The sequence below is a fragment of the Gopherus flavomarginatus genome, chromosome 3, assembly GCF_025201925.1.
Source record: "Gopherus flavomarginatus isolate rGopFla2 chromosome 3, rGopFla2.mat.asm, whole genome shotgun sequence".
NCBI lineage: Eukaryota > Metazoa > Chordata > Testudines > Testudinidae > Gopherus > Gopherus flavomarginatus.
In genome coordinates this window covers 284,941,409-285,083,886 of record NC_066619.1, presented here as the reverse complement: position 1 = coordinate 285,083,886, position 142,478 = coordinate 284,941,409, and the positions used below count along the sequence as shown (strand labels likewise).

Genomic DNA, 142,478 nt, shown 5'->3' with positions numbered 1-142,478 from the left:
CCCCACAGCCCCAACAAAACTGTGCTCTGGATCTCACACGACATACGCCACGGGCAGGGAAATTTTTTGGCCTGAGGGCCGCATCGGGTTTAATAAATTGTATGGAGGGACAATTAGGGGAGGGGGTCACAGCCCAGCCCCCACTTTCTATCTCCCCCCCTCCCCCTGCCCCATCCAACCCCCCTATTCCCTGATGGCCTCTCTGTAACCCCTGCCTCCCCCTTCCTAACTGCGCCCCAGACCCCTGCCTCCATTCAACCTCCTGTTTCCTGCCCCCCCACCATACCCTTGTCCACCACCCTGAACTCCCCCGCTCCCTTAAGCACCAGGGGCTGGTGGTGCTACAGCCAGGCCATGCTGCCACCACCACGCAGCACAGAGCACCAGGTCAGGCCAGGCTCTGCAGCCCCAGGAGCTCACAGCCTCGTACCTGCAACAGAGCAAGCGAGCTTAGGCTGCAAGGGAGGGGCTGGGCTCCCAGGCCAGGCAGGATGGTGCCCACAGTTTGCCCATCTCTACCATACACACATACCAAGAGCAAGGGAGACTGTGATTGTGGGCAAAGCTCTGAGCTAGGATTCACAGAATATCAGGGTTGGAAGGGGCTGCAGGAGGTCATCCAGTCCCACCCCCTGCTCAAAGCAGGACCAATCCCCAGACAGATTATTGCTCCCAATCCCTAAATGGCCCCCTTAAGGATTGAACTCACCCCCCTGGGTTTAGCAGGCCAGTGCTCAAACCACTGAGCTATCCTGACTCCCTGTCCTTCTGCTGACTCCCTGGCTGACCGTGGCCGGCCCGTCTCCCTGTGTTCAGCTCCCGGTCGGCAGGGGCAGATGATAATAATCCATCCCAGGGGACATGGTGGATTCTCTGTCACTGGGGTCTTTACCTCCAGGCTGGCATCTCTTTCTGAAAAACCCACGCTGATTAAAGCCCCGGTTCTGGGCTTGAGGCAGGAAACCTGGGGCAAAGGTCTATGGGCGCCATCCAGGAGCTCAGACTGGCTGATTTAACTGCTAGAAGAGGACCTCGCCCTCCCTGATTGAACTAACCTCATTATCTCTAGCCTGATTCTTGCCTGCATATTTATACCTGCCAGTGGAAATTTCCACGACATGCACCCATGAAAGCTCATGCTCCAGTACGTCTGTTAGTCTATACGGTGCCACAGGCCTCCTCACACTGAGTAGTATCTTACTCCTCGAGGAATCAATCAGTGGGACTCTGAGGAGCCAGGAGAGGGTGGCATGACAGGACCCTTCATCAGTAATTGTCCTTACACAAAACACAGAGGCAGCTTTGGCCCCTGCCCCAACGAGCTTAAATAAGGCCCCCCCCCCCCCCAAAAGGTAACCAGCTCACCCCAGGCCAGGCCCCTCACTCACTAGGGCACTGAAGCAGACATCGGCTAGCCAGTGAGAGGCTCTGGGAATCGCCCCAATCCAGACAGCACCCCAGAATGATACTGGCATCTCGGGTTTCCCATGGCCACATCGCCTCGTGTCACTGACAGCTGGGACACGCTTGGCCACGGGGCCGATACGAAGTGCAGCCACAGCACCATGCAACCAGATTGCTTAAGAAAGTCTGGGTGTTGGAGGCTAACGAGGGACACTCCACAGCCAAGGTTTCCTTCTGCCTCACTGTGACGAACTGGGAAAGTTCTTAATATTTCCCCTGAATACTGTGTTGGTGCCTCAGTGTCCCCATGGCAGTTCTTAAGTATCTGGCAGAGCAAAGGGCCAGTGCACCTAAATGCCTGACCCTCTGTCTCCTAGCAACTGATGGCCTGGGCCCCTCCTCTGCAAAGGTGCCAGCTGAAGGTGTTGGAGACAAAGGGATCAGGTGACCTCCTGGCCCGGGAAAGGGGCTGAGGAGAGAGGAGGGGCTGGGAGGGGTTGTTAGTCTGGAGCTGGCTGGGGTCAAGGGTGGAGGGCAGACCTGGGGGTCTAGCTCACTGCCCCCCAGAATGGACCCAGCCGAGGGGTCCGGTTCGCTGTATCTACAAGCTCTGTTTTAGACCCTGTTCCGGTCATCGAATAAACCTCTGTTTTACTGGCTGGCTGAGAGTCACGTCTGACTGCAAAGTGGGGGTGCAGAACCCGGTGGCTTCCCCAGGACCCCGCTGGGGTGGACTCGCTGTGGGAAGCGCACGGAGGGGCAGAGGATGCTGAATGCTCCAAGGAGAGACCCAGGAGGTGAAGACGTGTGAGCTTCTTGCCCTGAACAAGTCTGCTCCAAGGGAGAGGAGGCTCCCCAAAGTCCTGACTGGCTTGGTGGGGAGCAGTTCCAGAGCATCGCCCGGTGACTCCGTGACAACTGGTGGCAGTGGCGGGACGTACTGCACCCCGTGAATGGTGCTGCTTGCAGTAAGTGACTGGGGAGCAGTAAAACAGAGGAGGGATAATGAGGACCAGGGGTGCTGAAGGCTCAGAGAGGGACGGTTTCAGGGGGCAGTTAACCTCTGGGAGTGTGTGACCAGCGAGAAGGACTGTTGGAGTAACGGGGTCCCCCTGAGGACTGCAGCGAGCAGTCTCGGGCGGAGGAGCTTGCCGCTCGACCCTGGGAGAGAGAAGGATTTTTGCAGTAGCAGGGTTCCCCTGGGGGATTGCAGGAGCAGTCCCAGGGGCGGAGGAGTCTGCAGCTCGACCCTGGCAAAGAGGTGGTGATCACGAGAAGGGCTGGCACACCAGGGGTTCTTCCTGGAAACCATGGGGGAGCCAAGAGCACACAGGCCTGTGAGTCCAGAGCCACTTGGGAACGGTGAAGTGATGGCCTATCACCATCTCCTTGAGAAGGACATTGTGATCCTGTGCACAAAGAGAGGGTTACACATGGGGAAATTCACCAAGGCACAGTTAATCGTGCAGTTGGAGGAAAAGCACCGCTCTGAGGAGCAGATTCCTGGCCCAGATGAGGCTACAAGAGGATCTGAGAGCAGCTGGAGCATCAGCCAGGCATCCCCGGGAGTCTGGTCCCCAATCAGACGAGGATCTTCACGATTGGGTTCCCCATCAGGAGATTGGAGACGGATGGGATGGGAGCAGAGCCCGAGAGAGCGAGAGGACCGTGAGAGAGAGCAAGAGCCTGAGGAAAAGCTGCATGAGAAGCAGCAGCAGCGTGAACTGGTGATGGTGGAGCAGAGAGACATAGGGGGCTGCCCAGGGGTCAGTGGGGAAACACGCCTGCCGGGGCGAGACCCTGGGACAGAGAGAACTGTGGTGGTGCAGCCCCAGATGCTGAGGGACTGTGGGACCTGGGTGAAGTTCCCTGGGGTGAAGCCCCTCGCCCTGCCTATGGCCCAGATCCCTGTGCAGACCCAGAAGGGGTCGGGCTGGCTGGTCGTTGGGGTTCTCCAGGATATCGGCTGGGAGGCCGTGTTGGGGGGAATCGGGAGGCAGCTGGTGGTGCTCCAGGAATCCACAGGGTTCTTCCCGTTCGAGCTGCTGGATGGGAGGAGAGTGAGGGGACCCCTGGACCCGGAAAGGAAGGATTGGGAGGAGAAGGGGGAAGACCCCCTGGGGGATCTCTTCCCTGAGGTGGGAGACAATCTCCCCCTCAGGTGTTCCCCGTTCAGAGTCACTGGGAAAGCAGCCCAGAACCTGGAGAGAGAGGTCAGGGACATGCTGGCTTTAGATGGGATCCAGCCATTTCACAGCCCATGGGCCTCACCCATGGGGCTGATCCCCAAGGGAGACAGGATGATCTGGTTTTAGGGGGGCTATCAGAAGCTTAAAGCCATCACACTGTCCGATGCCGACGCCATGCCTAGGCCTGGGGAGATTCTAAACAAGCAGAGGGAGATGGAGAACTTGGCCCTGGCAGACACTGATAACATGTGCATCTTTAGCCAGACCTGGGAGGAACAGGTGTCCCAGGTGAAAAGGGGGATGGGCTGCCTCAAGGAGGTGGGACTGACGGTAAAAGCTGGAAAGTGTAAGTTGGGGATGGCAGAGGTGTTGTATCTGGGCCACGAAGTGGAAAGCAGCTGCCCAAGCCCAGAGCTGGCCAAGGCCAAGAGGGGGGCTCTTAAGTGCTGGGAGAAGACCCCGTCCCAGTTTGGACCCCAGAGGTATTGGGGTAGCAAAAGGGTTCAAGCCGCATAAACCTTCCCACATGCGGCCTGCAAGTGCCATCAAGCACACTCGACCTAAGGGAGGGCGTGAGACTGGACTGTCCTGGTGTAACTCACACCGAGGAATGGGAGAGATGCTGGGGCATCCATGGAAGTTGGTGGGTTCGAACTTCCCCAGGTCACTGGCTGGAGTGACCTCGCTCAGTTCGGTCTCGAAGGGGGGAGAGATGTGACGAACTGGGAAAGTTCTTAATATTTCCCCTGAATACTGTGTTGGTGCCTCAGTGTCCCCATGGCAGTTCTTAAGTATCTGGCAGAGCAAAGGGCCAGTGCACCTAAATGCCTGACCCTCTGTCTCCTAGCAACTGATGGCCTGGGCCCCTCCTCTGCAAAGGTGCCAGCTGAAGGTGTTGGAGACAAAGGGATCAGGTGACCTCCTGGCCCGGGAAAGGGGCTGAGGAGAGAGGAGGGGCTAGGAGGGGTTGTTAGTCTGGAGCTGGCTGGGGTCAAGGGTGGAGGGCAGACCTGGGGGTCTAGCTCACTGCCCCCCAGAATGGACCCAGCCGAGGGGTCCGGTTCGCTGTATCTACAAGCTCTGTTTTAGACCCTGTTCCTGTCGTCGAATAAACCTCTGTTTTACTGGCTGGCTGAGAGTCACGTCTGACTGCAAAGTGGGGGTGCAGAACCCGGTGGCTTCCCCAGGACCCCGCTGGGGTGGACTCGCTGTGGGAAGCGCACGGAGGGGCAGAGGATGCTGAATGCTCCAAGGAGAGACCCAGGAGGTGAAGACGTGTGAGCTTCTTGCCCTGAACAAGTCTGCTCCAAGGGAGAGGAGGCTCCCCAAAGTCCTGACTGGCTTGGTGGGGAGCAGTTCCAGAGCATCGCCCGGTGACTCCGTGACACTCACCCACTCCTTCCGATAGAGCTGAGGGGTCCAGCCATGGCCCCCCTGGAGATCTGCAATATGTAGGACCCCCACACACAGCGCTTCCTCTGGATCTGATGCCTCTACAGCCCTCAGGCTGGATTCACTGGTGGGCTGCACCACCTGGTAGGCTCGAGGCAGCAAGGGCCAGTTTGCAGAGCAGCAGGTATCTGGCCCTCACGCCCGGCATTGTAGCGAGCTAGATTATCCCCAGTTCAGCACCTGCAGCCACAGCCTCCCTTACGTCATCACTGAAAACAGGCCTGGGTTACAATAAACAGCCCTAGGTCGGGGCTTTGCTACAAACCTGGGTGCGAGTGGGCCTGGCCGGGAAACGGACATCCCAGCCCAGGAAAAAATCCACATTTTGGTAAAAGAAATTTCACCTTGACACAGGACGAACCATCCAACACGCCACGTTTTGCACCAGAAACTTTCCACTCGGGACGAACTGAAATGCAACTTCATAGCTGCCTGCCCACGGCCCTTGTCAATTTCACGTGCTGCCCGTTCCTGCTGCCAGACAGGCAGAGAGCCAAGGACAAACCTTCTGCAGCGCTGGAGCTGGGGGAGAATTGGAGTGGAGTATCTCCAGCTCCAGAACTGGGGGTGGACTGGGAGGCAGAGGCAAGGCACTGGGTCTCAGCAGCCCCCAGGGAAAGGCGTGTCCAGTGAAACTGACAAGATCCTGCCAGGCAGGCAGCCGGGGAGCTGTCGTTTCGGTTTTCCTTTCCAGAAAAATCCAGAATTTGGGGCAAAACTGTCATTTTCTCCAGTGAAATGTCCATTTTGCAAAAGGCGTTTTTCACTGGAAAATCACTGCGCTGAAAAATTCCCAAGCAGTTCTGGAGAGGAGGCTGCACATCGATGCACCAGCACAGGGGCAGTGCAGAGGAATAGTCTCCTTGGGTTCCTCCCTCTGGTCCTGGGGAGATGTAGTTTGTGGTTGCTTCACAGCAGCAAACAAATGACTTCGCCTCTGCACCAGCCAGTTCGCCAAGGCCCTGTCAATTCCCTACCCCTTTTCACTCACTCACCTGCTCCAAGGAGAGGAGTCATAAACAAGCAGTAACCGCTTACCAATCTGTGCCCAGAACCCAGGTCAAAGTAGCCCGAACAGGAGCACTGGAAGCAAAGGAGGGGAGTTTCTTCACCTCCTTATGCCCCACTGCAGGGGTGCAGTTGAAGGAGCAGTTAAGCTCTTAAAGGGAAAGAGCTAAAAATAATTTTAAAACCAGGAAATACATGCAAGACTCAGATGTGTTCAGACACATGGATGTGGCAAGGTTGAAATCTGAAAAAATGCAGCTAGCAATGGCTAAATACTAGAACTGGTTGGCATGTTGACAGAAAGCTTTATGCTACAAAATGGCCTTCCCTCCACCCCATGCCCAATATGATTTTTTCTGCAAAAAATATTCTCAATGTTAGGAACATTTTCCATTCTTTGCAAAACAATTTAATCAACCTTTTAATCAAAACCATTATTGAAATTTCTACTTTGCTGAAAAGTGAAAAGGAAAAAGTTCCACATAGGGTTTGAAAGGTTGATAAAACAGTTCAATAAAAAAGTTGCAAAACATTTTTGCAAACTACGAATGAAACAGTTTGACGTTTTGTAGCGGCACATTTTTTGACCATTGCGGCTAAGTACGAAGAAGAAGCAAGACCGTTAAAAATTATTTTTAAAGACTCCACAGAGGCTGAAGGGCTAAATATGTAAGAAGAAGATGGCGAGGTTAAACATATTTGAAATGCGATTCGGATAAATAGAATAATAAACAAGAAAAATGAAAGAGGCTAAAATTAAAAGTGTCATCAGAAAATGGAAATGTTAATTAGAAACAAAAACAGGAAGAAGTCAAATATTTTTTAAAATAGAGAAATAAAGGCAAGGTTTACAATTGGGTTCCAAAGGGGGGTTCCAAAGAGGATGGATCTAGACTGTTCTCAGTGGTGGCAGATGACAGAACAAGGAGTAATGGTCTCAAGTTGCAGTGGGGGAGGTCTAGGTTGGATATTAGGAAACACTATTTCACTAGGAGGGTGGTGAAGCACTGGAATGGGTTCCCTAGGGAGGTGGTGGAATCTCCATCCTTACAAGTTTTTAAGGTCAGGCTAGCCAAAGCCCTGGCTGGGCTGATTTAGTTGGGGTTGGTCCTGCTTTGAGCAGGGGGTTGGGCTAGATACCTCCTGAGGTCTCTTCCAACACCAATCTTCTATGATTTTATGAAAATTATCTGGCCAACAAAAAGGGTAGAGTTACACATACAAAGTAATAATAATGGCGTCCTGGTCTTGCACACATGCATATGGGTAAGGGACTTACATCTCCAAACACTCATGATCATGCAAAACTTTAAGCATGTGAATAGCCCTGTTGACTTGCAGGAAGAGTGAGCCAGGAGATGTATTTTGACCCTGCAAAAAAAACGTTGATGAGGAAAATAAAACCTTGTTTTAGTTGAAATTCTTCTTCTAAAGTTTTCAGGTTTTCATCAAAAATCCCCACACTTTTGCAGGGGAGAGCTGGTCATTGGTTTTCGGGGAGTTGTTTTCTCAACAGAGCCCTGACAAATTTAATCGAAGTCGGGCATTTCCTGTGGGAATGTCTGTTTAGACAAAATTGAAAAGGTTCATCAAGCAGTTCTACATGCCAACATGTGTGTGTCTGTACGGGCGAGGCTGAATTCACACACCGGGTGTGTCTATTCTGTAATCACGGGGTGTGATTCCAGCTTGCACAGACAACCCAGAGCTCCTCACGTACATCAGCCACGAAGCTGCGTCAGTGCTTATTTCCGCACGGCCTGTCCGAGCCCGCCTGGAGCCCTGGGTAATTAATCAGGTGGCTAGCCTGCCCTGAAGCCCAAAGTGTCCTAGCTTCACTGCGGCGACTGGTCCCTGAGCTAGCTCGGGATGTCTGCAGGAGCTGCACTCACAGCCCATGATGGCAGCATAGACGTATCCATGGTGAGTAGCCCCGTTGCAGTCAATGGGACCAACGCGTGAGCAGGAGGCTTAGCGCGATCCAGTTTTAGCCTGTATGCTGTATCCTGTTTCCCCCTCCCGGCATCTATTCTGGACTTTCCGGGCCCCAGCCCTGCAATCAGATGCCTGTGCAGAGCCCGTCTCTCGTTAGAACTCAACTCTGCCATGTTGTCGACAAAACACTAGGCGGTGGGTCAGCCACTGGTGCGCCTGTCTCACTGCTACCTTCTGTTGTCCCGACAACGCGTTCCATCCATCCATTATCTTTTGGCTCCTGGTTAGACTGTGAGCTCTCTGGGGCAGGGACTGGTTTTGACTGCCTGTGGGTGCAAGCCTAGTACAATGGAGCCCCAATCCCCGGTGGACTGGGGGGGGGGGTTGGGAGCTACTGCTGTGCAAACAGCACGACTCCAGCTCTGCCTGTAGGCAAGAGATGTGCTGAGCGGACAGGGCATCAGTGTGCCCATGTCTAAAATACGGATAATGGGGCTGATGTACCTTTGGACGGTGCTTTGAGATCCTCCAGATAAAGCGATAGGATAGTGGCGAGGTGGGTTTTTATCCTGATGGCGCCCTGTGATTATGCATGGCTGATATGGAACCTGAATCCCTGGGATAGGCAGTTTTCCCATCCTCATCAGGTCGTTTGCAGGAGTGAATATTTTGCGAGGGGGCTGCTAATTGGCTCTGTCTTTGGGTATGCAGTGTAGTTACAGCTGTGTCAGTCCCAGGATATTAGACAGACAAGGTGGGGGAGGAAATATTTTTTATTGGACCAACTTCTGGTGGTGAGAGAGACGAGCTTTGGAGCCGCACAGAGCTCCTCCTCGGGTCTAGGACAGGTACTCCCAGCGTCCCGGCTAAATGCAAGGTGGGACAGATGGCTGGGTATAAGTAGTTAGTACATGTTGTAAGGAACATCAATCTGTAACTCATTAACCCCCTCTTCTTGTCCTCTGACTGCTGAGGTGTTAACAGGCCACTCTCCCTTGAACAGTCCCTTAAAATACGTGCTCACCACATATGCTAACCCATCTGTCCCGCCCTGCATTTTGCTGTGACATGCTGAGTACCAGCCCCAGAGAGGAAGAAGAGCTGTGTAAGGCTCAAAAGCTCGTCTCTCTCACCAGCAGATGTTGGTCCAGTAAAAGATATTCCCTCGCCCTGCCCCCCTTGCCTCTCTTTCGTTGGGTGACAGTTTCCAACCAAAGGCAGTAAATCCCACGGAAGGTCGGCCCACACCCACCCACGCATCCCTCTGGCTCCAGGGAATGTCACCCGTGATGTTTCCTAGGCTTCCCCTTGGGGTGATGACATTCATCTCCCCGACATTTCCTAGGACACAGCCCTTCTGGAGACTGGTCCTAGGACTCGGGGTGCAACTGGCCAGCTGCACCTCTTAGAGGGTCTGCACTCTTCCACGGGGACAAAGGAGTCCCCATAAAGGAACAAAATACTCCACTGGGGGCCAGGCTCCCTGCAGCTTCTTGCACAGATGGAGGAAACAATTCACCAGGCCCCTGCTGTGATGCTGAAGCCCAAAGCTTAGGCCATGTCTACATCTAAAGTTTTGCAGCGCTGGTTGTTACAGCTGTATTAGTACAGCTGTATAGGGCCAGCGCTGCAGAGTGGCCACACTTACAGCAACCAGCGCTGCAAGTGGTGTTAGATGTGGCCACACTGCAGCGCTGTTGGGCGGCTTCAAGGGGGGTTCCGGGAACGCGAGAGCAAACCGGGAAAGGAGACCAGCTTCGCCGCGGTTTGCTCTCGCGTTCCGCGAACCCCCCTGCAAACCGCAGGGAAGGAGACCTGCTTGCTCGGCGGTTCGGGGAACGCGAGAGCAAACCGGGAAAGGAGACCCGCTTCGCCGCGGTTTGCTCTCTCGTTCCCGGAGCCACCCAGCAAACCGCAGGGAAGGAGACCTGCTTGCTCGGGGCTCCGGGAACGAGAGAGCAAACCGGGAAAGGAGACCCGCTTCGCCGCGGTTTGCTCTCTCGTTCCCGGAGCCACCCAGCAAACCGCAGGGAAGGAGACCTGCTTGCTCGGGGCTCCGGGAACGAGAGAGCAAACCGGGAAAGGAGACCCGCTTCGCCGCGGTTTGCTCTCTCGTTCCCGGAGCCACCCAGCAAACCGCAGGGAAGGAGACCTGCTTGCTCGGGGCTCCGGGAACGAGAGAGCAAACCGGGAAAGGAGACCCGCTTCGCCGCGGTTTGCTCTCGCGTTCCCGGAGCCACCCAGCAAACCGCAGGGAAGGAGACCTGCTTGCTCTGGGCTCCGGGAACGAGAGAGCAAACCGGGAAAGGAGACCAGCTTGATTACCAGAGGCTTCCTCCTTCCACGGAGGTCAAGAAAAGCGCTGGTAAGTGTCTACATTGGATTACCAGCGCTGGATCACCAGCGCTGGATCCTCTACACCCGAGACAAAACGGGAGTACGGCCAGCGCTGCAAACAGGGAGTTGCAGCGCTGGTGGTGCCCTGCAGATGTGTACACCTTCAAAGTTGCAGCGCTGTAACTCCCTCACCAGCGCTGCAACTTTCTGATGTAGACAAGCCCTTAGTCTCTAAGCCCACAGCAGCTCTTTAACCCCTTCCTGCCTGGTGGTGGGCTCTGCCCCACCACACGGCATTTTTCCACTCAGCATGCTGCTCTCAGTCCCATGGGAGACACTGGATTTTTCATGGTGGTTCTGTTCTCTCTCTCTCTGTGAAGGGGATCGATTTTGTGCTGGTGTCAGGCGCCATCTTGACAGCTCTGAGGCGGCCGGCCTTGATTTGCCACAGCATGGGGCAGCACCAGCGCAAGCCCACTGGCCTGAGCCCTGGCCTAGAGGGACTAACACTAGCCACCAAATAGAAGTTCAGCCTTGGTGGCCCATTCACACCTTGGCCTCTCTGCTGCCCCTGCCAGTGAAAGGGCCAATCAGTGCCAGTTGTGAGGGTGGTTTCTGGTGATGTGGACACACATGCTGATGTCCTAGCTCCACTGCAGTCAATGGTAAAATCCCCATGGCCCGTAGGAATTGGACTGGTATCCACGTAACTCAGAAGAACATAAGAGCAGCCAGACTGGGTCAGACCCGTGGTCCATTAGCCCAGTATCCTGTCTGCCAACAGTGGCTGGTGCCAGATTCTTCAGAGGGAATGAACAGAACAGGACAATCATCGAGTGATCCATCCCCTTGTCATCCAGTTCCAGTTTCTGGCATTAGGAGGTTTAGGGACACCCAGAGCATGGGGTTGCATCCCTGACCACCTTGGCTAATAGCCATTGATGGATCTATCCTCCAGGAGCTTATCTAGTTTTTTTTTTATCCCAGTTATGCTTTTGGCCTTCACAACCTCCCCTGGCAATGAGTTCCACAGGTTGACTGTGCACTATGTGAAGAAATACTTCTTTTTTTTATAAACTTGCTGCCTATTAATGTCATTGGATGACCTCTGGTTCTTGTGTTATGGAAGGGGTAAATAACACTTCCTTATTGACCTTCTCCACACTGGTCATGATTTTATACACTCCAAGCGTATTCCCCTTAGTCATCTCTTCTCTAAGCTGAACAGTCCCAGTCTTTGTATGCAAGCTGGCCCAGATCCTGCATCATTTTTGTTGCCCTTCTCTGAACCTTTTCCAATTCTAATACATCTTTTTGAGACGAGGTGACCAGATCTGCACACAGTATTCAAGATGTGGGCGTAGTGTCGATTTATACAGTGGCATTATGGTATTTTCTGTCTCATTATGTATTCTCTCCTAATGTCTCCTAACATTCTGTTTGCTTTTTTGACTGCCATTGCACACTGAGCAGATGTTTTCAGAGAACTATCCACAAAGATGCCAAGCTCTCTCTCTTGAGTGGTAACAACTAAATTAGACCCCATCATTTTGTATGTGTAGTTGGGATTATGTTTTCATTTCACATATAAGGAAATTCTCAACTCCTTATAAATATATTGCTCTAGCTGAATCAGCGTCTTTCCATCCACTGGGCCAAACACTGTTCTCATGTATACCAGGAGTAAATCTAGAGTCACCCCAGTGGAATTAATGGAATTATCAGCAGTTGAGACTGGAAAGTGGCCCCCAGATGATTCACCTCACTCATACCAAGCAAATTCTTCAGGAATGCACCAAACACATGGTCTGAAATCCTGGCTCTGCTGAAGCCAGTAGTAGCAAAACTCCCCTAGGCTTCTGTGGCACCAGACTTCACCCTATAGGTGTGAAGAATAGTTTGATCATAAGTGTTCGGCTCTAGTAATCCACTCTTTTCTTCATCCCCCAATAAGGTGTTGGCAGGGCAGTCCAGTGGGTTGGGCACTAGCTTGGGCGTTTGGAGATCTGGGTTCTAATCCTGTCTCTACTACTTATCTACTGCCTGAGTCACTTGGCCTCTACTTCTCCATTCATGACCTAGGGAGAATAACAAAAGTGCCTTTGTAAGTGAGATTGTCTGCTCCTGCATTCAGACAGACAGGTCCCAACCTTGACAGATCCTAGACAGATGGAAAGGATGATGTGTGATTGTCGTTACTGAAGCTGAGTGAAGGATTCCCAATGAATTATTCATTCAAACACAGCACAGATTTTACACTACCATCACAGATATACTCAAAAGCAGTTGAATGTGCAGACAAATTTCGCCTGATGGATTGAATACATGCTGGTCTCTGAGAGTGTCCATTGACTGGTCACCTAGTCAATGGTGCTGGTTCTCTGCCTGACTGAAGGACATCAGATCTTCATGGCCATTCTTCTGTATCCTGTTAATCTATTACTGCACCAATAAAGTCAGTGGGAGTTTTGCATTTGGGGCCAGGGGTATGTGCATGACCGAAAGAGCTTTTCAGAAAGGACAGGTGAGTGCTCCCGATAGAGACCTCATTCATTCCCGTGTCTCCAAGGAGATTTTGCTTTCTGTTAGTCTTCTTGAGAAGAAACCTTTGTTCACTCAAATATTCTCCAATAAAAGAGGGTTCAAATACTGAAGAAGAAAATCAGCAGGATTTAGGCACAAACACCTGACCAAAACTTCCATCTTGGCTGTACTGGCCCAAGTCAATCCATCCATCCATCCATCCAACCATCCATCATTTTCTGTCCATCTATCCAATCAACCAATCAACCTTCCATCCATCCATCCAACCATCCATCATTTTCTATCCATCCATCCAATCAACCAACCATGCATTGTTTCATATCAAGCCAGTCAGCACAACCTTCCATCCATTTCTATTGCTTTGTATCCACCCATCCATTGATTTCTGTCCATACTTGCATCTATCCAACCAACCAACCGACCTCCCATCCATCCAGGCACTTACCACCAAGAACAGGCTTAGGGTTTGTTTACGTTTTTCTAACTGATTCTGTGAGAATGAGGATGCTATTGTGGAAAAGCCTTGAATCAAGAGGTGGGTTGGCTCTGATCCTTAGACTTGATCTTCCTCCTGAAAAGCCTGAGCTGCAAAGAACTGTCTCACTGACCTCTGAGCTGATATGGCTGCTCAGGGCTGCCGGCTGTTGCCCTGAAGTCACTGAAGTAGCTAGAGTGAGATTGTAAGCACTCACCCCGTCGTACGGCAGGGAGTCTCCTAGAAGAGAGAGGCATTTCTCTGGGGGCTCTCCCAGTGAGTGGCAGTTTAAATAAACAAATCCACCAGTAACCTCCTCTCTCATTGCACCAAATGATTGCCTGACAGGCGGGCTAAATCCAGCGAGGGTGCAACCACATGGACTTCAGGGGTGAATTTGATCAATCACATGAGTGAGGCACCTTCTGTGCAACTTCACAAAATGGGAAAGGTTCTGTGTAAGCAGCACCCTCTCTGTCTTGTGTTAAAACACAAGCTCGCTGTCTCAGGAAGCCAGTGAAGGAGGCAGAGAACGGTTGCACTCAATTTTGCAGTGACAGAGCAGTCTGGCGGCAGCGCTCTGGATGCTCAGTATGGTAGATCTGAGACAATGGTAGAAAAGGGAATTGAAACTGTGCTGAGAAGTGAATAAGGATTTCAGCAGGGGCAGGGTGATGGGGAATTTCATGGGGGAGGTGGTGGGGGAGGTGTGGATGAGGTAGCAGGAAACTGAAAGTTCAGAAGCCAAGAATGGCTCCAAGATTGCTGTCTTTGCAGATCAAATCAGAGAGGCAGGGAGGCTGGAAAACAGGGGATCAGAGAGCAAGTAAAGTGAGCTTCAGTGGGTCAGAGTAGATGGAAAGAGGCCAGAGGGAGAGTCAAAGGAGACACTGAGCTGGCTGTCACCCATGTGACTACAGGAAGGAAGATACATGGAGAAGAAAAGAAGGCCAGGGTTGGAGCTCTGAGGCATTCATACCAGGAGAGACAAGGGGAAGATAAAAACTTTCCATCGAGAACAGACCTAGGAGTACATTTCACTATTTCAAGCTATGAGAACCTTCTCTGCAGCTCCTGCCACTTGGAACAGACTGTAAAAAGCAACAGAGAGTCCCTGTGGCACCTTTAAGACTAGCAGATGTATTGGAGCATGAGTTTTCGTGGGTGACGAAGTGGGTATTCGTCTGATGAAGTGGATATTCACCCACAAAAGCTTATGCTCCAATACATCTGTTAGTCTTAAAGGTGCCACAGGACTCTCTTGCTTTTTGCAGATCCAGACTAACACGGCTCCCCCTCTGATACTTGGAACAGACTGACTCCCTTGTTCATTTCAAATCTCCGCTGAAAGCACATTTTCCCTGCTCTTGATTTCTCTTCCCCTCTGCTGGTATTTCGGTCTACAAAGGGAGCTGAGATACAGTGAATGAAGCTATAAAAAGAAAGCGGTACTGGGTTGTAGCCCTTGTTAAGCTCTTTTCATGTGGGCCCGGCCCCTCCAGGCTCTGGACAGCTGTTCTTCTTTCCCATTGGAAACACAGGTAGGAGGATGCCTGCCGATGAAAGGGAAGCTAGAGAGAGGATTTAAACAAACATTTCATGCACCATGAGTTTCCTGTGTCTTTGGAATAAAGCTGCAGCTTTTCATTCCTTGCCCAGAGGCAGCGGCACATTCTAAGACATTGCTTCTCCATTGCAGGAGTCTCTCTGCCCACATGAATTGCCTCTGTTATCCCAAATGACCTTTTATGCCTGTTTAGCTTTGCTGATTCATGGAGCACCTAGTGGTTAGAGCAGGGCACTGAAAGTCAGGAATCCTGGGTTCCAGTTCCAGCCCTGCCATTTACCTAGTCTGGATCTCTATGCAGAGGTCTATGCCCCGTGCACCATGTATGCCAAGTATGGTTTAAAGACTGTGTGCTGTCCCTCTGTGAACTCAGGCACGTCTGTAACCTTGTTGGATGTCAGTTTACTCCTCCTGCCAATGAGGTTATAAGTGTCTTGGACTTCACTGCTCCTTTCAGCAGCACACCAGGGTACTAGAGTGATAGTAGGAAGTTCCTGCTTCAAAAGACAGGTCCCCTATTACTTGAGCTTGTGGAGAACCACCCCTGGCAGTACAGCACCTATGACACACAGTTAAGACATTCTGCGGCCATCCAGCATTGGGCAGTGTTAACATGCCAGTTCATTACAATATTTACCTGCCTCACTGGGATATTATTATACACGAGCTTAGGCCCTGATTTAGAAGAGCATTTAAGCATGTGCTTAAGTCTCAGTGAGTCCATGTGCCGTGAGCACAGGTTTAAGTGCTGTCCTGAATAGGGATGCTGGTTGCTGTCATGAATCAGGGACTCTGTTTGCCAAGTGCTTGGACAGCCTCAGCTGGCAGCTACTGCAGCAACACAAAATCTCTTGACGCCTGGATTTTCATGGGCAGTGGGGGAGATGGATCAGGAAGTCCCAAGCACAGCTTTGCCTTTTAGGATTTTCTAAGCACCAAAGAGAACAAAGCAAAATACCAAGACTAGAAAGGGGGTTGCAGCGGAAGGAGAGGGGGTATCAACAGAGAAATCAGCACCAAAGAGTGAGTTTAATTGGTTTGGTGAGTGAAAACAAAACCCCTGTTTGCTCAGGAGGTTCAAGGCAAGGCACTTTACCTCGCAGGGCACCAAATCAGTAACGAAGTGATGGGGAAATCAAAGGCAAGTGTGAACTTCTCCAGAACAACAGCACATTTCCATCTAAAGGTCTCCCCAGCCAATAACTCCCCCCTCCCTGATTCAGCCCAACGAGGCCGAAAAGTTTTTCTCTGCATCTCACTGGGGACTTGGCTTCTAGCATTCGCACTCCTGGAGAACCCAAGTGTGAATAATGTGGCAATTCCATCAGAGAAAGGCAAACATGGCCATGCTTTCCCTTTCCCTCTCTCTCTTGCTCTCTCTCCGCTCCCCACCCCCCTTTCCATTCCTTATGTATTTGACGGATTTTTTTTCCTCTTCTTCTTCTTGCTGAATTCCCTCCCCGCTCTCAAGTGAAGCCCAGTGCTGGGATTTCAGGAAATGTTAAATGCTGCAAGTCAGAGGTAGCAGGTTGTGCTCTGGCCCAGGGGCAGTTCATAGGGTTACTGCAATAGGAAGAGAGAATAGCAGAATGAGGGGTAGTGCAGGATTCTGCCTTATGCAAACGTGTGTGTGTATACATGTGTGTACACGTGCGTGTATACGTGGGTGTACATGTGTGTGTGTTTGCGCATCCGTGCGTCCTCTACTGGCTGGAATCAGAACTTCAAAACTGTGCATCAGGGGGTCTGCACAGTCACCCGAGAGGGGACCGGATTGATTCTGGAGCAGGAGGGTCTAACTCCTACCCGAGCTGTTTCTGTAAAGTTCCTAGTGGCTTTGGAGAACAACATTGCAACAACCGTGACGTGCTAAAAGATCACAGATTTGTTACGTTACTGAGGAGCCCAACATGGCCCAAGCTTTGAATCCAGAGTCGAACTTCCCCAACATTTGGGGTCCTTTGTGTCTGGGGTTCTGGCTTGGGTCCGGTTCTAAAAGCAAATCAAATTAACCATCAAATGTGTCTCTGAAGCCTGCTATGGTCCTTAACATGCAAAGATAACGATCCCCAAAGCCAATAAAACACTCCGTGTACCACACAGCACATCCGTCACACGTACCACCACACACACACACACCCCATGTACCACACAGCACATCCATTACACGTACCAGCACACACAGCATACACACACACACACACCATGTACCACACAACACATCCAACATGCGCACGCATGCATGCATACCTACCAGCACACACGCACCACACACCACATCCAACACACACACACACACCATCACACACCACATCCAACACACATCCACACATACCACCACACACACACATCCAGCACACACACACCACACGTACCCCCGCACACACACCACAGCCAGCACATGCACACCACACATACCACCACACACCCACTACATCCAGCACACACACACCACACGAACCACCACAAACCACAGCCAGCACACACACACAGGTATGAGATACCACACACCAAATCCCCCATGTATCACACACCAAATCCAGTGTGCGTTCACACACCCCATGTACCACCCCATCCAGCACACACACAAACTCAAAAAAGAACTAGATAAATTCATGGAGGACAGGTCCATCAATGGCTATCAGCCAGGATGGGCAGGGATGGTGTCCCTAGCCTCTGTTTGCCAGAAGCTGGGAATGAGCGAAAGGGGATGGATCACTTAGTGATTCCCTGTTCTGTTCATTCCCTCTGGGGCACCTGGCACTGGCCACTGTTGGCAGACAGGACACTGGGCTAGATGGACCTTTGGTCTGACCCAGTCTGGCTGTTCTAATGTCCTTATATTCTTAAACATATGCAGTTTCTCTCGTACACATCCCGTACCCCACCCTCCTTATGTACCATGCAGACACACACATACTGTGAGTGCGCTCACCAACAAACCCAGCCCCCATGGCCACATCAACCCACATGTGCACCCAAACACAGGGGCACCTGCTGCTCATACACCCTCCATGTGTGTTCACATGTGGGCACCACCCATGCACACACACAACTCACCATCAACTTGGCCAAGGCCAAGAGCAAACTTTTGTGGACGTCCCAGGAAATGTGCAGAGCGCGGCCGAGGCTGCAATTCCTTATGCATCCCTGCTCTAACATGGCCTGACAGGCCAGTTCATTTGGTACCTCACACATAAGTGATCTGAACTGCCTGCTATTTTAGTTGATGATAATTTGCTCTGTGTTTGGCTATGGTTCACAGTCCGGTCAGCCCTGCCTGATACTATATTCCCGTTTGTTCCAGTAAAGGTTTTCCTGTCAGCTCCTCTTAAGCTCGATGTGCTTTCTGAACTGTGAATGCACCGCAGTCTGGGACCGGCACAAGTGAGCTTGCTGCCTTTTGCCAGGTCTGCACTTGCCAGCACTAGGATGTGGAAGGGAGGACCAGAAGGGAAGGGGGAATACTCCATCTCCGAGAGGGGGAAGGGAAAGCATCCGTGGAAAGGAAGCAATGCAATTGAGAGATTCTGTCCTAGCCGGGTGATCCTGATCTCAGTGCACTGGTGTAAATCCAGAGTCACACACCGCCACGCAGATCCATACGTGCCCAGTAAAATCAACACCAACACCATGGTTTCCCGTCCCAGCGCACCTCTGCTCACCCCAAACTGGTCGTGAAATGAGACTTCTTTGGCAGGCCCATTGCATTCGAAGGAGCAAGGATCTCCCAAGACATGAAGCTCTAAATAACATCCCAAGCCTTTCACTCAAAGCCAGAAACCCTTGCGGGCTCGCGGAAGATGAGTGGTGAGCCTGGCGGAAGGATGATAGCATCCCGAACAAACGCCGCCCCTAGGACCCAGCGGAAGAGGCCAGTGGCTTTTCACTCCCATGGGAAATGTAGCCCCACTTTGAACCACAGCCGCACGCCACACAGCAGATACCAGTGGGGACCAAGGCCCAGTCCTAGACATGGTGGAGGAAATGGACTTCGCGCTCGGGAACACCTTGCCAACCAGCGTCCCAAATGAACCCATCCTGATGGTATCTCTGCCGTCTTCTCTGCTCCACTGGAAGCAGCCAAATGGATCACCAGCCTAGACTTGGGCAGCTAAGGTTGTTTGTAAGCCACATGAAAGAAGAAGACCACTGCAGTTACTCCAGATTGACACCAGTTCCCCATCTGACCCTAAATCTTTCTTGGTCTGGGTTACAGGAAATCTCCATGTTTGATTGTTTCAATGAACTGACTACCCAAAGGGCAGAGTGGAGTAACATTATTGAGCAGGCAGAGTACATTTTAGAGAGGAAGCGACTAGACCAAGGTTACACCGAGTTAGTGGCAAAGGTGAGGAGAGAACTGGAGGAAGCCTGGCTGTCAGTTCTCTGCCCTAACCACTAGACCCCTGCTTCCCTTCCACAGCCAGGAATAAACCCAGCCACGCAGTCTCCTCTGCGCTAATCACTATCCCCCAAGCTTTTGTCGTAAACAGATAGCTAAGGGTTAATGTCTCTTACACCTGGAAAGAAGTAACCTGAAACACCTGACCAGAGGACCAATCAGGAAACAAGACTTTTTCAAATCTGGGTGGAGGGAAGTTTGTGTGTGAGTCCTTTGTTCTTGGTCTTCTGCCTGTCTCTCTCTCGGCTATGAGAGGATTTCTGTCTCTTGTTTTCTAATCTTCTGTTTCCCAGTTGTAAGTACAAAAGATCAGATAGTGATTTATATGGTTTTTTTTTTTGTATTTACATGTGTGTAGTTGCTGGAATGTTTTGAATTGTATTCTTTTTGAATAAGGCTGTTTATTCATATTTCTTTTAAGCAATTGACCCTGTATTTGTCACCTTAATACAGAGAGACCATTTTTATGTATTTTTCTTTCTTTTTACATAAAGCTTTCTTTTTAAGACCTGTTGGAGTTTTTCTTTAGTGGGGAACTCCAGGGAATTGAGTCTGTGCTCACCAGGGAATTGGTGGGAGGAAGAAGTCAGGGGGAAATCTGTGTGTGTTAGATTTACTAGCCTGACTTTGCATACCCTCTGGGTGAAGAGGGAAGTGCTTCTGTTTCCAGGACTGGAAATAGGGAGGGAACACCTGGAGGGGGGAAGGAAAATGGTTTATTCCCCTTTGTTGTGAGACTCAAGGAATTTGGGTCTTGGGGTCCCCAGGGAAGGTTTCTGGGGGGACCAGAGTGCCCCAAAACACTCTAAGTTTTTGGGTGGTGGCAGCTTTACCAGGTCCGAGCTGGTAACTAAGCTTGGAGGTTTTCATGCTAACCCCCATATTTTGGACGCTAAGGTCCAAATCTGGGAATAGGTTATGACAGCTTTACTTTAGAGCTGGGACCAGAACCCAGGCAGGAGTCCTAAGTCCCAGTTTTCTGCTTTGACCACTAGGTATTACTCCCCTTCCAGAGCCAGGAACAGAACCCATGAGTGCTGACCGAGAGTTCCCACTTCCAGTCCACCGCATCATGCTCCTGCTGCATCATTTACTTTAAAAATACCCTTTCCTTGTTCCACTGTAGCCTTCTCCATCCTCAGGCTGCCACACCTGCGTAGTGCCCCAGAATGCACTACTCTAGCGGTGTCACTACCCAGAACCCCTGCGGGAGTGTAGCGCTGGGCCAGGCAAACTTCCCTCCCTGGGGCAGGGCTTTGCTGTGTGGAGTTCATCCCCTCCGATTCCAAGGAGGAGGGAATAATTGCTTTAGAAAATCAGGCATAGCCCAGCCCGGTAGCCCCCAAACACCCTGCTGCTCACCTGGCTCCACCGGGCTGGCTCGGGGATGCAATAGGGGGTGGCATCCAGAGAGCGAGGCTGTGCTGTGTGCCTGCGGGAGAAGGAACCTGATTACAGTGGAAGTCAGTGACCCTGCAAAGCCACCCTCACCCCTGCTGCTTGGGGCTTCTCCCCCCGCGGTTAGCCCCTGCAGCCACCTCGGAAAGGAGAGCATTCAGACGTTGCACAGATTGAGCCATGCAGGTGGATCACAAGTTCCGTTCCCACCCAGCCCCGCACCCCACTGCAGCATGGTGCGCTGGGCGCAGCTAATGCAGGGCGGGTGAGATGCAGCCCCCGCTGTCTCCCTGGCTCCCCTGGAAGGACACAATTCCCAGAATCCCAGCGCCATTAAGAAGCCGAGCCACGGTGCTAAGGCCTCTGGGATCTTTTAGCACAGCTTGAATGAGAGGGGCAGGCCACTGCAAGGCCAGGACCCTGGTGGCTCCAACGCTGGCCTTGAGCTGGGGCAGCAGGGATTTCGAGGAGGGAGGTGGCTGGCTGAACAGATCACATCTCGCTGCACTTAGCCTTTAGTCTTCTCCTGGTGTTGAAAGTAGAAAGCAGCTTTTAGAACATTACTTAGCAGCCTGGACTTGCTAGATTCCCAGCATGCTCCTGGTGAGACTATAGAGCGATAACCCCAAACTTGAGAGCAACAGCCCAGATAGAGCTCGATCCTCCATACTCACCCATAACCTGGGCTAAATGGCAATCTCCATTAGCTGCTGGCAGTATAGGGTCCATGACACACAGGAAAGCAGTTTGGTTTCCATCCTGCAGAGGTCATTACAGTTGTCTAGCAGGTATATTTAAAATGACATCAGGCTCCATGGGGCTGTTAGTATCATGCTCGCCTGAGCCTGTAGGTTGAGTCCTGGCACCAATGCAGGCTAAGTAATACCCCATGCTAAGCCCAGTCTGCCCCTCTGCTTGGCTTTGAAAACATTCAGCTGCCATCTGGGGTAGGTGCATGTTAAAGGCCCCATGGCACTTCCTGTAAAGAGCAGGGGCTAACTCTGCCCTCTAGGTGCTACACTGTGGGGCTGAGAATTAAGATCTTGTCTACACACAGAGAGTCGCACTGTTACTACAAATGGTGTGAAGATAAACTGGTGCTGGCCCCTGTGCGGATGCTCTGTGTTCGGCCTGAGAGTGGATTCTTTCCGTTTAGCTGAATTAGGATCCAGGGCTGACTAAGCAGAAATCAGAGCATCCACCCAGGCAAGTCCACTGGTTTAACTAAGCCGGGTGGGTCAGGCAAGTGTGTAGATAAGGCCTGGGAGTTTGGGGCTCAATGCCCAACTCTGCCACTGGCTCACTGCATAACCTCGGGCAAGTCACTGAACTGGGCTGTGCCTCAGTTTCCCTGTCTGGGAAACTGAAATTAATCTGCCCAAGGCTTGGCTAATTAAGGGCTTGCTTGTTACTGGAGCGTCCGCACTGCGTGAGGGGCAGCATGCAGCACACCAGGGAGGCATGCTGGCCCTGAAGCCGGTCAGGGAGGGGCGGGTGGCTCTGAAGTACCCCCACAAGTTCAGAATCTGCTACTGGTCCCTTCTGCAGTAGCCGAGTGCTGCTGACCTATGCATTGGGATGGGGGGAGGGGGGAGAGTCACGGCTCTGCCCACTTCCAGCCGCTGCACATACACCCCTTCCCTCCACCCCCAGCATTCAGACCCACTCCATTGCTGGCTTCCTCTCAGCTCAGTGCCTCCTGGGCATGTCCCTGATTAGCTCTGCGCCACTGTGAGCTTTAGTATACCCCCGCTCCCCCGCTCCGCCTCTCCTTTATTATCACTGATATTATCACCCTTTTTCTTGTTGGATTCGTTTTTTCCTACTCCTGGGTCATTAGCTTCCATTTCGCCAACACCGGGCTGCACAAACCACTTATCTGCCCATGTTCCCTGTTCATTCGATTGTCGCTGTCAGCCCTGCTGCCGTCTCCTGTGCGTCGACTGCCCCCTAGTTTTCCACATGATGTCGAGAATGATTGTTTTGTGCCAAGCCGGCTGCACCGTGCCCAGGGCCCACCCCCACCCCATGCGCCCACGGCAGAGTGCTGGCTGGGTCAGAGGCCCACATGGAGATCTCGGAGGTGGGTCGTGTGGGCTGCTGCTGGGGGAGACCAGCCAGTGGATCTAAACAGCCTCATCTCCCAAACATTGTCATGCACGCCACAAATTCCATTGCTGGGCAACGACAGACCTAGCACGCCACCGATTCACAGAGTCGCTGACCTCAAAGCCAGAAGGGACCATCAGGATTGTCCATTCTGACCTCCTGCATTGCGCAAGTCAAAGGAGCCGACCAGTGATTCCTGCCTCAAGCCCATACCTGGTGGGTGAGCCAGAGCTGGTAGATGATACTTTTCTAAGGAAATCCAATGTTGATTTGATGATGGAGGAGACTCCACCACAGACCATGGTAAATTGTTGTACTGGTGAATTATCCTCACTGTTAAAAATGTGAAATTTTTCCTAGCCTGAATGTGTCTAGTTTCAGCAACCAGCCATTGGATCTTCTTCTGCCTTTTGCTAAATTAAAGAGCCTTCTTCAACTAAATATCGTCTTCTCATGCAGGTATTTATAGACAGCAAGCAAGTCACCCCTTAACCTTCTCTTGGGTAAGCTAAAGAGATTGGCTCTTTAGTCTCTCACTGTAAAGCAGGTTTTCCAGGTCTCAAATCATTCCTGGAGCCCTTTGCTGAATCCCTTCCAATTTTTCAACACCTCCCCACCCCCATGTGCTCTGCAAATTCCTCCAATCTCTTCTCATTGCAGCAACACTCCTGAGACCAAGCAGAAGTTTCACAGCAGCAGGGCAAGAACTCAGATCCTCCTGTTTTAAAAGCCACTTGCATCAAAGGAGAATCACCATGGTTAATTAGCTGTATAAGGCTCATGATACACAGCTGAGCCTTTTCTGAGTCCATCCATTAGAGGGCAGTGGTATAGGGTTACAGAATGAGGCATTCTCTTCTGTGAATGATGTGTTCAAAGATCATCACCACATAGATTTCGGATCAGGGAGGGAGTCATTCCGCCCTCTAGACAGCTGTCAGGAGAAGGACAATAAAATCAGGCATCTCAGCACCAAAAAGACGTATAGGGCTTAGAGAGAAGGTGGGCAGATGCCAGAGGGATGGAGGGTGAAATGACCCTCTTTTCACTCCCTTTGCAGAGGTATAGATGAGAAGACGAGGCTCAAGACAGCAAGTGAGTCCCATGGGTCAAACACTGGATCCAAGCCTCCCTGAACTAAGAGTCAGTTGGGATGCTGGGAAGGCGGGAGCCTGTCTCTAAGGGTACATCCACCCTGCAGCTGGGAGGTGTAATCTCCAGCTAGGGTAGATGCACACACATAAGCTCTGCTTGAGCAGGTGCACTGAAAATAACAGTGTGTGGTTGCAGCGGCAGTGGTACAGGTGGCTCGGGCTAGCTATCCAAGTCTAACCCCATCCGAGATCCTAGCTACGTACTTAGAGGGCTGCTGCTATTTTTAGCACACCAGCTTCAGCAGAGCTAGCGTGTGTCTGTCATGTGAGCTGGGAATGACCCCTTCCGGGTGCAGTGTAGATGTCCCGTCAATGGAGCTGGGCAAAGGAAAATGCAGGAGGAAGATCAGAACGTGTTGGCATATAGAATATGTAAGGGAAGCCATTGGGACATTTCACACTGGATTGGACAGAGCCCTGGAGAATGGGCTGTGGGGAAAACCCTGGCCCCTCAAGAGCAAACTAGGTCTGTGGTATGAAGATCTGTTCTAGTTCTCACATCTGCGAAAGGCCCTAGGGAGCAGGCACCTTTCCCAACCCACTCAGACATGCTCCACTCCCTGCGTTGAGTCCAGACTCATCTCCTTGCCTGGGCTTTCATTAATACAGAAAATAACAATGAGACAATATAAAGGCCAGTTCAGGTCTGAACTCCAAACAGGGCTGCTCCTAAGGGCTCCTCCTTCAAGGCTGCTCAGCCCACACCCTAGATCCTGTTTCCCTAGACAGCCCCTTCTATCTCCCTTATATTCAGGAGAGGTAACAAGTCACCTGCTTCAATGAGAGTAGAGCTCCTTAGCTCTTTCCCCACAGGATCAGCACCTGCTAAGGTAACCCACTGGTCAGCGTGTGTTACACGTCCCCCTCTGTGCCTGATCTCAAGGAGATGCAAGTCTGTTACAGAGCCCAGCTACAACATCTGGCTCTTTAGCTCAACTCATAAAGATTGATGCTTTTAGATCTGGGGATCCTTGGTGTCAGCCCTCACACACCCCAACTCTGCCAACCTGGTACCTCCCTGTACCTAGCGACTCTCCTATCTACAAGGACAGGGAGCTGCTCCTGTCGTAGGGGCTGGTAGAGTGGTCATGGCCAGAGCTCTTGATCCCCACAGGTTTCCCAGAGCTGAGTCCCTTAAATTCCCTCCAGATTCCTCAGGGAGATCTGACCTGCTGGACCACATGTCAAGGTTAGCACTGGGTGTCTCCGTCACCATTCAGCTGAGCCTCGCGCTGTGAGGTCAGCACCCAACAGACTGAGCTGGATGCCAGATTAGTTCTGCTTGAACCCAAATTAGGTTTGGGTTTGTTTTTTTTAACTGGAAAGCAAAGGATTGTGAGCAGCTTAAACACATTCACACTCTGTGGGCCAAACTCTGTCTTCAGCTGCGTCTGATTCACACCCACGTCACGCCATCGTTTTGGTTGGGAATGACTCTACATCTGCATCGGAGTGACTGAGAGTGAAATCTGGCCCCATGTGTGCACACTGCAACACACCTGCCTGCAGGGAGCTCTCTCTTTAAGGGATCTCTTGGGAAGGGGTCAGAATGGGGTGTGTCTGGGTCACTGGTTTTTTGTGTTTGTTAGTTTTTTAAATAGTGGGTTTTTTTATTACAATGGATGGTACAAAATTCAGTTTAGTCAGAGACCATCCCATGTCATCCTCAGATTCCTCAGGTTCATCTTCCTTCTCCTCAGCAGGGACAGCACCCCCAGAAGGAGCAGCACCCCCAGTAGGCGCAGCAGCGGCTGGAGCACCACCAGCTCCTACATTACAGATCAGGCTTCCAATGTCAGTGTCAGCCAGAGCCTTTGCGAACAGGCCCAGCCAGAAAGGTTCAACATTCCAGCTGCTTTAATAAGTGCATTAATTTTGTCCTCCATGACGGTGATTTCGTCGTCGTGCAGGATGAGCTAGGCAGATGCACTATTAGCACTCCACACCCAGACGTCTCTGGATTTTGGAATAGGGTGTGAAGAATTTGGGCCTGGAGGGTACATAGTCAGGGCAGCTGCTTTACAAAAGGCTGGGAGAAGCTGAGCCCGGGAGCGGAAAGCTGCCTGCTTTGTCTTGACTCTGGAGCATTTTGTGGCAGTGTTGCATTTTTTTTGTTTTAAATCTATTTACTTAACTGAGCATAAGCTGTCCAGAAGAGTATCCCTGATGAGGCCACGGCACGCCTGGAGCTTTGTGACTTTGTCCTCACTCACAACCATTTCAGATTTGGGGACAACTTATATCTTCAAATCAGCAGCACTGCTATGGGTCCCCGTGTGGCCCCACAGTAGGCCAACATTTTTATGGCTGACTTAGCACAACGCTTCCTCAGCTCTCATCCCCTAATGCCCTTCCTCTACTTGCGCTACATTGATGACATCATGATCATGGGAAGGAGGCCCTTGAAGAATTCCACCTGGATTTCAAATATTTCCATCCCACTAACAATCTCAGCCTGGACCAGTCCACACAAGAGATCAACTTCCTGGACACGACAGTGCTAGTAAGCGATGGTCACATAAATACCACGCTATACTGGAAACCTACTGACCGCTATACTTACCTACATGCCTCCAGCTTCCATCCAGGACACACCACACAATCCATTTTCTACAGCCAAGCCTTAAGATACAACTGCATTTGCTCCAACCCCTCAAACAGAGACAAACACCTACAAGGTGGGGGAGGGATAGCTCAGTGGTTTGAGCATTGGCCTGCTAAACCCAGGGTTGTGAGCTCAATCCTTGAGGGGGCCATTTAGGGATCGGGAGCAATAATCTGTCTGGGGATTGGTCCTGCTTTGAGCAGGGGGTTGGACTAGATGACCTCCTGAGGTCTCTTCCAACCCTGATAGTCTATGATTAAGATCTTTATCAAATATTCTTAAAACTACAATACCCACCTGGGGAAGTAAGGAAACAGAGCAAGACAAGTACCCAGAAGTTACCTACTACAGGGCAGGCCCAACAAGGAAAATAACAGAACACCACTGGCCATTACATACAGCCCCCAGCTAAAACCTCTCCAGCACATCATCAACGATCTACAAACAGTCCTGGAAAATGATCCCACACTCTCACATACCTTGGGAGGCAGGCCAGTCCTTGCTTACAGACAGTACCCCAACCTGAAGCAGCTACACACCACAGAAACACCAACCCAGGAACCAATCCCTGTAACAAACCTCGTTGCCTACTCTGTCCCCATATCTACTCTAGCAACACCATCAGAGGACCTAGCCACACCAGCAAGGGCTCATCTACTAATGCGATATGTGCCAGCAATGCCCCTCTGCCATGTACATTGGACAAACTGGATAGTCTCTACGTAAAAGAATAAATGGACACAAATTGGACATCAGAACTGGTAACATACAAAAGCCACTAGGAGAACACTTCAATCTCCCTGGACATTCTATAACAGATTTAAAAGTAGCCATTCTTTAACCAAAAAAAACCTTCAGAAACAGACTTCAAAGAGAAACTGCAGAACTAAAATTCATTAGCAATTTAACACCATTAATTTGGGCTTGAATAGGGACTGGGAATGGCTGGCTCATTACAAAAGCAGATTTGCCTCTCCTGGAATTGACACCTCCTCATCTGTTATTGGGAGTGGACTACATCCACCCTGATCGAATTGGCCTTGTCAATACTGGTTCTCCACTGGTGAGGTAACTCCCATCTCTTCATGTGTTAGTATAATAATGCCTGTATCTGTAATTTTCACTCCATGTATCTGAAGAAGTGGGTTTTTTACCCATGAAAGCTTATGCCCAAATAAATCTGAGTCTTTAAGGTGCCACTGGACTCCTCGTTGTTTTTGTGGATACAGACTAACACGGCTACCCTCTGATACTTAACTGAGTGGCTGGTTAATTGGTTAGCTGACTGGCTAGCAGAGTGATGTCAGCAGAGAATTCCAGCTGAAAATTTCTACAAGTGGAGAGAAGATGTTGCTTTTGACCGTATCAATTTGGTGATCAAAGACTCTGAGATTCAGGTGAACTCAACCTAAGCTCTTGGGAACTCTTGAGTTTCTTCTCACTGCCCTTCTGTGGGGACTGGCCTGATAAGATTTAATCTGTCTTCTTTCTTTATGTTTAACTATGAAGATAATGTCTACTTTATAAGCCACAGACTCGTTATGTTGTAAAAATTAAGTTGTGGTTATTACTATTATTATTTCTTGTGTTTTCTCATAAGATTTTATAAAGTTGATATTTAAGAATTCAGTTCATTCCTTTTGGTTTTTGGACCTTGAACATGGGGAAGTTGCCCCTGCGCGATCCTTGCTGCAAATCCTCAGTGACTGAATCCTGGGTGTCCGGTCTATGGGAGTTGGGTTTTTAGGCACAGAAGACGGGCAATGAAGTAAACTCTAGCTTGCTACAGGTTACAGTAGTACTGAGCCATTCAACTGTCAGATAATGCTCATTCTAACTACTTGTTCCTATCATTTCCACTCCCACCCCGTTCAGAGGAAGAATAAAGGTAAAGCTACAGGACTGTTGACAGGGATGGTGTCCCTAGCCTCTGTTTGCCAGAAGCTGGGAATGGGCGACAGGGGGTGGATCACTTGATGATTTCCTGTTCTGTTCATTCCCTCTGGGGCACCTGGCACTGGCCACTGTCGGCAGACAGGACACTAGGCTGGATGGGCCTTTGGTCTGACCGAGTGTGGCCGTTCTTCTGTTGACAGACTTTTGTCCTTGTATAAGTAAGCACAATTCCTACTCAAATCAGTGGTGGGTTTGTGCATGAAGCTAAGGCACCATAACATTTCCAGCCCTGTTCCCTGGGAATATTTAGTCCCCTTTGTGGTTCAATACAACCTGACACACAGCACACCGCGGTCTGAATTCTAGCAGAAGGAAAATGTGCATGTAGTCTCAGTGAGTGAAGTCCCAGAGTGATAAGATGGATTGGTGACTAAAATGAAGGGTTAGACAGCAGGACTCCTGGGTTCTAGTTCTGGCCCTGCCTCAGTTTCCCCTCTCTAAAACGAGGATAATAATACTTACCCATCTCCCAAGGGTGAGCATTGAGGTTTGATTCACTATAGTCTGCAAAGTGCCTTGCATGGAAGGTGCTAGGGCTGGATAACTAGTGTGAGCCCCTAGAGGTTGCCTTTAACAAACGTGAAAGCAGACAATCCTGGGGCGGAGACAAGCAACCTGTGGTTGCTGGTGGTACCATAAAGTGGAGATTATTTACAGCATCTCCAAAAAGCCCTCAGCATGTAACCATCTGACCTAAATGGATTCCCACGTGTGGTTTTTAGGATCATTCAGTACATTAATAACGCATAAACCCCTGGCTGCAACAGCATTTAACATGCACCTTTTCAGAAACTTTACTCTCAGACAGAAGGAGAAAATCACACACACACACACTCATGCACACACACACACAGCTAAACACCCACACACAGGGCACAAAGAAAGCCAAAGCAAATCTCCTGTCTGCATGAGCAATTGCATTGCACAAAACAAAGCAACATGTAAGAGCAGGTTAGACAAACATCTGTCAGGGATGGTCTAGTTAATCCTTAGTCCTGCCAGGAGGGCAGGGGACGGGACTAGGTGACCTCTCAAGGTCCCTTCCAGCCCTGTGATTCTGTGATCTATCTCTTCAGTGGGCTACTCCACTCTCAGGGGGCTGGTAAATTAAACACACCACACTGAACTATTGGCATCTACTCCTGACATCCCAGAGTGAAAGAAAGAATCATAGAAGTGTAGGACTGGAAGGGACCTCAAGGGGTCATCTAGTTCAGTCCCCTGCACTCAAGGCAGGACTAAGGATTATCTAGACCAGTGGTTCTCAACCTATTTCCCATTGTGGGCCGCATATGCCGCTCTCTGTGTGTTATGTGGGCTGAATCCACACAATATATATACTACCTGTATGGCCCTGAGGATGTCACATGGGCTGCAGCTGTGCGCTGATTGGGCTGCAAGTGGCTTGCAGGCCGTGGCTTGAGAACCACTGACCTAGACCAATCCTAAAAGGTGTTTGTCCAACCTGCTCTTAAAAATCCCCAGTGATGGAGATTCCACAACCTCCCTGGGCAATTTATTCCAGTGCTTAACCACCCTGACAGTTAGGAAGTTTTTCCTAATGTCCAACCTAAACCTTCCTTGCTGCAATTTAAGCCCATTGCTTCTTGTCCTATCCTCAGAGGTTAAGGAGAACAATTTATCACCCTCCTCCTTGTAACAACCTTTTATGTACTTGAAAACTGTTATCATGTCCCCTCTCAGGCTTCTCTTCTCCAGACTAAACAAACCCAATTTTTTCAATCTTCCCTCATAGCTCATGTTTTCTAGACCTTTCACCATTTTTGTTGCTCTTCTTTGGACTTTCTCCAATTTGTCCACATCCTTTCTGAAATGTGGCGCCTAGAACTGGACACAATACTCCAGCTGAGGCCTTATCAGTGAAGAATAGAGTGGAAGAGTTACTACTCATGTCTTGCTTACAACACTCCTGCTAATACATCCCAGAATGATGTTTGCTTTTTTTGCAGCAGCGTTACACTGTTAACTCATATTTAGCTTGTGATCCACTATGACCCCCAGATCCCTTTCTGCAGTGCCCCTTCCTAGGCAGTCATTTCCATCTGTACGTGTGCAACTGATTGTTCCTGCCTAAGTGGAGGACTTTGCATTTGTCCTGCGGGTGTGAAGGCAGGTCAGATGCAGGGCTCTGAGTGCATGTTGTCAAATCCAGCTCAGACACTCAGAGCCCTGTGGCAAAAGAGTCCTGTCCCTTTAAAGACGACCAGCTAATGGAGGGAAGGGAATTGGGCTTGCGCTCTTTTTTTATTTCTTTCTGGTGGATAAAGAGTGGCTGAGTGGGTTGCCAGTCTCTTTAAGAAGCTGTTTCAAAGCAGGGTAGATCAGAGCATAGGCAGTGAGTTATATTACCACGTGGTGCCTGGACACCAGCAATATTCAGAGCCCAGGAGCCCAGCTCACCCCCTACTCTCACCCTGAGCCCCTCCCATGCCCCAAACCCCTCATCTGCAGTCACACCCCACAGCCCTCACCCCACACCCCCTCCCTCCGCACCCCCTCCCATCCCCAAAATCCCTCCCAGAACCTGCACCCCCTCCCTCTGCACCCCCTCCCATCCCCAAACTCCTTCCCAGAGCCTGCACCCTGCACCCTAATCCTCTACCACAGCCTAGGGCCTGCACCCCAGGCCTTCTCCCCCATCCAAACTCCCTCCCAGAGCCTTGGGCAGATGAGGGATGGAGTTGGGGGGGGCGGAGTTTGGGCAGGGGCGGGTTCTGGGCACCACCAAAATTTCTACAAACCTGCCACCCCTGGATCAGAGTGCACAAGGGAACAGGTAGGGCGTAGTAGCGGGGCCCATACAGACACTTAGTGCATAGCGGGCTAGCTAGTGCAGGGTAAATTTACACCCCAGCCCGTCGCAAACTAAATATTTGCATAGACAAGCCCTTGGAAATATTGGGGACGTCAAGTCAGGGCTTCCCTGGTTTTGCTGGAAGTCTCACGTGCGGACTGGCTGATCTCTCATATGTGAGTTGGAGGGGCCAGGGGGTTCTGATCTTTCACACAGACAGTTTTTCTCCCAGCTGTTTATTCAGCATTTGAATTAAATAGCTGCTAACAAGGAAACTGGCAGTGTAAGTCACAAACCTTTCTCCTTTTGCTTTTGCCAGGTTTCCCTCTGTCCACGGACAGCAGGACAGGACAAACAAGGCAATGCTGAATTTCAAATGTAAAACCCAAGGAGAAAAGCAGCCTTACGGGCCCCATCTTTGTGCATCAGGAAGAAGCAAAGAAAGTGACAGACACATTTTCCTCTCTTTGCAGGTCACCTTAAAGGTCCACGCAGAAAGATACAAGGCTTGCTTCAGCCATCATCCCAAAGGAACAGGAACCCAGAAGCTCCTTGGCCAACCCAGCCATCTGCTCCAGATCCATTCTTAAAGGATCACGTCCCTCGGCCCTCCAGGAAACAACTGCCTGAGGCTTATGAGTCTCCCCTCCCCCAGCATGCCTGGGGGGGTCACCTCAGTGACTAATCCCTCTTAACTCCTAGTTTAGCTATCCAAGAGAGGGGCTTTAATTCCACTCCTACCATCACGTGGTCCCCTGCCCCATAAAAGAATGTAACTAGGCACGTTTAAACCCTGCTCATACTGCTGGATAGTTTAACCTGACCCACTGTACTAGATGGGAGTGAAGTCTGGGGCCCGCAGTCCATGACGAATAGGACACACCTCTAGGAAGACCCCTGCCCTGTGGATGTGCAGAGCTGGGACCTGTCTCTCTCTGCTGATTTGCTGTAGCAAAGGGAAGGATCCATATCCAGTACCAACTCAGTCAGGGTGAAACTCGCTCTCCCTACACCACAAAGCACCGACGGATCTGATCAATACACACTCCGCTGCTACGCAGCATCGCTGCCAGTTCCCAACAGCCTCAGCAGGCCAAGCCCTGATAGAAACCATGCAGCACTCAAGGCGCTAGTAGGTGCCATGTGCAACCCGCTAGGAAGAGCAGGCCTAGTGGTAAAGCTTGCAAAACCTGGGATCTCACCAGAATGAAGGAGAATCTCTTACTTGGAACCAGGGGCCTGGTAAACTGCAACTAGCGACTGTGGGCAGCAAGTCGAGCCAGGAATGGCTGTGTGCTCAACATGACTTAGAAGATGAGAGAGATTTTTTACTCCCGTGTTACAAAATGCCAGGAAGTTTACCCAGGATCTTAGCATCTCCCCCCAGAAATACTGAACGAAAAGGGAACAGGGCCCTTCTTGTTCCATATTTGTAAAGCACTGAGAACAGTGGGGTGTGGGCCCCAGGAGTGGCACCAGGATTTTTGCAACCCTAGGCGGCAGCGCTCCTCCTCTGAGCATTTGGCAGCGGGGGGTCCTTCTGCTCCGCGTCTTTGGGGCACTTCGGCGGTGCGTTCCGGAGCAAGTGAAGGACCAACCGCCGAATTTCCGCCGAAGACCGGGAGCAGAAGGATCCCCCTCTGCTGAATTTCCACCAAGGGCGGGGAATGCTGCCCCGCAAATCCTGCCGCCTTGGGCGACTGCCTAGGGTCGCCTAGTGGAAGCGCTGGCCCTGGTGGGCCAATGATCAGGGTGCCAGGGTGCTATCACAATACAAATACACCAGACCCTCGCTAGAACACAGGATTTGGGATCCATGCGCGGTACCACGTTAATGCAGGGACCGCGTTAAAATAAATTGCAATTAAAGTAATTAAATTTGGGAGCCACCACCACGTTGTATGCAAATTTGCGCTACATAGACGTGCGTTCTAGCGAGGGCCCGGTATATATAATAATAAAAGAAGAAAAACTGGGCTTGTGTCTTTAAGAAAAAAGAGCCGCCACTAATAGCCTTCCTCAATGGCTCTGGGCAATAGAAACTTGCTGCATTACCCTGCAGATAAACGATATAAATGCTGTTTGAACAGGCTGGGACAGCAAACGATGTGACTGGTCTGCATGGAGGATAACAGCCTACTGCTGCTCACGTGATAGACGTTGGGATTATGGTGATGATGATCCTGGGTTTTACTCTGTTGACAGCGCAGGGCTGGGGTGGTTACAACATGCTGCTGTAAAACCTGTCCTTAGACACACGGTTAACTTGGGCCCCAGCAGGACAGCCCTGGTCATGCTGCTAATCCCTGCACTTTTATACTGTGCTTCTCATTGGTAGATCTCAAAGGAGGGTTGTATCATGATCCCTGTTTCACAGAAGGGGAAACTGAGGCACAAAGTGACTAAGTGACTTGCCCAAGGCCCCCCCAGCAAACCAAGTGGGTGGATGTCGAACAAGAGAGGAGGGAATGGCCCATCTATCCAGGCAGTTCTCTTTGAAATCCCCTTCTTCTTCTCTTCCCTACAAAGAGGAGGAGATGGGGAAGGCCAGCAATACCCTACAAACTCAGCTCCTTTGCAGCTCTGACCATTCAGGGCAGCCTGCCCCAATCCCTCTGCTGTCACAGCTCCAGCTGCTTATACATCTCAGCTGACCACTTCCCTTACCCATGATCCTGCGCTCTCCACCCTGAAGCCCCCCGCCTCACGGTTGTTATTTAACTCTTGGAGGGCCATGGAGGGATAACATCTCTCCGGAGACGTAACACCATTTCCATCCAGATACAGGCCGTATACTGTGCTCTGCTCAAACCCCACTGGGTCCTGCTTTGTGCTTCGCTGGGAGAAAAGCAGCCTAGGTTTATTAACTCATTTTCAATTCCGGCCTTGGGCAGGCTGGCAAACAGTCAAGTTAAATAGGCCGGGCTGGCTCCTCCGCCTGTGAGCTAATGGAATGAGGCGCTAATTACCATCCTGCTAGGCTGGGAGCTGGGCCTTGGGCCAGCCTCTGCCACCTGGCCCACTTTGCTTAGCGATTGTTTCCTCTCTTTGTGCCGCAAGAGGGAAAGGATCCACTCGAGCCTAGACGGAGTGGCGCTGAGGCCCAGCCCAGAGCAGGGCTCTGGTCACACTCAGGCTCCCAACGTAGGGCAGGTGTTTTGAAGGACTCGCCTTCCGTACTGCCCTCAGATTGTCACAGCAGCCCAGGGAGGGGGGTGGGGGTGTGTGCATTGCTCCAGGGCAGCAAAAAGCACTTGCTCCCTCCCGTGCCCAGCTGGAGTGTTGTGCCCCCTCCTGCGGGGCACCGGCTGGCCATGGGGACCTCCAGGGGACGTCCACATGGTGTTGTAAACCCAGGTCTGTGGGACCCGGGCTTGTGGCCTGGGCATTTCCGAGCATCCGCGCTGCACTGTATGGGTGGGTTTGCTCTAGTTGGACCCAGGTCTCACAGCCACGCTGCCCAGTGCACACCTGACTAGGGTCTGCAGTTTGAACTGTGTCCACACTGCAGAACGGCAGGGCCTGTACCCCACCTGCAGCAGGCTCTGACAACCCTCCACCCCTCCTGGGGAAGGGGAGCTTGGGCTCAAACCTGAGTCGGAGCCCAGGTTTAGTGTGCAGTGTGCACATACCCCAGGCCTGAGGAATGGAGCTCCATGCTATGGGAAAGCACCAGAACCTAGCAGCTTGCAGCCCAGCACAAGCCATGGCTCTGCACCAGCTTCCCAGGCAATACAGAGTCTGGATCAAGGTCTCTTTTTCTCCACAGTGCCTATACAGCCCTCTGACTATAACATCTGAGCACTTGCAGTCTTTAATGCTCACACCCCCCTGGGAGGCAGGGCAGGGCTACCGTACCCATTGTACAGATGGGGAAGAGAGGCACAGAGAGACTAAGTATCAGGGGGTAGCCATGTTAGTCTGGATCCACAAAAACAACAAGGAGCCCGGTGGCACCTTAAATAAATCTGTTAGTCTTTAAGGTGCCACCAGACTCCTTGTTGTTACAGAGAGATTAAGTGATTTGCCCAAGGTCACCCACGGAGTCTGTGGCAGAGCAGGGAATTCAACCTGCACTTTCCGGGCCCCAGGCTAGCACTCTAACCCCTGGGACCTCCTTCTCCTCACAGAGGTGGACGGCTCTGTCTCCCATTGCCAATCCCCTGCACCACCTGACCTGCAGGGAAAACTGGTTTTGAACATGGCAGTACCATGCAGGTTACTGGGAGGGGGTCTTGCAGGTGAGACTGATACATTCATAGGTTCCAAGGCCAGACGGGACCATTGTGATCAAACAGTCTGACCTCCTGTATAACTCAGGCCAGAGACCTGCCCCACAATAATCCCTAGAGCTGAGCTTTTCGGAAAACATCCCATCTTGATTTGACAATTGCTGGTGATGGCGAAGCCACCATGACACTGGGTAAATTGTTCCAGTGATTAATTACCCTCATAGTTAAAAATGTACGTCTTATTCCCAGTCTGCATAATAATGTCTAGCCTCAACATCCAGCCATTGGATCGTGTTCAACCTCTGTCTGCTAGGCTGAAGAGCCTATTATTGTTCCCATTGTAGGTCCTTACAGACTGTAATCGAGTCTCTCCATAACCTTCTCTTTGTTTAGTTAAATAGATGGAGCTCCTTGAGGCTGTTACTGTAAGGCAGTTTTCTGATCCTTCAGTCATTCTTGTGGCTCTTCTCTGAACCCTCTCCAATTTATCCACATTCTTCTTGAGTTACGGCCACTAGAACTGGACGCAGCATTCCAGCAGCGATTGCACCAGTGCCAAATATAGAAATAAAATAACCTCTCTAGTCCTACCTGAGACTCCCTTATTTATGCATCCAAGGATCGCATTAGCCCTTTTGGCCCCAGCGTCACATGGGGAGCTCATGTTCAGCTGATTATCCAATAAGATGCCAAAATCTTTTTCAGAGTCCCAGGATAGAGTCCCCCATGCTGTAAGCATGGTCTATGTGCTTTGTTCCCAGATGTAGACAATTAGACAAACGTGTATCCTTTGCTTGTGTGCAGTTTACCAAGCAATCCAGATCGCTCTGTATTAGTGACCTGTCGTCTTTGTTATTTCCTCCCCCTCAATTTTTGTGTCATCCACAAACTGCATTTGTGATGATTTTAGGGTTTTCTCCAGGGCGTTGATAAAAATGTTCAAAAGCATAAGGCCAAGTATCAATCCCGGCAGGACCCAACTAGAAACATCTTTTTACAATAACATTTTGTGGCCTATGTCGCCAGCTTTTAATCCATTTAATGTGTGCCATGTTCATTTTATATCATTCTAGTTTTTTAATAACTTTTTAAAGTTGGGATCAAATGAAATGCCTTACAGAAGTCTAAGTATATTATGTCAACACTGTTACCTTTATCAGCCAAACCTGTCATTTCATCTAAAAAGGATTAGTTTGACGGAATTTTCCATAAGCCCACATTGATTGGCATTAATTATATTACCCTCTTTTAATTCTTTATAATCCAGTCCTCTATCAGCTGCTCCATTATCCTGCGCAGGATCAATGTCAGACTGGCAAGCCTATAATTCTCTGGGTCATCCCATTTCCCCTTTTTAAATACTGGCACAAGCAGGGGCGGCTCTAGACATTTCGCCCCCCCAAGCACAGCGGCATGCCATGGGGGGGCGCTCTGCTGGTCGCCAGTCCTGCGGCTCCAGTGGATCTCCTGCAGGCATGCCTGCGGAGGGTCCACTGGTCCAGCGGCTCCACGGAAGCTGCGGGACCAGCAGACCTTCTGCAGGCATGCCTGCGGGAGGTCCACCAGAGCCGCAGGACCAGTGGACCCTCCGCAGGCATGCCGCCGAAGGCTGCCTGTCTGCCGCCCTCCCAGCGACCGGCAGAGTGCCCCCTGCGGCATGCCGCCCCAAGCATGCGCTTGGCGTGCTGGGGCCTGGAGCCGCCCCTGGGCACAAGGGTAGCTTCCATCCATCCAGCTTTCCCAGTGCTCCAAGATGTATTGAAAATCAACATTACCAGTCCAGCAAGGTCCTCAGCCAGCTCTTTTGAAACTCTTGGATCCAAGTTATTTGGACCTGGTGATTTAAAAATGTGTAACTTTAGTAGCTGCTGTTTAACATCCTTCTGAGATTCTAGTGGCATGGAAAGAGTGTTATCACATTATATGACAACATCATCTGGTTTCTTTGCAAATACAGAACAGAAATATTTATTGAACACTTCTGCATTATTATTGGTAACTCTTACTATTTCCACCTAGTACGGTCCTATCAGGTCCCAAGGACCTGTCTGCATTGAACAGCCATTAGAGATCCCAGGGCACTTTCTGCGGGTTTAAGGTTTTGTTCCCATATGCCCTTCTCCCCACACTGTCACACATTCCACGCAATGCTAATTGCCTTCTGCCCTTCCCCTCCCCAGAGGTGACTGCATCTCACTGGGGCTGCAGCTGTCTAATTTGTGGAGAATATGTGTAAATCCTGGTGTGTGCCCCTGGGCATATCACAGCCCCGCTCTGTGCCTCTGTTTCCACAGCTGTAGAAGGGGGACAGTAACCTTGCTCTCCTTTGAAAAGCTCTTTGAGATTGACCAATGAAGAGGTAGGTGGTATTATTAATTATTATCATTAAAAGACCCTTCATTAACTCTATTAATGATTAATACAATGCGGCCGTGTGCAGTATTCAAGATAGCCTGAATTCCATGGACCAAGTTCTGCTCTGAACAGAAAAAAAACAAAAAAAACAACCACTGAACCGCCCTACAATCATTTCAATTACACATGCACAGATCACTTTTTAATGAACCGCATCCTGGGAAGTTTAGTCATAGCAAGGAATCCATTTCCCCCTGCCAGCACGGATTTGTTAATTGCCACCCTCCTGCAAAGTGACTCCATGGTGCTAATCCCCCCTGTCGCTGCTTCAAGCCTTCCAGTCTCCCTTTCTAACCACCCCTTCCCCCTCCCTCGGAGCAAAAAGCTCCCCCTTTGAGTTCCTCGGGAAAGAAAGAGGTGCTGTTACTGCAGCATGCTGTGGCTAAGTGCGAGCGCCCGGCGTTGCTTCTAATGAAATGCCACCAGGGCTTGGGCGCTGCATGAGGCATTGGAGGAAGCTCAGAGAAGAGCAACAGGAATGTTCCAGGGACTGACTTCCAAGGAAAAACGAGATGGCAGCCCCACTCTAATACAAGAACTAGGGGTCACCAAATGAAATTAATGGGCAGCAGGTTTAAAACACATAAAAGGAAGTTCTTCTTCACACAGCGCACAGTCAACTTGTGGAACTCCTTGCCTAAGGAGGTTGTGAAGGCCAGGACTGTAACAGGGTTTAAAAGAGAACTGGATAAATTCATGGTGGTTAAGTCCATTAATGGCTATTAGCCAGGATGGGTAAGGAATGGTGTCCCTAGCCTCTGTTTGTCAGAGGGGGGAGATGGATGGCAGAAGGGAGATCACTTGATCATTACCTGTTAGGTTCACTCCCTCTGGGGCACCTGGCATTGGCCACTGTTGGTAGACAGGACCCCGGACTAGATGGACCTTTGGTCTGACCCAGAACGGCCATTCTTATGTTATGTTATATTCTCCTTCAATGAGCTCCTCCATGGGCCGAGCCCTGCCCCTTTCAGTGGGGTCTACCTGAGCACAGGGCTCCATCCGCTCGCAGCTCATTACAGAAACAAGGTCTAGCTTAGGGAATGACCACTCTAGGGGAGACCTGTGACACAGCAGGCTACATGGATCTGATGGGGGTAAGCACCAAGGAGAGGGAGAAATTCTCTAGCCTCATAAGAGAGGGAAAGCCAGAATCGATGGGATGGGCAGGGTTAGGCACCTGCAGCCCATTGGACAAATACCGCTACCAGGAAAGGGGAAGACCTAGGCTCAGTGTCTGTGGGAAGAATCACTGATGGGGAGATGTAATATGATTGAAATACTTCCAGGGATCTGAAGAGCCCATGCCCCAAAAAGCATTACTGATGCATGATACTGCACAACCTGGAGGTGTAATAAATCAGGCACTGCTCACCCTGGCGTTGGGAGGGGGTAGAACCAGTTACAATTTTTCAATTTTTTTCCCCATCAACACCTGCAATTCCATCTGCCTTGACATCTTTTGGCAAAACTTTCAATCTCTTGAGGCGAAAGCTGATCTTTCTGGCTGGGCTTGGAAACTTTCCATTGGACAGGAACATTTCCAGCATTCTCGTGTTTGTTGGAAAATTGAATTTTCCCCTCTGAACATTGCAAAGGAAATGATGGTTAATTTCAAACTCTGTTGCAACAATAAAATGCAGCTTCCAATCAGCCTAGACTGCAAGCTGTAATTCTCTATGGCCTCCAAAGTGAGCTGGGGTGATTCCAGTTTTGGGGGCCCCACCTAAGACACTATGAAAGGCCTGGTGGTTCAGATGATGCTGAGAAACTGTCCTCTGAAAGTCAAGCCATTCGGAGGTATCTCAAGTGAGTCTCCTATGAACTGAGGTACCCAAAATCACTATCGCTTTGGAAAATGTCACCCTACGTGCTTTGAGATCACTAGGCAGAAGGGACTTTTATTTATTTGTGTCACTTAACCTCTTTGTCCATGGGGCAAAGAGACCTTGTCATCAATGCAGCATGACCTTACCGTGATATTTGCAAAGGGACAGGCATCGCCTCTGGCACAGTCTGTCACCGCTCTGCATAATTCCCCCCCCCGTCCCATTACTTAGCTTCCTTGACACCCCAGCTAACCATTCAGGGATCCGCACCCACGCTGTCAGCCAGAGGACAGAGCCTGGCTTGACTGATGGAAGCATCCCATCTAGTGCACAGATGCTCCCCCTTCCATTCCCCAACGAGCCGCACAAGTCATGTTTTGTATCTATTCTTCTCATCCAAGCAGACAAGAGACCACAAAGCAAAGGTCAATGGCTTGTGCCTCCAGGCTCTAAACGAGACGGGGAGACAAGCAGACGATTCTGATGCACAGTTAACCTTTCAGCTCAGTCCCTACCTGCCCCTTCCCCCGCCCCCTGGCCACTGTCCACTCTGTGCTCCCCACACCATGCACCAAACACTGCTCCCGAATAGGGTTGCCAATTTCGGTTGGACATACTCCTGGAGGGTTCATCATGTGACAGACTCCAGGACAATTCTGGAGGTTGGCAACCCTATGCCCAGCAGGGAATGAGGATTTGTGACCTCCCTAGTGATACAGAGATAGAAATTTGGGGTTTGAAGAACATTTTTCTGCCCTATTTTCCAGGGAGATTTAGTTTGTAGGTATGTGCTGTGTTTTAAGGGCAGGGAAACCCAGGGACAGGGTTGGCAGGATCCTCAGATGTCCACACCTGGCTGGGATTTTCCGTGGGTGGGAAATGTTGACACTTCACTGTACCTTTCTGTTCCGAGTCGTCATGCAACACTGGAATATCAAGATTTTACAGAGAGTCAAAATACAATGCGGTTCTTTTGCCAAATGAAAAATTCCATGCAGTGGAAAGGTCTAAATAGAAAAAGTTGACATGTTTCATCAAAATGACATGACCTGACACCTCACAACATTCTTCCTTCCAATTACCCGAACAGGAAAATTTTAACAAATTTAATTGGCAGTTTTCAGTGCTGGCAAAACCATGTTTTCCGAGACAACTTCTCATGCAAAACATTTCAGTTAACACTGATTAAATAAATAAAATACCACCAAAGGCACAAAAATACCCGCTTACATTTAAGCCTGGTCTACTCTTAAAAGATAAAAAGAATGAGGAGTCCTTGTGGCACCTTAGAGACTAACAAATTTTTTTGGGCATAAGCTTCTGTGGGCTACAGCCCACTTCATTGGATGCATGCAGTGGAAAATACAGTAGAAAGATATACATACACGGAGAACGTGAAAAAATGGGTGTTGCCATACCCACTCTAACGAGACTAATCAATTAAGGTGGGCTATTATCAGCAGGAGAAAAAAAAACTTCTGTAGTGATAATCAGGATGACCCATTTCCAACAATTGACAAGAAGGCGTGAGTAACAGTAGGGGAAAAATTAGTATGGGCAAATAGTTTTTACTTTGTGTAATGACCCATCCACTCCCAGTCTTTATTCAAGCCTAATTTAACGGTGTCCAGTTTGCAAATTAATTCCAATTCTGCAGTTTCTCATAACTTTGCTGACCTAACTCCCAGTGTAGATGCAGCTACGTCGACAGAAGAATGTTTTCATTGACCTAGCTCCCGCTGCTCGGGGAGGTGGATTACATTAAGACAGTGGAAAAGCCCCTTCTGTCGCTGTAGAAAGCGTCTACCCTATGGTGATCCAGCGCATAACTACAGTGCCATAGTGTAGACAAGCCCTATCCGAACTTAATTCCTCTAACTAGCCCACAACTCCCTTCTCTCCCTTTTATGCTGTGCAGGGTTTCCCCATCATGCCTTGCTCTTAAAGAGGCATTGACGCCTCAGAGTTCACCCAGCTTTCATCTTTGCAGAATCTCTGAAAAGGGAGAAGATAGGAAAAGGAAGAACAAAATTACCGTCATATTGGCCAACGTTTTGATAGATAAAAGAGGGGGAAACAGTGATTACTTTAGAGTGTAATCAGGAGGAAAACTCATGCTCAAAGGGAACCCTGTATTAGCCTTTATTTTCTATTCTACTCTGTTCAGTTCTATTATTTTAGGCACCTGCCACCACGGTAGCTGAGTACCTGGTTCTTGAAACCTCATCGGGGAAATGCTTCCCTATCCAAATGTCAGTGCATTGACATAATTAGAACTAAGATAAGAACCCTCATCTCCTAGTTTCCAGTTGTACATCTAGTCCAGTGGGTCACCGCACATCGCCAGAGAAGTTCCTCAAACTCTCCAAACCTCCGTTTACCTCCCTGCCAAAAGGAACACAATGACAGGTTTCTGCGTCATGGGTTGGGGGAGCCACTAACTGGATGATATTTGCAAAGTGCCGTGGCCAAGATTTTAAAGATCAGGTGTCTAAAATTAGGCTCATAAACCAATATTTAGGCACCTAAATGAGTAGCTGGGTTTTCAAAGGTGCTAAGCACAGCAACTCCCATTGACTTCACTGGGGTCAGCAGGTGTCCAGGACTTTTCAAAACTAGACCATTAATGAATGTGCCTAAATATGGGTTTAAGAGTAGAGCTGTGTGACTAACCCATTCGTCCATTTGCTGGCTGCACCGAAAAACAACAGTAAAAAAAAAAAAAAGAAAAAAGAATCACTGCAGGTCAACCCGAAACGAACATTTTTCAATTTTTTTGGCAAACTGAAAAATTGGGGTGAAATTGTTTTGGGCTGAATGTAACATTTCATTTCATGTTGGAGGGTTTTCTAAACCCTTTTTTGAAACTAAAAGTCATTTTGATTAAAAAAAAATCAAAATATTTTGGGAGTTTTCTGAAGGTTTTTCTTCTTTTCCTGACCGAAACAATCCAGCGAATTTGATTCATGAAATGTTTCAGTCAACCCAAATCTGCATTTTCAGATGGAAAAGTTTTGGCTGAAAAAAAATCTATTTGGGAGGCGAATTGTAGCCCTCCCAAAGTAGGAGGCATTTGAAACCCAACTCCCCATCCCAATCTAGATCCAAATTTTCCATATTACAAACCCCAAGAATTAAAAAGGCCTGAGTCAGGCTTCCCAAAAATCAAAAGATTGCCTTAAAAATCACAGGATTTTAAAAAGCATAAAGGGTGAGGTTCTTTTTATTTACCTTCTGGGGTTTTGAGTCTCCAGGCATCCCATTTCTCAGCTTTTTTCTGCAACCAAGAGGGCTAGAAACTTTTTAAAATGAAAGCTGAGATTTTTACATAACTTGACTCCAGGAGCTGGAGCTTTAAAAGAAAGATCAACTATCTTGAGCTTGTGATAAAATCAGCTGGCAACAATGAATTCTGAAATTGACTCCATAGGTTTAATAATGGGCCATACCAATCCCCTCCCGCCCCCTGGTGTTCTGAACATCCTGAGCTTGTTTGGATCCTGGGACTAACTTTTTGGCTTGGGTCCATCCAACAGAAAACTTCCAGTCTTCCAAAACGTCCCACTTCATTAACACTTTGGCAACAAGCTGTGTGGCTTAGCATGTCCTGCTGAATCTGGAGCTGAGTTTGTAAGAGTGAGTGTATCTGTGTGTGTGTGTGTGTGTGTGTGTGTGTGTGTGTGTGTGTGTGTGTGTGTGTGTGTGTGTGTGTGATTGTATTTCACTATGTGTGCCTGGGTGACTGACTCCCTGTACGTGTCTGTATCTGGTGTATCTGTGCTTGCTCATGTGATTGTGTCTCTGTCACACACACGTAAGCACAGTGTGCCAAGCGCATTTGAATGAGCGTATCTAGAAGGGATAAGTGTGAGTGGATCTGTGTGTGTGAGCGAACCCCTGGGGGTGTATGCGTGATGGCAGCCCTGATGCACTAACAACAATAAATTGTTATTAGTCGTCCTTAGTGGTATGCCAAAAGGATTTGAGCGGCCCAAAGCAGATGAGGCTGGTTGGAAAACTTCCCGGAGAGTAGTTATCAATGGTTCTTAGTTAGGATGACCAGATTTTGGGGTGTTTTTCTTATATAGGCTGCTTTTACCCCCCATCCCCTGTCCCAATTTTTCACACTCGCTGTCTGGTCACCCTATTTATAGTGAGGTCCCACAAGGATCAGCTCTGGGACCAGTTCTGTTCAATACGTTCATCAGTGATTTAGATAATGGCATAGAATACATACTTCTAAAGTTTGTGGACGATACTAAGCTGGGAGGGGTTGCAAGTACTTTGGAGGATAGGATTAAAATTCAAAATGATCTGGAGAAATGGTCTGAAGTAAATAGGATGAAATTCAATAAGGACAAAGATGTGAACAAATTGGAGAAAGTCCAGAGAAGAGCAACAAAAATGATTAAAGGTCTAGAAAACGTGACCGAGGAGGGAAGATTGAAAAAACTGGGTTTGTTTAGTCTGGAGAAGAGAAGACTGAGAGGGGTCATGATAACAGTTGTCAAGTACATAAAAGGTTGTTACAAGGAGGAGGGAGAAAACTTGTCCTCCTTAACCTCTGAGGTAGCACAAGAAGCAATGGGTTTAAATTGCAGCCATGGAGGTTTAGGTTGGACATTGGGAAACACTTCTTGTCATGGTGGTTAAGCACTGGAATAAATTGCCTAGGGAGGTTGTGGAATCTCCATCATTGGAGATGTTAAAGAGCAGGATAGACAAACACCTGTCAGGGATGGTCTAGATAATACTTAGTTCTGCCATGAGTACAGGGGATGGCACTAGCTGACCTCTCGAGGTCCCTTCCAATCCTACGATCCTATGAAGACCACCAAGGTGACCTGAAACCCTTTATGAACATTAACTGCACTGAGTGACCTCCTGCTGCCCAGGGTTACATGGGACAGCTGCTTCCTCCTCAGACCACCACTGCCTCCCAGGGCCCTCCAAACTGACAGTGCCCCAAAGCCATTGAAATAATCAGGGAGAATGAGACTGGCTAAGCAGCATAGGGTGGGGGAGGGGATCCTAGCACCCATACACAGTTCCAAAGCCCATTGAAGCTGGTAGAAGGGCTCCCGTTGACTCCCATAGTCTCCAGCCAAGGCTCTAGCAGGACCCAACGAGAGATTATTTATTTATTTTTGTGAATAAGGGACATTTCCTGTTTGTTATTCAATCTCAGACAAATAACAAACAGATCCAGGGCCCCACCCTGCCTCTATGGGTGTTCGGCTGCCAGGTCAATTTGAACAGGTCCAAGTCCCTGTAAATAGCAACTGATGAACCCCCAGGTTCTGTTCCCTGCTCCGACACAAGTGCCCCCCGTGTGACCTTGGGCAAGTCTTTTAGCTGCTCTGTGCCTCAGATTCCCCATCTGTAATGTGGGGATGATGGACCTCCCTCTCAGCGGGGCTAGGTGAGGATAAATGTATCAAAGAGTGCGAAAGGCTCAGATCCTACAGTGATGGGGGCCAGACAATACCATAGATCGATAAAAGGGTCTCTTACATTCCAACCTGTCGCCGCAAGAGATCCCAATGCTGGCATCCCTCAAACTCTTCATGCTCAGCTTGCCCCATCTACACCTTTGCTCTGCCCATCCCTTTCAGTTAAATTCTGAGCCCCCTTTCCTTGCTGCCCAGGTGCCCAGAACCTCCACACTTCCAGCCTCTCTGCCTTCAAACATGCTTCTCACGTGAACGCTTTGCCACCAAGAAATGCTTCATACATCTCCTCGACCATGGGCCCCCGTCCATGCATATGCTTTTATGTCTGTGCTTCACACCAGATTCTGCAAGGTGCTGATTGTCTCCAGCAGCTGCCATGGGTAGAGCTCAGCGCATAACAGATTTTGCTCTCTGCTGGCCATTCCAAACGTTCAGAAAAAAAATATTTTGGAGTCACACCAAAACAAGCTTTTTGCAAATGAAACAGTTTTTAAAAAAAGCACTTTGGGTCAAACAAAACATTTCATTCAACCCCAAATTCAGAGATTCTAGGCTAGAAGGGTAATCAATCATCTATCTGACCTGCATACCACAGGCAAGACGACGCCTCCCCCTGCCGCCAATAAAACCTTTCCAGTTTGAGTTTGAACCCTTTTTTAACTCTTTTTTTTTAATTAAAGGCAACTCCAAAACAGTTTCAGATATTTTTAGGGGTTTTTTCTGACCAAAAAAAATTTGATAAATATAACAGCCAGACTGAGTCAGACCAAAGGTCCATCTAGCCCAGTATCCTGTTTTCCAACAGTGGCCAATGCCAGGTGCCCCAGAGGGAATGAACAGAACAGGGAATCATTAAGTGATCCATCCCCTGTTGGCCATTCCCAGCATCTGGCAAACAGAGGCTAGGGACACCATCCCTGCCCATCCTGGCTAGCAGCCATGAACCTATCGGCCATGAATTTTTTGACCCCTGTTATAGTCTTGGCCTTCACAATATCCTCTGGCAAGGAGTTCCGCAGGTTGACAGTACGTTGTGTGAAAAAATACTTCCTTTTTGTTTGTTTTGCTGCCTATTAATTTCATCTAGTGACCCCTAGTTCTTGCGTTATGTGAAGGAGTAAATAACACTTCCTTATCTACCTTCTCCACCCCACTCATGATTTTATAGACCTCTATCATAGCTCCCCTTAGTCGCCTCTTTTCCAAGCTGAAAAGTCCCAGTCTTATTAATCTCTCATACAGCAGCTGTTCCATACCCCTAATCATTTTTGTTGCCCTTTTCTGAACCTTTTCCTATTCCAATATAACTTTTTTGAGATGGGGTGACCAGATCTGCACGTGGTATTCCAGATGTGGGGGTACCATGGATTTATATAGGGGCAATATGACATTTTCTGTCTTATTATCTGTCCCTTTCTTAATGATTCCCAACATTCTCTTAGCTCTCTCGATTGAGAGGATGTTTTCAGAGAACTATCCACAATGACTCCAAGAAAACAACACAAATTTGCCAAATGTTTTGGGTTTGCCAAATCTGTATTTATTTATTTTTGAAAAAAAAAAGAAGAAGAAGAAGGTTTCAGTTGAAAAATTTGTCCCAACTCCAGCTGTGGGACCTCAACTCTCATTGACTTCGGCCCTCAGCAGTATCCTGCCCTACAGCAGTATCCCTCCTTTTTCTCTACAGCACTGAGCATTGGTTGAATCATCAAACACCATGCTCCTGTAGCATCGCGGAAGGATCCTAAAGTGCTTTATAACCTGGAGGGGAGGCCCAGCTAACCACTGCAGAGAGGCAGCCACTTCTGGGGATGTCATTCAGCAAATGACAAAGAAAGAGACCACAGTCCTTTGGGTGAATTCTGGACTCTCCGAGCAATAGTGCAAAGCTGCCCTAGCCAGGATCACAGCCTGCACTGTTTGACACCCTGCAGCTGTTCAGGGCTTTTCACACCACCTCGCTGCGCACTGGGATCAGTAGAGTGATCGAGAGTTCATAATTCACTAGCAGCAGATTGAGCTGCACCTCCACATTCCTGGAAGCTCACCTAGCCCAGTGCTTTTCCTGTGCTGGCAGGCACAAGGCTTTTCCCCAAGCTGAAGGGTGAGCAGATGGGCTGCAGCCGCACGTGAGCAGGGGTGAAAGCCTGTGGGATTGCTGCCTACTGGGGCACTTCCGCTCAGCATTCAGGGACAGTCTTAGATCCAGGCCTGACAATGGCAGGATAAGACCCCATAGAGCCCTTCCTAACTAAGCCATGGAGAAGCCCTGTTCCCTGATCCACAAGACCCCGAGCAGTGGTAGCATGGGTCAGTTCAAGTCAGAGATAAGCCCACTGGGCAGGGCCTGCAGTTCAGGTCTGCTCAGAGCTGGGATTCCAGGCACGATCCACCCTGAACTCTTCTGCACGTATTCCACTGCTCCAATGCAAAGTCTGTTCCCCTCAGGCACCTGCTCTGGAAACCTCCCCATATATTATCCCAGAATCACAGTGACGGAGACCTGCTCACTCCTGAGACAGCCTGATCCAGATCTGAGCCCAGTCACAACCACCCCAGAGTCTGGCCCTGGTTCTGATCCAGGATCTGGTGCCTGCTAGTCATAAGAACATAAGAACTGCCGTATGGGGTCAGACCAAAGGTCCATCTAGCCCAGTATCTGTCTACCAACAATGGCCAATGCCAAGTGCCCCAGAGGGAGTAAACCTAACAAGTGATCTCTCTCCGGCCATACATCTCCATCCTCTGACAAACAGAGGCTAGGGGCACCATTCCTTACCCATCCTGGCTAATAGCCACTAATGGACTTAACCTCCATGAATTTATCCACTTCTCTTTTAAACCCTGTTATAGTCCTAGTCTTCACAACCTCCTCAGGCAAGGAGTCCCACAAGTTGACTGTGCGCTGCGTGAAGAAGAACTTCCTTTTATTTGTTTTAAACCTGCTGCCTATTAATTTCATTTGGTGACCCCTAGTTCTTGTATTATGGGAATAAGTAAATAACTTTTCCTTATTCACTTTCTCCACATCACTCATGATTTTATAGACCTCTATCAGATCCCCCCTTAGTCTCCTCCTTTCCAAGCTGAAGAGTCCTAGCCTCTTTAATCTTGCCTCATATAGACCCTCTAAAAACCCCTAATCATTTTAGTTGCCCTTTTCTGAATGTTTTCTAGTGCCAGTATATCTTTTTTGAGATGAGGAGACCACATCTGTACGCAGTATTCGAGATGTGGGTGTACCATCAATTTATATAAGGGCAATAATATATTCTCAGTCTTATTCTCTAACCCCTTTTTAATGATTCCTAACATCCTGTTTGCTTTTTTGACCGCCTCTGCGCACTGCGTGGACATCTTCAGAGAACTATCCACGATGACTCCAAGATCTTTTTCCTGACTCGTTGTTGCTAAATTAGCCCCCATCATATTGTATGTATAGTTGGGGTTATTTTTTCCAATGTGCATTACTTTACATTTATCCACATTAAATTTCATTTGTCACTTTGTTGCCCAATCACTTAGTTTTGTGAGTTCTTTTTGAAGTTCTTCACAGTCTGCTTTGGTCTTAACTATCTTGAGCAGTTTAGCACCATTCCCACCACAGGTCCAGACAAGGCAGGATTGTCCCCTTCAGTCTGGTACATTCTCCTTCCCTCACCCTGTTCAAACCTGCAGCCCTTTAGCCAAAAAGCAGGCCAACACCCTTCCATTGCCAGCTGACACCATCCTTAATGGGGCCCTGCGCCTTGCTGGGAACCTCTTGATTCCCCTAGTGAGGAGTCAATTCCGTCTCCGTGCCCACCTTCAAAGCCCAACCTGACCCTCCACCTCCAAACAGACCAATCTCTCAGGATAGCAGATTACCCTGCGGGTTGGGCTGATCCAGATGCCCAGAAATTTCCGTCCTCCCAAGAGGAACTTTTTACATTTGCACTAGAATTTATTGTACAGTAAAATCAAATCAAATCCCACGGTTGGGCCTACACGCCCCCTTCCATTCCTGATTTATTTTATCATCAACACATGCCATAAGCAGGGCCTGCCTTCCATGCTGATCCAATCAGCCTGCCCCTAGTGTCCTTGCTATCCCACCAGCCAGCAGGATCCAGGTCGCCATCTCTCCGGGTTGGGTAGTGCCGATCGCAACGTCCCAGCAACACAGCGTCCGGCGAATCTCCCTGGAATTATCCGAGAAAGTCTTTCCCTCTACTTCAATATTTTGGCTTCCTCTTTGTTAATGAAATGGCGACTTTCTCGAGCAGTGGAATTACCCAAGAACAATGGCCTATGATGATCGAAATTGATCAATTTAAGGGGTGTGAGTCAAGCTGTGTTATTTCCGAATGTAAATTATTTGCTTCCTGAGGTTTGGCTCTGACAGATGTAGGATCCATTTACCAATCTCTATGTCTATATTATCTGCATCTGTCTCTCGATCTACCTTCAGCATCTTAGCCCGGCTACAATTCTTTACATCATCATCTCTGGTACAACAGGCTCTTTGGGGATGGAAGGCACGAACCTTAATTACAAATCCCGAGCAACGCACTGCCACTATTTTAACAAAGGGGCTCCCCTGTGTGATCCCTCACCAGCGGGCAGTGAACCCCATGTCTCGGGGCGCCGCAGAGAGAGGACAGGAAGGGAGTGGGGAATCTATTTTCCCACAGAAACCACATTGATTTCCTCTCTCTACAGCTAGGGGAAGAGGCAGTCCTACAGCAAGCAAACTTCTACCAGAGGCAATTGCTGGATTTGATTCCGGAAAAAATACGCCATAGCGTAAGGATAGCAGCCTGTGTGATCTGAAATTTGGATAGGAAGTCCATTTGGGGGAGTGAATGGGATGGGGGCTTGAAGAACTTTCCCCAAGGAAAGCCGTTTGAAAATATCCCACACCTTGCACGAATCAATCCGTCCCAAAGGTTTGCTATTTGGGAGTATCCTCTGAGCCCTAGAATGAAGACAGCTTTGGCAGAGATGGGGGTAGGAAAATCCAGAGATGGGGTGATTCCCCCGAATGCACCCTCCATTACAACCTGTCTGGTAAATGCCATGTTCCAGAAAACCCCCTTCTCACCGTGCTGGGGGTGATACAGAGTCTGTAATGCAAATAGCATCCTCCTGCCCTGCCCAGTCTATGAGATGATATTGGGGCTCCAGGACTGTTCCCCACTCCAGCTTCCCACAAGAACCAATAGACAGACAAGCACTCACCCTGAGCAGCTCCCAGCCCCTCTCAGCGATGCCCTGCAAGCTCCTCTGAAACTTTCCCACAACTTCAGACAAAGGCAGAAGTTCCTTCTAGTCATCCCCCCACACACACACTCCGCCCCATCCAACTGCTCAGGCTAAACCGGACAGACATGCTGGTGCCAGATTGCTCAGCGAGTTAATGAGGTGATGCGCTCTGGCGACTGTACTCCCCACCATACACACACACACACCCTTCCTCCCTCAAAGAGGTTGCGGACTTAACCCTTCACACGCTGTTTCTTTCCTGTGCAGCAGTGGGCTAGCATACTTAGAATGGCAGAAGTGAAAAATAGCCTGGCAATGGGGATGAATAGATGGATCTGACAGATGACTGTTGCCTAGGGTAGTGTCTCTCAACCTTTCCAGACGACCGTATCCCCTTTCAGGAGTCTGATTTGTCTTGCGCGGCCCCAAATTTCACCTCACTTAAAAACTACTTGCTTGCAAAATCAGACATAAAAACTAGTGTTCCCAGCCACACTAGTACTGAAAAATTGCTTTTACTTTCTCATTTTTACCATCTAATTCTAAAATAAATCAGTATAAACAAGTCATTGTATGAAATTTTAGTTTGTACTGACTTCACTAGTGCTGTTTACGTAGCCTGATGTAAAACTAGCCAAATCTCCAGATGAGCTGATGTACCCCCTGGAAGATCTCTGCTCTGCGTACCCCCAGGGGACGCATACCCCTAGTTAAGAACCACTGGCCCATGGGATATTCAAGTCTCTGCTTGTACCCTCAGTTGGGGAAGCTCATTCTAGTGCAGTGATGCACCACGCGGTGTTATTAACAATCAAATCCACTAACACCCACTCCCCTTCTGTGATCAGCTGATCACTGTGATTGGAATCCTTGTCTTTTTCAACCAGAAGTCCAGAAGGAAGGTTTCCACCTATCCCAGGGTTCCTCCTACCCCCGCACACCACATTTTCTTAAATTTTCTAGATGAAAAAACTCTACTGAAGAGGTAAGGAAATTCCGTCCTGAAGAGGGTAAAATCTGAGACCAAATCCAGTGGTGGCCTCTGTAAACTATATCAAGCAAATAGCCTAAATGTCTGAGCAGTGGACTAGAAATCAGGAACTTCTGAGTTCAAGCTCTGTTTCCCTCATCGAATCGACTCGCTGTGTGACCTTTGTCAAGGTGCTTCCCTGCTCTGTGCCTCAGTTTCCCCACCTGCTAAATGGGGATAACAAGATTTCCCAGCCTCACCAGCTGAACCATCCAAGCCTTGTAAAGGACCTTGAAGCTGGAGGGCAATTCCCAGGGCCAGTGGTACTGGAGCGGTTACATGGAAATCGGTAGAGTTATTGCAAGTCTACAAGCTCTAACCAAGAGCGGATCCCAGCTGGGATGGGGCTAAGCAATGACACGAACCTATTTAGGAAACCCAGCTGTCTCGCAAATAGTTATCTGCAGTTCCTGTGACCACAGCGCAGCCCAGTCATTGAAGTATTTATCCTCACCACACTCCTGGGGGGCAGAGCCCTGCTATTATCCCCATTGTACTGAGGGTAAACTGAGGCACAAACACATTAAGGGACTTGCTCACGGTCACCCAGGGACTAGACGCCAGGGCTCCCACGTCCTAATCGCCAAACCATCCTCCTCTTGCAGCAAGGATGACGGTGTCCACCCACTAGGTCTGTGCAGCTCCTCCTTTACTCTGGAGAGCTGAGTGCCACTGACCCTCCTGTCAGACCCTCCTCACCTCTCAAGCTCCTTGGTCCTCTGAACAGCTCCCCTCCACCCCAGCCCCATGACTTTCCCTGCCCATCTCCCTCCTCACTGCGGTCTGCCCCAGAACCCCATGTCCTCCACTCACCTGCCTCCTTCCGGCTTTTCCAGGTGTGTGTCACACTCAGAGCCAGGGCAGGAAATGGGCACATGGAAGGGAGTGGGAGCTGCTCCACCTCACTGCGACCAGGCCTCCCACAGCTGCACCCCATTCTCCCCGTTCTTTATCTCATTCCAGCTTCTCCTCTTGTGCTCTACCCACTGGGACTGCGCCATTCCTTTCACCCCAGTGATCCCACCTGTGCTCCTCGCCTCCCTTCCTGCCACCCCTTTCACAAAGGGTTGACCACCCAGGGGTGAAATCCACCCACTCGCAACAAGCTGACACACCCCCAGCGCCCGCTTTGGAGGGCTGATGTGAGTCTCAGGTTGGGGGATGGTCTAGCGCTGGCCTCAGGTGCAGCGGTGAATGCCAGCGCCGGCTTGGGCCACGTTAGGCAGATATGGACCCGAGCGCTTCATCCGTCTGCACCCAAAGCCCAGGAGCGCTCTAACCCAGTGCGATGGCTCTGGCCCCAAATATGGATCCAGATCCAAACTTGCCTGACTTTGGGGGGTATTTGGATTTGGCCTCCATCTCTCAGTCTGTCACCCTCCCTCCATGCCCCATCCTCGCTCAGACACCATCTCCTCCTAATTCCCTCCCATCTTGTATCCCACCTCCTTGGCCTGCCCTTCATGGTCTCGGAACGGAGGGTTAGGCCCCAGAATCCTGCCAGCTGAGCGAGCGCAGGACCATGGTCGTTAGTGCTGGAAGGGGGTGGAGGTAAAAGACACAGAAGGATTTGGGCTCAGAAGGGAAGGCCCATCTCTAAACTGATAGCAGCTGTGGCAGCATATTGACAGCCCTCCCTGCATCAGGGACTCTGTCCTGCGTACCCCTGAAAACTGGCCCTGGGTCTGTCCTGCAGCCAGTAAAGAAAGGAAAGTCTCCTGCATGTTCCGGAGATCACTGGGGAACCACTCAGGGTCATTGTCATGGGCAAAGCTCAGGGCGATGGCAAGGCCCCCACCTTCATTTTATCACAATGCTTAACACACTTTGCTGCTGAGCATGCCAGGTCCAACATTTGCTGTTAGGTGAGCTGCTGCTACAACACGCTGGCAGAGGATCTGTCGGAGCCCCCTCTAGCAGCTTGTAGATCACAGGACAACAGCCTACTACTAGTACAGGTTAATGGAGTTGCTCCTTTCACTTATGCTGTGGCAGTCAGGACTGCAGGTCTCCAGTTCAAACCCCACTGATGACCCGGGTTGGGGCAGGCTGGTCATTATACTGGGATGCCCCATGGGCCAGACAGGTCCATAGCGAACAAAAATCATTTCTCCTTTGTGGGCCTCTCTATTCCCAGCGACACTCAGCCACACCAGCATGGAGCTTTGAGCTCTCAGGAGGAAGCGGGATGCAGGTGCAAAGTATTTATATCATTAATTCGCATTGGTATTATGGACGAGCTGCAGACAGGACTCTCCTGCCCAGAAGCCACTCCTTCACTCTTCAGTTGGAGCACCCCTAAGGTTTCTCTATGCCCAAAAAAATCTTCCCATGGGGCCTGTGGTGGGGGATGACTCACCGGCACGGCACCTCCTGCTGGTCATCCTGGGAATTAGCTTTTTTCCTGCTCGGAGCGCCTGCCACTGGCCCCATGTCTCTCCCAGATCCCGGTGCCCTTTGCCAGGGGTTCTGCCCACTGCAGTACCCCCTTAGTCTGGGTCTCCCCATGCTGGGGAACCCCCAACACTCTATCCCCACCTTGCCTCAGTAGCTACTGCCAGTCACCAGCTAGCCCCCACTCCCTTGGGCAGATGGCAGCCTGTAAACCACTCACCATCGGTGTGGGGGGGGGAGTTGGACCAGCTGCCTCTGCCTATTCTTGGGCTGCCCCTCTGCAGCCCCAGTACCCTTTGGGCCATTAACTTGGCTTTGCTAGGCCAGAGCTCCCCAGCTCCCGCTGCCCTTCCCCAGCACCGCTCCACTTCAGGCACCTTCCTCAGCTTCCCAGGCAGCCAAGTCCTTCTCTCTCATGCATCTAGAGAGATACTCTCTTTGCCTCTGGCCCTCAGCCCTCTTATAGGGCCAGCTGTGGCCTGACTGGGGCGTGGCCTCAGCTGTGGCTGCTTCCCCCAATCAGCCTGGCTTTTCCCAGCCGCAGCCCTCTCCGGGGCTGGTTTAACCCCTCCGGGCAGGAGCAGAGTGGCCACCCCGCTACAGGGCCCTAGACAGCTCTCCTAACCCCCAGGCCCAACTACCACTCCCGTCAACAGGAGCTGCAGCCCACACATCCCAGGGCAGGAGCTGGCTCCAGCTGAATGGGCCCTTGTTCAGAGAGCCCAAAGAAGAGATGGGCCCTTTTGCGGAGTGGGGTTCTACTGGCCCCTCGGTCCCCTCTCTGCACCCACCATCACCCTCCGTCCTGTTCCCCATCACATACCTTCAGCCCAGCAGCCTCTCTCCTGTTCTCTCCAAGGACAACGCAGGAGCCAGACACAGCCTGGCTTCCAAATGGTCCCAAAGGAGGGTCCCCAACCTGGAAGGAAAAGTCCCTGTAAGGCAAATCCAGACTCCCCAATCTACATCTCAGCAGCAAACTCCAGCTCAGGACTCTACCTCTGGCTGCTGCAAGGGGGGACCTCGCTGATGCTTCTCCAGCCAGATCCCATAAATCATCTGCACCCCCATCCTCCCACCCACCCCCTCATAGCCAGGTCTCTCCCCAGCCCAGAGCCCAGAGCCCTTTGACCCTGACCAGGCGGTGCATCCTGCCCATTTGGGCATGCCCTCTCCGCATCACGGTTCATTCTCTTGCAGAGCGCATAACAGACCTAAGTTGCAGAGTGGGTCTCAGAGGGGCCCTGGGAGATTGCTCTGAGAGGGGAGGGAAGAGTTATTTACAGACACATCCGAAGCTCGCTGCATTTTCTCTGCTTCGGTGAAGATCACCCCTAAAATCTCTCAATAAAAACCCTTTAGAGCTCACCCCATGTATCTCTCCCTGTCTGCTCAGTCCACCTCTCCCCCTATGATTTTCTATGGTCCTGAAAAATAATGGAAACCCGGGAGCTAACACAGTCATTGATGATGTCAGCAGCGGCGAACGGTGTGGGATAGTGCATACAGCACAGGCCAGGGCAATGGAAATGCCAAGGTTCTAATCCCTGGCCAGTCTCCCTGTGCCTCAGTTTCCCCATATGCAAAATGGTGGCATGATAGTATGCCTATCACATCTGTTGCTGTCTAGGATTTCATGATTCCATCGCTCTCCATGGACACAGGGAACTTAGCTGCTCCAGCAGAGATGGAACGTGGAACCTCCTGCTGCCAAAACAACAGGACTCCGCCACGGAGGTTATGACCAGCATTATACAAATCAAAGTAAATGATGGCTTGAGCTGAAGGAGGATTGCAGTTAGCAGTACGGGACCTATGACACACAGCTGACCCTTTCTGATTCCATCCACTAGAGGACAGCAGTGTCACATACACATTAGCCAGTTCATTGCAATGCCTCCCCATTGCACAGCAGGCTTGTGAGGTGTCATCTGTGTTTGTAACACACTTTGGGTTTCAGTCTAACATTCTGTACAGGGTTTGACTGTGCTCACGATTAAAATCTCACCGGATTTCACAGTCTAGCCCACCTCTCGATTGTTGAAATTATGGCAGCACCTAGAGGCCCCAAACCAAGGTTGGAGCCCCATGGTATTGGGTATTGTACACAACCATAGGGAGGGTGTCACCGTGGGTCACAGCTCAGAGTACCAAATTGAGGATAGACTTCTGGGAAATAGGGCAGTGGTTATTCTATCATTAGCTATACCAAGCCAGTAACAAAAATCAACGTCGGTCTCATCACACTGGTTAACAAGAAGTCAGAGATGCAGTCTCCTTCGGCATTCCAGTCCTGGTCTCACCATTTGGTCACTGGACTCTGAGAAGTTGTTACTGAAAACCAATTTCATCACATATAGGGGCCTCTAATCCCAAAAGATCAGCTACATAGCCAGGTCAATATACAGAACAACAGAATATCAGGGTTGGAAGGGACCTCAGGAGGTATCTAGCCCAACCCCCTGTTCAAAGCAGGATCAATCCCCAACTAAATCAGCCCAGCCAGGGCTTTGTCAAGCCTGACCTTAAAAACCTCCAAGGAAGGAGATTCCACCACCTCCCTAGGTAACCCATTCCAGGACTTCACCTCCTTCCTAGTGAAATAGTTTTTCCTAATATCCAACCTAAACCTCCCCCACTGCAACTTGAGACCATGACCCAGTTCTTACCCAATAATCTCACTAATGCCCATCCTTCAGTGATCCTAACTAAAGGTTCATTAACAAAAGAAAAGAAGAGAGTTAATGGTTATTAGATCACACACATACAACAGTTGTTAAGTCCTTATATCAGGTTTGTAGCAGTGATAGAACAGACAGTTGCCTTGTAAAGTCTCTCTGGGAACTTCCAAAACATTGAAAGGTCCTCAGTCCATAGTTCAATATGCTCCTTTCAGTTGTAAATCCACAGTCCAGAGAATGAGGCAAGAAGGAGGCAAAATGGAGTTCTCTCAGGGGTCTTTTAGACCCTTTGCCATGTGCCCAGAAATGGACTGGCTCAAACCAAGCTCACAGAGCCCAGGTGTGTGGAAAGTTACTGGCCCAAGACGGAGTCCAGGGTCATATGAGCACATCACATATCCTTACATGGCTTAGTGACTCGTGGGGCAGCCATGGCCCATATTCTGGTTGAGGCGTCCACAGGGAGAGCTATCTGGAGAGTTGATTCTTCTTAATGGCCCATCAAGCTTGAATAGACCATTTACAATAGTCTGGATGTGAGTGTTACCCCAGGAACAAACACATTTGAGATACAGATACATATTCAATATTCATAACTTCAGATACAGATCTGACACCTGGATTGAACCAGGATAATCAATCATAGAATCCTAAGACTGGAAGGGACCTCGAGAGGTCATCTAGTCCAGTCCCCTGCACTATGGCAGGACTAAGGATTATCTAGACCCTCCCTGATACGGGTTCGTCCAACCTGCTCTTAAAAACCTTCAATGATGGAAATTCCACCACCTCCGTAGGCAATTTATTCCAGTGCTTAACCACCTTGACAGTTAGGAAATGTTTCCTAATGTCCAACCTAAACCGCCCTTGCTGCAATTTAAACCCATTGCTTCTTGCCCTGTCTTCAGAGGTTAAGGAGAACAATTTATCACATTCCTCCTTGTAACAACCTTTTATTTACTTGAAAACTGTTATCATGTCTCTCTCAGTCTTCTCTTCTCCACACTAAACAAACCCGATTTTTTCAATCTTCCCTCCTAGGTCACGTTTTCTAGACCTTTAATCATTTGTGTTAATCGTATTTGAGAGACTGTAACTTTTCCATTGACACCTTAGATGATACGCTTCGTATACGGTTGGCTGTAATTCAAGCACAGTGGTAGTAACAATGATACAAATGGTCATTTTCAATCATAGAGCATTGCACAGGGTCAGCCCCTGCCCCAAAGGCCTTAGGAGAAGCCAGAGCTGAGGCCTGGTGATTAAGGGATGTGCCCAAGGTTGCACAGAATTTGTGGCAGAGCCAGAAGTTGACCCAAGATCTCCTGAGCGCTTTCAGTGGCACCCTCTTTCTGTGCAGCAGCACCCCTCCAGCCAGCACTCGCTCCCGCTAGAGAGGAGGCTGAAGGTGTGTGATGGAGATGAGTCTAAGCCGGGAGGCCATCTCAGGAGAACCAAGCTGTGACATGGGCCCAGCTGGTGCTCTGGGAGAGAAGCCACCTACTTCTGATTCCCCTGGAGATGGGAGCTCTGTGCTTCTCCCTGAGGGAACTGATGCCCTTCTCCATGTATGTGATAGTGCCTAGATATCATGGGGATGGGCACCTTAGAAGCATATATAATGATGATGGGCTCAATTCTCTAGTCCTTATCAGGCAAAATCACCAGGTGCTGTGAGCAGGAGCAGCTCACGCAGGGGCCTTGGGGATCCTGGGGCAGCAGCAGGGAGCTGGGCTGAAACCAGAGGCCAAGCACCTGCCCTGGATGACACTGGAGTAACTCCAGCGATGTCAGAGGACTCACTCTGGATTCAGCTTCTGGCCCCGAGTGCCCATCAAGGTAGAGAAGGTAAAAGAATCCACTGGGTGCGGAGGCTGAGGGTCTGTCTCGTGGTTGTGCATGTGCACACAGATCTGTGGGTGGGTTTGTGTCTGTATTTGTAGGTGTTTTTGCCCATGCAACTAAGCAGAGGTGTGTGTTTCTGAGAGTGGGTGTGTATTTGTGGACCTAAGAACGTGCATGTGTTTGAGAGTCTCTGCATTTTGGGGACCCCGTGTCTCTCAGTGGCTCTGTGTGTGTTTATGCACCTCGTTTGTGACAGTGGGTGGGCCTGGGATTGTGTGTTTGTGGGTGTGGCCGTGTCGGCGTGTGTGTGAGTACTGGTATGTCTGTGCAGCTGTGTGTACACACAGTGCTGACCAACTTACCCTGACCCTCTGTCCAATTCCCTTCCCGTTCGCCAGCAGGAAGTACGCCAAGCGCCTTGATGAGTTCAGACTCCTACGTCTGTCTGCAGCCCTTCAAACAAGACCCTAATGCCGATGGCCCACACCGTCTGCCTGGGATGGAACAGCTCCCTAGCTCTATGGCTGCCCACCCCATACATCTCCATCTCTCTCTCCAGCCATCTTCATCCATACTCTCCAATCCATCCATCCATCCCCATCTCTCACCAGCCAGCCAGCCCCATCTCTCTTTCTCTCCCTAGAGCAACCCATCTAGCTATAATCTCCATCCGCACCCCCTGCTGTAAGCTCTCGGGGACTGTCTTTTTTGTTCTGCATTTGTACAGCGCCTAGCGCCCTGGGGGGCTGGACATGACAATACTGCAAATAATAACAGTAATTATCTGTCCATCCATCCAGCACCTCCAGATGTACCCCTCCTTCCTCCTCTCTTTTTCAAGCAATGACCAAAATGCCATTGCAGCGCCTGGAGCGAAGGGGACCACTGTGGTGCAGACCTCACCTCGCCCCCTTCCGCACCCGGGCAGCGAGCTCAGCGTTACTGCTGTCGACCAGGTGGTTTCATGCTGAAACCCCTCGGCAGGCTGAGCCATTAAGTTGTCACAGGCATTTAAAGGGCTGATTGAAGTGTTTGTCCTGCAGGAGAGTCACAGCTGTAACCGCAAATCGCCGTCTGTTACTCCAGGGACAAAGCAGTGGATGGGAGCTGACAGGAAGCTAATAATGTTTAAAGCCCACACTGTATTTTCATTTACGTTCATTAGCAATGCTCTAATGGAAGGAAAATTGATACTCATTTAGCCAGGGGTGGGAATTAAAACCATTCGAGAAATTCCACTTTGCAGTGCAGGGAGGCGTGTTTGGGAAGGCAGAGCTCAGCCAGGAACGTGTCTGGTGAGGAAGAAAGCCATGTGCTTTTTCTCAGTCTCAGATCTTGGGACTTAGATGCCATGGTAATGGGCTCCAGCACAGATTAGGCTTGGTCTAAAGCCCAGGTTGGATTTTCTCTTCTTTGGGGGGTGGTTCCAACATCCTGATCAGGAGCTGAGAGGGGAGAAAGTTATCTCCTCACATGCCCATCATTGTGGTATCTCTTCCTCCCCTAAGCTACTTCAGAGTCTCAGGTTGGTGAGTGCTTGTACATGAGAGGAACGCAGAGGGGGGAAGTTCAGGCAAAGGGATGAGGGTACTGTTGCGTTCTGAGTGCTGTGAGGTCCGTGGTCTTGTAGTTCTTGTGGCAGAGAGTTCCACTGTCTAGGCGCAGCGCCCCTGGAAGTGTTCACCCTGCATTCATGAGTCTCAAACTCTTTGTATTGGCGTCACTGTCTTGGTGGAAGGCAGCTGTCGTGAGAGGCTGCAGCAGCAGAAGGAAAGCTGGTCTCTCCAGTACCTGAGGCCAGAGATGCACATAGTAAGACAGAGACATCCAGCTCTGCATCTGGGGTCTGACCAGAGGGAGCAAAACCTTTTGGGCCATTCCAGCGGGCAGTCGGGGTTTGTCCGGTGCAGCCCGTATAGCAGCCAAGCCATGGAGGAAGGATGTGGCATGTTTTTCAGTAGAGAGGCCTTCTTGGTCTGGGTGACACCAGCAGAAACACCAGGCCCAGGGTCCCGGGGAGAGAGAGCGCGGTGGGCGTGACTGGTGCTGTAACAGCTGCCCTCCTGAACGTGACTCACAGGGAGCGGCCCCTGCAGACAGGCTGAAGGAGAGCGCTGGTATTATTCTTAAAGGAGCAGTACACAGAAAACCCCCTTCTAGTGACACCACAGAGAATCTAAGCTGGAGAATCAGAAAACCCTGCCCGGCTCTGCCTCTGACTTGCTGACCTCCGACTCATCACTGCCCTCCCCTGGGAAACTGGGGTGGTGAGAGACTCACCTGTCTCATTGGGGCTAAAACCCGCCACACTTGCAAAGAGGGTTGGGTCTGCACCTGCAGGAGGCCAGCGGATTGCTAAGACAGAAACACAGCATCCGCTGAGCACCCCAACAGGGGAGCAGCTGTGAGGCAAGCACCCCAGCATTCACCACCAGGGCCCCAGTTCTAATCCAGCACCCTGAGCCGGGTAGAACAGGGATTCTCCCTCTGGGTCTCCAACCCCGCAGCTGGATGCTTGCGGTTGGCAGTGGGTGCAGCACCTGCTGGGGGCGCTAGAGGGCGCTTGGGGAAGGGGGCAGGAGAGGCTGAGTAGGGTGGAGCTGTTGGCTCCAACAGGGAATCCAGCTGGACCCATCTAGCTCCTCTCTGCCCCCATCACCCTCTTCTTTCCCCTGTCCTTTATCAACAACCAAACCCCGTGGCCTGACTAACACTACCACCTCATTGCAGGCCTCCTTGCTGCTGCAGCTGAACTCCACTTCCCCAGCCGCTCAGCTCCGAGCTCTCGGCTATCCTGCCCAAGGACTCCACATGATTCAAGCTTCTCATCCCCCTGAGCATGGCTCCTGCCCATGATCACGTCCCTCTCCAGTGGCTGCAATAGCATGCTACAGCTGCCCAGCTCAGGGAGTAGCTCCTGCAGCAGGGTCAGGACTGGAGCCGCACAGAGCAGAACCCAAGTCCAAAGCTCAGAAAGTGTCTAGCTCCGGGGTTCTGGTTCCACTTGTTACAGCAGCAGGGCCAGCCATGCAGTTCAGACGCATTATCTATTTTACATATGGGGAAACTGAGGCACAGAGAAGGGAAGTGACTTGCCCCAGGTCAGCCAGCAGAACAGCAGCAGAGCCGGGATCAGAACTCAGATCTACTGAATCTTAGCCCAGCGTGCTGTTCACCAGGCCACAGCTAAAGCAGCCTGCTGCCTGATGGTGGCATATATCCAATAATGATCCATGTGTGTCCCTGGCCCCGATTCAGGAGAGCACTGACACACGTGCTCAAATCCTGTGATACCCGTGCTCTCCGGAATCCAGGCCTAGACACTGTCATCCTCAAACCAGGGCTTAAATGGGACACCAGTGGGGCCTTTCCTTCAGCTGCCACCTTGCCCAAGGCCAGTCCCAGCCTTAGCACCCACAGCCACTTCTGTCTGTGTTGGTGTCCAGGGGCCTGCCACTTTCTGGCCCCCTCCCGCCCCAGCACATGAGCCCGCGCCCTGGGCAAGTTCTCCCCTGCTCCTGAGGCTGCACCTCTTCCTCACGCTGCGTGGAGTCCTGAGCTAGCCGGATTGCCACCAAAACACATGCCCCTTTGTTGGCTGTGTGTGAAGTGAGTGTGCAGGGCCTCAGCCTGGTCCCTAGCCAGGCGGCTTCCCACGTCGCAGAAACCACCAGTACAAGGGGTGCAGCAAGGCCAGGAAGAACCGACTGGTGGTGCTCATGCCCCCTCTGTGCTCTCGTGATGCTCAGGGCAGAGCCAGGCAGCCCAGCACTCCGATCTCCAGCACGGCCTACCCGGCCTGGCATGGATTCACCTGCGCCGGCAGCATGCGAGGGGTTTGCGGTGGGTATCGTCCTCGCTCTGTTTAGATAAAAACAAACCCCTGGGCGCGCCTCCCGTCATTCATCAGCCCTGCGGGGAGCTCTGGCACGGCCTGACAGATTAAATGCTGCCTGTCACTGCGCACAATCAGCTGCTTCCCGCCTGCTCTGCCAGGTAATTAAGATGCACTAAGCTACGGCAGCTCAACAGCTGATCACCGAGGCCTGCCCTGCCCCCTGCCACCCCGGCCCCTGTCCCTTGCCGAGCAGAAAGGGGGGCCAGCGGGGACACGGGAGGTGCCATTTTAACAGGAGAAGGAAATAGCAACACAGCTGAGCCGATCTGCTGCCGTCTCTATCAGCCGGTCTGGAGGGTCCCTGTGGAGCTGAGATGGGTCCCTTCGCTGGGAGTAGGGGTGTGTGTGTGTGAGTCAGTTGTCGCCCAGCAGCACCGCTAGCGCGCCGGTGCCCGTCGGAGAGCCAGTGGGGGTCATTATTAACTATTCTGATTTAATATCGATCTCACAGGCCAGAGACCTGCCCCACAACAATAGCTAGAAAACATCCCATCTGGATATAAAATTTTCAGTGACGGAGAATCCACCGCAACCCTCGGCAAGAATCACTCTCACTGTTAAAAATGTACACCTTCCTTCCTATCTGAATCTGTTCAGCTTCAACTTCCCGCCACTGGATCGTGTCAGACCTTTCTCCGCTAGACTGACAAGCTCGTTATCAAATATTTGTTCCCTGGGTAACTTCTTATAGACTGCAAGTCACCCCTTACCCTTCCCTTTGTGAAGCTAAACCCAGATGGAGCTCTTTGAGTCTATCGCTACCAGGCAGGTTTTCTAACTCTCTGATCGTTCTCCTGGCTCTTCTCGGAACTCTCTGCAATTTATCAACATCCTTCTTGACCGGTGGGCACCAGAACTGGGCCCAGGATTCCAGCCATGGTTGCACAAGTGCCAAATACAGAGGTCAAATATCCTCTCTGCTCCGACTGGAGAGTCCCCTGGTTAAGTGTCCTAGGATCACATTCGTTCTTTTGGCCACAGTGGCACCCTGAGAGCGGTAGTTTCAAAAGGCCACGACCAGGTTGGGCCCCATTGTGCTGGGTGCAGTAAATGACAGGCCCTGCCCCAAAGAGCGTATGCATCCATGCTCCCCAAAGGACCCTCTGGTAGTGCACTAGAGCTCAGGGCAGACCCTATGACGGTGCGCCAGCACTCAGGACAGACCCTTGCAAGCAGCCCTGTAGTAGCATGGCGATGCACCCGAGACTGCCCGTGATAACACCCCAATGCACCCAAGTCCCTACGACCACACAGAGACGCTCGCCAGGGAGCCTACAATCACCTGTTGGCCACCGTACAATAACACATGATTTAGGCTGTAAGATCCTCATGCAGGAGCCTGGTCTTTAAAACCCCATGCAGGCCCCCGGTGCTGCACACATTGTAACAGTTCCCCCGCATTTAGGGGCAACCCTCCAGCCGCCGACCAGAACTCAGGAGCATTTCTGCCTGGCCCCTCTGGTTCTTTAGCTGCGAGGCCTGGAAATGCTCCCCCGGATCCTACTGCAGCGCTGCCCGGGGCGTGCTGGGTTATTGGGAAATACCGTCACTCATGGAGACGGATCCCAATCAAAAGCCAGATTCTGGTGCTCCCAAACTACAGAGCCATTGAGAGCCAGATCCAAGCAGGAAGTTCTGGCCTTTTTCCAACCCCCAGCTCATTGGGGCCCATTTCCATCTTCAGCGCCTGTGCCTGTGATCTCCCATCACCCTCCACACAGCCCGTCGGCTGACAGACAACGACCCAGGTCAGTTCCATCAGCTCTTGTCACATTTCACGCGCTCCCCCAGGATATGCTGCTGTCGTCCAGTCAATTATGCATTGTCATACCAGTGCCACGGGGATGGTAAGACGTTTGCTCTCATTCTAGATCCATTAAACCTGGAGCTGCTCAAGGAAGACAGATGTGGTCCCAACCCACATCTAGGTGGCTGCGACGGGGTTCAGAGCTCTGAACGTGTAACTGGAAGAGACGTTTCCCCCGCCGCTCGCAGTCTCACCGAGGCCTGGGCTTTGCTCTCTATCCTAGCGCTGGCTCTGGCTCGCTCACCTTGCCCTCTCCGCATGCTGCCAGCAAGCTGGCTCCTGTCCTGCTCTCGCTGCCAGCCCGACTCCCAGATTGAGAGCCGGGGCAGGGCATGGGGGACGGGGCAGGGCATAGGGGACATGGCAGAGGCACACACACAATCCAAGGGGGTGGATGGACAGATGAGACAGGTGAATATGGGCGTAAGACAGGCAGATAGACAGATGATGGCTTCCCCAGCTGGACTGGGGTACCTGATCCATTTGTTGCTCCCTGTCCCTGTCCATCCTGATAAAAGCGGATACTCAGACCTCACCTGCCCGTCTTCAGCCCTGGTGCGTGATGGGAGCTACTTTGTCCCTGGCAGGACTGCGTGGCCAGGAGAAGCTCAGGATCGCAGGATTTCTTTGCACGTAGGCAGTGAAGTGATGGACCCACTCGAAACACAGCAGCTGGGTCCCCAGCTAGGCATGGGGATGGATGGAGCTGAAGAAAGATTCCAGTTTCTCCAGGCTTCCCCTGCAGCGCAGCTGGGATTCCCAGAGATCCACCTGTCCTTTGCGGTGCCCTGCCCACACTCCGATGGAGGACGGGGGGTTGGGGCGGCTGGAGGGGAGACAGAGACGTGTGCTGAAGTGAAACGCCAGGTGCTGCAGGTCTCTCCCTCCTCCCACTGCCCCATGGAGCCCATGTATGGAACAGGTACTGGCATGAGGCAGCAGCTGCTGCTCCGTTTGTTCAGCCAGACGCCCCGGCCTGGAGTGGGCCAAACCCAACAGCTGCTGGGGCAGGTGAGCAGGTCGGAGAAGGGATGCGCTGGGGACAGGCTTTGCTCGCAGTCCTCCCAGGAGGGGGAGGAAGGGGAACGGTGACTTTTCCTTCATCTGTGCACCCTGCCAGCTCCTCAGTTCAACGCCTGACATGTGCCGTCATGGAGCCATCGACCTGGAAAGGACCTCAGGAGCTCATCACATCCAGCCCCTGCATGGACGCAGGACCAAGTAAACCTAGACTGTCCCTGACGGGTTCGTCCAACCTGTTCTTAAAAACCTCCAAGGGTGGGGATTCCACAACCTCCCTTGGATGCCTGTTACAGAGCTTAACTCCCCTTAGAGTTAGAAAGCTTTTCCTGAGACGTAGCCTACATCCCTCCTCTTTGCTGCGGGGGCAGCCGCACTAACGGCACAGGGGAAACAGCCTTCTTGCTCTTGGTTCTGGTGCCTGGAGCCTCAGTGTCCTCCCCAACCCTGCAAGCAGCAGTGGCAACTGCAGGGGAAGTCCTGCTCATCCCCCGCAGCCCTGGGGAGGAGCATGCTCCATCGCTCCGTGCGGCTGGGCCATGCACAGACAGGTCTCAAGCAGGAGCATGCTCAGTGCACATGGAATCTTCAGAGAATTTAGCTGCCAAACTCAAACACGTGTCTGCTGAGCATGTGCAAAATGAGATTTTTTCCAAGGCTTGTAACTTGGCCAAATTGGAGGGTTTTCTCATGGGAACAGCAAAAGGCACCTCCCTGACTCCAGGGTGACCCCCTCCTTCTGAAATTTCAGATCCTTTCTCCAACGCACAAGGGTGCAAGAGCATCTTAAAGAACCAACAGTAAGATTTTTTTTTTAACATGGGCAAAACAATGGATTTTCCCCTAATGTCATTTTAAGAAATGGCTGAACTGTTTTTGCCGAAACTTCCCAAAATTGTCAGCCTGAGACAGACACCTGGCTTGGAAAATGGATGTCCAAATAGGGAGCATTTGCAACATTATAAGCAACTGAAAACAGGGTCTTATAATAGGAAGTGTCAGGCGCAATCTCCCCTTTAATTACAGATGTGCCCAGAGGCCTTCGTCAGGATCGGGGCCCTGTCGTGCTAGCTTTTGCACAGCAATACAGGAAACCGTGGCTGCTGCCCCAAAGAGCTGGCAATCTACGAAGGCAAGAGACGAATGGTTGCTGAAGGGAGGAGGGCGTGAGCAAACGTGTCTGCAGACAGGTTCATCCGCGATTACTGAATTACTATGAACAGACAAAGCAAGTGTCAGCGACCAGCCCCCGCTGCCCCTCAACCCGGGCATCAGCAATCAGCTGATTGTGAGATTGCCCAGCCCCACCTCCCCTCCTACTGCCCCCTCACCGAGCCCCCACTTCCCCTCTGCCTACTGTCCAGCCCTGTCTCCCCTCCCATTCCTCCTTCACCTGGCCCCACCTCCCCTTCAGTTCACCCCATTGTCCACCTCCTGTCCTCCCCCCCGTCCTGCTTCCCTTCCCCTCCTATTCACCCTGTCTGAGTCCTACAGTTTGCAGTGTGCAAAGGGAGAGCTCCAGGCAGAGGGGCAGTGCTCTGCAGTGGTCCTAGTGAGGGCTCCCTCCCCCTCCAGGGACCGCCATTGACTCCTGGCAGTGCTGCGACTCCATCAGCAGGTGCGTCTGCGTTTCTGGGGCATACGATGCTATGAGGTCACATATCACCAGCCAGCTGCTGCTGGAGTCACCGCCGAGAGCCCCCACTGCGGGAATCTGCAGCCCTCCCCCGTACGTCTCCGAAACGATCTCCTAATGCCAGGCAAACAGCAAAGCCCCCAAGGGAGCCGGCTCCACGGTTAGCGAGGCAGCAGCGAGATAACTGCGAGACGCACCCTGTACGTCGAGAACGGGGCTTGGGGGAGGATGTCAAACGCTGCTGGAGCCTGTCACTCCATTAAATATTTGCAGGACAGGTTTCTGCAGCGGCTATGGGGCATCCGGCTGGGCCAGAAACATGTGGGAGGACCGAACAGCCACAGATCCAGGAGCATGTAGGTGGCTGGGTGGAGCTGGCTTGCCCCCTCGATCTGTCACCTATCTCCAAATCTACTGCTCCAGCCCAGGTCCTGTCCTGCCACTGCAGAGGGGCTAACGTTAGGCTCCTACATGATGCTTATTAAGGCACCTCAACGTAAGCTGGGCTAATTCTGCAGAGGTGCTCAGCCCCCACAAACCTCAGGGAAGTCAAGGGGAGCTGCAGGGGCTCAGCACCTTTGAACAGGGGAACGGAGAAGCGGAACATCGGGCAGGCAGGTTCAGAAATCCTGGCTCAGTGGCCTGGCCCTGCCTTTCTCTTGCACCGTTAGAGACGCAAGATGCCTTTCTGATTCATGCTGCACCCCCAAAAGCAAAAAATGTAGAGGGCACCACAGGATCGGGCCCCTGTTCCAGTGGCGCTGAGCCGGCAAAGTGCTTCCCCGGTGCTTGCTTGAGGGGCGAAACACCCAGACAAAGCCTCCGATCCGATTAAGTCAGAAGGGCTCCGATCGCTCCCAGACATTGGGGCAGGCTGAGAAGCTGCGATTAGCTCGTGCTGGGGGAGGGACGAGGAAGGCTTGGATTCTGCTCTGGTTCTTATCCCACACCCATCACCGTGGTATCCGAGCTCCTCAAGCCCTGTTGTTTGCAGGGGGTTGCATGGAGTGTGAGGCTCCCCCTGCCCCCAACACACACAACTGGCACAGGAGACTCAGTTAATGCCAGCTGGCTGCCATCACTTGCTTTCAGGCTGAAATCATGGATGGGCCCACGAGGCAGCGTTCCCGTCTGGCTGAGCCCACGCTCGGATCTGGGTTTGAACGGCGCTGAGATCGGATCTGGTGGGATTCCAGCCACCTCGGGCTGAAAATTCGGCTGCTCTCATGAGACCGCAGTGACATCTGAAAAACAGATCCTCTCCCCCCAGGTTTGGGTCCACGCTGGAACCCACAGCCTGCCCAGGATCTAGCCCCTCCAACAGCGCAGAGTGCACTAATGCACAGCCCATGTGCTCACACCCAGAGACAGTCACAGGCTTTCGGTCCCGCTCCAATCTACAAAGCTCTCAGAATAGAACCTGCCTCCCTGAGAGAGCCCCTGGAGCGGCACCACAGCCAACAGGAGCCAAGATGTTGGGGTCCTTGGAGAGGACGTACCCCCCAATGAACTGAACCCCCCTTCACAACCCCAGGCTGATGCTGGGTGTCCTCACACCTAAAGGGACAGGAACAAACTGCACGTGCTTGAGGAGGCAGGTACCTGGCTCTGCCTTAGGGGGCTTTGCGAGTAGGGGCTGCTGGGGGCCAGCTTTGCTCCCCAGCTTTGGCGACAGCAACATCGGTGCTGGTTCCTCATCTCCCCCCACGCCCGAACCCATCTGCTCAGCCAGAGTGGAGAGGTTCCACCTCCCATTCAGAGCCCTGCCCCATGTGGAGTCAACCTCTCACACAGGCCCTCCCCCACCACCCCAAAAATCTCCACCCAAAGGAGGCCCTGTGAGATGGGGGCTTTGCCGGTTAGCTGCATTGGCCTGCCCTCTCTCTTCAGTTCCCACGTCCCACAAAAAACACAGCAAAGCCCTGGGTGCTCCCCCTGCTCTGGCCCACCAGCTTCCTTGTGAGTGGTGAATTTGGGTCTAGACAGGGATTGCTCCATGGGGCCACCCTGCCTGCTCCTTGCCATAGCCAGCTGAGGGCACACGGCCTGCCTAGGCTGACCGCTTCTCCCCGGCCACTCACCGAGGTTAAGGCCAGAAGGAACCACCAGACCATCCCATCTGCCCTGCTGTACAGCCCAGGCCACTGACCCCGCCCAGCACCCACGCCCTAACCCTGCACCCGGAATTAGACCGAAGTATTACAGGCCGCAGGGGACCGGATTAGTATGTGCCCCAGAGAGAGAATCAGAGGGACTGAGCAGCACCAGTGCCCAAGGCCACCACAGTGATGAGACATGCCCAGATAATCCTGGGAAGTGACCTGCACCCACACACTGCAGAGGAAGATGACACCCCTTACTCCCAGCGTCACTGCCCCTCTGACCTGGGGGGAAATTCCTTCTAGCCCCCACACACCCCTTCCTGATTCCCGCAGGCTGGCTGACAGCTTTAGGAACTTCTGGATGCTCCAGAGGAAGGCGAGAACTCCCTGAAGAGTAGTCCAGGGTGTGCATGCCGAACCTTCCTTCTCCTGTTTGCATTTGTGCCTTCCCACAGTGCCTCAGTCAGCACCCAATGCCTCAGGGCAGCTGGCCATGGCCAACACCTGCTCTGGGGACATTGCATCCCAGTGGATTCCTTCTGCATGACGAGAGACCCAACCTCAACCAGCCCTGGGCTCTGCAGCCCCATCTTCTCAGCTCCCCGCTCTCTCTAGAAGGACCAGAACCAAAATGCCCCGATTCAGACTTTGGGCATGTTCAGATTCAATTCCAAAAACTGTCATATGAGCCCGTCGTGGGCCTTGATCCCAATTCCCTGGCTGACATGCTGGGAGCTGGCAGCGGCACCATCTCAGAACGCACCTAACAAAACGATCCTGGGATGACGGTTAGCTTTGAAGAACCACAACCACATCTGTTGACTCAAGGCCTGACACCTTCTCACTCTTCTGGGGTGGAAGGCAGCAGTTATTTAACAGTGCCCAGAGTCAGTGACAGAACAATGCCGAGCATTTCCCAGATCAGGATCTCAAAGCACGTTCGAAAGGTGAATAAACAGAAAACATCCAAGTGAGGCCAGGAGGGAAGTGAATTGACTTGCTCAGGGTTATGTAGCCACTAAGAAGTGGGGCTGGGCTCAGAGCAACGTCACCTCTCTCCTAATTCCATGCTCACAGCACTGGGCCCCTCTACACAACAGACAGGAGTTCAGCACAGGGCGAGGAGAAGAATGTTGTATGGGAATGACACGACAGCTGGGCTGGAAGTCCGGAGCATGCGGTTAATACAACAGAAACAGGCAACATCCCTCTGCCTGGGAAAACGCCATGGGATCTATAGTAACATAATGACTTCAGCTCTGCCTTATTACCGGTAGCACCTCAAGGCCGCTCTGTGCTAGGTGCTGCACAGACAGCCTCCCTCCCCTGCAGTCTTAAAGAGGCAAGATACCCAAAGGAAAGGAGGGGAAGTCACTTGCCAAGGTGATACAGCAGGTAGGTGGTAGAACCAGGGCTAGCACCCAGCTCACCTGTCTTCCCAAGCCAGACCCCTACCCACTAGACCACACTGCCTCTTGTTCTCACCCAGGCATTTCTAGCCACACCACTGCCCTGGCCACACCACTCTAGAGCCCTGAGGTCAGCAGCACTGACTCTGAGAGAACAGCGCCTCCTACTGAGTCACAACCGCATTGCCTGTAGGACCTTGTTGCTTTTTTTCCCCAGACACAACCCTCCTCTCCCCCCCACCCCCACCCCCACCTGCCAAAAAAAACCCCATCTTAGCTTGGGAGCCCTGACAAGCCCACAGCCCATGCTGGTGCTGGTGCTACAGTCGTAGTGCATGTGATTTTCGATGCACTGTACAAACAGCTAATTCATTGAACCTCGTGCTCCGCGAGCTGGGTAAATATTATGATCCGTATTTTAAAATGGGGAAACTGAGGTGCCAATCATTAAGTCACTTGCCTAAGCCTGTGACATTACAGGGACTAGAATCCAGGTGGCCTGGCTCTGCTCTCAATAAACTAGACCACCTGTAGCACCTCAAGCTCTTTCTTAACCCTGTAAGCCTCCGAGCCTAGCCTGAAGCAGGAGCTTTCCCTGTGATTACCAAGGAGGTTCGGTAATTCTTCTCATCCCAAAGTGCTGGCTGAGGCCACATAACAAAGTGCAGGTTGAGGGAATTAGGAGATAAGGTGCATCCATCCTTCGGTGTCCTGGAGCATGTCAACAGGGTAGTAAGAAGTTACAGGGCGAGAGGACATGTAAGCCTCACCCCTCCCAGTGGTGCAATAGAAATGCAGCCACCTCTGGGGCGGAACACAGCAACTGCCAACAGCACAACATAAGAGTCTTGGTAACATCTTGGCAGGCAGGCAGAGGGCTCTGCAGGGCATTGCCAGCCCCAGCAGTCACCAGGCTGGGTTTGGGATGACAGGGGAACCCCAGCCCCCTCGCTCTCAATGGTGTGAGGTATAGACCAGGGAGCACCCGGAAAGGAATCAGATTGGGGTTCACAGCCACAGAGCTGGGATAAGGGTCCCAGCTGTCCTGGGGTTGTGGTACCCTCTTGGGTGATCCCATATACCCCTGCGAGGGGCAGCAGCAGGCAGAGTTGGAAGCAACACGGATTTATTATGAAGCCCAAAGGAAACCTCAGTCCTGCAGCCTCATCACCAGCATTCCCTCCGCAAGCAGCCTCCCAATCTGGCAAAGCGCTGATTTACTGATCTCCGGGGTCCTCTGGTGGCAGCACTGCCGAACTGCTTGGGATTCCCAGGGAAATAAACAGAACGGGGGTCCCGTCCAGCACAGTGCTGCTGGGGCGGCTTGAGGGCTGGGAATGCAATGTGCCCCTCTGTGAGCACAGTCACCCTATTGATCCCGTAGGAGCAAGGGTCATCCATTCCCAAACCCGTGTCCAGACCCTGCCGGGATGGGTGTCTTACACACTTTCAATAAGTGGGTGGATGGATACTTTCTCCTCTTTCACCAGGGTCTCTCTTTGCCCACCTCCTGGTCTTCCCATACCCCCATTCCTCTCCCATCCCAAATTTCCCTGCCTCCCAGCCCTCCCCACGTTCCTCTGCCAGAGGCCTCTTCTTTCCCAGGTTATCTCCCTCCCTGTGGGCCGCTGGTCTTCTCCCCCACGGCTTGTCCACCCTTACCTGTCTGTCCTGCCCCCATCCCAACACACCTGAATCTCACTGTCCCGCCTCCGCCCACAGGCCTTGAGTGCCATCAACACATCCTGCTGGGCAGGAATGACAGAGAATATTGAGGAGTCCAAGGGAGCAAGGAGGAGTAACAGCTTACAAGGGCTCCAAAGGAAGGTTGGTCTTAGAGCCAAAGCGTTGGACGGAGTCTCAGGAGACCGGGGTTATATTCCTGGCTCTGTCACTGGTGTTCTGGGTGATCGTGGGCAAGTCCCTGCTCTGTGCCTCAGTTTCCCCATCTGTAAAATGGGGACAACACCACCGATTGCTTTGAGATCTACTGCTGAAAAGTGCTATGAAGAGCCAGGGGTTATCATGTGGGGGAGGGATCAATGTCGGCCTCGCCGTTCGTACAGCGCCCAGCACACCAGGGCTGTTGCCACCACATCAATATGAAATAATGAGGATACTGCCTTATAACCATGCCTATTTGGAGGCTACATCAAATCAGGAACCAGCCAACCAACTGACTTCAGCCTCATTCCCACCATCCTGGGTTTGGTGCATAATGCCAGCAGCCTGCTCAGGGCCAGCTTTATTAACTGCGGGGCCCGATTCGAATACCCGGTGGTGGTCCGGGGCTTCGGCAGCACTTTGGCAGCAGGGAGTCTGCTCCGGGTTTTCCGCGGCACCAAAAGACCCCCCTGCCGCCAAAATGCCACCGAAGACCCCTGGAGCAGACCTCCCGCCACCGAAATGCCGCCGAAGACCCCAGAGTGGACCACCCACCAGGTGAGTAAAAAAAAAAATTAAGAAGGCCCTTAAGGAGAGGGGCCCTGGCGCAGGGCCCAATTCCAGGAAATCAGGCGAATCAGCCTAAAGCCGGCCCTGAGCCTGCTCATGGACTCCTGACCTACCCTCATCCATGAGCATGGAGGGATAAGCATTCCTGGAGATGTGAGGCTGAGCTAACCAGCAGACAATCTTGGCTTGGCTTTGGGACACACACTGCTCCTGCGTTCTGTTCCTTGCTCTGTGCCACTTCACTGCTCTGTGCCTCGGTTTCCCCATCTGTACAAAGGGGCTTCATCTCTCTTTCCTATTTCATACAGTTGTGGGAAGGGTTAATTCATAGATTCCCAAGAGCAGAAGGGACTACGGCAACGATCTAATCTGACCTCCTGCATATCGCAGCCAGAGAACTTACCCCAATAGTCTTTGTTTGAACTAGTGCAGATCTTTGAGAAAAACACCCCATCTTGATTTTAAAAGGAATGTTTGTACAATGCCAGGAGATCCCTGGATGAGAGGTGCTAGGAAAGGGCTATTAAGAAATAATCACAACACTACTCAGTTCTCACATATTGGCTTGGCAGAACTTGAATTTTTCTAATATAATTTCAACTGAGAAAACCAATGCTTATTTTAAAGCATTTTTTTCCCATTTTTATTCATTTCTATTTTCTCAGTTGTGCAAAATCAGAAGGGGAAGCTGCAATCACATGGTGTAGCAAAGATCTCCTACCCCCTGCTCCAGCATCCTCCTCACCCCACTGCCTCCCCATTCCTAAAATTAACGTGGTAAAGCATGGGTGGAGGGGATGGAGGCAACTGCCCCCACACACATTTATATAGCACCCCTACTCCAATTCCACCAGCATGTTTTATACACATCAAGGTGGGACTCATAGCTCTCAAAAGCACTATTTCATAGAATCATAGAATATCGGGGGTAGAAGGGACCTCAGGAGTCCAATCCCCTGCTCAAAGCAGGACCAACCCCAACTAAATCATCCCAGCCAGGGCTTTGGCAAGCCTGACCTTAAAAACTTGTAAGGATGGAGATTCCACCACCTCCCTAGGGAACCCATTCCAGGGCTTCACCATCCTCCTAGTGAAATAGTGTTTCCTAATATCCAACCTAGATCTCCCCTCCCCATTTGTCTTACGTTGCCGAGGTGTCACTTTCAATTAGTATGGATGGAAATAATTTTGTCTTGGTCTGGGTGTTTGTATGCTGAAATTGATGTTCACCGACGTTTACCGATAAAAAGCTAATCCTTCCAAGCCTAGTTATCTCGTACTTCCCACCAGTAGATCTCAACGTGCTTTACAAGGGAGGCCAGTATCCTTATCCTCATTTCTCAGATGGGGAAACTGAGTCACAGAGTGGGGAAGCGACTAAACTGAGATCACACTCAAAGGCCTGCTCCTATACAGCCGATGAGCTGGAGTCTGAGCTCTGCAGGAACAAATCCCACATTCTCAGGCACGGTACCACTCATTCCAATGGTTGTCCTGTCGTTCAGACAGTGTGTTGAGAAACATGATAGTAAACTGAATCTGAAATGGTTCTAAATTCTCATGAGCTCCAACCAAAGCTGGCCAGTGCTCCGCCTAGCCCGCTCCCTGCAGTCTCTCATTCGGGTGCCCCCGTACCCCACTCTCCATGCCCAGGAAAGTGCACCCACCTGCCATTATAATACAAATAATAACCAATTGTGGAGACTTCCTCATCCACTCTTGCTTCCTCCTGCTGCCGGATACCGGCCTGTCTTTTGCAGGCCAAGCTTCGAACTGAACTAAACTAAAATGCTGCTTGTACTTGCGGGGAGTAAGAAGGAGAGGTGGCTGTCAGAGCTCGGCTAGCACTGCAGAGCTCTGCCTGTGGCTCTAGACACACATCTCTGTGCACAGATTCATTGATTCCAAGCCCAGAAGGGACCATTGTGATCACCTCGTCTGACCTCCTGCATAGCTCAGGCCAGAGACCTGCCCCACAATAATCCCTAGAGCAGAGCTTTTAGAAAACCAGCCCATCTGGATTTAAAACTTGCCAGCGATGGAGAATCATCACACCCTTGGGTAGGTTGTTCCAATGGTTATTCACTCTCACCGTTAAAAATGTACACTTTATTGATGTCTGCATTTGTCTACCTTCAAGTTCCAGCCACTGGATTGTGGTAGACCTTCTGCTGCTAGACCGAAGAGTCCATAATTCAATATTTGTTCCCCAGGTGGGTATTTATAGACTGGGACCAAGTCCCTGCACCTTAAACCTTCTCCGTGTTAAACTAAACAGACTCAGCTCCTGGAGTCTCTCACTGTGTGGCAGGTTTTCTAATCCGCTGTTCCTACTGAAGCAATAAGCAATAATCATTCACGCTGCTACGTCTGTGCATTCACCCCTATGGCTATGTGGAGCCACCTGGGCCAAACTCCCCTCCTGCTCCAGAGGCCCAGATTCCTTCCCTTTGTGCAAACAGGAGACTCACCTTCAGCAGTGTGAGGCATATGACACGTAACTGAAGAGTCCTGAATCCACATCACCCACTGCTGTGGGGGGCCAGGGGAGGAAGCTGCATGCTGTCTGCATGGGCACAGGGGGTGCAGGGTGCTCCCAGCTGGTGCAGAGTGAAGGGGCTCTGGGCTGGGGGGGGGAACACGGTTTTCCTGCTGGGGGTGAAGGTACTGGGTGTGCTCCCAGCTCGGGGGTTGGGGGAAGAGGACTATGCTGGGGAGGGGGTGTCACGGGTTGCATGCTGGGGGAGGGGGTGCTGGGAAATCCAGGTCGCAGGGAGAGATGAAGGTGCTGGTAGCTGAGGGGCAGGGGGTAGGGACAGGGGTTTTGGGGTGCTCCCAGCTGGCGTGGGGGGAAGAGAAAGCTGCATGTCGCTTTGCTGGCGGGGAGGAAGGTGCTTGCAGCGGGTGGGGGGCAGGATCCTGCCTGGGGGGGCTGAGGGTTCCCTGCTGGGGGAAGGGGCGGGGGTCCAGGCTCCTTCCTGCGGGAGCCAGGGGTTCCAGCGGGGGAAGGGTCCAGGCCCCACCCGGGGGCGGGTTCCTGCTGGGGGGGGCAGACTCCTCCTAGGGGGCAGGGCTGGTTAGCGCTAGACTCTTCCTGGGGAGGGGGAGGGGAGCCTATGCTCCTCCCTGGGGGCGGGGCGTTCCCTGCCGGGGGCGGAGCTAGAGGCTCCTCCCTGGGGGGGGTTCCTGCTTGGGGGCGGGGCTGGTTAGCGCTAGGCTCCTCGTGGGAAAGACCGAGGGGCGCTCTGCCGGGGCGGGGCTAGGTCACTCCGGGGGGCGGGGCGCTCCCTGCCTGGGGGCGGGGCTAGGTCACTCCGGGGGGCGGGGCGCTCCCTGCCGGGGCGGGGCTGGGGAGCGCGGGGCGGGGCGGGCACTGGATCAGCTGATGCGGGCGGGCCGGCCGGGTGTGCGGAGCTCTCATGGCGGCGCTGTTCGGCGGCGTGGAGGGGTGAGTGCGAGCCGGGGCTCGCGGAGGGGGGGTGAAGCCCCTGGCCTCCCGGCTCCCTCCCTAGGCACCAGCCCGGGAATGGTGGGGCCCGAGGGCAGCCCCCTCCCCACGTGCTGGGGGCAGCCGCTTGTCTCGCTCTAGCCCCCCCCCCTGTAAGTGTGCGGTGCCCCGTCTCCATCTCGGTCCAAGATCATCTCCTCCCCTGCGTGCGAGCCCCCCCCGCGTGCAATGCCTCGCGCACTTCTCGGGCTGCGTGCACCCCCCCCCCCCCGCCCCGCGTGCAATGCCTCGCGCACTTCTCGGGCTGCGTGCACACCCCGCCCCCGCCCCCGCCCCGCGTGCAATGCCTCGCGCACTTCTCGGGCTGCGTGCACCCCCCCCCCCGCCCCGCGTGCAATGCCTCGCGCACTTCTCGGGCTGCGTGCACCCCCCCCCGCCCCGCGTGCAATGCCTCGCGCACTTCTCGGGCTGCGTGCACCCCCCCCCGCCCCGCGTGCAATGCCTCGCGCACTTCTCGGGCTGCGTGCACACCCCCCCCTGCCCCGCGTGCAATGCCTCGCGCACTTCTCGGGCTGCGTGCACCCCCCCCCCGCCCCGCGTGCAATGCCTCGCGCACTTCTCGGGCTGCGTGCACACCCCCCCCCTGCCCCGCGTGCAATGCCTCGCGCACTTCTCGGGCTGCGTGCACCCCCCCCCCCTGCCCCGCGTGCAATGCCTCGCGCACTTCTCGGGCTGCGTGCACACCCCCCCCCTGCCCCGCGTGCAATGCCTCGCGCACTTCTCGGGCTGCGTGCACACCCCCCCCCTGCCCCGCGTGCAATGCCTCGCGCACTTCTCGGGCTGCGTGCACACCCCCCCCCTGCCCCGCGTGCAATGCCTCGCGCACTTCTCGGGCTGCGTGCACACCCCCCCCCCGCCCCGCGTGCAATGCCTCGCGCACTTCTCGGGCTGCGTGCACACCCCCCCCCCGCCCCGCGTGCAATGCCTCGCGCACTTCTCGGGCTGCGTGCACACCCCCCCCCCCGCCCCGCGTGCAATGCCTCGCGCACTTCTCGGGCTGCGTGCACACCCCCCCCCCCCCGCCCCGCGTGCAATGCCTCGCGCACTTCTCGGGCTGCGTGCACACCCCCCCCCGCCCCGCGTGCAATGCCTCGCGCACTTCTCGGGCTGCGTGCACACACACCCCCGCGTGCAATGCCTCGCGCGCTTCTCCGGCTCACAGGATGGCTGGTACTGGTGTCTGATGCCCCCAGCATGTGGTGCTGTATCTGGGTTACCATGTTGCCCCGCAGGCTGCCCCAGCCTTGTGAAGACCCAACAGGTGGCTGAGAGATTTCTCTGTGTGATGCACGGGCCACAGGCTTGTTACCAACCTGACCCTCTTTAGGGCAGGTGCCTGTGCTCCTCAGCTCACTCTCTGGGTGGAAGAAGGTTCCTCTGGGCCTGGCCCCCTGGATTTTGGGGGAATTGAAATCCTGGTGCCTGACTCTGTGGTTCTGGCCCACATGCACTAGACCGCGCACATCGGCTTCACAGCTGGGGTGGAATGTGCTGTGTTGAGCCCAGCCTGTGGGGCAGTCGCCTTTTTTAAAGGCACTGGGGATTAGCTGTACCAGGGAAACCGGCTCCGGGTCCCTAGGGGTGTTGCAGGTGCCTGGTTGAGTGCAGTTGGTGTGCCCAGCCTGGCACAAGTCCCACTATGTGGTGTGGCCTCTGCCCCGCGTGACTCTATAATCCAGCAACAAGTGTGTGGAAGGGAAGACAGAACCATATTTACATGGGTGCAACCTTGTAAAATCAGCCCATGTGCAATAATCTACCCACTTGAGGGGTGGGAAAAACCCAGGGTGATATCTGGTTTCACGAGAACGCTGCACCCATCTAACCCATGGGCCTTGGCTACACGACAGATGCTTTGCTGGAATCGTAGATACAGTGGAAGAAGGGTTGCCAGCTTCCTAATCGCACAAAACCGAACACCCTAGCCCTGCCCCTTCCCCTTCTCTGAGGCCCTGTCCCTGCTCCCTCATCGGTCACTCTTCCCCACCCTCCCTCACTTTTACTGGGCTGGGGTAAGGGTTGGGCTGCAGGAGTGGGATGAGGGCTCTGGCTGGGAGTGTGGGCTCTGGGGTGAGGCCAGGGATGAGGGGGTTTGGAGTGCAGGAGGGAGCTGGGGCAGGGTGTTGGGGGTGGGGGTGCAGACTCCGGGAAGGAGTTTGGGGGAAGGAGGGGACTCCAGGCTGGGGCCAAGGGGTTTGGAGTGCAGGAGGAGGTGTGGGCTCTGGGGTGAGGCCAGGGATGAGGGGTTTGGAGTGCAGGAGGGAGCTGGGGCAGGGTGTTGGAGGTGGGGGTGCAGACTCTGGGAAGGTGCAGGAGGGGACTCCAGGCTGGGGCAGGGGGTTGGAGTATGGGGTTCCAGCAGCACTTACTGCAGCTCCCAGGAAATGGCCACCAAGTCCCTGCAGCCCCTAGGTGCGTGAGCAGCCAGTAAACTCTGCGCGCTCAACTGCCCTCATGTCTGCAGGTGCAGCCTCTGCAGCTTCCATTGGTTCCCAGCCAATGGGAGCTGTGGAGCTGGCACTCAGGGCGTGGGCAATGTGCGGATCCTTCCTGACTGCCCATATGTCCAGGGGCTGCAGGGACCCAGCAGCTGCTTCCAGGAGCTGTGCGGAGCCAGGGTAGGCAGGGAGTCTGCCTTAGCCCCGCTGCACTGCCGACCAGACTTTTAATGGCCCAGTCTGGGCTGCTGAACGGAGCCGCCAGGATCCCTTTTCAACTGGCCTTCCGCTCAAAAAACAGATGCCTGGCAACCCTAGCTGGAGAGCCCTAGCGCAGATGCAGCATGTGCTGGCAGAAGGGGAGTTTTTCTGTTGCTCTCTGTCCGCATAGCTGCATCTATACTAGCATTTGCGGTTTTGATGATACAGCTGTGCTGCTAGGGCGGGTGTTTTTCGCACACTCCCTGACCGACATAGCCATGCGGAAAAATTGTGCAGTGTAGACTGGGCTAAGGTGCGACCTGGAACAGATTTAGTTAAACCAATGGCACCTCAGTGTGGACATGCTCGTGTTGGATTAAGAGTGCCTTTTTTTTCAGGTTAGCTCAAGTCAGCTCAGAACTGATTTGCTTTAAACGAAACTGAAATAAAAAATGATTTAAGCTAGACTGGTGTCGCTTTCCCATGTAGGCGGGCTTCCTTTGTCCCGCTGGAAGAGGAAAACTGCTTACCCTGGGTGATTAGAATTAGACACGGCTGTGTTTTTGGAAGTATGCTTTCCTTCCCAAACCATGTCTCGGAGCTAGCTGCTTGTGTTATCTTTGATGTGTGTGCATAACCTGTTGGGAAGGCTTAGATGTGAGTGTGATATCTGATTTGAAAACTGCAAGGTGCAACTATGGCCAAAGGTTTCTATACAGTTCAGCTTCTGAAGCAGCTGACTTTCTCCAGCTCGGTGTGGAGCTACCTTTAAGATTTAGGACTTAAAGTCCATGTGAAATGACAGATCTGTTGTCGGGAGACTTGGTGATGGCTGAATTCAGGGGCACTGCTAGGCCTGCTGTCTGTTGTAACTGGGTTCCTGACGTATTTAGCTTTGTGGTTCACAACTCAGGTTAAAAATCATATTTTGAAAAAGTCGTCTTCATTACTTCTGATTGGAGAAAGCAGGTTTTCTTTTCGCCAGGATAGCCTCTGAAACGTCACTCTCGATAACCCAGGGGAACAGACAGAGTGAATTTCAAAGTGAAATTTGCCAGTCTCCAGAGGAGTACCCCAAGGAAATCCAGTGCAAGATGACCTGCTGAAAACTTCCAAAGGCACATACGTTTTCAACATCAAAGTTTTGTTACATTAGTGTTTAATGCTGAATTTTCAGGTCTAAACTGACGGTTCCCCCTTTTACAAGCCAGTGTTTAAAAAGAACCCCTTAAAAATTTGAAACTGAGAACTGCCTCTTCCAAAGTCTCTCTCTCTCCTCCCGCACCCGTGTGCAAGCTGTCTCATTATTGTAGGGTTGTTCATGAGCTCTGGCAGCAACAGAACATGGCAGATGCAAAGTGTTAGAAGAGTCTCTATCACTGGAGACAGGATGGATCATTCGATTTACCTGCTCTGTTCATTCCCTCTGGGGCACCTGACACTGGCCACTGTCGGAAGACAGGATACTGGGCTAGATGGATCTTTGGTCTGACCCAGTCTGGCCGTTCTTATGAAGACTTCTTAATACTTTCATTTCTAAAATGTGTGTGGTACACGTGCAGATCTTACTGTGTTGAAAGGTGGATTGCACTTCTAACACCTGGTCTTCCCCCATAAATTGTCTTGTACGCACTAAAAATATATTGAGCCAGATTCATGCAGGGCGGGTGCAACCCTATTAAAATCTATTTAATGACTATTGTACTGTAATTTCCAAAGAGCTGCTAAAGCATCTAGTGCGTACAACTAAATAATACAGTCCTTGCCCAGAGGAGCTTGAAATCTTAGCAGGAACTACTGTAACCTAAAAGGAAATCCTTACTTTACCCAGGGCCCAATTAGCCCATGGGACCCATTGCCACAATCAACTGATGGAGGCCAAGAGCAGGTTTCAGAAAGGATTTTGTTGCCATTCAGAAAATCCATAGTTAAAATAAGATAAACTAGAGGCTATAAATCGTCCCCTAACTAATTACTGGGTTAGGATGCAGCTGCCCCTGTGAACGGGTTATTCCGCAGTTGTCCATTACAAAGACTTTGCATCTTCCCCTGAAGACACTGCCCGGTAAGACGGCAGGAGAGTGGACTAGATGGACCATTGATGGTGTTAATACCAGAGATGCTTGGTGGCAATTGGGATGAGCGTCGTTGTGCCAGTGGCCATACAAACATAGAAGGCAGCTGCAGTGCCAAGAAACCCCAATCTGTGTTGACCAGACACCGAGTGGGAACAGAAGCAGAGGTGAAGTGGTAACGTGTCCAAGGCCGCCCAGCAAGTCAGTTCTAGATCTGGCACTAGAACGCAGCCGTGCCGACTCGCAGTCCAGTGCTCTCCCCATTAGACCACGCTGCCTTGCTCTGTGGCCTGGCGATTCCTGTTTTGCTGGGAAGATGAAGGGGGGGTCTTGCAGAAGACAGCATCTCCCTGCCCCTGGGAAGGGGGAAGCTGAGCCCGCTTAACCCAGCCCTGGCCCAGTTAGTGGTGAGATTTAAGGTAACTTGAGACAAGCTGGCCTGGCTGAGACCCCATCTGAGCAGGAGCGAGAGACTTCCTGGTTCTCTGAGCGATCCCTGCCCCATTCGCACCACCCAAGCAAGGTGAATGCAGTTAACAAGCTCAGCTGTGTACCTGCCCGGCCTTCCGCCTGAGGCTCAGCACAGGGGAGCTGGGGAGAGGATCTCTGGATCTGCTAGGTTGTTATAGTAATTGCACTTGTTGCCATGGCTGCATGTGTGAAAGGGGAAGATACCAAGATGAAGCCGAGGAAGGCAGCTCCAAAGACAAAACATGTCCTGGTGCTGCCATTCGCTGGACCTCGTCCTCGCCCAGGGTCTGGTTATCCTCCCCTCTCTGCCTGCCGATGGTTTGCTTGTAATCTGTTTGAAGAGAGACTTGACAGGGAGGAAGGGACCCCTTCACATTCCCAGTGCATGGGAGCAAGGTCATTGTGGAAGAGGAAGTCTGCCTGGTCCGTGTCTTATGCAACAGTGTAGCCATGCAGAGAGCACATCACGCTCCAGTAAATCCAGATTACAAACCAAAAGTCTCCTGGACCTAGATCCAAGGTATTCAGGCTCCTCGCTTCCATCCTGATCCACAAAGATCCATTGATTTCTGTGGAAGTGAGGAGCCTAAATACTTCCCGGATCTGGCCTTGGCCCCCCCGCTGATGCAGAGTCAGAGACCAAGTGAGATTTTTCAGAAGTGCCGAAGGGAATTGAGCACCTGACTCTTGCTGGCTTTCAATGAGTGCCTAATTACCTTAGGCACTAAAAGGACCACAATGATCATCCGCTCTGACATCCTGCATGAGACGCTGGAGAATTGTACCATTCCTAGCCCCCTTTCAGGCTGCTCTGGTGTCTGTAGCATGTAGCAGAGGCTTTGCACCTGACCTTTAGGAATAGCCAAGCCATGGGGATGCTTGTTAGACGGTGCAGGTCTGTGGGGCACTGGGGAGTTTGCACACTTAGGCCCTGATCCTCTGCATGGAGCCCTACAGGGCTGGAGATCTGCCTGCACTGACCTTGTCATCACAGGATCGGGGCCGTGTTCAGCGAGGTTAACACAGCACTGCCTCTTAAACAATAGACTGCATCCCTAGCATTTGCATTCAGGTCAAATGTATCTTGAAAGTGGGTGGCATCACACCAGCCTTGTTGTGCTCTGCAGGATGCCTGGGTTCATGGACGGTGGGGGTGTTTCTTCTTTCCGTAGGCTGGGAAGGGACTCTGGCTGCATGCAAGCGAAAACAGAAAAGCTTAATTGAGCCTCATGCTTCAGGACTTGAGTTGGTAACCTGCGAGCCCAGCAGAAATCTCTCCCTTCCTCCACTTCCCCCCAAGAGACCTCACCCGCAGTATTGCACAACTCTGGAGGACCTGGGGATTACAGTGGACGAGAAGCTGGATATGAGTCAGCAGTGTGCCCCTGTTGCCAAGAAGGCCAACAACATATTGGGCTGCATTAGTAGGAGCATTGGCAGCAGATAAAGGGAAGTGATTATTCCCCTCTATTTGGCACTGGTGAAGCCACATCTGGAGTATTGTGTCCATTTTTGGGCCCCCCACTTCAGAAAGGATGTGGACAAATTGGAAAGAGTCCAGCGGAGGGCAACGAAAATGATCAGGGGGCTGGAGCACATGACTTACGAGGAGAGGCTGAGGGAACTAGGATTGTTTAGTCTGCAGAAGAGAAGAGTGAGGGGGATTTGATAGCAGCCTTCAGCTACCTGAAGGGGGTTTAAAAGAGGATGGAGCTCTGCTGTTCTCACTGGTAGCAGATGACAGAACAAGGAGCAATGGTCTCAAGTTGCAGTGGGGGAGGTCTAGGTTGGATATTAGGAAACACTATTTCACTAGGAGGGTGGTGAAGCACTGGAATGGGTTACCTAAGAAGATGGTAGAATCTCCTTCCTTGGAGGTTTTTAAGGCCTGGCTTGACAAAGCCCTGGCTAGGATGATTTATTGGGGATTGATCCTGCTTTGAGCAGGGGGTTGGACTAGATGACCTCCTGAGGTCTCCTCCAACCCTAATATTCTATGAACTTGCTGGATGCATTTATAGGGGAAGGGCTGCTTTCCACTGGGGCCGGAGCAAGACGATGGAGTCTACGACTCATCCATAGAAGGTGTCTGCGCTGGGGGTGTTACACTGAAGCATGCCCCTAGTGGAGGGGGTGTCCTCTAGGGCTTGCATTGGTCTGCACTGGAAAGAAGGGACGGTGTTCTGCAGAATATGATTGTGGTGTGGGATGACTGGAGTCTCCTGCCTGCGAGGCAGGTACGGTATGAATGGGGATGCACCTCTCCTGGGCCTTGGCTACACAATTCATGCCTGACTTGGAGGGACCAACTCTAGGGCTTAGAGTTCAGTCTGCATAGCCTGTTTGGTCTGAGGTCTCTCTGGGTTGTGGCCATCAATCTGCTGGGTACTGCACTGAGACCTTCCAAACTCATTTCATGTGCACCGGGGATGGTTACTATGGACCTGAGTTCAAGTCACACCCGCAACCTAGAGGTGCAGGGTTCTCTCTGCCTTTAGCTAAAGCCAGCTAGTCCATCCCCTGCGCACACCCTTCTAAGGGGATCATCTTCCATGTCTGACTTCCAAAATAAACAGACCCCCCCAGCCTGAAAGCGTCTCATCTGAATCGGTGTTTGGGCTGCATGGTGGAGCACAGAGCAAGGCAGACAGCTGGCTAAGGCTGGGCCAAACAGACACCTACTCTCTTCTGGCCCTGTAATGTCTCTGCTGGTGAGAGCAATGGCAGGGAGACAGCTGATAATATTGTGGGGAATGGGGAGAAAGAGAGAAACTTCAGCTTGTATCATGAATGTCAGTGTTTGCCAGAAGTGTTAGTTACCAGAACTAGCTGGGTGCTTCAAGCTAAGTGGAGGTTTGGTGCTAACGGTCTCACAAGCCATTCCAATGTCGCTTGGGAGAAATAATTCACATCTAAAGATCATTCGGAGAGCATTTTCCATCCCAGCGATGCCCTTTGTATTACCAACCTGGAGCAAGCAAAAGACGCATGAAGGAAGAGCCAGTGTGGACAGGACCATGTCGTCTAGGCATAAGCAGAGCTGCCTTCAAACTCGGTGGCTGAAGTATCTGAGTGCTAGTTCTGCTCCGGCATCCATGGGGAATCATGGCTCTGAATTTCCTCAACCTAGAGGCACCCTGCAGAGATTTCTGAGTGGCTGAGGTGGTATTTCTCCCAGCACCTTCCTACAGCTTTAAACAATCTTGTTAGCGGAGAGGCCTGGCTCTTCCATGGGGGCGCAGCTCCACTGGGAAACGTTACAGCAAAACACCCTCCCCGTGCCCGCTGCACAGTTGTGCATGGGACGGATCCATGCAGGAATCGTGGGTTGCGTGGGAAACCGCCGCAGCTAGCGGGCCTGTCGCAAGCCTTTCTCGAGTGTGGCTGCCTCTGCAGTTTTCAGCCCAGCAGCAGCTGCAAAGATTGAAAACTCTCCTGGCACTTGGAAGTGAGGGTAGATTTCAGGAGTCCGGATGGGGGCTTTCCTCTAACTCTGACTCTGGAGCCGCTGCCCACCTCGCTTTGCCGGAGGGGGGTGGCATGAGCCCATTGTGCACTGAACTGGCATGTGTGTGCCCTTGATTCCTTAGGGGGGGGACCCACTCCAAGGTGGTGCTGATATCTGAAGATGGCAAGATCCTGGCAGAGACCGACGGGCCCTGCACTAACCATTGGGTAAGGATCACACAGGATGTGGCAGGCGCAGCTGGGGCTAGAGGAATCTGGGATGTTGTTACTGGGCGGGGGGGAGGGTTGTGCTAGCATAGCAGTCAAGCCTGGGGGTGATTGGTGATAGCCAGGGGGGTTAATTTGCATGCCATTACCCAGAGTGCACTTCTTGTGGTCACTTTGTTACCTCTAATTTCCAAGCTCTGGGTAGAAACCAGTTGGCCCCCACTAGGCCAGCAGAGAGCCCGTGCGTTTAACCCCTGCTGCACTGGTTGAGTTATAGCCGGAAGGAGAGCGCAGACTCGTAGAACCAGTTAGGCGGACTGACATCACGCCCTTGGTCCTCGGCCTGGCGCCCCACCGAGACAAGGGAGGCTAAAACCCAAGCCTCCGGGCTGCTTGGAGGTGTCCAAAGTCCAGATCTCCGTTCTGATGCTGGGTCCCCGTCTTCAGAATGGGCCCAGCCCCAAGAAATCAACACATTGAGATGTTTGAGCTCTGGATTCAGACTCAGCGGCTGCCCTTGGACCAGGGCTACGCTACAGACTCTGCTGGCACAGGGGTGTGGAGAGGTGGGACCCTGACTGACAGAGCTGGGCTGGCAAAAGCCCCTAGTGTAGACGGAGCTACGCCAGCCCACCCGTGCTTTTGCCAGTATAATGGGGGGGATGTTGGGGTCGGCCTGGAATAAGCTATCCCAGCGCAAGCACGGTTTGGCTGCTATAAGCTGCATCCACACTAGACTCCTAGTGTGGACTGCTATGGTGATGCGTGTGGAACAAGATCGCTGAGCCAAGCACTTCTGGGCAGGAAGGGGGGATGCCTGGCGTTAGTCTGCATGTTAGTCCCAGTCCGGGGGGTGGGGTTAGCATGGGAGCAGCTTGTTCTCAGCAAGCGGAAGGGTTTAATGAGAAATGTTTGTTGTCCTCCCCCTCCCCGGCTAGCTGGTCGGCTCAGACAAATGCCTGGAAAGGATCAATGAGATGGTCAGCGAGGCCAAAGGGAAGGCAGGTGCCAACCCGCAGGTTCCCCTCCGCTCGCTGGTGAGTTACTCTGCCACGTGGGCTGCTCAGGGATGCAGTCAGATCAGAGGGGAGGGAAGGCGGGGCAGGGGAGGGAGGCTGGTCCAATGGCTAAAGCACAGGCCAGGAGATTGGGGCCCTGTCTCAGACTGAGTCCTTGGGGTGTCATTTCTCCCCAGTGCTGCCGAGTAAGAGAGCAGGGGGCAGCAGGGGAGAACCTCTGCCCAGTGCTCAGCAAGGGTCAGAAAAGCGAATGGCAGGCGGGTCTGAGGAACAAGATGCAGAACATGGGAAACGCTGTATGATCAACAGGAGGCCCAGCAGGCTAGGAACTGCAGGATCCACGGCTTGGGCTGGGCTGGGGCAGAGGGGGCCCGGGCTGGCTGGGGCGAAGGAGCACCCAGCTGTGGTTTGTCGGACTCATGTGGCGTGTCTGGGCGCAGGGGCTGTCTCTGAGCGGGGGGGAGCAGAAAGAAGCCATCAAGAAGCTCATTGAGCAGCTGCAGACCCGCTTCCCGCAGCTGAGCGAGAACTACTACATCACCACGGATGCCATCGGGGCGATGGCCACAGCTACCGACCACGGCAAGGACCACGCTCGCCGGGCAGGGGGCAGGAGGGTTCGGAGTGCTGGGTCCTGCTGGGGTTGGTGACTGGGGGAAGCCACGTGGAAATGGACACTATTATCCGCCTCCCGTTTGGAGCTGCTTTGTTTCCAAGGCTTGGTTGTGGCGTGGGAAGCTGCCCTGGGGGGAATCTGAGCCCCGGCCTTCTGCCCCGAGGGGCTATGACAGGGATTCTCATTGGGAATCCCTAGAAGAGTGAGGCACCGCTGATGTGTGATGGGAAGTGTGGCCCTGTAAACTGGGTAGTCTACCCTGCTAAGGGCCTGGGGCCAGCCAGCCTGTCCTGGGGCAGAGCCCCATAAAGCCGTAGCTTACCAGTGTCAGGTCACACTGCCTGATGAGCGCCTGATTCCTACAAAGAGCCCCCCGGGGGCGCAGAGCTGCCAGGGGAAGAGCCACGGGAGCGGTTTGCTGCAGATTGTCAGTGCAGCCGACGTCACCTTGTAGGAAGGGTCTGAGCAGGCCCTGGGCGCAGCGTTAATCCTTCTAGGGCTGGGGAGACCGGCCAGCAGCCTACCAGTCCGGCAAGTAACCAGCGAGAGCTCTGGCAGTACCACCACTGGGGGAGCCCTCGTGGTCTCACCGGTACTTGTAGGAGCCTGGGGTAGAACCGGTCCAGCTGCGAGGGAATCCCAGCGATCGGGCCTGCGTGCTCATTGCTGGAGTCGCTGTGTGCGGAACAGCATTGAAAGAGGGAACGACTGGCTCACGAGGCACTGGCCAGGCTCCGGGGGGGAGACACCTCCCTGCACGCTGACTGGGGAAACCTCGGAAGCAGGGGTTCGTGGGCATGGAGCGTGGGAGGGGTGGGGCTGCGGGGAGAGCGACCCAGCTGGGATTAGTGGGCTCGGCTGGGGCTGGGCCAGCCTCATGGGTGGGCAGCTGCCCAAGGTGCTGTGGTCAAGAGGCAAGAGCGGAGCAGGCCGGGGATGCGAGCCTGCAGAAGGGAGCTTGGGGCAAAGAAGGGGAGGGAGAGGCAGCAGGGCCTGGGAGTGATCGGGGGGTGGGGAGCCCGGAGAGCCAGCGGGGCCCATGGGAGGTGGGGGGAGCTCAGGGGGGTAAAATACAAGTTCACCCCTCGTGCCATTTTTCCTAAGGCCGGCCCCGGTCACCTGTTGGCCCTTCCCTCTCCCCCGTAGGTGGCGTGGTGCTGATCTCGGGAACCGGTTCCAACTGCAAACTCATCAATCCTGATGGGTCGGAAGTTAGCTGTGGAGGGTGGGGTCACATGATGGGAGACGAGGGGTCAGGTAAGACCCGGGGCACGTCTCCTCGCCGAGGAGTTCTGGGGACGATGGGGCTGGGCGGAGGGGGGCCTGGGCCGGTGGTTAGCTCTGTTCCTAAGCCTGCAGGTGTCTCTCACCCCACCCTCCTCACTGCCTGGCTGAGCCAGAGCAAATCTGAGTCCTCAGCCAAAGGGCCTCTCCAGGGCTAATGGCCCTGTCACAGCCCTGGGGAGGCTGTTCCTTGCCCAGCGGGGAAGGGCAGCTGACACAGAGGCTGGAAGTCTCTCAGCGAGTGGCTAGCAGGGCCAGGAGTCTCTGGCTCTCAGATGAGAGGTGGCCTGGGGTGATGTATTGGCCTGCAGGGTTGTCCTTTGGGGGAGCAGTGGCAGATCAGGAATTGAAGGGTAAAAGCTCTTACGGGAACATTGCGGTTATAATATATAACACAGGAAAGCCAGAGTTATGGTTAAAAGGCACTTGGATGTAGGGAAACTAGCAGGTACGGGATCTGAACAACCTTCATTCTGCCCCCCATGGAGATGCCCAGAGAGAACCAGAAACTCAGACTCCCTTGTCCATCTGTAACAGTTTCCTCTTGTCGGTGATCTCACAAATGACTGTTCTCCGTGTAGCCGTTCCATGGTTGTGCTGGCCCCAGCCTCCTTTGTGCTCCTGCGTGCGCCATGGAAACAAGCCCGATCAGACAAACGGCCAGCGGATGGCCACGCTGGATTCTGTGGGGTTCTGTCACTGGCAGTTCTTTGCATCTTGCAGAATCGGGCCCTATAATTTCACAGGATCTAAGTCGTGAGACATGGAGCTTGTGTCTCTGCCGTGGAGACATAAAACCAGTTATAGAGCATGGGGCATGTTTTCAATTCTGTGCCTGCAAAGCTGTCCAAGTGGGCTGCTGTGGATTTCCTAAAACTCTTGATCTGAAAATAACACTTCTTAGGGCTTGTCTGCATGGGGAATCTATTCTGGAGTAAGGTAGGTGTGAATTTAAAGGGCTGCCGCTATCCTGCTCAGTTTCCCCATGTAGATAAGCCCTTAGAGTAGTTATGAAAGGAGCAAAGATGGGAGGCTGGTGGTGTGAAGGAGGCAGAGTTAAGGTTACCTGGGTACTTTCCCTACTTTGTAATGGTTGGGTTTCTTGTCAATGTTGCCTGTTAATGCTCAATTTCCTGGCTCTGTGCTGGTGGCTTCTGGGTACCACCAGCATCCTTGCAAGGGTATTTTACTGACCTGTCCTCTCCACCGTAACCAAGGCCATTATTGGCACTGCTGGATCCAGGTCTGGCAGCAGTTGAGCTCTGGGTCGGTGAAGCCAAGCCTAACCACCTGCCTCTTGCGGCCTCTTGTTCTGCAGCTTTCTGGATCGCGCACCAGGCCGTGAAGATTGTGTTCGACTGCCTGGACAACCTGGAAGTGCCGCCCCACGACATTGGCTACATCAAGCAGGCCATGTTCGATTACTTCCAGGTACTGGGCCCAGCTGCATGGGCACTGCTGGAAGAGGGCGTGGCTCGAGGCGGGGAGATGGGGCCAGGCTGGGTCTGGCATCTCAGGGGGGCGGAGAGCCTGACACTTCAGTGGATGTTCAGCACCTCATGTGATCAGGGCCCTGGGTAACAGCTGTTGGTCTCCTGCTTCTCCAGAGCCCTCTGAAGGGCGCTGCTGTGCGGCATGGAGCGTGGCACACACCGGCTTCTCTCCTGGGCATGCTCGCCCATGGGAACGTAGGCAGCCTGGTCCCCTGGAGTGACCAAGCCTGGGTTAAAGAACACAGGGGCCCTGTGCCCCCCCACCCCCCACACCTTCCATAACTAGACAGCAAAGCACCTCTACCCCATACATCCCTCACCCCCACAGAGAGCCCCGTATGCCCCTCTCCGCCTCACCCCACCCACAGACCCCTGAATGCCCCCTCTCCATCAGCCCCCACTTGTCCTGACAGACCCCCCATATCCCTATGCCCCACTCACCACAGCCCTGAATACCTTGGTCCTATCTCCCATGCCCCCCCACTCACCCCCAACATTCTCCACTCGCCCCACTCCACCCCCAACTCGCTCCTCACTCACCCCATAGCCCCTAACAACTTGTCCCAGCCCCTCACCCGCTACCCTGGGACCTTCCTGGTCACTCTCTGGTGCCTCTCACCCCACCAGCTTAGCACTTCATTCCCGTCCGGGATTAGCGTGGCTCCTCCCGATCCTGGCCACGCAGCCCCACACCACTCGAGTTTGATACGGCCGTCCCTCCATGCTGGGGGGTGGGGAAGGGTGGTAACCCCCTAGCACAAGGGAGTAGGGGCAGCCCCAGGCTTGGCAGCCACTAGTACAGGAGGGAGAGGGGCCTGGCTTGGGGAGCTGGGTCTAGGTCACCCTTTCAGGCTTTCACTCGCCCGTCATTGCCTGGTGTCTCCCTGTCCCCCACTGTAAAACCGCCACCGATCCCACGTGCTGTGTTGCCAGGGTACCTGGAGCTGTGCGTACTGGCAGCCTGGGGGTGGCTGGCATAGGCAGGGGGATGGGGATGTTGGTTTCTAGATGGCAGCCCCCACAGTCTGAGTAAGGGACCCGAGCAGAGGGTCAGGCTCCAGCCTGCGCCCTGGCGATAGGCACACGCATCACCCCCGCGTATCTTGTGTCCCTGCAGATCTCTGACAGGATGGGCCTCCTGACGCATCTCTACCGGACGTTCGAGAAATCCAAGTTCGCGGGATTCTGCCAAAAACTAGCCGAGGGTATTGGAGGGACTTTGTCCTGGGTGGTTTTGGTTAATCCTCCATTCTGGGTGTCTGGGCATGTGGTAGGGCAGAGACAGCCTGACAGGAGGCCTGGCGGGACCTTGTTCAAAAGGCTGGACTAGCTCAGGAGGGGTTGCTACTGCTGGCTCCCAGCACAGAGAGGAGGCAGCAGGTGGGAGCAGAGGACCCAAACCTTAGGTAGGATCTGCAGAGCATTCACCCCCAGGAAGGAGGAGCATTGCCAGGGGGCAGAAGGGGTGGCACTGAGGGGGGAAACTCAGGCTGAATATCAGAAGACTCAGAGCTTGCCTAAGGGAAGCGTTGGGGGCTTCACTGCGTGGGACAACTCCCAATGGGGAGGCCGTCCCGCACCGGCTGGGCGATAGGTCCGGCTTGGCTAACACAGTCTCTGCATCCCGCGGGGCCATGATATGACTCTAGCTCTGTGCTCGGCCGTCATGGGAGCCAACTGTGTCTCCATGAGCGGGGCTCCCGGAGGTGTGCTCAGCGCACGTGTGATGCTGTGCCCCGTCCCTTCTTGTCAATCTCCAGGGAGTCACCTTCCCCCAGGTTATACGATGAGCTTCACCCACTCCCCTGGACGTGCAGAGGGGGGCAGCTCCTTTCTGTGTGGGGGGCCAGGGGGCTGGCCCTTTCCTGCTGTGGACTAACACTTGCTAATTCCTGATTGGGGTTTTTTGCATGCCCCTGGTAGGATGAGCTCTGGGTACTTCGTTAAACCAGACAGAACTGATTAGCTGCAGCCCATCCCTCCAAAAGCAAAGCGTCACCCCATGTCCCAGAGAGATGGCCCTGCAACCACACCCCGGAGTGCCAGAGTTTTGACTCTGACAAGGGAGAAGAGCCAGAGACTCCATGAAGTCATTCTATAGAGGTTTATAAGGCCCGGCTTGACAAAGCCTTGGCTGGGATGGTTTAGTTGGGGATTGGTCCTGCTTTGAGCAGGGGGTTGGACTAGATACCTCCTGAGGTCCCTTCCAACCCTGATAGTCTATGATTCTAAGTCACTAGGGACTTGGCCACTGCTCTTACGAGGCTGGCGCTCAGCTGCTCTGGGGGTGGGTGGTGGGATAGAACCCTGAGACAGTGCAATATAGATCTAATTCAGTATGGAAGGGGGAGGGGGGGGCTAGGCTGGATCTGCGAGCGGGAGCCCCACTTCATCCTGCTCTTCTGTTTGAGATGCAAGAGCCTCTTCCCTGTTACGACTCCAGGTTGTTAAGTGTGCAGAGCACACTCCTGGCCGGTTAAAGGGACCCTCATTAAACTCTTGGGACATTACCAGGCTGCCCAGGCCCATGTGCTGGGTACAGCAAAGGGCATCTGATCAGAAAAGCTGATGGGGAGTGACAGGTGCCTGTACAGCTCCATGGTGCAGATACCTAGTGTCATTTTCATGGCTTCTTCCATGCTGCTGATTGCGTGGGGGGAGTGAGGGCTCAGCATGGGGTTAGAACACAGCAGCTGGGACGCCAATCACAGGCTCTCTGGGTCTCCGTTTGCCCCTGATTAGTGATAACGTCCCTACCTTGCTGTGGGGTTTGAGATCATCAGCTGGAAGGTGCTAAAGCAAATGCAGAATATCTGCCATTGGAGGACGCTGCTTCCACCTCAATAAGAAATTGGTGAGGGAGCTGGAATTCTTCTGACTCCAAGCTCTTAGCTTCTAGCACGCGATCTAGCCCTGCTGTGATCCAGCTCCCTCTTCCCCTGATGCTTAAGACCTGCCTCGGGCAGCTGCAGACAATTCTCTAGAAAGGGCTCTGTTTCTGTGTCACAAGTCTGTGTCCAACAGCAGGTTATTTGTAGCATCGTAACGTCAGTCGGATCAGGGCCCCATTGCGCCAGGGGCTGCAGCGAAGACAGTAGCCCTGCTGCCTCAGAGTTCACACAGCCCATGTATTGCTGTGATCTCATCACCTGCTTCGCAATTCTGCATACTGGGATGAGGGAAATCTGTAAACCTACCATGCAATTTACAGTAACGCTCCCTGGGGCAGCTCTGACATGGCTGAATAGGCTGCCTTGCAAACTGACACCCCCCTGAGCAACCATTATGTGACCCAACCCCGATCTAGACAGCGCTGTGGTGGGAGAGCTCCTGGTGACATGGGCAGTGCCTTTCGCGGGTGGGAGCAGCTCTCCTGGCCGGGTACTGATATCTTCTCTAAAACCCTACAGCGGAGGTGGACGTGCCCTGGGTCTCTACAGTGCAGGCTGTAAATGCGCTGTCTCTGTAATCCCCTTTTGGTCTAGGTCACTCAGCTTTGAGACTTCCCTTTGGGCTGAAGTTGCCCAGGCACATGCTCTGCCCCCTTTGTTAGAGAGTTGGAGCCAAATCCCTTTGGCCGCTTTTAAATTATCCAGGTGAAAACGGTCCTCGTAAATCTGCTGCTGCCTCTCCTTGTGGATGGGAGCAAGACGAGCAGGATTCGAACCAGCATCACTCCCCCTTGTGGCAGGAAGGGAACCTGCACTTGTGGCTGGTAAAGCCCATCTGTAGCGGCCACGGACCCTGTTGTACTTCTCTCCTGCTCAGGTGCCCAGACGGGGGACCCTCTGTGCTGTCACATTTTCAACAAGGCTGGGGAAGTCCTGGCTCGACACATTGTAGCTGTGCTGCCAAAAATGGACAAGGTAACCGCCGGGCAGCTGACTCTGCTGAGCCTGCAACAGCCCTGGGAGCTATTGCCAGCCTCGGGCCTCCTGCTCTGTCTGTGCTGTGCAGCGTTTTGCACTGATTCTCAGCGGCGCGGGCTTGGGTTGCACTAGCTAATTCTGCTTTCCCCCTAGAGCCTCTTCGGAGGCGAGCTGGGGCTGCCGATCCTGTGCGTGGGCTCCGTGTGGAACAGCTGGGAAATGATGAAAGAAGGTGAGCCAGAAAACCGGGCAGAGGGGGAGGGCGCGGGGTGAGGGCGCAGGAGTGGAGGGCGTCCGGGTCCTATTCCCAGTTGTGCCCTTGGGCGAGTCACTGAGCTGCCGTGCCCCGGTCCCTGCAAATACCGAGTCTGCTGCCATATCCTGGCTCCCAGCTCTTGGTGCTCACCCTTTTGTGCACCAGCCCACCCCCTGCCTTTGAACGGCAACAGCTGTATTGTCTTGATTGGAACGTGGCGGCTTGACTCTCCTTTCTCCCCCCACAGGGTTCCTCAAAGTCCTGAACCAGGCCCGGCCTCAGGAGCTGCACAGCATCTTCTCCAAGTTCACCCTCTTGAAGCTAAAGCACTCGTCAGCGCTGGGCGGAGCCAGCCTGGGGGCCAAGCATATAGGGCAGGTGCTGCCTCTGGACTACACTGCCAATGTGGATGTCTTCTACACACACTCCTTCTAGGGCCCCATGGGAGGACTCAGCTCTGCTCCCTCGTTCCCTGCCCTGGCCAGTGCTCTCTGCCTAGGCAGCATCCGGCTAGGCAGCCGTACTTTTTAAATTGTTCCTTGGTTTGTGTCTCTGGTGCAGCCTGTGGGGGTGGGGTGGGGAAATCTATTTACATAGACAGGAATTGCATCTGGCTTTTTGTGTCAATGTGTTTTGTAATTCATCAATAAAAGGTCACAGACACAGCTGACTCCATCTGTCCCCCAGGAGCAGAATCTGTTTTTTGTAGGGCCTACAGGCCAGAAGCTGGGCCCTGCTCTGAGCTCACAGGAACAATTACAGGCCACCTGTAGCCAGCTCAGCTCTGTGCATTAGAGGGGGGAGCAGCTCCTCTCAGAGGATGGGGTGCAGGGAGGTGACTGGATGACCAGCAGACTGTCAAGCTGACTGAAATCCTCCCACTGAAACCGCTGTGATGGCAAACAGCTTTGACTGACCTGGAACTTCTGTGGGAAGTGTTTCCGTTTTCTCAAACTTCTGTGCTTCTTTTGGCCTGCTGAGGTTTTACTTGCTGAAAACTAAACCCCCTTCCTCTAGCGTATTTCAGCCAACTTGAATTTTTGCTGAAGCTTCTTATGGGGAATCACTTGCTGATCAGCCCAGGCCAGTGGAGTACAGGGAGCAGGCGGTCAGTTAAATGGTTGGAACAAGGGCTGGTTAGGCCACAGGACACCTGGGCTCTCTCTCCAGTTCTGGCCCCAGCTAGGAATGAAATCTAGCCCTTGAGCAGCCCAGAGCAATGCTTCACTCTGACAATAGCTTCTCAGGCATTTAGAGTCCTTTTTATTGCAAGGTTTTCTACGCCAGGTCAATGCCCAAGAGCTGCAGCCTGGAGCCAGTGTGGAAGGGGCTAGCCTAACCTTTGCAAATATGGTATCAACTGACTTAATTGGGAGTTAATTCAGGAAAAAAAGTTTTAGCAACTGCCCCAACCTACCACAGCCTGGGTAACAAACAGGAAGTGGAATTGTTCATTTATTAGCATAAAGTTGGCATCACTGAAATCTAGTGGGATGATTCCCATGATTGGAATGGTAAAATCAATGGTTCAAACCAGTACAGGATTGAGTGAGCAAAAGGGCAGGGAGAGGGGTGCTCTATGTCCAAACTGGGATTACCTCTTTCCAAGTCCCTGATAACTTGGAAGAAAATGATCTTGAATGCTTAGGATCAATGCCCTAACAGGAAAAGCACAAGATGGGGGATTAGATGGTACCTGCTAGAGACACCAAATCACACTAGGGAACAGGCTGACTGTCTCCTTACACACCTATCTGCAAGGTGTAGGGGGAAAAGCTGTGTGATCACGAGGGACTTCAGTCTGAGTGAAATAGGCTGGTCCTAAAACATCCTTGAGATTTCTAAACAATTTCCTAACACAACAAGTGTTGCATCCAACACAGAGGAGTTCTATATTCAATCTCATCTTGAGGAATAAAGATGAACTGAGCCCAGAGGTAGAAGAAATAATGGTAATTTAGGTACAAGAGTTCATGACTTCATCACATTTATAAAATTTGAAAGCAGAATAAAGTCCAGATCAGTACTATATACTCAATGCTTGAAAGGGGCCAATTTCACAAAGCTGAAAACAATTTGAGCTAAAATACCTTAGAAAAAAAGTGGGTGTGATAATGGAGAATGTTTAAGAACACTTTACTAAAAAGTCACAAAATTGAGAGACGTGGCCTTATTGGTTAAAAAAATGATCTAGTTTAGAGGGAAAGTGAAGGCAAGTATAAAAAATAATAAATACAAAATGTAACAAATGGAAGTTGGTAGTAATGAATATAAATCAGAAGCTAGGAACTGCAGAAAATTGATAGGGGAAGCAAAGGGACAAGGAAAAATCTGCACCCAGCAGAGTTAAGGACAATAAGGAGTTTTTTAAATATTTTAGGAGGAAAATGAATCCTAACATGGGTGTTGGTCTACTACAAGATGGAAATGGTAGAATTATCAATAATAATGCCCAAAAGGCAGAAGTGTTAAATACCTATTCTGTATTTGCAAAAACAGATGTATCATACAGTAACTCTTTCCATTCCATGAGCATCTCACAGGAGAATATTAAATAGCAGCTGCTAATGTTGGTTTTTAAATCAGCAGGTCCAGATAACTTGCATCCAAGCATTTTAAAAGAGTCGGCTGAGGAGTTCAGTGGACTTTTAATGCTGATTTTCAGTAAGTTTTAAAGAAGTTCCAGAAGACTGACAGAAGCTAATGCTGTGCCAATGTTTACAAAGGGTAAACGGGATGATCTGGGTAATAAAAGACCTGTGTATCTGACACTGATCCTGGCCAAGATAATGGAGCTGTTGCCAATCAACAGGAGTTTATGGAAAACAGATCCTGTCAAACTAACTTGATATCTTTCCGTAATGAGATTACAAGTTTGGTTGATAAAGGTAACAGTGTTAAGGAATATAGAATTCTGCAAGGCATCTGACTTGGTACTACCCAACACTTTCATTTAAAAACTAGAATATAAAATGAACACAGCACACATGAAATGGATTAAAAACTGGCTAATTAATAGGTCTCAAAATGTAATTGTAACAGAGAATCATCATTGAATGGGTGTATTTCTAATGGGGTCCCACAGGGATTGCTTCTTGGCCCTACTCTATTAAACATTATCAATGATCTGGAAGGAAACAAAATCATCACTGATAAAGATTGCAGATGACAAAAAGCAGGGGAGTGGTGATTAATGAAGAGGACAAGCCACTGATTCAGAACGATCTGGAACGCTTGGGAAGCTGGGCACAAGCAAACAATATGTTTTAATACAGCTAAATGCAGATGTATTCATCTACGACCAAGGAGTGCAGGACACTGTTACATGATGGGGGACTCTCTCCTGGGAAGCAGTGACTCCGAAAAAGATTTGGGGTCATAGTGACTAATGAGCAAGTTCCCAGTGTGATGCTCAAAGGGCTAATCCAATCCTTGGATATACAAACTTGAATCTTGGGTAGTAGAGAGGTTATTTTACCTCTGTATTTGGCACTGTGCAACCACGGCTGGAACACTGTGTCTGGTTCTGGTGTCCACAATTAAAGAAGGAGGTTGATCAATTGGGGAGAGCTCAGAGAAGAGCCACAAGAATGACTAAAAGATTAGAAAACCTGCCTCAAGGAGCTCAATCAGTTTAGCTCAACAAAGAGAAGGTTAAGGGGTGGTGCTTACAATCTATAAGTACCTACACAGGGAACAAATATTTGACAATTGGCTCTTCAACCTAGCAGAGGAAGGTCTAACGTGATCCAATGGCTGGATGTTGAAGCTAGACAGACTGGAAATAAGGCATAAAATTTTAAAGGCAAGAGTAATTAATCATTGCAACAATCGAAAGGGTTGCGGTAGATTCTGTATCACTGGTGATTTTTAAATCAAAAGTTTTTTCTAAAGTTCGGCTCTAGGGATTATTGTGGGGCAGTTCTATGGCCTGTGCTATGCAGGAAGCCAGCTTGGATGCTCACAATTGATCCTTCTGGCACTGGAATCTATGAATCTTCCCTTTCCTTCCCCAATTCCCCATCCGATGACAGCAGAAACCACACCCCACACCCCCCGCCGTACACACACACCCAGCCCTGAAATAGGTCACTGCCTCTTTGTCAACACTACCAGAGCTGCCATTTGGTTCAAAAGCAAAGAGCAGAAAAAGGTGCTTATGCCTCTTTCCAATTTTAGGAAAACGTTTCCCGCTGTATTTCCTCCTTCCCACAGAATAAGACAGTGGAGCAACTGTCTCTAACACCACAGCCTGAAGACAACTGCTTATTTAAACACCATTTTGATCTGGCGTCACAGCTATAGGCACTGGCCATAGGACGGACAATGCTTCCTCCGGGAGCCCGGCTTGGCGCTGCTGTTTATTCAGCAGTTACTTCTGCCCCCCCACCCCACCCCCCCCACCCCCCTTTTGCAAATGGAAGAAAACAGGGCAACGGGGTCTTTTGTTTGAACTTTAGAAGCATCAGGTAAACCAAGTCTCATTCATCTTCCTTGGACGGTGAACTGTCAGCAGAGCTGAAGCTTTTCCAGTTCTTATATGAAAGGAGAGGTGCAACCGCTTTCTTCTCTCAATTGGCTGTACTGTATTTGAGCTAAATGTGTCCCCAACAACCCCAAGACCTAAGAAAAGATCACTTCCCCTTACGGTAGATCAGGACTCATGTGGTAGTGGGGACATCAGCTGGCTGCCTAAAGACAAAAAAACAGTTTCTAGATGTGGTTTTTGCCCTTTTATATAAACTTCGCTGCATGGCAAAGCAAACCCATTTTCTTCCCTTTGCAGATCACCTTTAAAATCTAGACCTGCCCAGAGTCCGTTTTGTTAGGGACACAGGACGGGGAGGAACAACTTCCTATTCAGACTTCCTGCTTGAGCCTGCTATAGCTAACACCCATGTGGTTGTCATTAGGCCCCCTCAGAGAGCAAGGATCAGTGTTTAAAACATGGCCAATGCCTCCACCCCTGGCCGCAGGAGATGTGGCTCAGGGGACGCAGCTATGATAACCAGAAAATCCCAACAAGTTTCTGCAGCCGCTTGCTTTCCCTGCCCAACAGCCCAGCCTTGATTGCAACAGGCCTGCAGAGAATTAACCTCACTGCCTCCACGTCTGGATTTGCAGATTTAAACCTGCTGCCTATTAATTTAATTTGGTGATCCCTAGTTCCTGTGTTACGAGGAGTAAACAACACTTCCTTATTTACTTTCTCCACACTAGTCATGATTTTATAGACCTCTATCATATCCCCCCTTAGTTATCACTTTTCCAACCTGAAAGGTGTCAGTCTTATTAATCTCTCCTCATACAGCAGCTGTTCCATACCCCTAATCCCTTTTCTGAATCTTTTCCAATTCCAATATATCTTTTTGGAAATGGTGACATCTGCACACAGTATTCAAGGTGTAGGCATACCATGGATTTATAGAGAGGTAGTATGATATTTTCTGTCTTATCTCTTCCTTTTTTAATGATTCCCAACATTATTTGCTTTTTTGACTACCGCTGCACATTGAGTGGATGTTTTCAGAGAACTATCCACAATGGCTCCAAGATCGCTTCCTTGAGTGATATCAGCTAATTTAGACCTCTGTCATTTTATATGTATAGTTGGGATTATATTTTCCAATGTGCATCACTTTGCATTTATCAACACTGAATTACATGTGTCTCTTTTGCAGAATGAGGACTTGTGAAAGAACAAATTGACACAGGACATGCTACGGGGGGGATCTTGATGTCTGTGGGAGGTGCCCATGGATAAGGAGTTTGCCCAGCCATTAGAGAGATCTATGCACTACTCTGCACAACTCCAAAAGGTTTATTTTTAATAATGCATTATCTTAAAAATGTACAGCACATCATCAGAAAGTGTTTTCAAAAAAGTCAGAAAGAAGCCAGAGCAGGGTGGCAGGGGGGAAATTGAGAACTCAACCAGTGATACAAAAGAAGTTTGACCTGTATGCCCACCCTTACCACTCCTGCACAGTCATGTGGGCATTCATCTCTCATGGCAGTGGAATCCACACTGACCCAGCAGACTGGGCTATTCCAAAGGGCAGCTGGAGTTTGAACATTTTTGTTCCTGTGCCATAGTCCATCCATCGCTAGATATGCAGCAAGGCGTGTGCTCTGGCTCCAGATAATGGAAAAACCCCTTTTAGAGGGGGCAACAGAAAGTAGGCACTGAAGGCAACGGTTGTACCCAACAGGAGAACATAACACAACCAGGCCCAACCCTGCCATTGTGTAGCAATATTCGTATAGGTTCCTGCACACTTCAGTGAGACTCCAGTCTGAGCCACTTCTGATCCTGGGTGAAGTTTGCAAGGGAGTTTAGTGCTGGTTGAAGGCATCAGCCTGACAGCCACGGAGACTGGATTTCTCAGTTTAATCTCAAAGTAGGTCCCATACAGAGAGCAACAATGCCATGTGCTTTGACTACGCCCCAAGGCGAAGTCATGCTCCATGGATCCTTCTTTTGAGCTTGCCAGCACTGAAGCCAGCCAACACCGGAGCCAGCTGGCGCGATGGGGTTTGCCAGGCAAGTGGGAACTGGCCTGAGAACCTCACTCATTTCACACAGGCCAGTAAGCAGCCCTCTCATGTAATTAATTTCCATCTTACCAGCCCAGGCGAGATCTGAAAGGACTCCAGAATCCCCATTGCCAATCTACTGAAAAAAAGTTTGAAGGGACGATATAAAAAGTTGCAGCAAGGAGGGGAGATTAAAAACCCGGTGACATTCTGAAGATGGGAGTTTGTGGCCTGTGTTGTACATGGACAGAGCAGAGAATCCCAGTCTACTTCACCAAGGCCAGATGTAATAAAAAAAAGTGAGTTCCGTCCTAGGCAACCTCACTGAGAGACAGCTGGTTCCACCTGGCACAGAGGTTGCTGAGCTTCGTTCCCAGAAGGAGGAAGCCACCAACCTCCCAGAAGATGGTTTAAAATCCAAAGAGGCTGGGGCTCTGCGTGGGGAAGCTAAAGCCTGGATCCCGTGGGGCCTCCTGCTGCAAGAGGAGATAGCTCCGGCTTGGCATAGAGGAGAGGGAAGCTGTGAGAGTGTCTGTTCCAAATGGAGCTGGGCCTGCGGTTTACCAGCTCCTGTTAAAATTTCTGGTATCTGCTTCTATAGAGAGCTTGATCCTGCAGGCCCTCTGGCAGCCCAAGGGCTAGGTGGCGGGCAATGCCTCCTAAAAGCCGCTCCCTCCCCTTTACGCTGAAGGTTCCCCAGCCTTCTGTACAACCCCAGCTAGTCCATCTGACAGCTCCCAGGGGACTTGCTCTTCCCACTCCCCCGGACTAGTCAGGATGGAAATCCCTTCCTGTTACAGGAACTTCCTGTGTTTCCCAGACCAGTGTCTAAGAATGGCTCGGAGGGCTTCAGAAGTGACTTCAACTCCTGCAACCCAAGATGCTTTTAATCTCTAAATACCTGGAGGCCTAAGTTCTATGGGGACCGTGCCACTGCTGAGACAACCCCATAAGGGTTAAATCCCAAACCATGGGACCATTCAAAAAACACTGGTTGACAACATGGGCAGCGTCTCCTGCTCCCAGCTGGTTCCCACAGGTCTCCTGAGGGCTTTGATTTGTTTGCCAACAATTCTCATCAGCTCAAAGCATTCGTTATCAGAAGCCAAATTTGCCTCCAGACCCACAAAGCATCTTACACAGCAAGAGGCAAATTGTGGGGCACGGGTTAGGACATCAAGCCAGGCCCCTCCGTGCCTGGGGAAGGTGATGACCAGCAGCCCCAATGCTTCTCTCAACCCATGGCAGCATTCTCATGAGACACTCGTGAATGCCCAGGGGGCAGACAGACCACACTCCAAATAGCCAGGGCATGATCTTACAAGCTGCTGAGCATCTTCTTCCAAGGGGAGCACAGCACCTTGCAGGATGGGGCCCATCAGGAGCGCACCAGACGTGGTTGGATCGTTCTCTCGAAGAAGGGTTTGCCGTGTGAGCTGGAACACACCTTTCCACAGCATGCCAGGGAGTGGGAGCATTTAGTTCCCTTTGGGTTTGTTTTTTGTTTAAGCCAAAAGGTGGGTCACTTTGCCTAGTGATTTGTAAACGGCAGATGCCGGAGGTTTCAGAGGGGCAGCCTGCAGTGCTGAATAAGCTCAAGAGCCAGAAACAAACAGCCAAGGCGAATGGACGTTCTGTAGAAGGAGCCATTTCCCCGGTGGTCATTTGGCCTCCTGCTGATCTGATCTCCCTGGCTTGAGAACTTCCACCAACAAGAAACGCAGGCAGGGCTCCTCTCAATCTGCGGAGAGTTACCCAGTCCAGTGGTCGGTGCATGCAGAGGAAGGGCGATCGTCGTGTTTCCAGAGGAGAGCTGGGAAATCCAGCAGGCTGGAAGGATTTCAAGTCGCAGCCTCATTACGCTTCGGCTTTTCTAAAATCCCTGCTGAACATAAATTGGAAGCGCACCCAATCCAGATCCTTCCCCAAGCCCTACCCTTCCCCACAGCACTTCCTGTCCCACTGCGGATGGGAAGGAGAGCAGGGAACCTGCTTTCAAAAATGGCCTCTGTTAGCTGGTTCGAAGCACACACCTGGACTTGGCCATCAATGGAGTAGCAGTCGCGAGATAAGCCCGCAGGGCTGCAAGTCCCAGAAAGCCGCCTGCCCAAACAAGAGATGCTATAAAGGAAAAATATAAAGGTACCCGAGAAGCTTATAGAGCAAGATTTCCCTGCATCGCGGCGACTCCATTCACAGTGCCGAGTTCGACTCTCGCCCGGATCCTTCCCCACCCCCCGCTCCCACTCCAAAAGCCAGGGACACAGTCTGTTTGCCTGAAGGTTCAGTACTTCACTCCAGGAACAAACTCCTTGGCATCAGGGTTCAAGTTGCTTTTGCTCTGAAATAGAGGGAAGGGAGATGGATCATTCCTCTCACTGTGCATTCCTCTCCACCTCGCCCCCCTCTCCTCCTCTCCACCCAGAGATCTGGCTGCTCAAGATGCCATGTAATGAGAACTGATGCAGAGCATCCCCCCACCATTCGTCTGGGCTGAGGGATAACCCCCACAGGCCTGCTGCAAGGCCCCACGGTCAGCAGTGTTTTCCAGATCAGATCGTCTCAGGTGCCTGAGTTACCCCAGTGATGGGCATGACTCATTCCTATGACAACCAGCCACCCAGCCTCCCGCAGACCCAGGAGGAAGCCCTGCAGAATGTAACCCCTCGGATATACCGAGATGGGATGGTTACTCCTGGCCTGTGGGATCATCACGGAAGGAAATGAGATTCATCAACACTGAGGGGGTCTATCCTCACCATGCAGTGGTGATGACACAAGGGCAGAGTAAACCCCACCAGCAAGGGGTGCTCTGCCCTCACTGGTGCTCCCCACCCTGAGACAGGGTGGAGCAATCCCGAGGGACCAATGCCCTATGTTAGGATATGGATCTCTGATCACATGAGAAGGACCAGGGAAGTGGGAGGGTGAAGGAATAAGCCGCCTAACATCGTACACAGCCTTCTCCCAGATCTTTACCAAAATATCCTCTGAACTGCAACTGTCGCCCACCGAGAGGCCATTCAGCTGCTGCTGCAGCTGCCCGATGCCCTGGGGCAGGTCGCGTGATGGAATGAACCAGTCCTGGTCCTCTTCATCCAGCATCTCCTGGAAACAGCGGTCAAGGAAGTCCTGCTCCTGCAGCTCCTCCTCCACCTGGTCGGGAAGGGGAAAGAACCATCAAGGCCGAGGGTCGCAAGCCACCTGCCTGAGTGCGCACAGCATGCTCAACACAGTGCATGCTTCCGGCGGTCAGACTAGATGATCACAATGATCCCTTCTGGCCTTGCAATCTATGTATGAAAGTACATCTCCCCTTGCCTGTAGAAAAGCTGTGGGATGGACACTTTAGGAACATAGCTGTGGGAAAGCCATGCCACGCTGAGACATGCTTTTACCATGCCAGAGCCATGGTTTAATCCTGGGCTAAGATCTGGCCGTGCTGAATGCAGGTTCTTAGCACTTTTGAAAATTAAACTTGGGGGCTTAAGTAGCTGGCCTGAAACCCTGGGCCTAAATGACTGGCCCAGGTAGGTGGCAGAGCCAGAAACAGACTCCAAGGTAGCTAGGCAAAGCCATACGTAAACATGGCTCTCAGGGTGTAGACAACGTCAGAGGGACGGCGAACGGCACGCAGCAGTCAGTGCAGAAGGGAGCGCTACAACTTTAGGTCCATCTACACTACACACCTGAACATGCCAGCACATCACTCCCGGCCATGACTACGGCGTATGTGTTCCAGCAGAGCTTGCTCATAGCATGCGTCGCATTGGGCATTCGAGCCAGTCAGAGGACTGTGACAGTGGAGGTTGAGATGAAATGTGGATGGGGCTCAAAGCAGGAAGCCCAAACATTTGCAAGGCATTAGCCCTAGGAAGGCAATGGGATTCTACAGCCCTGCCTTCAATTGCTTGTTTACTTCACGCTGCACCGGCCTGTTATTAACACACACAACAGCAATACAACACTGGAGTGCCAGCACTGCAGGGAGCATTCTGGACAATTACCGTAGGACGCAGGGAGGCAGTGTGCTCTAGTGCCGTGGTTCTCAAACTAGGGCCGCCGCTTGTGCAGGGAAAGCCCCTGGCAGGCCGGGCCAGTTTGTTTACCTGCCACGTCTGCAGGTTCGGCCGATCGTGGCTCCCACTGGCTGCGGTTTGCCGCTTCAGACCAACAGGAGCTGGGGGAAAGCAGCACGGGCTGAGGGACGTACTGACCACCACTTCCCACAGCCCCCATTGGCCTGGAGCAGCGAACCGCAGCCAGTGGGAGCCGCAATCAGCCAAACCTGCAGATGCGGCAAGTAAACAAACCGGCCTGGCCTGCCAGGGGCTTTCCCAGGACTGCCAGGGCCACCCAGGATGGGGGACAGTGGCACAGCTCCTGTCATCAGGCTCTGCGGGGAGAAAGGGCGTTGGCCTCCAGCCCACAGAGTCCTAGAAGGGGAAACCGGCTCCTTAGAAGGGAAAGGAAGGAGAGGTCTGCGAGAAGAAACCCAGGGGGAGTTGAGTAGACTCCTATTTTGGGAGGGAAGTCCTAAAACAGGGCTCCTAAGGGGGAGCACGGCGACCCCGGGGCAAACTGCCAGAGACCCTGCGGGAGGCAGCCAGCATGGGCGATCTGGCTGCAGAAGTGGCTATTAGTTTGGCCCATGAGGGGCAGAGGAAAAAGAACTACTTGGATTTGTTAGGATTTTCACTTGGACCTTTCTGTTACTCTGGAAGGGACCGAACTTTTGACTTGGTTGGACGGCCGACATCTAGACGACCCAGCGAGAGGCAAGCAGTCAGCATGAGGCGCCGGAGAGCAGTGCCCCTTGCAGCATCGCACCCCGACACAAGGGGGTGCTATGGGTGGTGGGTACACTACCTCTCATGCCCTTTTCTGTCTACAGTGCAGCTCAGCTCCAGGGTTCAGACGTGACAAAACCCACCGCAGAAGCAGCTCAGCCAGTCGCTTTTGGTGACATGCCACAAGGCAGCTCAGACAAACATTCACACTCTGCGTGCAGGGAATAAGAAGGGAGACTCTTGGAGACGAAGCTTGCCCTGGGAGCTTTCCATCAAAGTGTCCATAATCACTAGTTAAACCCCACCCAGCAGTGTGCTTATGCTGACACATGGGGGCAGGCTACTCCTACTGAGCGAGCACACACTGGAGAAGGGAGAACTCCTCCACCCGGGCTCGGGCTCTCCAACACAGCCAGATGGCAGAGGTTCACTGGAGGTCGAGAGTAGAGATCCACCTGCCATAGAGGGAATCGAGGACAAAAAAATGTAACTGAAGATATTCAAAATCAGGAGGTAGAAGGATTGAAACACTGAGTGGATGTTCTCAGAGAACTATCCACAATAAATCCAAGATCTTTTTTGAGTGGTAACAGCCAGTTTAGACCCCATCATTTTATATGTATAGTGGGGATTATGTTTTCCAATCTGCATTACTTTGCATTTATCACCACTGAATTTCATCTGCCATTTTGTTGCCCAGTCACCCAGCTTTGTAAGATCCCGTTGCTACTCTTCACTGTCGGCTTTGGACTTAACAATCTTAAGTAATTTTGTAACATCAGCACATTTTACCAGTTCACTGTTCACCCCTTTTTCCAGATCATATTGGGTTTTTGCAGCCGCTCTAATCACCCCCACCTCCTGGTCAGGGGGTTGGCAGTATATTCCTGCTGCTATGCCATTACTGTTTAGGCATGGAATTTCTATCCATAGAGATTCCATGATACAGTTTGATTTAAGATTTTTACGATATTTGCCTCTGTTTTCTTTCACATATAGTGCCACTCCCCCACCAGCACGACCTACTCTGTCATTCTGATATATTTTGTACCTTGGTATGACCATGTCCCATTGATTACCACTGGTGCACCAAGTTTCTGTGATGCTCGTTATATCAATATCCTCATTTAACACCAGACACTCAAATTCACCTCTCTTAGTATACAAATGCAATAAGACTAAATACAAGCACTTATAAATTGGTCAATACTTAGTTGTCTGCCTTGATGGGATATAAGTGAATGGGACTCTATTTTGGTCTGACTGTTTTTCTTCAGCTCCTACCTTATCAACTTCTATCCTCCCTCTTTACCAGGATGTAGAGAATCCCCCTTAATAAGTTCTGCCCCACCTCCCCAAAAGGAAGACTATGTCCAAACTGTGCTCTTCCACACCTGTTGGCTTTCCCCCTGCCCTTAGTTTGAAAACCTCAATGACTTTTTTAATTTTACATGCCAGCAACCTGGTTCTGTTTTGGTTTAGGTGGAGCCCATCCTTCCCGTATAGGCTCTCCCTTTCCCAAAAGGCCCCCCAGTTCCTAATAAGCCTAACCCTCCCCTCCCTACACCAATGTCTCATCTACACAGTGAGATACTGCAGTTCTGCTCTGGAACTGGAAGCATTTCAGAGACTGCTACCATGGAGGTCCTGGACTTTCATCTCTTATCTAGCAGCCTAAATTTAGCTTCCCATGACCTCTCTACCACCTTTCCCTATGTCATGGATACCTATGTGTACCATAAGAACGGCCCTACTGGGTCAGACCAAAGGCCATCTAGCCCAGTATCCTGTCTTCCAACAGTGGTCAGTGCCAGGTGCCCCAGGGGGAATGAACAGAACAGAAAATCATCGAGTCATCCATCCCGTTGCCCATTCCCAGCTTCTGCAAACAGAGGCTAGGGACACCATCCCTGCCCATCCTGGCTAATAACCATCGATGGACCTGTCCTCCATGAATTTATCTAGTTCTTTTTGGAATCTTGTTATGGTCTTGGCCATGACAAGCTGTTCCTCCCCAGCACTGCACACAAGTATGTTTAGATGTCTTAAGAGACCTGCAACCTTCACACCCGGCAGGCAATTCACCATGTGGTTCCCCTGGCCATCACAAACCCAACTCTCTCTGTTTCTAATAACCAAAGCCCTATGACTATTACCTGTCTCTTCCCAGATATCCTCTGGAGGGATATCTTCAATGCACGGACACCGTGATACCATCTGGAAGGAAGATCCCAACTATGAGAGTGTTTTCCTCCATTCCAGCTTGATGTTCTCCTTCCAAGACTCTTGTCCTTCTCAACAGCCCAGCAGTTGTCAGAGTGGCGATGGGGCTGCTCTGCCATGTCCCTGAAAGTCTCCTCTTTGCACCTCTTTGTCTCCCTTCACTCGTCCAGTTCAGCCACTCTGGTCTCCAGAGCCCATAGTTGGTCTCTGAAGGCCATGAGCTACCTGCACTGAATGCACACGTTTGCCACCTGCCCACAAGGCAGGTAATCGTATATGCTGCATTCAGTACAGTAAACTGGATGTCCTTCCCCGCCCCTGCTCTGCTGCTGGACTTCTGCCGGTGTTCTTTTTACTCTTGCAGGATGTTTTTGTTTTTGTTCTTTATTAGGAATGGGGGGTGTTATCAGTCTAAGTTTACAGAATGTTTGTTTGGTGCCTCTTGCACACACCCACCCCCCAAACTCCCTCGCAAACGGGGGAGTTTTGCTAGCTCCTCTCGTTGCTTAGGAGATGGCTTTTTAAACCCCTCTTCTCCCTAAGCAGCCCTACCCCCCCTCGACAAGGGATCTAAGGACAGCAGGCTAGAGCCTCCTTAGGAAGCTCTCAGCCTTGGGTAGCAGGCCCCCGTGCTCAGCACACAGTACCCCCAAACAGACCACACTACAGCAGGCACACAGCAAGCGAGCAACGGAACTAACAACGAATCTCTCTCCTCTGCTCCACCACTCCAGCCTGCATCTTCTCCTGCTGTCCACTCAAACGTGCAAAGGCCTCGTGGTCCCTGTACTCCTGCCCCCCATCCCAAATCAAATCGCTCCTAAAGACTTGCTGCTGCCACATGACCCACAAGGCCTAACCCCCTCGCACCCTCCATCAGCCAGAGTCCTTCTCCATCACAACGCTGAATCCCAGGAGATAACAAAATAAGGCATCGGAAGTGCCACCTTCCTTCCGCCTCCCAGCGCATCTCATCTTATCTGATTAAGCCCTTAGGACAGGCACTGCACTACCAAAGCCAAAAACCACATCATGGCATAAGCAATGTGTTAAAACACCCAACAGCCCATTTCACAGATGGATAAACTGAGCCACAGCAAGAGAACACGTCCTGCCCATGATCACATTGGACACTGGTGACAGAGCTGAGATACTGTGTGTTCTGTTCCCAGCTCTTAGTCCCATGCCTTAAACACATGGTTACCTCTCCTCCTCTTTGTATGTGAGTCACTTATACCGACAGCCCTACTAAATTCATGGTCCATATTTGTAAATTTCACAATTATAGGATTTAAAAAAATCTGAAATTTCACAGTCCTGTAACTGTGGGGGTCCCGATCCACAAAGGAGTTGTGAGAGGGTCATGTGGCTAGCATTGGGGGGGACTGCAGTGTTGCCACCCTCACTTCTGTGCTGCTGCTGGCGGCAGCGCTGCCTTCAGAGCTGGGCAGCTGGAGAGTGGCAGCTGCTTGCTGGAAGCCCAGCTCTGAAGGTAGAACTGCCAGCAGCAGTGCAGAAGCCACCCTTACTTCTTCACCGCTGTTGGAGGTGGGTCTGACCCAGCCCCGGGAGCGGCCCATGCAGGGGGAAGGGGAAATACCACCCCTCCACAGCCCAGCCAGGACTAGCAGCTAGAGCCTGGCACAGGGTCAGGGCCCCCAGCCCTGCTCCTTCCCAGTGCTCAGGGCTCATAGGGGCCTTGGGCTGGCTGTGTAGGGATGGGTAACATAGCACCCCTCTGCCCCGGGCAGTCATCCACATCACTCACAAGACCAGCCCTGCCCCTCCCCCAAAAGTGATGATACCCTCCCATACCATGCCACCCTCACTTCTGTGCTGCTGCTGGTGGCAGCACTGCCTTCAGACCTGGGTTCCCGGCCAGCAGCCACCGCTCTCCGGCTGCCCAGATCTGAAGGCAGCACAGAAGTAAAGATGGCATTACCACACCCCCACAATAGCCAGATTTCACGGTCCATGACGCGTTTTTCACGGCCGTGAATTCGGTAGGGCCCTACTTATGACCTATTGCACCAAGCAGGCAATTCACTGGGGAAGCAAACATGCCACAGGGTTTTTATCTGGGCTCCAGGCACACTCAAGCTACTTCACAGCCACATGGCCAATTAAATTATAAAGTTCTTCCTAAAAAGTCTCAGACTACTATCCGTCCAACAGAGGCTTGGCAAAGATTATAAAGGCAGGGGGAGGCGCTATCCCCTCTGCCCCAGTAGAAACCCTGACTCACTCCAAGCCACAGGGGAGCAGGGTTTGCTGTGTCAGGAAAGAGCCATTCCTTGACCTTGCAGTTGCAGTGGTGTTTAGCAAGCCCTTGTAAAACTGCAAGCCAGAGGCCGGCATTGGAAGCATCTGTCAGGAGACAGTGCCAAGCCCAGCCTGGAGCAAAACAAAAAACAGAACCACCATCACCACACTTCAATATGTGATCCTGCCTGAAACCTTACAGACCAGCTCCTCCTCTCAGTTCAGGACTGAGATAAGATTCCCAACAGGACAGGGCCCATCCACTCTAACAGCTGATCAGAGACTTCTCTGATCTTCAGGTTATTCTACAGCAGCAATGCAGGCTAAAAACAAGTCTCCGCATAAGCCAATTCTGGGACACTTCCCCTGGGGGCTGGTCATTCCCCAGCTGTTACCTCAGGGTTTCTAGCAGCTTTCTCTGCAACATTTAGTGGTACAGGATCCCAGAGTCAGGATACTGGACTAGGTGGGTCCTGGTTTAACAGGGTCTGGCCATCCTTATATTGCTGTATTCTGCAAGGAGTTTATTGCAGATTGTCTGACAAATGTTAACTTAGACTTATTTCAGCAGGGACTGACTGCCACAGAGCTCTCCCAGCGTGCACAGGACTGGCGCCTGCTGCTGCAGCTGTCTGATGGATATAATCAGATCCAGATTAGCCCCCCAAATCAGCTGGTTAAACCACTAGACTGCACGGAGGCTGCAAAAGAGGATGGTGGGGGCTCTCTTCAGGTCCTTGAGACTGGATAGTACCTTGAGGAGAAACAGAGGTTCCTTGATTGCCAAACTCACCGGTCCCAAATGAGCCGACTACTCCAGGACATCCCACCTTGTGCGGTTTTATTCCTAGAGCAGCCTTCTTGCTTCCTCTTTCCCGTCATTTAAATACAAATCAATGTAACTGTCGCCCTATGCCTGCTGGTTGCTTCATGCAGGTGTTCAGAGCCTTGCCTGCACTTCAAGCCCCGCTCTGGATCCCAACCTACTGAGGATGTGCAGATGAATGCACAGTACTAGGTCTCAGACCGGCCTGCCTTAACCCAACATGAGCTACAGATCCCGGCAGGAGCATGGCCCCTGTAGGCTGAGCAAACTGCACCTCCAACAACCTCACAGATTCATTCAGGGCTTTGCATTTTTGCTGTGGACACTGGAACAATGCAGCGGAGGCCGTCGAACTGACACTGCCAAGTTGGTCATGGAGACGCTAGCATTTTCTCCCAAGCTACACAGAGGGGTTGGCTGCATGGTGAGAGAGACACACTCATGAAGTACAGAACTCCACCTTGCTGTGAGCAACAGAGCTGGGCACGCTTGGGCACCGTTGCAGGTGCCTGCATGCAGAGCTGAGGTGTATCACAAGGAAACCAGCAATGGTGCTGACAACGCTCAGATGTGGAAGGGAGCAGCCACACTGGCAAGAGCCAGCAGATGTCCTGCTAAGCCAGGCGTGTAGACAGGTGTACTATGACAGTCTGAGCTCGGAGACACTCAGATTCTAAGGGGATGGCTGTTAATCCTAGTCTGCCCTCCTGCATGACACAGGCCACAGGACTTGCCTGAATTCATTCCTGTATGAACTGGAGCAGATCTTTTAGAAAATCATCCAATCTTGATTTAAAGGTTGCCAGCGATGGAGAATTCACCATAGGCCTTGGGAAGCTGTTCCAGTGGTTAATTGCCCTCACTGGTAAAAATGTGCCTCATTTGGGGGGGGGGGGGTCTTAAAATCTCCTTTGCACCTTCCCACAAGCATTACGACTCCCCTCACCTCATCTTCTAGCTTCCTCTGGTATCGAACCTGCGTTTTCTCCATTACAGCCAGAGCCCACTGCCTCCTGGGATGTGCAGGCTCTCTGGGTCAGGAGCCTTCCTTCCATGGGAAAAGGCCAATGGAATCAATGAAGGAGGAGCATGGCAAGGAGCCTGGAGCTTATGAAGACACCCAGACACTTCTCCACTTGGCTAGCACCACACGGAAGAAACAAACACTCCAGAAAACTGGCGGGGAAAGGGGAAGAAAGTGAATCTGGGAAGGATTCAACCCCGATTCTAGGGACAAGTCACCCAGTTAGGGCTGGCCACAAGTCAGGTCTGTTCCGTCGCTGCCTGGGCCCCCACTCCTACAGGGATTTGTGGGGGCAGGGAAGGGGATGGTCTCTTAACAGCCTTTTGAAGGGATAAGACTAACAGTGGGAAACAGGGCCAAGCCCACCTCAGGCTAATTCCCCTCACTGCAGTGGCATGACCCACAGTGATGGGCTCAGAGTTACCTCTGTCTTGGATGACAGGGGAGGTGGGTTCCCACTTCTATGGTTCACCTGAATCTGTGCCCCAATCCAGTGCAGTCCCGCAGGGGGGCTCCCCGCTGACAACCATCAGGACTAGAAACCGTTCAGTGAAACCTCAGACTGTCCCAAAAAAGCTGGCTGAGCTTCTTATGCCCTCGGGAACGTTTTCTGCTCCCCACGGGTGCGTTGAGCCCTGCAGTCTGGATCACACACTCCCAGGGGCAAAAGCCAGACCTCGCCACTGTCAAGGCTGTAACACAGATGGTCCCATCTAGAATGGGCAGCACCTGGCAGCTCTGCAAGTCCTGGTCCCGCCCTGTGCCCGTAGGTGCTCCTGCAAGACAAGCTATATGGCCTGGCTGCTATAACCCCACACACGCACCTCCCGGCCGGCTCAGATCATTGGGATAGCTCCAGATTCAAAGTCTGTCTAATCTAAGAGCTGAGGCTGGCAATGCAGGAAGGTGCAGACTGGTTTCCCTTTGCAATCTCACTGAAGATTCCCAAGCAATGGGACCCCATTCCCCAGTTAAACAGATCCCCAGCTTTCACCCCTCAGCCCATCACTCCTATCTACAGCCCCTTAGCACCCCCATCTGCCTCCATTCGTAGTATACTCCCTTCAGGGAAAAAAGGCAAATTGGACTCAATTTAACACTGTTTATGAGTGCTTCCATGGGGCATCCAGCAGCTGAGTACTTTGCAAACATTCTCTCTAATTAGTCTAACACAGTCCCACCCGTGCAGCTGCTCGTGGGCGGCGGCTGTGTCTAGCTGCAATTTAAAAAAAAAAAAAAAAGCCATAATTCAGTAACGACTGTTGCATAATTTGGCATGGCAAGACTCCGGCTCTGCGCCGAAGGGTTGTTGTGAGCTGGAGGCTGGGGTTTGCTCCCATGGGAACAAGCTTAAACATTACCAGATGGGAGATTTTCTGATGAGAACATTAAAGACTGAGGAAATTCCCCTTTTGGGGAGATGGCGAAGGGGAGGGAAGCAAGGCCTCTGTCCAGTTGCTCCTGCCCTCAGCTGAATCACTCCCCATCATCATCATCATCACCATCATCCCCCCCCGCCCCCCCGCCCCCCCACACAGGTACACTGAGGATACCGAGTGGGCAACTTCAGAAAAGCAGCAGGCCTCTGCCTGCTGGCTCCAGCAGGAAAGTTTCAGGTTTCCTGCCCATAGCAGGCGCTTCCTCAGCCAGTGGAACGGCCAGTGGCGGGTGAGCTCATTCCCCGCCCAGCTCAAGCAGAGTCTAAGTTTCCTCCAGCTAGAGGCATGTGCTGTTCCCCTCTGCAGAGCTCCAGCAAGGTTTCCCCTGGCACATCGCACAGGCTTGGCATCAGGACAAAAATCTATGTGAGTCCAAGGGATAAGACTGTGTGTTGGGAATGGGGAGACTGCCTAAAAACCAAGCCCTGCAGTGCTCCCAGCTCATCATCGGCTAAGTCACAAGCTTCTCCTGGGACAAGAGATTCACGCAAAGTTTCGATCATCGTTTAACCAAGTATTTTGCAGACCATTAACTCTCCTCTACCAAGGTTTCCTCTGCTCGGTTGCCATCTGCTAAAATTCAGAGCAAACAGCTTTTAAGATTATTGCAACACCACTGTGACCGGATTGAGTCCGCCTATTGGCAAGCATCTGGCGCTCAAGCCATTAACCCCGCTCCCTACGGACAATGCAGTTGGAAGTGACCTGTGATTTGGGGCACATCCATTTCTGGATGCTCAACTCAGGCCTGATTTTTCCAAACTAGGCAGGCAGAAACTGGACTTGTCCTTCCCCCAAACTTCGCTCTGAATTTTAGGCATGTCCTTTCTGTCACCGTGGCCAGATGTAATTGGGGGATAGGAGGGTGCGGAGAACAGGAGCAGATTGTCTCTCCTCTGTTCATCCCCTGGCCTGTTTGCACACCCAGCTGGAACAGCACAATTTGGTTCGGAAGTGAGGGCTGCAGAGAGATGTGGAGCCAGCTGCTCCCGCTCACCTGTCTGTTGAAATCCTCTTCGTTCTCCATCCACATGTACTCCGCAAAAGGGTTGTTCTCCTTCTCATCGTGCCCGTTCACTACCTGCTCGTCTTTCGATTTAGCGTTGGACGTCGTCGTATTGGCAACGTTGGAACCATTCATCATTACTGGTTCTGTGGGGAGGGGAAAAACAGGGTGCGTCAAAAGGAAGGAAGCAACAGGCCAGGACTCCCACACCATCGCATGACTCAACCCCAGAGCTATAAAGGAGATACGTGTGTAGCGCTTCGGTCTTGCCCACCGGGGTGGCAAACCTGCCAAGCATATTGCAGACACTCTGTGTTGTCCAATCCCACAAGATGAGAGCTTCCACCAGGTGTACAGCACCTGACAGTCATCTTATTACTCCAGCATGCACTCCTCTCCTGGGGGATGGATGTGCAGTGCCCAGAAGATCCTTAGGGATCTATCAGCATTTACATTCGTTTAATTAAGGCTTCATCTTTCTATCAAAGTACCTCATGCCGAAGCAGTGCATGCTGCCCGCAGGGGAAGTTCTGCCAGCACAGTAACTGCATCTCCCCGAGCAGCAGCAGCTATTCTGACCAAAGCTCTGTCTGCACAGCTGCATGGACGCTGGGGGTTTGCCAGCTTAGCATGTCACCGGCTGGAGTGTGGTCTTACACCCGTGGCCGACACAGCTATGCTGACAACTTTGTAACATAGGCCTGACCTTAGTGACTTGCCTAGGGCCACACAGAGTCAGCGACAGGGCTTGGAATGGAAGCCAGCTCGCAGATTCCCAGCCCTGGGCTTTCCCACCCCATCCTCTTTACGCGACGAAGAAAGTAAAAACTAAACACGCTCCTTGAACGTTTAAACACAGGAACGCTCAGGGGTTCAAGTTTCGGATTCTCTTCACGTTAACCCATCCACACTGCCCCCCATCCGATTCCTACTTAACCAGTTCGCCATGCGGGAGGTACAATAGACGCAGGCTAACACTCCAAGGCGAGCCCTAAGGGGACAAACACACCCCAAACTTAACCTTCTGCCTTTCCTACTTCAATGGATTCCATGGGGGCAGTACTGGCCTCTCCCCCTCCTGGAAGGGGGAGGTTACATGACTGAATAGGTGTGTTCATTTCTAACCTCCAGGATGGTTGCCAACCAGTGCTGAGTCCATTCACAGTCTTGGCCCTAGAACCAACATCGCCAGCCCACACACTTACCAAAAAACCAACTAACAGCAAAAATTACAACTCAAGCCCCCAGAAATTCTGAGAGTAGCCTGAAAGTCATGAGATTTTTTTTTAAAAATAGGTTTTTTTTCCTCTACCTTCTGGTTTCTCAGCCTGTCGGGATGCACCTGGGTTAAGTTTTTAAGCTGTCTCCTATAACCATGAGAGCTAGAAACTTTTTACACGAAAGCTGAGACACACATTTCCATGACTCCAGAAGCTGGAGCTTTAATAACTACAAATATCATATGAGATGCTACAATGGCATGAGGCGAAACACATCTATCTAAGTTCCTACAGTGAATGGAGGGGGAAAGCAAGGAAAGAGAGGAATGTGAGATGTAGCAGGCTGTAAGTGTAGAATACTATTAAAAATCAAACCCCACAAATTAATTACAATGTGTCTGTAGATATTTAGTCTTCCCTGGGGTTTTGGGTAGCTCCAACTCTGGCAGATGCCAGCTTGCAAGGCAGAGGAAAAGTGGGATGAGTCTTATTTGACTCCACCCCATGCACTTTCCTGTCCACACACAAAAGAGGTCTCATTCCATAGCACCCTGTCCCCCCCACAACCATGCTGAAATGCTTTCTCCTGTTTGAATCGGGATCACAGCTGGCTTCAGATCTGGATTCTGGGCAGCAGACTGACAGTCTCCCTCCCCAGCCCATGCTTCCCACAGCAGCTGGAATTCTGCAATACTCATTTGGCACATGCTACTCTGTGGGAGGAGGGGAAGAAGCCACATTTCCTGTAGGAGAACAAGCCCTGAAATACTTACCCATCATTTATTTGCTAGAGAACTAGACCCACTAGGCAGAGGTGGATCCAAAGCATAAGGCTGTGGGGGCTGAGAAGCCCAGTTCCCCTGCTGCAGGGATTTCTACCCTAGATCCTGACTGGTTACTCCATCTTGTGATCAGCCTCTGGCTTGTAGATGACTCTGATGTGAAGCTCCACGCCCATGTTTTAGCTGCAGGAAATAAGGATCTTTCCTCTTTCACCTCCCTCTACCACAGCCTCCGGGTACGTGGGGGAGAGGCCAACCCCTCCTCCCATGAATACCTCTGCTGCTCTTCCAGTTGTCCCCAAGCACCAGCAGGAATCAGCTTGTTTTGCTGCCGTCTATCGGGTTCTGAACAGCAGCGGAAACGGACCAGAACCTTGTTAACTCTGCATCTGCAGGGCAGCATAGCAGCAGCAGGGGCCCTGGAGCGGTCTGTCTACTGACTCTGGAAGACCACACCGCACCAAGTCCCATTTGGAAGGTTTACCACAAGCAGAGAAGCCGAAGATGTTTTGGTTTTTAAAATGAATGCTTAAATGCTGCAAAATTTAATGAGGTGGAGTCCTCTTCCTTGCTAGGGCAAGCTTCCCAACTGGGCATCACTCAAAGCCTGCGGGGGGGAGGTGGGGAAAGAGTTGTGGAGCAGAGGGGTGAGGGGAAGATTACAGCGGCAGGGTGGGACCAAGAGGATGCTGAAGTTTTAGGACACAATAGAGTTTTTCCTCCTCCTGGAAAGAAATCCAACCCAGTCTCCTCTTATTTCTTTCCTCTGCTGAGAAGACAAGATGTTTACATAGGCAAACCCAACCCCTCAGTTGCAACAACGTATGCAGTGTTAAAGAACTGACAGGGGTTACAGATTGTTAACACTATCCAGAGTAAATCCTCCTGTGCAAACACAGGGGTGTGGCAGGGACACTGCTCTTAAGCAGACAGGGAAATTTGCACCAGGTATGAGCCAGGAGAAGCTGTACCAGTGACTGCAGAGATTGGGGCAGTTAAAGTTGCAACACAAAAATCAAGCACCCCAAAAATAAAATGAAACAACAAAGGACAACCTCTGCCAGCCACCCACACCTTGACAGCATCAATCAGCTGTGTTGGGTGCAATCCTAGGCTCGCCCCCTCAGTGCAGCTCGACCCACACTGAGCAGAGCATTGCAGCGGTTTCCCAGTGCCAAAAGATTCCCCCACCGCTTTGCCAGGCACTTGAGAACCAAATGTGAGCTCAGCACCACGCGGCAGGCCCTGCTACCTGCATCATCATTCCCTCCAGCGCTGGAGCTGGGGAAAGGAGAGCTACCCTGCTGAGCAACACCACGAGTAGGCAGGAGTACAGAACTGTCCACAGAGAAATTGGGAGAAAGCACCGAGCCCTGATGAGGGACACACATCAGGCCTGGAGCTCAGAGGCTCAGCAAAGGCCGGGAACTTTGAATTGGAGAGAAGCAAGATGTAGCCAGTGAGACAGCTAGGGCTGAATTAATCCTTGTGGGCCTGACACCTCCTCCATTGCCTGTACTCCACCCTGAGGCCCTGCCCCCCCCGCCCCCCCACTCTACCCATGTTCTGCCTTGAGCCCCCATCTCTGCACAGCCCCTTCTCCCCGAGGGAGGGGGGAGGGGAGTGAGCGATGGGCAGGACCTCAGGAGGAAGAGGCCAAGCAGGGCCATAGTCTGGGTGCCAGGGCTCCTTCTGAGTGTGGGCCTGGAGCCATGGTGAACCCAATACCAGAGACAGCTGGTTACCGCATTACGGGGCCTGCTGCACAGCACACCCCGGCTGTCTCCCTTTCTCACATACCTTGAGGGCTGTGCTTCTCTTTTCCTTCCCACCACACCAGTGTCACTCAAGAGGGCATCTCAACACCAGACTACAGATGGGGACCATAGAGGCCAGAGGGAAGAGGACAGCTGTTTGTTTGGAAAGCAGCTGTCTGTTTGCAGGAAGCAGAAAGTGAGCCTATACCCTTGGTCCATTCTTCACAACCCGCTTGCCTTTCCACTTTGGAAATCCTGGTCCTCAACCAGGGAAGTTCCATGGTGATGCCAGGGCCCCGTTTCACTAGTTCTCCAAGCACTGAGTCAATGCTTGCCAAGAGAGAAAGTCCCTCCAGCCAATGTCTCACTGCGCAGCTGCGGTTCAGGCAGGTCAGTTTCACGTCCAGGGGTACACAGGGAAGCGATGTGCCCAGTCTCACGGCCGACCACCACGGACTGCCCTACCCCGCTGCAGCAGGTACCCATTCTGCAGCAGGAAGTGGCCTTTCAATGAAAGGCTTTTAGTCAGACTATTTAACAGACATTCTTTCTCCAAACTGCCAAATAGCTACTGAAGTTACAGATTCAGCACTCTGCCCCTTCACCTAGCCTGCTCTGCAGAGACGCCCTCCAGCAAAGCCCCGCAAGAATAGCGCTGGCAATCCTGGTATTTACAGGGCTACAGAAAACAGATCAACTCCTGCCCCCTCCAGCCCCTGTGCCACACAGAGGGACAAACCCTGCTCCTAGAATACCCTTTGTGGATTACCTCTACAGTGACCATTCAAGTCCCCTGAGAACATGTCATACTCGTACAGAGCTCTTTGGAGTTCTTTACCGATCTTCTGTGATACAGAAGAACAAAACCCCAAGAGTTTTGGCAGACACAAACCCTCCTGCTTCAGGGTTTAACTCAACCAACAATCTTGGCCTCCCCAATACCCATTCAAAAGGCTACTGCTAAGATCATTTCCTAGCCCATCGCTTTGACAACGTCACCCCTCTTCGCATCCCTCCACTGGCTCCCACTGTTCCAGCACAAACAAACTGACTTCACTTTCAAGGCCCTTCACAGCTAGTCCCCACTCTACCCATCTCATTTGCTACCAAGCTGTTGATCCTCGCTCACAATCAGCCCATGGTACCAGCCTTCAGCACCCACTTGCCAAATTTTCACACACCCCTCATGCTTTATCCCAGGCTGCCCCATATACTGGGAAGGAGCTCCCCACAAACATCTGCAAAACTAACGTATAGTCCTCCTTGAAACTCTCCTCTGCCACAATGCTTGCAAAAAACTGACAACGGTTAAGCTGCCGCTGTGCTCAGATCACCGCCTGTCGTGCTGACCAAAGCGGTCTGATTGTTTCCTTCTGCTCATGTCTGTCTCCACCTCTTGTCTTATGCTGAAGCTAAGTCCCTCGGGGCAGAGGCTGGGTTTTGTTTTGTTTTGTTTCTAACAAAGAAGCACCATAGCTAAGTATCACCATGTTACAGATGGGACAAGTCAGGGGTGGAGCTAGGGTTGCAACTAAACAAACAAGACCGGTAAAAAGACACCAGCCATCACGCTACACTCGGACTCCCATCCTTGCTGCCATCAGATTTCGCAGAGAAGCTCAGGGAAGACACTTAATCAGACGAGTGTACGGTTACCCTGAGCGCCACTGGCACGTGAAGCCTTTGTAGGCATGAAGCAGTTCTCCAAAAAGGGCCAGATTTTTGGAGCTTGAACATGCCCACCCCCTACACACCAACATCACAGATCGTTTGAACCCTTGTATTACGTATGTTTAGAGGAGGTCTGACGCGGAGCTGTCCAGTGCTGCCATCAGCCTGCAGGCAAGGTAAGATAACAGTGCCCAAAGAGAGCCATTCTTTGCACAACTCCAGAAACAAGGCAACATGACTACGGTGGTTCAGTTCAACAACTTACTGTGGTGTCTATTGGTCAAAGCTACCAAATGACAGTGTATCCCAAGATCGTTATTGGTTTTGCGTGGACAAGTCGCTCCCCCCACCCCCCCCCTCGCAGAAACAATGAAGCTGTTTAGCATGTGGCAAAAATAGCAGCGATCAACATTCTGCAATACACTAACACGAAGTGTTTTCATGTCGCATATTCTTAATTGTCAAATATCTCACAAATAGTTTTCTGTATTTTCCATTGAAGTTCACCGACCAGGTGAGACTCACACTGAAGGTTGTGCACCAGCTACAGTAGATGCTGTGTCTACAGTTTGTACTGCATAGCAGCTAGATATAAAGTATAGAAATTCTTAACGTAATGCTTCTCCATTGGGAAACGTCTGTATGTACATTGTAGCATCTAGTCTGCCTGGTAGAAGGTTTTAATTTGCAATTACCTACACATGCTGTACTAGCCTTTGAAATATTCTAGAAACTAGCTTTTGCATTCAGACACTTATGCACAGGTCAGTATTAGTGTTAGAGATGACAATACACAGCTTCATATTATGAATATGCAAAAGCTATGACCTAACAAGAAGCAGCGAGGACAAAGTCCATAAACAAGTCCTTGTCGCTACATGGAAGAGAGATGAAGGTCATGTTACAGCTCTTACCGACCACATTATCGATAAGACAAACCTATTTGGCCCTGAATCACATCCAGAGGTGCTTACCAACAGACCTACTAGTCTGCATGTAACATTAGATGTATCAAGTCTCCAGACAATAGCAGATGTTGGTGAAGAACAAATGAGGAGATCTGAGAGACGTGCACTTGATTCTACTGAGTCATCTAGCTTCAGCCCCAACAAGAAATCTGACATGGAGACATTTGCTGCCATGGCCAAGACCACCAAATTTAAGTCTGGGAAGAGGGGGACAATCCAACAGCTGTCAGTCCAGAAATTGTTTTCTACACAGCCCTGTTCTTCACAAAATACACAGGTGATGTTTCAGTGGGAACTGGGCATGGCCACCCAATGAGACCTGTTATTATCCCTGTTTGCTGACGCAACAATGAGAACAGAAGACAAAGCTGAATTAGACATCAGCTAGAAGCTCAAGTGAAGGAATTCTGGAGCTAAGAGCAGGCCACAAAGAAACCACAGTGTACACCAGAGCTTCCCTGGCTGTCTCACAGGATGGCTGGAGACTAATGCCACACATTCGATGAACTGGCTGCTGGGTACTTGAGGCAGGTCCGAAAAGGATTTGACAAAGCTAATTCTGTAATTGAAGTCTGACAGATAGGACAATACCCCTGTGAAAGCTGCAGAAAGATAGTGCCGGACAGGATCTAAGGCTGAATTCAGAAAATACCAGGTGGCTGATAGACACCCTGTGCCTCCATGCGAAGTTTCCAAAAGTCACATCCAACAAGCAGTCCCTTCTGGGATATACGGTTCAAAATCCACCTGAGACTGTAGGAGCACACCCAACACAAACACTCCTCCTAGCTGGATGCTTTCCAGTGGTGAAGTAGCACGTCCATCACCAGCAGTGGGGTTGTAGAAACCCAAGACCTGTACAGTCCTCAAGGACACAAGGATGTGTCTTCATGCTGTATGTGTCAATATGGCTTTTGGTCCCTTGGAGTCAAAGGAACCATAGTAATGAAGTCACCCGACACAAATGTTTTGGTTCTGGCTGTTCACTAGTTTCCAAAACTGGAACACACAGACACCAAGTGGACTGAAACAAGCACTATAACCAGCACAGCTGACAAGCACCACTCACACCTGTGCTTGCAACCAGGGACGCACCTCACTCCTGACTCCTGCAGCAAATCTCCTCCTGCTCTACACGCGTGAACAGGAGGTGACTGCGTCATCCCTATTGGGCACACGTAGCAAGGCGACCAAATCGGTGGGGTCTGCCACTCGCCTACTGTCAGCATTATGCACTTCCGCTCGTGCGCCGATGCCAGCCCCCAGCCAACTTGTCCTGGAGCATGTGGAACGTTACACGGCCCAACAACTGGATCAAACACGTCTCCTTCTAAAGCTAGCCTTGCCCAGCGTTTGGGCCTTGGCCGCAGCAGTTTTCTGCACAGGGGGAGCGGGACATGCTGTGAGCTAGCATGGTGCCGGATACCAGCCAGGTTGTTCCGACTGCCCGGGATTTCACTGAACAGAGTTAAGGCCCCGGAAGCCCGGAAAGCACAATAAGGCATGATCACTGGCTGACACGGGCCTTTGCTGTTAGATCAGCAGGCTGCTGCTGCTCGCACAAGGAGCAGGAACTGTACAGAACATGAGTGGACTGCATCCTTCAACAAGCTTATTGTTAACGTGTACCACAGCGATGGGCACCAAAACAATACCTGCACAGATAGCCAGAAGAGAAGGAGTTATGTGCAGGGGTCAGAGCCACGTGTCCCGCACCAACTGTTTTAGCTTTGCAGCTCTTCTTTCGCCACACTGTCCACTGACTTCATTGTAAAACAGCTGTGTCAGTCAGAGGGGGGCAAATTCTCCACTGACTCGCTCCCCCTGGTACAACTCAAAATTGGCCAATATGTATATGTCAGAGCAGGGAACTGGAAAGCAGGTTCCACTGAGGTCAATGGCAAAACTCCCATTGGCTTCATCAAGGCCAAGATTTTACCTCAGGACTCCTGGGTTCTTTCCCAGCTACACACGAATGGCAAAGGCATTTAGCTGCCCATTGTCTCTCTCCTGGAAGAGGAAAGTAAGAAAACTTATGTCTGCAATGTTACAAATACTAGTTAACATTTGTCAGACAGCTTGTGATGCTCAATATCCATGGAATTTACCCCCAGAGTTCACTTCTAGGCCATCCTTTGCAGTACAATTCTCCAGCACGTAAGATTTTCATTTAAGAAATCACATTTCTAGGCCTCACATGCTCCAAGGGACATTTCTGAAAACAAGACCAAATATAAAATGATCCAGTGCTGTCTGCCTGAGTCTGCAGACAGCCTGAAACAATGGCTCTAAGAGGAGTGAATCACCCCATTCATCTCAATAGGGTGTTAACCCTGAAATCTAAAGATGGCATTCAAATATTAACACTAAGATTCCTTTGCAACTGATCCTTTTTATCAAACATGTCCTCCACATGCAGGCAGTGTGCTTATCACACAATCCCAAACTTTCTCCCGTTAGATGCTGAAAGCCCAACAGTGCCCTGTGTAGGTGCAAAGTCCACCAGCTTCTCAGCCCCATGACAATCGCTACAACGCAGTGATGTTTGGTCAGTACAAAAGTGAGCAGTGTCTTAAAAAGTGCAGGATCAGCACAAAATCAACTGAATTCATCATCAAACTAAACCCAGGGACGACTGTACTGAATGGATTACTCATTTTCATACTGCACTCTTTAAATAAAAAAAAAAAAAAACCTCCATTTAAGTGAGCATGTCTCAAAATTGCCATTCTGCAGTATATGAAAGAGTCCAGCAATCCTGCAGCAGAATGAAGATCCTGTTCACAGATGCATTTGCACCACGGCACCTTGAATAAAGGTCTCTTTGCACCTTCACAGTGTTTTACTATAAAAATCAGGCAGGTCACACATTGGTCTGAAGTCCCATTGGTGAAAATCTGGAGCAACTTCATTTAAATTAACTATTACTCCCTATGTACTCTGGTTTAACCCAGGCCAGAATCTGGCCCAATGGTTTCACAGCACCCCCCATCAGACTTAAGATGCAATCACACATCAGGCAGCTTCGTGCACATTGTTCACCACCCACAGCCACTCATGGTACTGCAGTGTTTCAGGGCTCTACTTCACGTCCTCCTGCTGTCCTTATTGCTTGGCACTTCAGCCAGAAGGCGCCTCAGAGCTCTAACGCCAGGGCTTTTTAATTCTCATCAAGTCTGATCTTCTGGTACCCGCGTCCCCTCAAAACCCAGGAGTCCAGCTCCAGCCAACTCTTGCCATTTCAGCAGACCTGCCTCTGGCCCGGGGCTTGCTTAAGGTCACACCATGGTGGATTCCTTTCCTTGTGGTCTCAATGCCAGGTCATGCTTGGTCAGGGGGCCCCAATGCACACAGCTGAATTCAGCCAGCTTGCACGGTATGGTCTGACTTGATTTTAGAGCGAGCCCAACACATCAAGAAGGTCCATCTGAAGGCAGTTAAGCTACTGCTTCTAGAGGAGGTCTCCTTCATGCCAACGCTGATATACAACGAAACCAACTTGGGGACGAGCACTCTTCAGTGGGATCTGTATTCAGCCCTGCATGGCAGGTATGTCACACACTCAGTTCTGAGAGAGAGAAGAAAGCACCATTAGGGTCCATCAGAGTGCAGTATTTAGTGGTTTCATACAGCTCTTTGCTGTAAAAGGATAACCACAGCAATCTTCTGGAAAGGAAAGCAGGCAGCCTCTTCTCCACAACGCCAAGTCAACAGGACTCGTTACACCCGAAGCACTCATGCTATTGGCCGAGCTGGATGCCACAGACTAAGTCCAAGTTTGTGCCTTCCCTTACCCAGGCTGTTCAGGACTCTTGCCCAACCGTCCCTCACCCCCCGCACCATTCCTGGCAGTTCTGAAGAGCCCACCATTGTAGTTCGGAGGTGCTAATAATGCTTTGCACTTAGAAAGCACTTATAACCCGAGGATTTCAAAGCCCTTTACAAAATACTAGGGTCAAATCCTGGTCCCACTGAAGACAGCAGGATTTTTCCGGGTTAGCATTATTCCTGTTTTACAGATGGAGGAACGCAGGGTACGTCTCCACTGCTATTCAACATCCACAGCTGGCCTGTGCCAGCTAAGAGGCTGTTTAACTGCCTGCGCGCAAGCTGCAGCCTGCACTCTGGGACCCTCCCACCTTACGAACATCTACACCACAATTAAGCAGCCCCTTCGCCCGAGCCCGGCCAGCAGCATGGACCAGCCACGGCTTTTTATTGCAGTGTAAACATACCCTATGTACAGTTACTCAGCATGTCTGTGGCACAGCCGGGAATAGAAGCCAGCTGTCCCAGCAGGCCCCAGAGCTGTGCTGTTACCCCAAGGCCATCCCATCAGAAGGAGAATATGCCCCACATCTGATTCAGGATGGACAAAAGTCAACTGAAGGGTGTGTGCAAGGACTCTGTCCCACGCAAAGGGCCAGTGACAGCGTGACGGAGGCTGGCTCGCATCCATCGTCTAGGTAGCCGCATACCACCTGCTCCTCCCCAGAGAAAAGAGTCATACGGGGCAAGAAAAAGAAGAGAGACAACAGCAGGAATCGAGTGCTAACACTTCCTACCTTTCATTCCAATGTCTGCAAGTTTCTGGATGCATGTGTGTTCTCCTTGCTCCTCTGCCATCTCTTCATCTTTCCCTGGGTTCCAATGGTCTTGCTAGGCAACATTTCCAGAGCAGTTCTCCTCCTATTCCACCTCTGTACGGCCTGAGTGCTGTCGCTTCAGCAGACTGAGCCAGGAGCCTGCAGAGCCACCAGCCTGGATCGCTTCCCAGGTCAGCCTTTGACATGCAGCAATGCAGCAACTACCCACAGCTGAACATCCCCCTGCCCCAATCTCCACTTTGCCAAATCCCAAGCACCAAACGCCACAGCTTCTGTTCTAGATGAGGCAGGGTTAGAGCATTTTTTCAGCTTTGGAGAAGCACTTTCAAGGTTTATTTATGTATTTTTAGTCTCCATGCTACGGCAGGTTAAATGTAAAACTTTGCCCCATGTGTTATTTATCTGACAGTCCAGAGCAGAACTGCAACCGCTGGGTCTGTTGAAACTCCGCCACAGCATTCTCACATACGGACTGCATTGCAGAAACACTGCACGGCAATCTCTCTGGTTTAAGCAGCGACTCTCTGTCATAGATCCGAGTGAGCATCTTTTTCTCGCTAGGAGGAGAATCCATGCCTGGATTCCCAGGAGTGTTTCAAGCTCCTGGAGCCTGAATGGAGTCCAGTCACTGCCCCGATCTTGGGGTCCCGGGTGCTCTCTCAGAACACAGATCTATCTGACCTCCCTCAGTGTTGGGACCTGCTATCCAGCCACCTAGCCCCCTAGGTGCAATGCTGACCCTTCAGACCCTCTCCCCTGAACCTAAACGCACCCCTCCCCCAGAAAGCCACTCAAGAGGTGGGAAGCTTCTGGTTTACAGCTGAACTCTCACTCAGGAATGCACCAGCTGTGAAGCAGTCAGTACACACATGCTTTGATACTCTTCCAACTTTTATGCTCTTCTTTATTTAATCATGTAAAGCCCTGGAGAGTAGAGATCACACAAAACAAGTGACCAGCCTAATCGCAATATCCCTCACTAGGTCACCCTTCCCTTGAGGGATCATCTGTGGTCCATCAGGCAGGGTTCTCCACCCACTGGCCTACACTGCCCCCGCCTCCCTCATCTTAATCTGGTGCAAAATAGCTCTCCCCCTCCAAGATTCCCTTTATAGACCCTGCTTCTAGGTGAGCAGTTGCAATATCCTGCATGCCCATGGGGAGACTAAGCACAATGACCCACAAGGAGAGCTGTCACTTTCCATCATCAAACTAGTTCCATTTCATAGAGCCTGAAGAGCAGGGGGCCAAAGGCATGGGACATTGTGCAAGCGCCATACAAGTGGAAGAGAGTTTAGAGAAGAGCAACAAAAAGGATCAGGAGGGACTGATCTGTGAGCAAACACCTACAAGGATTGGGTGCAACAGGTGTCCACAATGCTACTAACGAAGTTCGAGAAGATATCAAACCAAACAAGGAACAGACTTGAGAAGCTGCTGTGTTTGCATATTGACGGGGCCAAGGTGCTAGCATTTTGGCATGGAAAGATGCAAGACATTCCCCATCTGATTCATGACATTGCATGCAATCTTGAGACAGCACTTGGAGAGGCCATGCGGACTACCTATGTGAAAATCCAATACTAAGGACGCCCTGGTTGCAGCTGCAGCATTTGAACTCAGGACCCTTGGCTCTAAGAGCACCTGTTTCTATTGCCTGAGCTATCTGTCACTCGCCCACTGTCAGCGTTATGCTGTTCCGCTCGTGCACTGACACCAGCCCCTAGCCAACTTGTCCTGGAGCAGCTGGAATGTTGCACAACCCAACAGTTGGCCTGAAGGATTAAAAAGAAGCAGGTCCATTAGCTCAGAGGCAGGCGCTGACTCAAGCCTCTAACTGGTCTCGCCACTAGAGGGCGACCAAGCCGTGAATAGTGGATTACACAATAAACAATAAAGAATCCTGTGGCACCTTATAGACTAACAGAGGTTTTGGAGCATGAGCTTTCGTGGGTGAATACCCACTTCGTGGGATGCTGCTTTTACAGATCCAGACTAACACAGCTACCCCTCTGATACTTGGCAACAAACAATACTGATGGAAGTATGTCACCAAAGCTACAGCAGCAGCTGAAGCCGATGAGGAGCCTTAGATGTTATCACTTATCTGGGTACTTTAGCCAGAGGGGAGCTGTAAGGAGAATGTGAGAAGACTGTGTTGATTGGTGTCTCTGGAAAGAGCTGCTGCAGATGTCAGCAGAAGCTACGGGTTAATTAAAGAGCACAAAAGAGTGCATTTTATGGAAACAATTATTGGCTTGATGTGAGACACAACAGCGGTGTCAGCCGTGTTACAGAGATGAAGGTTGCCAAAAAGAGCTCTGCTGTGTTCCGAGAGGCAAGTATGTGCTTAGGACTTACTCACCAGCCAGATCCCCACCTACGCGCCATCGGTAATTGGTACAACGAACAAAGCTTTAAAGAGACTTAAACCTGTCTGGGAAAGACAGAGGGAGAAAAAGGAACTGGAAAAACTGCCTGGAAGACATTTCAGAGCCTGCACCAGACACCGCAGCCATTCAATGTCTGACTTATGCCAGCTTCACGGGTCCAAAGAACACAAATTGTATGTGTGTGTGTGTAAGACTGTAAATCACTTCTATTGCAGTTGTCCCAATCATGATCAGGGCCCCTGTGCTAGGTGCTGCATCAACATGGTGGGACACTGTCCTTGCTTTGGAGATTTTACAATCTCAACAGACAGCAGGAGAAAGGTAAGGATCCTTACTCCTGTTTACAGATGAGGAAACTGAGGCACAGGGTAGATTAAGTGACTTGTTGAAGGTCAGACAAGGAGTCTATAGCTGAGCAGGTACCAGGTCCCCCTAGTCCCAGTCCAGCATCTTAACCAGAAGGCCACCCTCTGCGGGGGTCAGTAACATGCAACATAAGAAAACCTCAAAATGTTAAGTTATACTTCAAGACACTGAACACAGGCGTTATATGAAGATGCTGCGGTCTCCTTCCTCTGAAGTATTAGCGATGGCCACAGGACACTGACTGGGGTGGGCCAGTGCCCTGAGGTGGTACCAAACTCTCTCTGTGCCTCCTGAGGGCTTGACTGGCTGGTTCTTGCTCACATGCTTAGGGTTGAACTGATCAGCATCTGTGGGGCTGGGAAGGAATCCCTCCAGGACAGATTGGCAGGGACTTCGGGGGTATTCCACCTTCTTCTGCAGTGTGGAGTGCGGGTCACTTGCTGGAATTATCTTGGTATCTGCCCCTTGGTCCATCCGATTCTCTGTCCGTAGCACAGAATGGTTGAGTCTCCTGGGGGCTGTAATTCTTTGGTCTAAATCCTGTTGTTGAGTTAGTCTGCAGGTGACATGGGTGCCCATACAGGAGGCCAGACTGCATGATCCCATGAGCCCTTCTGGCCTCAAACTCTATGACTCCCAGGTACATGTCTCCATCCAATCCTACTTGGCCACAGTGACTAACCCAGGATCAGAGGAGGAGAGGCTCCAGCTGTGCAGTGGGGAGAGAAAGGCAGTGGGTATTGCACACAGAGGGAAGAGGGCTTTCCCACTGTCAAGGTGGACAGCGTGCTGCCGTATGGATGGATGTTCCATGATTTCGGTGGGGAGAAGAGGCCAGAATGAAAGTGGAAGAAATTCAGAATTCATGGGAATTAGCTATAGTTAACAGCTTCACAGTGCTTCTAATACGTAAGTCACTGTATACAAGCCCAGTTAAAGCTGTCCAAGGGGCTAGCACTGCATTTCCACTGCACTTCAAGGCTTGTTTGCTTTCTTGTGTCTTCGTTAAAATGCAACCAGGACTTGGCACTCTCTGACTTTCGTGCTTGCTTTATAAAAACCGCAGTTGTGTATTAAAGATTCCCAAGCCCAGTTAAGATGTTGACAATCTTAACCCTACCACCTTCGACGGCCCGCAGAAAAATTTGGCCTTGTGCCATTTTTTATTCTTTTTGAGGGATGCAAAGGCTTGAGCAGTTTGTCTGGGCCGCTCCAGATGACACCTCATTCCCATTTTGTTAGCCAAGTTGTCTCTTCGCAACTGATTATCACAGAACCATCAAATTCAGATTTACACAATGTATTCTCTGTGCTCACTATAGCTCCAGATCATAGCTCTCCTCCCTACAACCCAACAGGTCACTGAGCGTTCCCAGCCTTTGCAATTAAGGTGCAAACGCTTATAAGAGACATCCTCCAAGATCCTTAAAAGTTCTCCAGCAAAACCAGGGAGAAGCAGAGCTAGACTCCTGAATTCTAAGATACAGACGGAAGCCAGAAACAGCACTTAGAAACAGGCTTTCCGTATCCATCTTAAAGTAACAAAGCGCAAAGGGCCAATTTCATTGGCCAAGCAAAGCAAGGCCCTACACAACTTGACGGCATCCATCTGTAAGGTGATAACTTTTGAACGTTGCGTCCAGTCAATTCCAGGGAACGCTCTAGGCAATGATGGGCAAAACCCTGCTGAGTCTGGTGAAAAAAATCAGAAAAACAAAAGGGGGAAATGGGGGCCATACAGAGCTCCTGGGTCCTGGTTAGCAGAGCTAGCAGCTTCAGCCACCTTTGTAATAGGTTATAGCTCAAAGAACCAGCTGGTAACAGCCACTAACACCTTCCAGCTAACACCCCCCATCTCAGCTCTGCCCATGCTCCCAAGGAAATCTAAAATGTTGACCACCTCCCACCAGAGTGACTTACCTCTCAGCAAGAAAAAATACTGGTGGGCCCTTTGGTTTGCAGAGCCCCTGAAACAGGGAGGGGGGTTGCAGGGAGTCCCTGACAGAGTGCGATGGGAGGGTGACACCAAAGGGGCTTGTAGGGGGAGTGGAAAGACGCTCGGAGCCCCCAGTGCATGCAACACGTGAGACCCACTAGTTCCTTTTTAAATCCTTTGCAGCGCCTCTTTACCTGCGGAGGGGCTCTTGCGACACTGGAGAATGAAGTTTCTCAGCGCGTCAGCTGGTTCACTTCCCTGGCAATCAGTGACTAAGATGGAAAATACATTGAAGTCTGCTTGCCGCTACCTGCTCAGAGCGAAGGCACAACATACCCACGAGCGTCCCGCTGTTAGCGCAATCCCCGCTGCCTGTGAGAGAGGCTTTAAATGCTCAGCTCTTGCTCCGTGCACCAAGACCGAACTCATGAGAACAAGCAAAAGTGACTCCACCCTGATGAATCTTAGCCACACTTGGCACGCAGGAAAGTTGGAGACTCCACGCCAAGAAATGAAGGACATGCACTACAAAACCCATCCCCCCACTGCTGTCTAACCAGAAGCCAACCCTGGGAATGGAGTAGGGCCCCCCCGGCTGCCGTTGCAAAGTTCTTGCCCCAGCATGTTATGTTGTGCAAGGCACACCTTCTGCCCCTTCCCGAGAGCCAAATGCAAGAAAGGCAGCACAGAACGTGGTGCTAACTCAACATGGGTTCTAGGCTTGCGTTTGCAACTTTGTGTGGTCTTGCTGCCTAACTTCTCATCTCAAAATTCCACCTCTGTACAGTGAAGCTAGAACATGGACCCCCCACAGAAGGGCTATGAGGCCTAACTCATTTGGGTTTTAACCCCCAAAGGAGGTGCTCACATTCTACAGCCACAGAGATGGGTCTAGGGCCAGTCAGTGGGGAATGCCAAGGGCTGTGCCCCAGGGGCTGGGCTAGGGATCCCACCACCGTGCTGGAAATCCATGTGTTTACACACTGGCTGATCATTTACCACAGGAAACAACTTAGACACAGAAAACCCAGCTCCCCTCTCTCTGGATACTCGCATAACTCTCCGCCTTCGCATCCAAGAGCAAAGGTTTTCTAGCAAACCTTTTGTTGGCCAGTAGATACCATCCCAGCTGTACAACATACTTCAGGCTTCAAACACTCACATTAGCTGAAAAAGTCACATCCAAAAAAATCCATTACATCTCCCTCCCCCAAGCCCTAACCATCATTGCAGAAGGGCTCTCTAGAGCATAGTTTCAACGTTCCTACCATATTTCCTAGGAGTCTATTCCACACAGTCTGACTCCCTGTAGAGAGGCAGGTTCAACCTGGACTCCCCCACCCCGCCCCCCGCACCAACTCATCTTAATCAAATTTCTACCGACACAGGCTGTGGCTATGCTACACATTTATTAGCCTGATGCAGCCCCACTACCCACAGCCACAACTGGAGAGTGAGTGTAGACAGCCACCAGCATTTGAACTGTGAGTTCATCAGGCCGTGCCCCCAATATGGGTCCAGATGATATCGAGGTGTATCTACCTCCGCAAAGCGGCACCAGTGCTAGAACACGGAGTAATTGAAAGAGAAAAAGATTCTACTGCAGACAAGACTCAAGTCCCCTATGGAATTCTTCACCTTTCCTAGAGTCTGTGCCTTTCAAACACCTGCAGTGCCCTATAATACTCCCACGTGCACACCTTAATACTAGTCTTGTCAACTACACAGATTTAGTTCCTCTGATCTTTCTTCATAAAAAGAAATTGCTTGCGCATCTAGCCTCTCCACTCACATCCCATCCTTCTGGTCCTTGGGCACCTAGAACAGCACTCTAAATCCCATCTCACCAGTGCCGTATACTGAGGAGTTCTCAGTGCCCTGCTCCGTGGCATGACGACTCGCCATACACAGCCCAAAACTACACTTCTCTGCATTTCAACACAAACTCATGGCCGGTCTGCAATCCGTCACTACCCCTAGGTCTCTGTCCATTTAAATTTCTCTTCCATGTTCAGTTTCCTTCTCCAATTTGCTGAAGGATTTTAGAGTATCGTGTCATTTACCTAAGTGACCCCCAAGCTGCTCTCCCATTAGCTAAGTAATGGCACTAACGTTTGCCGTGGCTTACATCAGTGGAACAGATGGGGAATCCGCAATGATTTTAAAAAAGAATTTAGGCTGCCAAGAAATTAGATCCCATTTCAATCTCGGATTTGGATGCCCATGCTGCCCCATGCTGCCATTTTAATCAGCTTTTGATGTGTGGCAGTCCATAGCAGGTCAGAATCCGCTCCAAAGCAGAATACAGTGGTCTCACATTCCTCCCCACACCCGCACAAAGTTAGCATGATCTCTGCATGCCGGCGTGGAAAGCATGCTGCTAGTTTAAAGAGCTGGTCAATGTTCAGAACGCTTAACTACAGCTTTTCAGTACTATTTGGCTACAAGGTAAAATGACATTGTAGCTTTGAGCGTGGGACAAGGGCTTCTACTGCATTTGTGCAGCTCACAGTGCAGTGGGTCCTGGTCCAAAGGAGGCTCCCGGAGTGTCACTGCAGCATAAAATAACAAATGCTGTAACCAAAGTGGTGCTCTAGGCCATAAACAAACATTGCTTGTCTACACTCCGAGGAAGCTGCCAGGGACTGAGCTGCGAGATTGCATCAGAAGGTGACCTAGCCAGCAGAATGTGACATAAGTCAAGGAATGGCCTGGTACTGAACCCTGCTACCCTAGTTACTAGCAGCAGGTGTCATCTGGGGAAGTATTCCAGCCTCCATCAGACAAGATCACAATGATCCCTCTTCTGGCCTTGCAATCTATGAATCTACCAGAAGAAAAAAGCCACTTGCCCCTCGGCATAGCCAGCAGGTGCCCAGTAACGAGAGAGACAGGTAACAGCCCAGTGCAGTTACTGCATATGAGCACGTCACCCACAAGCACCCAGAGAAAAGCCTGCAAACAAAATTCCCCCGAGATGGGACATCTTGGTGAAGAGAGCCCCCTGCAATGCTCTTTATCTGGAGAGCATCAGCCCACTCTCAAAATAGCCTTGTATTTACATATCAGCCAACTGCCACTAAAGATCACACACCCCTCCCATTAGCAGGGCAGGGCCTTACTGGGTACGCACCCCTCTGTATTTATCTACAGTACTTAGATGGCTCCAACACCATAGCATCTGAGCACCTCATGATCTTTCACGCAGTCATCCTTGCAACCCCCTGCAGGGCAGGGCAGTGCTATTATCCTCATTGCACAGAGGGGAAACTGAGGCACAGGCAAAGATTCTTGCTCAAGGTCACACAGGAAGTCTGTGGCAAAGCATGGAACTGAATCCAGGCCTCTCAAATCCTAGGCTAGTTCCCTATCCACTGGGCCACCTTGCCTCTCTACCATTCCCTTCCCCACAATCTGCATTCAAGCTTACAGGGCTGCTGGTGGCACTGCATTCCAAGCAGTCCAGAAACAGCCTGCTTGAGGCAAACATGCATTAGCTAGTAAGGGGCAGACAGGCAGGTTCAGAAACTTGAATTTCAGCAACATGCTTCATCCTTCAATGACACGCCAACCTGGGCTGGATATCGATTCGGGACCCAAAGGTGAATGGCTTAGTGCAGGGGTGGCCAACCTGTGGCTCCGGAGACATGTGAGGCTCCTTGTATAGGCACCGACTCCGGGGCTGGAGCTACCGGTGCCAACTTTCCTGTGTGCCGGGGGGTGCTCACTGCTCAACCTCTGGCTCTGCCCCAGGCCCTGCCCCCACTCCACCCCTTCCCAACCCCTCCCCTGCTGTGCCCTTGCTCCTCCCCACTCACTCCCAAGCCTCCTGCATGCCGCAAAACAGCTGATCGGGAGGTGAGGGGAGAGAGAGAGAGAGATGTGCTGATCGGCGGAGCTGCTGGTGGGTGGGAGGCACTGGGAGTGGAGCCGGGGGAGCTGACAGGGGCTGCTGGTGTATTACTGTGGCTCTTTGGCAAGGTAAATTCTGGCTCCTTCTCAGGCTCAGGCTGGCCACCCCTGGGCTACTGCATCACATTACCAGCTCTTGTGGCCACCCTCAAATCACCACGTGTAACTGGAACAAAGCTCAAGATCACTTTGTGTAACGATTTAAACTGTCCTTCCTTCACGCACGCACTGGTTTCTATAGAGTTGCTCACAAGCATTGGGATGCTGCTGTTTTTCTCTAAAAATAACAAAAAGTACCCTTGAAGTGTTTGTTTAGAAAAGAAGCATGAAAAGTGAAGTGGATTTTGCCAATTCTGGGGGCCTCCTGAAAGCTTGATGGCATCTCCTCTTTGAATGGCTTGAGAGGGAAACAAAGTCAGATAGGTTTTTAAAAAGGGCGGGGGGGGGGCGGCCTTCTGTAAAGAGTTTTTGCCTCCCTGGGCACCATTTCTTAGCAAGAAGCTTGAGGCAGCCAGCCTGCGCACACGCACACACAAGCCCACCCAAACACAAGGCTGGGAATCTTTTCCAACACTCCCGAGAGCCCAACAGCTCACATTCCCAGCACTGCAGTATGAAGCTTGGTGCGCCACGTTAATGTCTTCGGGGGGAGGGGAGCTATTAGACATCGGATAAAAATTTTATTCCAAACAAATTGGGAGAGTCAGCAGGAGAGGAGGGGAAAAAAAAAAAAAAAGAAAAACCAGCCACGTCACAGGCTGACTTCACTCAGATCCTTCCAAAGCTTTAGTCTGCCTCAGTTTTGGATGCAGCAGCGTGTTGTCGAATTCAGGTACAATCAGACAAAGCATTGTCAGGGCTCCCAATGGTTTCAGGATTGGAGCCACGAGACAAGTGACAACTTTACACTAACAGCCTTCGGTGCTTTATTCCTGCAGCATCTACGTTCCAGCTCTGCCCCCTGTTCACGAGAATCCGAGACCACTTGGCACAAGGTCTGCCCAACCTGTTGGTCTGCCATTCCTCAGGCACCAAAAATTCCTGTCTCTGCAAGGCAAACCCAGCTACAGGTCCAGCACAACCCTTTGCTCCCCTTCTATGGGTCACCACTCAGTTTAGGACCAAGAGATTACAGGCTTAAGTTAAGGCACCAGGATCTGGGCTCCTATCCACTGCTAACACAGGAGTACTAGTAACATAATAGTTTGTTTACATCACCTCATGCAAATGACACGAATTCCTATACTCATCTCCAGGAACCATTCCAGTGGGAGTTCAAATATTTCTTCTTACGAGTCAAGCATATGCCTATCTCCCCCCACCCGCACCCAATAATGACCCCTTCTGGGCTGAGACTAAGTGTTGGATGTTTTTAGGCTTGGCAGAATTCAGTTTTTACTTTTTATAATTTCAAACAGTAATATCGATGTTTATTTTGAAGCATTTTTTATTTTTATCATCAATTTCAACGTGCACAGCTGTGGGAAATTATGGAGGGTTCAGACATCAATTGCTTAATGACAGCAAATGTTGTGATTCAAAAAGCTAAAGCTTTGTAACTGTTATAACACAAACTGTCAATATCACATGTAAAAATAAACCAAATAAATATCCTTAACTCAAATGCTAATCAGTTCTCAAGCAGCATTCGTCTTACTTTGCCTCTCTGTACGTTTCAATCATGTGTGGCAATTTTTTTCATCCGTGTGAGTGCACACGGTGAAATCGACGTTCACCGACATTTGCCGATAACAACCTAACCCTTCCAAGTCTAGACATTCTCAACCCAGGATCTATATAAAGTTACGAGCAGCTGAATGAACGCAGAGGGAAAGATTTCCTGCAACCTGAACTATGGCATTCACGGTCATGAGAGCAACAGGACCGAACGCCAGCATGCACCAGATTAAATTGGCTGTCCCAATCACCTGACCAGCAAGGAGGCCCAAGGTTCAGCCAGAGAGAAAAGTTGTGTGTGACTGGCCATGATGTTCTCATACCAGTATAAAACCTGTCACTGCACGTTACGATGGAACCTGAAGAGCCGGCATGTAACAAGTACCTGAAACACACAAGGCAGGGAAGGAGCTAAGCAGCATGGCGCCTGGTTGCTGACCTTGTTCTTCCCTCAATAAGACAGACATGATTCTGCAGAAAGTGGGGCTTGCAGTTCAGTAGGAAGCACTCTGCCCTCTGACTCAATCCTCAAAACCTCTGGCCAGCAGGTAACAAGGGTCCCTGTGGTGCAGGACAGGCTGTCTTCTGGGTGAAGATTAAAACAGCCACTGGTGATCACTGAAGACCCCATGTCCTGAGATGAAAAGCTGTTAGCCCCAGCGTCCAGGCCCCTTTTCAATGCGGGATAATTACATTAAGGCACCAAGGCTATTGTGTCCCATACAGAATTTTAGGCAGCTTTAATTATACTCTGCCAGTCTACAGCACCTTCCATCACAGAATCTCAGAAGAGCCCTCTGTGAATTAGGTTTCCACAGCCCCCCGCAGGGTAAAAGCATTATCCCCACTCCCAAAAGTCAGCAGATCTGACTGGCTCTGCAGGCAGGACCAAGCGGCATAGACACACACTGGAAAGTTAGTTTCTTTTGCTTTGTTTTGTAGTAGATTGAAGTGCATCAGCGGAGAGGGTGAGGGGCAAGACAGAGAGCAGGAAAGCTGCAGGTCAGGACTGAGGTGCACCAGCAAATTTGTGGATGGAAGCCAAGGAGCGGAACAGCAGGGAGTGCTCTGGGTCAGGATTGAGGGGAAAGGGGCTGGCACACTGAGGTTTGTTAACCAAGATTAGTTGAGATATGGAGAGACTGGGAAGGCAGGGAGGGTGATAAATGCACAAGACCTGCCCAAAGACCGGGCATCATTCCTCACAAGTACTGCTCTCACTCACAAGAAAAGTTCATTGGTCTTTTTGCCCTTTGAGCCTTGCCGTGATTTCTCTGGCAGATACACGTAGGCAAAACAAAGGAGAAACCCACGAAAGGAAGTTCTGGCACTAGAGATGCACAAAGGTATTTCAAAACTAATGGCTGTCTGGTAACCTGCTGAAAGCTTGCAGCTGAATTGTATTTACTGAGATTGCTCTTCCGTCAGGTGTACACCCGCTTGTTGTGGTACGATTTCCATGTGTGTGCTGGGTCAATAAAGCATTCCAAAGCCTAAGCCTTCAGCTGGAAACCAGAAGTTTCCAGACAAGGAACTCCGCAGAGAGGACAGAGAAGTAGGTGATATTTTCAGTTGATAATACCGATTCTGACACCATCCCGACGAACATGCTAACTCACGTAGGCCTGGAAGGACACATGGCTCTGGCCTCTAGGCAACGGCTGCCTTGTCGGGCAATCTGCTTCTCCAACTGCGAGGCACCTTTCTGTTAGGTTGTGTGCAGCTCTCAGAACAGCAAGGAATCCTCTCTGGGTGAGGAGGTTCATTTCCTTCTGCAGATGTAAGCCACTCTAGCAGGCTTGCTCGTCTTTAACGTTTGACCTACACTAGCTATTACATTGCACAGCACAGTTCAGTGCAACCACATGGTGGCAGCGGGGATGCAATCCCAAAGTCCTTGCTCCAACAGCAATGGTTCCATTTAGGGCTATCCATTAATCGCAGTTAATTCACGCGATGAACTCAAACCAATCAATCACCATTCATCGCAGTTTTAATCGCACTGTTTAATAAGTTTCAACTGGTATTCTCTTGTTTAATATTTTGGATGTTTTTCTATATTTTCACATATACCTTGTATTCTGGGTTGTAACTGAAATTAATGTATTTGAAAACGTAGAAAACATCCAAAAATATTTAAATAAATGGTATTCTATTGTTTAATCATGCGATTAATTTTTTTAATCGCTTAACAGCCCTAGTTCCATTAGCTGTTATCGCCATAAGGTCTATGACTAGTGGTAGTCCAGTTGCAATTCCATCCAGGAGGGGGAGGGGACAGTGGCTTGTGCACGCACACACTGCCTAACAGTATGTACTACACATATCAGCTGTGCTCTGCAGTTCTCACACCACCCCAGGTAAACCAGACAGTATCTTAGATGAAAAACATGGAGGATCTTTGTTTTTCCAGTGCTGCAACCTTGCTCAGTGTCTATCTGGTTTGCTTACCGTGAGCCAGTGCACATGGCAGCGGCTGGACTAGAAAGTGCCAGTACTCCAGATTAGCCCCTCAGAGCTTGCTGCTGAAGTTACCGCCAGTGAAATTGTTAACGTTGACATTTAAGTGTCATATCGGGGCATGACACACTTCGCAGGGCTGCTGTTTCCAACTGTCTGCAGACGTGGGCAGACAGGTCCCATTTGTGATTCTCTTTTCACCCAGAAAGCCTAGGAAATTTTTAATGAAAGCTGCGAATCTGCAGAAACCAATGGGCCCACCTGGTGCAGGGAACTGACCAGCAACACCTCAGTCCATCTCCACATATGCCAGCAGACAGCAGCACAGCGACCAACTTACTTTCCAGGGTTCTGCACGAAGCATGCTCTCACCCATGTCACATGAGAAAACAGGGCTAAGCAGGGCTACAGGACTCTCAGATATACCCTCAAACTGGACTAAATAAAGGATTTCTGTTAAGCACACATAAAACCAGCAATGCCACAGCCAGTTTAACTTCTCTTCCAAGAGTCTATGGCCATCCTTAGGCCCAAGGTTACAGCCCAAGTGCCTTGCAAACATTCACCTCTACGGCCTAGCGAGGAGTGATACCAAGAGGCTCTGGAAGTAGCAGTGTCCACAGGACCATGATCAGGGCACAGCCTAGCTGAAAGAATAAGGCAGGAATATTTTGGGGGGAAGGAGAAGCAATTCTCAAGAGCTCCAAGTGCCTCCTGAGAAGAGGGTGGAGAAAGCCCTTTTACAGGGGGAGCAGATCCCTATGAATTCATCAGACCACCATCGCCCAGCCCTATGCGGAGCTAGCAAGTATATTACATCACTTCTGGGCCTCTGGGAATCAGCGCAAGTCCTTGCCTCAGGCTGCAAGTGACATGCTACAGACAGAGAGCTGCCCAGCAGCACAGAGAGGATGATCAGGGAGCAGCTTTCACATTTCTACTATAATATTTCCCACCTCCACCCTTGAGTATGTTAGTCCTGCCCCAAAAGGCTCCTGCAGGGAGATTAAGATTTGGAGGAACCTTCAAGGCAGTTAAAAAAAAAGTTCAAATCATCCTAGGAGACCCATACCCCAGACTGTGAGTTCAAAGTTACGACTGTCCTTCCTCCACCAAGAAGGGAGGACACATTGCTAACTGCCAGGACAGTCCCACTAGAGCATCATCCTGTTTCTAGCTTCATCTCCTTTCACCCGAGAGCACAGTTAAAGCCACCAGTAACATGCTACTTTCTCAGGGATCCCACGAGGAGCTAATAATATGGGCCAAGGCAGCTTTCTCTGGCCTCTGGCTTAGCCCCAGCCAATTGTGCTTAGTTATAATGTTTAATCCATCACCGCCCCGTGCCCAGCACACAAGCCCATTTGTGCCAGCTACGAGAGATGAAAGCAAGAGGAAATTCAAAACTTTTTGACAGCTCCAGACCACAACGGCCAGCAAAGAGAAGCAGAACGGGCATGGATGCTGTTGCTGTCCCCAGTGGCTCCCGTTCAGCCATTACAGAGAGAATATGCCAGGAGAGCAGAAGCTCCCGAGTTACCCTGGAGGTAAAGAATTAATTAGGTGCGTGCACGTTACAGAAATCATTCAGATTGTTTAAATCTCATGTGGAGTCCATGAGAATCTCTCACAAGTAAGTCACAGAGCAGGAGACCCGGAGAACCCCTCCCTGTCGGAGCCCATACAACCGTGGCCCCTTCCTCAAAGATTATGCAGAGACATCACCGCATTAGGCTGATTTTAAGTATCCAAGCTCACCATGCTCTTGGGACATGAACCCCAGGAGCTACTTGACGGCTCCCCTGCTATTTAATAAACTCCTGGGGACACGGGGGAAAAGTCCTGCACAATATCTGCAGGGAGAGTAAGTTAAGGGTCTAATTCTACCAGGCCCTACAGTATTGGCTCCCGGCCTAGGGAATGGCAGCCAAATCAGGAACTTCACTTCACTCTCCTTCTGTCTGAGGCGCTTTCTGTGGGAACCCACTTTGCCCACTGAACTAGATGAGGATTATGACCACCTCCCCTGTCACTGTGACATTCTAAGGCAACCAGCCTGGTTTGAGGGGAGGCTCACAGACAGGGCGGAGGAGTGGTAGTAAAAGTTAAAGCAGCAAGTAGGGACAACTCTGGGGCAAGTCCTGGACAGCACAGCCAAGGGATGCCACGTCCCCTCCTGTCCCACTCATTTCCAGTGGCACCTGGGGTCAAGCGGACAATCACAGAAAAGGCAACCAAGAGCACACTGAGGAAGAGAACAGGAAGTGGTACCCAAGGGGGTCCCCATTGTGGAGGATGAAGGGGAGGGCAGACACCAATGGGAAGCCCAAGCAGGAGGGCTGGTCCTAGGAGGAAGGGGCAGAGCTGAGTGGACAGGACTAGTCCTGGGGAAGGGGGGTATCCTGGAGGAATGTCACAGGGGATGGGGGGCAACCCTGCGGAGGGGCGTTCCATGGAAGGGGCTGTTCACGGGGGAAGCAATGGGAATTCCAGTGAGGAGGGTTGGTCCTAAGGGGCTTTGATGGAGGAAAGAGAGCTCAGCCTGATTTGGGAAGGGGAAATCAGTCCTGCAGAGGACAAAGCCCAGAGAAGGGAGGCCAGTCCCAGGGGGAACATGATGGAAGGGTCTGCCTGGGGGGCACAGAGCCCAGAGGAGGGGGTGGGGGATAGTCATCCCGATGAGAATCCTGGGCAGGAGAATTGATGGGGGCGGGGGAGAAGAGTCCAGAGCAGGGGGAGCGGTCCCGGGGGGGGGAAGCCGGGGGATCCGGATTGGGGGGGGCAGAGGAGCCCGGGGGGCCAGGGCCAGGAGCCGAGGGGAGGAAGAGCAGGGAGGGGAAGCCCACAGAAGGGGGCATTTCCCAGGGAATCCCGATGGGGGAGCAGTCCTGGGGGAAGAGCAGGGGGGATCCCGATGAGGGGATGGGGGGAGAAGAGCCCGGGGGCGGGGGGAACAGAGCCCAGAGAAGGGGGCCATTTCCCGGGGGATCCCGATGTGGGGATGGTCCTGGGGGATGGAGGGGGAAAGAGCTCGGAGGGGGTGAGAACAGAGCCCAGAGAAGGGGGGCATTTCCCAGAGGATCCTGATGGGGGAGCGGGGAAGAGCCCGGGGGAAGCTGTCCGGGGGTGGTGGTGGGGGGAACAAAGCCCAGAGAAGGGAGGTATTTCCCGGGGTATCCCAATGGGGGAGCGGTCCCAGGGGAAGAGCAGAGGGATCCCGATACGGGGACAGGGGAAGCGGTCCCGGGGGGGGAGGGGGGGCAGACAGAGCCCAGAGAAGAGGGGCATTTCCCGGGGGGTGGTGGTCCCGGAGGGGGACAGAGCCCAGAGAAGGGGGCATTTTCCCGGGGGACCCTGGGGGGGGCGGTCCCGGTGGGGGACAGATCTCAGAGAAAGGGGGCATTGGGGGGAGGGATAGCTCAGGGGTTTGAGCATTGGCCTACTAAACCCAGGGTTGTGAGTTCAATCCCTGAGGGGGCCATTAAGGGAACAGGGGTGAAAATCTGGGGATTGGTCCTGCTTGGAGCAGGAGGTTGGACTAGATGACCTCCTGAGGTCCCTTCCAAACCTAATAGTCTATGATTCTATGATTTCCCGGGGGGGGGCGGTCCCGGGGGAAGAGCAGAGGGATCCCGATACGGGGACGGAAGGAGAAGAACCGGGGGGGGCGGGGGACAGAGCGCAGAGAAGGGGGCATTCCCGGGAGACCCGGGGGGGGCGGTCCCAGGGGAAGAGCAGAGGGATCCCCATACGGGGACGGAGGGAGAAGAACCGGGGGGGCGGGGGACAGAGCCCAGAGAAGGGGGCATTTCCCGGGGGACGGGGGGGGGACGGTCCCAGGGGAAGAGCAGAGGGATCCCCATATGGGGACGGAAGGAGAAGAACCGAGGGGGGAGGACAGAGCCCAGAGAAGGGGGGCATTTCCCAGGGGGGACGGTCCCGGGGGTGGGGGGGACAGAGCCCAGAGAAGGGGGCATTTTCCCGGGGGGGGGGGCGGTCCCGGGGGAACAGCAGAGGGATCTAGATACGGGGACGGGGGGAGAAGAACCCGCGGGGGGGACAGAGCCCAGAGAAAGGGGGCATTTCCCGGGGGGCCCGGGGGGGGGGCGGTCCCGGGGGAAGAGCAGAAGGATCCCGATACGGGGACGGGGGGAGAAGAAAGGAGGGGGGCGGGGACAGAGCGCAGAGAAGGGGGCATTTCCCGGGGGACTCGGGGGGGCGGTCCCGGTGGGGGACAGATCTCAGAGAAGGGGGGCATTTCCCAGGGGGGGCGGTCCCGGGGGAAGAGCAAAGGGATCCCCATACGGGGATGGGAGGAGAAGAACCGGGGCGGGGGACAGAGCCCAGAGAAGGGGGCATTTCCCGGGGGACCCGGGGGGGCGGTCCCGGGGGGGTCTGGGGACAAGACCCCTCTCTCCCGCGCGGTACCTACCTGGCCGGGCTCCGCCTGCGCCGCAGGAGCCTCTCCGCTCGCCGAGGCCGCACACGCTGCTCCGCCGCCACACGCACACCGCCACCCTCAAACGCTCCCCTGGCTCCGCAGCCTGGCCCCGAGCCTCATTGGCGGAGGTGCCTGTCACTCTCCCTGCACTGCTCCACGAGGGCCCGCCCTCTCCTCTCCATTGGTCTCACCGCGCACACACATTCGTCCTATTGGCCTATGTGGCTGTCGTACCTTCCGCCCCCCTAATCCCCGCCCTCTCTCTCTTCCCGCGCCTCTCTATTGGCTCCGTGGGGCAGACTCTTGCAGCCCATTGCTCAGAGCGTGCCCCTCCCCTCTCCCTCAGGCCCTGCCTCTCTTCCTTATTAGGCCGCATCACCCATCCTCCGCTCTCTATTGGCCTAGAAGTTTGTCACTCCATCTGCGCTTCCCAAATCCCACCTCGAGAGCCATTTCATTGGTATTTCCGCCACC

General features: G+C 51.7%; 2 protein-coding genes and 1 long non-coding RNA gene across 5 annotated transcripts; 1 reads left to right on the top strand and 2 right to left on the bottom strand.

The window, feature by feature from the left end:
- Positions 1-40,891: 40,891 nt before the first annotated feature.
- Positions 40,892-75,830, bottom strand: LOC127046466 (uncharacterized). The gene is made up of 3 exons (XR_007773100.1): positions 75,274-75,830; positions 54,774-54,869; positions 40,892-41,824 (listed from the first exon to the last, which is right to left on the bottom strand). It is a non-coding gene; the product is annotated as an uncharacterized LOC127046466 (long non-coding RNA).
- A 345-nt stretch (positions 75,831-76,175) lies between these two features.
- On the top strand, positions 76,176-94,377 carry NAGK (N-acetylglucosamine kinase). Of its 2 annotated transcripts, XM_050943414.1 has the most exons (10): positions 76,176-76,250; positions 85,086-85,170; positions 86,109-86,207; positions 86,630-86,771; positions 87,952-88,062; positions 89,408-89,520; positions 90,700-90,787; positions 93,351-93,448; positions 93,605-93,683; positions 93,955-94,233. In XM_050943414.1, exons 1-10 carry the CDS (start codon positions 76,222-76,224, stop codon positions 94,140-94,142), a joined length of 1,032 nt encoding a protein of 343 aa, XP_050799371.1. In that variant the 5' UTR covers positions 76,176-76,221; the 3' UTR covers positions 94,143-94,233. The 2 variants fall into 2 exon arrangements, with proteins under 2 accessions (XP_050799371.1, XP_050799369.1); XM_050943412.1 differs by lacking the exon at positions 93,351-93,448 and having other exon boundaries at positions 93,955-94,377.
- Positions 94,378-99,510: 5,133 nt separating this feature from the next.
- On the bottom strand, positions 99,511-142,114 carry PAIP2B (poly(A) binding protein interacting protein 2B). 2 transcript variants are annotated; one of them, XM_050943497.1, is made up of 4 exons: positions 141,996-142,114; positions 113,806-113,960; positions 103,224-103,400; positions 99,511-102,585 (listed from the first exon to the last, which is right to left on the bottom strand). In XM_050943497.1, the coding sequence occupies exons 2-4, from the start codon at positions 113,950-113,952 to the stop codon at positions 102,529-102,531; spliced, it is 381 nt and encodes a 126-aa protein (XP_050799454.1). In that variant the 5' UTR covers positions 113,953-113,960; positions 141,996-142,114; the 3' UTR covers positions 99,511-102,528. The 2 variants fall into 2 exon arrangements, with proteins under 2 accessions (XP_050799454.1, XP_050799453.1); XM_050943496.1 differs by lacking the exon at positions 141,996-142,114 and adding an exon at positions 124,778-125,512.
- Positions 142,115-142,478: the final 364 nt, after the last annotated feature.

Coding starts and splice junctions, on each gene's coding strand:
- NAGK (XM_050943412.1), top strand. CDS start 76,222: ATGGCGGCGCTGTTCGGCGGCGTGGAGGG. Junction 76,251..85,085: donor CTGTTCGGCGGCGTGGAGGG/GTGAGTGCGAGC, acceptor TTGATTCCTTAG/GGGGGGGACCCACTCCAAGG. Junction 86,772..87,951: donor GGCCACAGCTACCGACCACG/GCAAGGACCACG, acceptor TCTCCCCCGTAG/GTGGCGTGGTGCTGATCTCG.
- PAIP2B (XM_050943496.1), bottom strand. CDS start 124,838: ATGGCAGAGGAGCAAGGAGAACACACATGCATCCAGAAACTTGCAGAC. Junction 113,961..124,777: donor TGCAGACATTGGAATGAAAG/GTAGGAAGTGTT, acceptor CCCTCCCCACAG/AACCAGTAATGATGAATGGT. Junction 103,401..113,805: donor AAGAGGATTTCAACAGACAG/GTGAGCGGGAGC, acceptor CTTCCCGACCAG/GTGGAGGAGGAGCTGCAGGA.